A 144,179-nucleotide genomic window follows, 5' to 3' on the forward strand; every position below is an offset into this window, starting at 1 on the left:
GCTCGGATGGAAACCATCAGGTTCTGGGGATTTCTCACTCTTTAGTTCCATTAATTTCCTTGTTACTGATGTTTTACTTACGTTAATTGTATTAAGTCCCTGTCCCTATCGGCTATTAATTTTTTCCGGACTTCTGGCAAGTTATCCTCCTTTTCAACTGTAAATACTGAGGCAAAGTAATTGTTCAACATGTCTGCCATTTCCCCATTATCAATGACAATATCTCCATTTTCAGCTTTTTGTGGCCTACATTGCTCTTGACTACCCGCTTTCCCTTTATGTAACTACAAAATTTCTTCTTATTGATTTTGATGTCCCTTGAACATTGGAATGCAGTGTATAATTTTACAATTTGCTGATGATACCAAATTTGGAGGAGTGGCAAACAATGAGAATGATACAAATAGACCACAACAGGACATAGATAGGCTAGCAGAATGGACAGACAAGTGGCAAATGGAATTTAATACAGAGCAGTGTGAGGTGATACAGAATGGATAGGGAGAGGCAATATGGATTTAATGGCACAGTTCTAAAGAGTGTACAGAAACAGGGCTGGATTTTGTGCTGGAGGCGGGGCTCGGCGCCTGGCCAAAAAGACGGGGGAACCCCGCCTCTGCATTTTCTTGGCCTCCCAGAGCGATCCTCTGGTCTTTTTGTGTCAAAGTTTCAGGAGGTGGGATTTAAAGGGACGGGTATCCCACCTCCGAGAGCTGCTGACCAATCAGAGGGCCAGCAGCTCAACAGTATCAGCAGTGCCACTGGGAGTGGTGACCACTGCTAGTACTTCAGAGGCCTCAGACCCAGGCCCAATGGTGGAACCCCGGACAAGAGGTAGGTGAGACGGGGTTGCAGAAGGCCCCAGCAAAGAAGGCGCTGGGAGATGGTCTTGCAGTCCAGGCAGCGGGGGTCCTGGAGGTTGAATTAATTCCCGGTGGGGGCCTTCCATGGGCCACAAATTGCCCACAGAGGAGGAACACCACCCCCCACCCAAGCCTGCAGGGAGGTTGTCATATATTGTTATACTATCTGTAAAAGGTTAGGAGCTAATTTGCTAGAAACTAGTTGGTATTTGTAAGTGTTCCAGTGGGGGGCCACATTCATGGCTGCACTGGGGAGTCATGTTATATGTAACACAAGAACTAGTTCAACCAGGTTTCTACAACAGACAGCATGGCGCTGTAATAAACAAACTGACTCCAGCCTTTTCCAAGTTTCAAGTGTGATTCTTTCCAACATCTGGGAACCAGAAAACAACATAAAGATGTAACGGAGGACACTTCGTTTTACAAGGTGTCCTTCCCGCGCAGCAGAGGCAAACCACCACCCCCCCCCCCCGCCACCTTTGCTGGCAAGATCCCAATGGTGGCAGAAAGAGGCCCCTTATAGGTCACCTAAGGGCCTCAATTGGCCACTGGGCGGGAAGGATGTCATCTGCCTCTCCCGCCCCCAGGAAGATCGCTGGGCAACGGGGAGGCGACAGGCCCCCCTGCATCCGATCCTGCCTCGAGGGCACCCGTAAAATCCAGTCCATTAAGAGTGGTTAGCAAAGCATATGAAATCTTGGGCTTCATAAATAGAGGTATTGAGTACAAAAGCAGGGAAGTTATGCTCTCCCTTTATAAAGCTCTAGTTAGGCGCTGGTGCTAATTTTTCAAAATTTGGTAGATTCTGGAAAGGTTCTATCAGACTGAAAAGTAGCAAATATAACCCCTCTATTCAAGAAGTGGAGGTTGGGACGGGGGGGGGGGGGGGGGCTGGTGGGGGAGGTAGAAAACAGGTAACTATAGGCCAGTTAGCTTAACATCTGTCATGGGGAAGGTGTTAGAATCAATCATTCAGGATGGTTTAGCTGGGCACTTAGAAAAACTCAAGGTAATCGGGAATAGTCAGCATGGTTTTGTGAAAGGGAAGTCACGTTTAACAAATTTATTGGAGTTGTTTTTTTTAATTCATTCATGGGATGTGGACGTCACTGGCTATGCCAGCATTTATTGCCCATCCGTATTGCCCTTGAGAAGGTGGTGGTGAGCTGCCTTCTTGAACCGCTGCAGTCCATTTGGGATAGGTAGACCCACAGGAAGATAGACCCTTCCTGTTAGGAAGGGAGTTCCAGGATTTTGACCCAGCGACAGTAAAGGAACGGCGATATAGTTCCAAGTCAGGATGGTGTGTGACTTGGAGGGGAAATTGCAGGTGGTGGTGTTCCCATGTATTTGCTGCCCTTGTCCTTCTAGTTGGTAGAGGCACGGGTTTGGAAGGTGCTGTCTAAGGAGCCTTGGTGCATTGCTGCAGTGGATCTTGTAGATGGTACACACTGCTGCTACTGTGTGTCGGTGGTGGAGGGAGTGAATGTTTGTAGATGGTGTGCCAATCAAGTGGGCTGCTTTGTCCTGGATGGTGTCGAGCTTCTTGAGTGTTGTTGGAGCTGCACCCATCCAGGCAAGTGGAGAGTATTCCATCACACTCCTGACTTGTGCCTTGTAGATGGTGGACAGGCTTTGGGGAGTCATGAGGTGAGTTACTCGCCTCAGGATGCCTAGCCTCTGACCTGCTCTTGTAGCCATAGTATTTTTATGGCTACTCCAGTTCAGTTTCTAGTCAATGGTAGCCCTAGGATGTTAATCTACATGTAGATTGGTCGAACCAGCTCAGTCAGGGTAGCCTTGAGGAGGAATTCGTTGAGTGTATCCGTGATAGTTTTCTTGAACAGTATGTAATGGGACCGACGAGGGAGCAAGCTATCCTAGATCTAGTACTGTGTAATGAGACAGGAATAATTAATGACCTCATGGTTAGGGATCCTCTTGGAAGGAGTGATCACAGTATGGTTGAATTTAGAATACAGATGGAGAGTGTGAAGATAAAATCCAATACCAGGGTCCTGTTCTTGAACAAGGGGGACTACAATAGAATGAGGGAGGACTTGGCTAAAGTGGACTGGAAACAAAGATTTTACGGTGGGACAGTTGACGAGCAGTGGAGGACTTCCAAAGCAATTTTTCAAAGTGCTCAGCAAAAGTATATTCCAGTGAAAAGGAAGGACTGGAAGAAAAGGGGTAATCTGCCATGGGTGTCTAAGGAAATAAGGGAGGCTATCAAACTGAAAAAGAAGGCATACAAAGTGGCCAAAAGCAGCATGAAACTAGAAGACTGGGAAAACTTTAAAGGTCAACAGAAAGCTACAAAAAGAGCTATAAAGAAAAGTAAGATGGAACATGAGAAAAAACTAGCACAGAATATAAAGACAGATAGCAAACGTTTCTATAAATATATAAAACGAAAAAGAGTGGCTAAAGTAAACGTTGGTCCTTTAGAGGATGAGAAGGGGAATTTAGTTATGGGATATGATGAAATGGCCGAGGCATTGAACAGGTATTTTGTCTCGGTCTTCTCAGTGGAGGACATTAATAACATGCCAGTAATTGACAAAGAGATGAACGTAGGTGAGGACCTGGGAACAATCATTATTACGGAAGAGGTAGTGTTGGGCAAGCTAATGGAGCTAAGGATTGATAAGTCTCCTGGCCCTGATGGAATGCATCCCAGGGTACTAAAAGAGATGGCGGGAGAAATAGCAGGTGCACTGACGGTAATTTTGCAAAATTCGCTGGACTCTGGGGTAGTCCCAGTTGATTGGAAAACAGCAGATGTGACACCACTGTTTAAAAAGGGAGGTAGACAAAAGATGGGGAATTATAGACCGATTAGCTTAACCTCTGTAGTGGGGAAGATGCTTGAGTCTATTATCAAGGAAGAAATAGCAGGGCAGCTCGATAGAAATAGTCCCGTTGGGCAGATGCAGCATGGGTTCATGCTTGACAAATCTTTTGGAATTCTATAATGACATTACGAGCAAGGTGGACAATGGGGACCCAGTGGATGTGGTGTACCTAGATTTCCAAAAGGCCTTCGACAAGGTGCCGCACAAGAGGCTGCTGCATAAGATAAGGATGCATGGCGTCAGGGGTAAAGTATTAGCATGGATAGAGGATTGGTTGACTAACAGGAAGCAGAGAGTGGGGATAAATGAGTGCTCTTCTGGTTGGCCATCAGTCACCAGTGGTGTGCCTCAGGGATCGGTGTTGGGACCGCAATTATTTACAATTTATATAGATGATTTGGAGTTGGGGACCATGTGTAGGGTGTCAAAGTTTGCAGATGACACTAAGATGAGTGGCAGAGCAAAGTGTGCAGATGACTGTGAAACTTTGCAGAGGAACATAGATACATTGAGTGAGTGGGCAAAGGTCTGGCAGATGGAATACAATGTTAATAAATGTGAAGTCATTCATTTCGGTAGGAGTAACAGGAAAAAGGATTATTACTTGAATGGTAAAAAGTTGCAGCATGCTGCTATGCAGAGGGACCTAGGTGTCCTTGTGCATGAATCGCAGAAGGTTGGTCTGCAGGTACAGCAAGTAATTAGGAAGGCAAATGGAATTTTGTCCTTCATTGCTAAAGGGATTGAGTTTAAAAGCAGAGAGGTTATGTTGCAGCTGTATAAGGTACTAGTGAGGCCGCACCTGGAGTACTGTGTGCAGTTTTGGTCTCCTTACTTGAGAAAGGATATACTGGCACTGGAGAGGGTGCAGAGGAGGTTCACTAGGTTGATTCCGGAGTTGAGGGGGTTGGCTTATGAGGAGAGACTGAGTAGATTGGGATTATATTCATTGGAGTTCAGAAGAATGAGGGGGGATATTATAGAAACATATAAAATCATGAAGGGAATAGATAAGATACAAGTAGAGAGGATGTTTCCACTGGCAGGTGAAGCTAGGACAAGAGGGCATAGCCTCAAGAATAGAGGGAGCAGATTTAGGACTGAATTAAGAAGGAACTTCTTCACCCAGAGGGTTGTTAATCTATGGAATTCCGTGCCCAGTGAAGTAGTTGACGCTTCTTCAGTAAACGTCTTTAAAGCTAAGGTAGATATCTTTTTGAACAATAAAGGAATTAAGGGATACGGTGGGAGAGCGGGTAAGTGGATATGAGTCCACGTAAAGATCAGCCATGATCTTATTGAATGGCGGAGCAGGCTCGAGGGGCCGGACGGCCTACTCCTGCTCTTAGTTCTTATGATCTTATGATAGTGGGGGATTCAGTGATTGTGAATGTCAAGGGGAGATGGTTAGATTCTCTCTTGTTGGAGATGGTCATTGCCTGGCACTAGTGTGGCGTGAATGTTACTTGCCACTTATCAGCCCAAGCCTGGATATTGTCCAGGTCTTGCTGTATTTCTACACGGACTGCTTCAGTATCTGAGGAGTCGCGAATGGTGCTGAACATTGTGCAATCATCAGCGAACTTCCCCACTTCTGACCTGATGATTGAAGGAAGGTCATTGATGAAGCAGCTGAAGATGGTTTGGGCCTAGGACACTACCCTGAAGAACTCCTGCAGTGATGTCCTGGAGCTCAGATGATTGACCTCCAACAACCACAACCATCTTCCTTTGCGCTAGGTATGACTCCAACCAGCGGAGGGTTTTCCCCCTGATTCCCATTGATCTCAGTTTTGCTAGGGCTCCTTGATGCCATACTCGGTCATATGCTGCCTTGATGTCAAGGGCAGTCACTCTCACCTCACCTCTTGAGTTCAGCTCTTCTGTCCATGTTTGAACCAAGGCTGTAATGAGGTCAGGAGCTGAGTGGCCTTGGCGGAACCCAAACTGAGCGTCATTGAGTAGGTTGTTGCTAAGCAAGTGCCGCTTGATGGCACTGTTGATGACACCTTCCATCACTTTACTGATGATTGAGAGCAGGCTGATGGGGCAGTAATTAGCCGGGTTGGACTTGTCCTGCTTTTTGTGTACAGGACATACCTGGGCAATTTTCCACATTGCAGGGTAGATACCAGTGTTGTAGCTGTACTGGAACAGCTTGGCTAGGGGCGCGGCAAGTTCTGGAGCACAGGTCTTCAGTACTATTGCCGGAATATTGTCAGGGCCCATAGCTTTTGCAGTATCTAGTGCCTTCAGTCGTTTCTTGATATCATGCGGAGTGAATCGAATTGGCTGAAGTCTGGCATCTGTGATGCTGGGGACTTCAGGAGGAGGCCGAGATGGATCATCAACTCGACACTTCTGGCTGAAGATTGTTGCAAATGCTTCAGCCTTATCTTTCGCACTGATGTGCTGGTCTCACCCATCATTGAGGATTGGGATATTTGTGGAGCTGCCTCCTCCAGTTAGTTGTTTAATTGTCCACCACCATTCACGACTGGATGTGGCAGCACTGCAGAGCTGAGATCTGATCCATTGGATATGGGATCGCTTAGCTCTGTCTATAGCATGTTGCTTCCGCAGTTTGGCATGCAAGTAGTCCTGTGTTGTAGCTTCACCAGGTTGACACCTCATTTTGAGGTATGCCTGGTGCTGCTCCTGGCTTGCCCTCCTGCACTTTTCATTCAACCAGGGTTGGTCTCCTGGCTTGATGGTAATGGTAGAGTGGGGGATATGCAGGGCCATGAGGTTACAGATTACAGTTGGGTACAATTCTGCTGATGTCCCACAGCGCCTCATGGATGCCCAGTTTTGCATTGCTAGATCTGTTCAAAATCTATCCTATTTAGCGCAGTGGTTGTGCCACACAACACGATGGACGGTATCCTCAATGTGAAGTTGGAACTTGGTCTCCACAAGAACTGTGCAGAGGTCACTCCTACCACTACTGTCATGGATAGATGCATCTGCGGCAGGCAGATTGGTGAGGACGAGGTCAAGTATGTTTTCCCCTCTTGTTGGTTCCCTCATCACCTACCACAGGCCCAGTCTAGCTGCTGTGTCCGTTAGGACTCGGCCAATGGAGCTACCGAGCCACTCTTGGTGATGGACATTGATGTCCCCCACCGAGTACATTTTGTGCCCTTGCCACCATCAGTGCTTCCTCCAAGCTGTGGTCAACATGGAGGAGTACTGACTCATCAGCTGAGGGAGGACCCCAAGACCCCTTCTTCACCCAGTCGTAACAGAGTTCTTTGAAGGAGGAACATGCGCTGTGGATAAAGGGGAGCCTGTTGACGTACTGTACGTGGGATTTCCAGAAGGCATTTGTCAAGGTGCCACATAAAAGGTTATTGCACAAAGTGTAGGCTCATGGTGTAGGGGGTAACATATTAGCATGTATAGAAGATTGACTAGCTGGCAGAAAACAGAGAGCATGCATAAATGGGTTCTTTTCTGATTGGCAGGATGCGACGAGAGGAGTCCCACAAGGGCCTCAACATTTTACTATTACATCAATGACTTAGATGATGGGAGCGATGGCATGGTAGGTAAATTTGCAGATGACACAAAGATAGGTAGGGTAGTATTTACTGAAGAGGACATTAGGAGGTTGCAGACCGATATAGATAAGTTGAGTGGGCAAAAATCTGGCAGATGGAGTATAATGTGGGAAAATGCGAAGTTGCTCACTTTGGCAGGAAGAATAAAAAAGCAGAATATTACTTAAATGGAAAATGACTGCAGAATTCCAATGTGCAGAGGGATCTGGGTGTTCTAGTGCATGAATCACAAAAAATTAGTATGCTGGTACAGCAAGTAATGAAGGAGGCGAATAGAATGCTATCCTTTATTACAAGAGGAATTGAAAATAAAAGTAAGGATGTTATGCTTCAGTTTTGCAGTTTATTGGTGAGACCACATCTTGAATACAATATGCAGTTTTGGTCTCCTTATCTAAGGGAGGATGTAAATGCGTTGGAGGCAGTTCAAAGGAGGTTTCCTCGATTGATACCTGGTATAAGCAGGTTGTCTTATGAGGAAAGGTTGGACAGACTGGGCTTGTTTTCACTGGAGTTTAGAAGAGTGAGGGAAGACTTGATTGAAGTATATAAGATCCTGAACGGTCTTAACAAGATGGATGTGGAAAGGATGTTTCCTCTTGTGGGTGAGTCCAGAACTAGGGGGCACTGTTTTAAAATTAGGGGTCACCCTTTTAGGGCAGAGATGAGGAGAATTTTTTCTTTCAGAGGGGTATGCGACTTTGGAACTCTGCCTCAGAGGGTGATGGAGGTGGGGGGGCGGTCATTGAATATTTTTAAGGCAGGGGCAGATAGTTTCTTGTTAGGTAAGGGAATCAAAAGTTATCGGGGTAGATGGGAGTGTGGAATTCGAGACACAAACATATCAGCCATGATCTTATTGAATGGCGGAGCAGGCTCAAGGGGCCAAATGGCCTAGTTCTGCTCTAATTCATCTATTTGTATGTTCATAGAACATTGCATCCAGTTCTGGTCACCACACTTTAGGAAGAATATGAGTGTCCTCAAGAGGGTGGAGAGGAGATTTACCAGAATGATTCCAGGTATGAGGGATTTTAGGTTGGAGAAGCTGGGGTTGTTCTCCTTGGATAAAAGGAGATTATGGGGAGATTTGATAGAGGTATACAAGATTATGACAGATTTGGGTAAGGTAAACAAGGAAAAACTGTTCCCATTAGCTGATGGTACTAAGACTCAGGGGCACAGATTGAAGATTTTGGGCAAGAGATGCAATGGGGAAGAACATTTTTACACAGCAAGCGTCAGTGACCCGGAACTCGCAACCTACAAGAGTGGTGGAAGTGGAGACACTCAATGGGCACTTGAAAGCAATAAACTTGCAGGGCTACGGGGATAGAGCAGGAGAATGGGACTGACTGGATTGTTGCATAGAGAGCCGCATAGACTCAATGGGTCAAATGGCCTCCTCCTGTGCCATAAAAGACTCCACGACTCATGTTCTCTGGAGTATAAAAGATTGAGGGATGAGCCGATCAAGATGCTTAAAATGTTAAAAAGGATTCAATAGGGTACACAGGAGGCATATCTTAAATTAGAGCTAGGCAATTCAGGAGTGAAATTAGGAAGCACTTTTTTTTTTTTTTACACAAAAGGGAGCAGAAATCTGAAATTATCCGCCTCAAAAGGCTGTGAATGTTAGGCCAATTGGAGCTTTGAAGAGTGAGATCGGTAGATTTTTGTTTGATTATGGTATCAAGGGATATGAAACTAAGGCGGGCAAGCGGAGTTGAAATAGAGATCTGTGTTATGACCGACCACTCCTGTCAAAGTCCCCAATCAAAATAGGTGGGAGAAACGCACTGTTAATTCAATCCCGTCACTCCACAGATCGCCTAACATATCATTTTTAACTTTCCAAATTAAAGAAAGACCCAGCCAAATTGTATCATCTATTAACCCCAGAATGAGGCTAACCAAACCAGGTATCTTTAAATCAACAAATTAACTCTTTAATTAGAATATTGTTCCTGAGCTGGAGCATTTCAGCTATGAAGAGAGACTGATAGGCTAGGGTTGTTTTCCTTAGAACAGAGACGGCTGAGGGGGGGGGGACCTGATTGAGGTATACAAAATTATGAGGGGCATAGATAGGGTAGAAAGGAAGAAACTTTTTCCCTTAGTGGAGGTGTCAATAACCAGGGGGCATAGATTTAAGGTAAGGGGCAGGAGGTTTAGAGGGGATTTGAAGAAAAATCTTTTCACCCAGAGGGTGGTTGGAATCTGGAACACCTGAAGGGGTGGTAGAGGCAGGAACCCTCACAACATTTAAGAAGTATTTAGATGAGCAATTGAAACTTCATAGCATACAAGGCTACGGCCAAGTGCTGGAAAATGGGATTAGAATAGATAGGTGCTTGATGGCCTGCATGGACATGATGGGCCGAAAGGCCTGTTTATGTGCTGTATAACTATGACTCTAATTATTGCACCAATTTCAAGGCACCAATAAAGCAAAATCATTGGTTATTTATTTTCTATCACTGCTTTACAAAGTAACAGTAGATCAAGTTATGTAAGGCACAGTTTCATGTCACAGATCTCAGATACATCCAATATTCTCTATCAATTTTGCCAAGTAAAAGGAAAAAACTGATTAATGCTAGAAATTGAGATAAAAATGGAAATGCACAATGCATTAGTCAGCATTACTTTTAGCTGCCCCTTCTTCTGTCCTCCTTTACTTTGTATTGGTCAGACCAACAAAAGAGCTTTCCTCCTGTGCATACCCAGTACAGATAGGATGTTCTGCTGAAACAACCTGCCCTTTTTCAGGAACAACCTTTGAGAGCTATAGAAGATTTTAAAGGAGATGTAAGAACTCTAATTAGAGGGAGATGCGGGCAACATCTGTGAAATTAGAGACTGCTGCATGTAAGACACAGCACCATTAAATGAAAAGCTATTGCGTTACAGTTAGAAATTAAATTTAGTTTTCAGAAAAAGTGCTGTGATTTATTTACTTTGTCATCATTATTCTAATCCCTTATCTTCGTCGTTTCAAATATCACAGAGAATACCCATGACCTTACACAGAATAATGGATACCCAAGACTGACAATAAGGAAAATAAATCTCATGCTTTGCTGCTATTACAGAACTGTTTACAATGTAGCCCAAGGCTACTGGTGCTGCAGCATGAAAGTGCCCATTTAGACTGCAGAATAGAATCTACAACATAGGTGCAATTAAACATGAACAATTATTTTGAAGTTGTAAACTGGTTTCTGGCCATCTACCCATCTCCAATGTCTGCAGAAACCATATCACTGACCTGTACAGGCAAGTGATGCTACTCCACCCACCAGCAGCCAGAAAAGATAGTGGCATTGACTAGAGTTGCTTTGAAATAGAGATGTGATGACAACACACAAAAAACTGAAGTTATGTTTAAATTAAAAAAAAATGATTTGCACTTAATTACTGGAAACTTCCATAGCCAATTTGCCACACTCCTTGCTCCAAACAGGTCAACACTTGGTACTTCAGTGCTTTTACTTTGTGGTCCATGCTGTAGAGAGGTTATGTTGGTTGCATAATTATTTGCAAAGTGCATTTTCAATAAGCTTCCTCCTTAATACTGTACAACGATTCAAGGATATAGCAGGAAAAAAGGGCAAGCTATCCCAAAATAACAATTTCACCCCCAAAACAAAGTTTAGAAAAATACTTAAACCCTGTAATTTCTGAGCTCAACTTCCACTCAAGGGTCACCAGTAATTTGGCGAGTAACCTAATTATGCTAGGATTTGCCCCATTTACAGTGGCCCTTTCAACTCCAGTAAAGGGCTGGGGGGGGGTGGTGTGCAGGGGAAGGATTTTCTGCCTGTTATGCCCTCATGTTAGCTGAAGCTTATAAAAGAGCCAAAGTGACTCGCTTGTTTTGGTTGGAACAAAAGAGGTGAGATACAGGGTGTTCTTTGTGGCCTTGCCAGGCCTCTTTTCTGTTGGCAGTCCATGGTAGGCCCCACTGATGTACTCTGGCTTTGGTTCCGCTCCACTACACTGCACTTCCAGAAAATTCAAAGCCCCTACACAAAAGGTAGGGGCTCTCCTAATGGCTCTGTCGTTAAATGCAATATACTGAGTAGTGATGAGCGATATGGGCTAGATCTCAGGCTCCAGCCCTGTACCGAGATAGCTCATTTCAGCCAGGGCCACAGAGGGGGGGAAAAAAAATATAGGATTCCCAACTTAGATCATCTGGTGCTATTTATTGGGAAGTGTATGTCTGTGGATATCAGGAGTTACTGTAAAATCCTCACTAAATGGAGAGATTTTTAAAAGTTAAACCCTCTTTCTAATATTACATAAACAGTAAAATATGATCCCAGATGAACATAGCACTGGGCTCAACTGTGATTCCTTTTGTAGTCAAATAGCCAGCTGACATTCACTGTTTGAGTTTATAACTGAAGAACACACATATTAAGGCCTTCCAGCATCTGTGTCAATAGAAACCCAGCTACTGCTTTAAGAGTGAAATTGAGGAAATTTAATTTTAAAAAGATAAGCAGCATGGATTTGGCTTGGCAATTATACAAAATTTAGAAGAAACAAAAAAAACCATTCACAACACCAAGAAAGATTCTATGACGATGAGGAGAAGGGAAAGATAAAAAGCTGTTTTCTTTTAGCAGATTTGAATAAATCCATTGAAGCTTGAAGGAAAATTCCAGTGATTTAGTGACCACAGTGTTGGCATTCCCAAGCAGATAATTATGTATTTAAGTCTCAGGACTGCCTATTACTGCCTCTACTGCTGATGGAAGCTGCTTCAGGGAAGGGAACAAGAAATGAAAACATTGATAAAAACAATCATTTTTAGGATTAGGAATAGACTAAGGCCCAAAATGTCAATTTTTTAAAAAAATACTTGGAAGGCAAGTATTTCTGTCAATTCCTTCTTTTTCCAGACATATGTAATTTATAATCCATTTATACTTTTGCCAATGACTTTCCCTGGAAAACTACTGCATAAACCTTTTGACCAAAAAGACAAAAAATTCCCATGAATTCCCCTTGCACTCCTGAGTTCCTCCTTTTAAACTTGTGTGCTTGGTTATTTAGGAAACTATAGGCCAGTTAGCCTAAAATGTGTTATTAGGGAAATGCTGGTATTAAGGAAGTAGTAGCAGAACATTTTGAAAAGCGGAATGCAATCAGGCAGAGTCAACATGGTTTTACTGAAGTGAAATAGTGTTTGACAAATTTATTAGAATTCTTTGAGGATGTAACAAGCAGGGTGGATAAAGGGGAACCAGTAGATGTACTGTATTTGGATTTCCAAAAGCCATTCGATAAGGCGCCATATAAAAGGTTACTGCACAAGACAAGAGCTCATGGTGTTGGGGGTAATATATTACCATGGCTAACTAACAGGGAACAGAGAGTTGGGATAAATGGGGGATTTTCAGGTTGGCAATCTGTAACTAGGTGAGGTGCCACAGGAATCAGTTCTGGGGCTTCAATGATTTTCAATCTATATTAATGACTTGGATGAAGGGACCGAGTGTATTGCAGCCAAATTTGCTGATGATACAAAGATAGGTAGGAAAGCAATTTGTGAGAACACAAAGTCTGAAAAGAGATATAGATAGGTTAAGTGAATGGGCAAAATTTGGCAGATGGAGTATAATGTGGGAAAATGTGAGGTTATCCACTTTGGTAGGAAGATTAGAAAAGTACAAAATTATTTAAATAGAGAGAGACTACAGAATGCTGAGGTAGAGGGATCTGGTGCCCTCATACATGAAACACAAATGGTTAGCATGCAGGTACCGCAAGTAATTAGGAAGAAAAATGGAATGTTGGCTTTTATTTCAAGGGGGATTGAGTATAACAGGAGGAGCATCTTGCTATAATTGGACAGGGTGTTGGTGGAGCACTGTTTACAGTTTTGGTCTCCTTATTTAAGGAGGGATATATTTGCATTGGAGGCAATTCAGAGAAGGTTCACTAGGTTGATTCCTGGGATGAAAGGGTTGTCCTGTGAGGAAAGGTTCAGCAGGTTGGTCCGATACTCATTGGAGTTTAGAAGATTCTGAGGGGCTTGACAGGATAATATTGAGAGGATGTTTCTCCTCACGGTGGAATCTAGAACTAGGGTGCAGAGTTTCAGAATAAGGGGTCCCCCATTTGAGTCAGAGGGAGGAATTTCTTCTCTCTGAAGGTCATAAATCTTTGGAATTCTCTTCTCCAGAGAGAGAAGTGGAGGCTGAGCCATTGAATATATTCAAGGGTGAGAATAGACATATTTTTGAACTATAGACGAGTCAAAGGTTATGGGGAAAAGGCAGGAAAGTGGAGTTGAGGCCAAGATCAGATCAGCCATGATATTATTGAATGATGGAACCGGCTTGAGGGGCCATGTGGCCTACTCCTGCTCCTATTTCCTATGTTCTTAGGCATAGTGAGTCATTTCATTTGATCCTACAAACTTAACTTCTGTTTCCCAACCATCTGTGGTCTGAACCACTGTGCACATCGGCTGGAGAAGATTTTCTGAACATTTAATGGGCTTGGGTAAATATGATTTTTGTTTAAAAACAGAAACAAAAAAGAAACAACCCGTGTAAGATTACAAGTTCTTTGGTATTCCTGAACAGTGATAATATGCAGAATTTCCATTGATTTTTTGCACACAAGTAGAATGCTGGCTGACACCAACCCAGGCATTGCCATCATCTCTTTCTGTTTACATTATTGCCAATCTTTTTTCCCAAAAAGGGAATGCCAAATAATTTGGTCAGGTAATGTTTTTGAAGGAGGCCTAGTAGGGCCTTAGTGTAAGTGTACTGCAGCAGATATCACAAAGCAAAGCCAGCAACAAGCACCGAATACTGTAGGTTAGTTCTTGTAGTACAGCATTCTTTGTGTGTCCCCTTTCCTTTACTTCATATTCTCAATGATGATGGCGATTCCTTGCCCACCTCCAATGCAGGCCGAACCCACTGCATATTTACCTCTGCGGCGTCTGAAAGGAATGAACACATTCAATACAGATTTTCATTAACAGTTCTTTGTCACAGGACTAGGAGTAGGCCATTCAGCCCCTCATCTTTTTGCACCATTCAATTAGATCACAGCTAATGTGTATGTTAACTCCACCTGCCCACCTTGGTTACATAACCCTCAATACCCTTGCCTAACAAAAATCTGTCAATCTGAGTTTTGAAACTTTCAATTGATCTAACTTCAACAACTTTTTGGAAGCGAACTCCAGATTTCCACTTTATATGAAGAAATGCTTCCTGACAAAAGGAAAACAAACAGATACATTTTTTGAAAGCCACAACAGTATATTCACTGGCCCATGTATAATAAAGACAAAGAAAATTACAGCACAGGAACAGGCCCTTCGGCCCTCCAAGCCTGCAGCGATCCAGATCCTCTATCTAAACATGTCGCCTATTTTCTAAGGGTCTGTATCTCTTTGCTTCCTGCCCATTCATGTATCTGTCTAGATACATCTTAAAAGACGCTATCGTGCCCGCGTCTACCACCTCCGCTGGCAACGCGTTCCAGGCACCCACCACCCTCTGCATAAAGAACTTTCCACGCATATCCCCCCTAAACTTTTCCCCTCTCACTTTGAACTGGTGACCCCTAGTATTTGAACCCGCCACTCTGGGAAAAAGCTTCTTGCTATCCACCCTGTCTATACCTCTCATGATTTTGTACACCTCAATCAGGTCCCCCCTCAACCTCCGTCTTTCTAATGAAAATAATCCTAATCTACTCAACCTCTCTTCATAGCTAGCGCCCTCCATACCAGGCAACATCCTGGTGAACCTCCGCTGCACCCTCTCCAAAGCATCTACATCCTTTTGGTAATGTGGCGACCAGAACTGCACGCAGTATTCCAAATGTGGCCGAACCAAAGTCTTCTACAACTGTAACATGACCTGCCAACCCTTGTACTCAATACCCCGTCCGATGAAGGAAAGCATGCCGTATGCCTTCTTGACCACTCTATTGACCTGCGTTGCCACCTTCAGGGAACAATGGACCTGAACACCCAAATCTCTCTGTACATCAATTTTCCCCAGGACTTGTCCATTTACTGTATAGTTCACTCTTGAATTGGATTTTCCAAAATGCATCACCTCGCATTTTCCCTGATTGAACTCCATCTGCCATTTCTCTGCCCAACTCTCCAATCTATTTATATTCTGCTGTATTCTCTGACAGTCCCCTTCACTATCTGCTACTCCACCAATCTTAGTGTCGTCTGCAAACTTGCTAATCAGACCACCTATACTTTCCTCCAAATCATTTATGTATATCACAAACAACAGTGGTCCCAGCACGGATCCCTGTGGAACACCACTGGTCACACGTCTCCATTTTGAGAAACTCCCTTCCACTGCTACTCTCTGTCTCCTGTTGCCCAGCCAGTTCTTTATCCATCTAGCTAGTACACCCTGGACCCCATGCGACTTCACTTTCTCCATCAGCCTACCATGGGGAACCTTATCAAACGCCTTACTGAAGTCCATGTATATGACATCTACAGCCCTTCCCTCATCAATCAACTTTGTCACTTCCTCAAAGAATTCTATTAAGTTGGTAAGACATGACCTTCCCTGCACAAAACCATGTTGCCTATCACTGATAAGCTCATTTTCTTCCAGATGGGAATAGATCCTATCCCTCCGTATCTTCTCCAGCAGCTTCCCTACCACTGACGTCAGGCTCACCGGTCTATAATTACCTGGATTTTCCCTGCTACCCTTCTTAAACAAGGGGACAACATTAGCAATTCTCCAGTCCTCCGGGACCTCACCCGTGTTTAAGGATGCTGCAAAGATATCTGTTAAGGCCCCAGCTATTTCCTCTCTCGCTTCCCTCTGTAACCTGGGATAGATCCCATCCAGACCTGGGGACTTGTCCACCTTAATGCCTTTTAGAATACCCAACACTTCCTCCCTCCTTATGCCGACTTGACCTAGAGTAATCAAACATCTGTCCCTAACCTCAACATCCGTCATGTCCCTCTCCTCGGTGAATACCGATGCAAAGTACTCGTTTAGAATCTCACCCATTTTCTCTGACTCCACGCATAACTTTCCTCCTTTGTCCTCGAGTGGGCCAATCCTTTCTCTAGTTACCCTCTTGCTCCTTATATATGAATTTTTTTGGGATTTTCCTTAACCCTGTTTGCTAAAGATATTTCATGACCCCTTTTAGCCCTCTTAATTCCTCGTTTCAGATTGGTCCTACATTCCCGATATTCTTTCAAAGCTTCGTCTTTCTTCAGCCTCCTAGACCTTATGTATGCTTCCATTTTCCTCTTAGCTAGTCTCACAATTTCACCTGTCATCCACGGTTCCCTAATCTTGCCATTTCTATCCCTCATTTTCACAGGAACATGTCTCTCCTGCACACTGATCAACCTCTCTTTAAAAGCCTCCCACATATCAAATGTGGATTTACCTTCAAACAGCTGCTCCCAATCTACATTCCCCAGCTCCTGCCGAATTTTGGTATAGTTGGCCTTCCCCCAATTTAGCACTCTTCCTTTGGGACCACTCTCGTCTTTGTCTCGGTTTGTATTTCAGTAACCAGGATGGAGCATGGCTACCTGACCCAAACCCGACTGGGCCAGATGATACGTTTCGGGTTCGGGTTGGGTCGGGTGGCTCTTCTGGGTCCAGCTTTCGGGCTCTGGCCAGGTCGGACACAGTGACAGCCAGAACGTCAAGGCAGGAAACGTGCATTTGGACTCTGCACTAGTCTGCAGTGAGCGATTCCATCCAAGGTTGAGTACAACCTCTTCAATAAAGTTGATTATATTCCGGTTGTCAGGTCAGGTCGGGTCGGGCGCGGGAAAAAGTCAAAGAACTCGGGCCGGGTCAGGCTCGGGTCGGATGTGCCTCTATAAGGCCCCGGTCGGGTTTCATTTGCAGACCTGAGCAGGCCTTTAAACCAGGACTCCACCATATTAGCTATGAATGTTAGAAATAAAGACTTATGCCAAAGCTCTAATGAAAGGTCATTGGCCTGAAATGTTAACCATGGCTCCAACTCCAGAGTGCTCTCCTCAATCATCCCTGCTGAAAAGGGATGTGTGACAGGGCATCAGGTCAAGACAAGAATGGGCTCAACAGTGTTCTGTCTGGTGGAAAAGCTTGGTGACTTTCACGGTTTATTCTGTTAGGAGTTGGAGCTATGACCTAACCATTATGCTGGCTGAGATAGACACAGGTTTAGATTTGGTACGCCCTTGTTCTCTACAGCTCATGTACATGGACCATTATCCTCTGAGGCAATTAATTAGAAAGAAAGACTGAGTAGGGGTATTCAAGGTTGAAGAGATATTAATAGCACTGCTTTTTTCTGGGAAATGGAGAAAGATGAAGAATCAAAAGTGGTGTGAGAAGGAAATCCATAATAGAACAATCACACACAGGCTCTTGAAGAACTCAAATTGATGGACTGAATGGCCTCCTCAGCCTGGATTTTATGTTCTTATAGAACAACATCACATCTCTTGGAGATTTTCTTCGTGTCATTTAATGTTTTCCTGAGCTTTGAGAGGACGCAAGAGTGTGGCATTAAACCTCAGCAGGAGTTCAGCCTTCATTGGGGAAGATGGTGGCCTAGCAGTAAGGTCACTGAACTAGTAATCCAGAGGTCCAGGCTAATGACCCGCGGATACAGGCTCATATCCCACCACAGCGGCTGGTGGAATTTAAATTAAATTAATTAATAAATTCAAAGCTAGTCTCAATAATGGTGCCATGAAACTATCATCGATTGTCATAAAACCGTATCTGGTTCACTAATAACCTTCAGGGAAGGAAATCCTACATCCTTACCTGATCTGGCCTACATGTGACTCCAGACCCACGGCAATGTGGTTGACTCTTAACTGCCCTCTGCAAGCCAGTTGTCAAGGGCAATTAGGCATGGGCAACAAATTCTGGCCTTGCCAGCAATGCCCACATCCCATGAAAGAATAAAATTAAATTAAAATTAATAATTGTGAGGTGAATGAAAGCAGTGCGATTCTTGGGAGAGTTTGGTACCATTGGGGAGTTCAGGCTAACAGCCTGCTAATAGCAGTGCAGAGAACACTAGTGATGCGTATGTGGAGATCCGATGCGGGACACTGGTGGGGAGGGGGAGCAGGTAAGTATTTCAGTGCAGGAGGTGTGAGGAGTAAGGACAAAGCAATCTGACTGGTGCAGGGAATGGTGGGAAGGGGTTGAAGTGAAAAGTTCATAAACTTTGCAGGGGGTGGGGGAAGGTCAAGTACACAAGGTATTTTGGGAGGAGGGGAAAGAGGGCAAGGAATGAACTGTGTGGCTGTTGGGGGTTGGGAGAGGGGCTAGAAACATTAATTTAATGTTTTTAATAAAATTTAAGAGGGCTATATCTTTAAATATTGAAACAAAATCGAAGGGCTCAAAGCCCTTTAAAAATGGCATCTGCGCCTTACACAATGGCGCCTGACGTTGTTGCTGGTACAGACTACCTGGCCCCTCCACATCATCAAGGGGGAGGGGTAATGGTCCGCCCAGCCATTTAAATTTGCCGCCGCGCTAAGTATCGCAGCTACTCCATGAAACTGGGCCCGCACATGCGGGCTGCCATTCTTTATAGCTGCTGCCGCCGAACATGGCGGCGCCAACATAAATTTCAGCCCTTAGTGTTGGACAAGTGTGAAGTGGACAGTGATAGCAACTCAGAGGATGGTCTGAGCAATACTGTGGAGCAAAAGGATTACCCCTCCAGGGAATGAGAAGCATGTAGACTACAGAATAGAAAGTGGTTGTAAAGGTGGTTGGGGGTGCATTCTATAGTCAGGGCTATAAACTGCCTTTTTTGCAGTATGTTGCCACCCTGATGTCAGGCTGAAGAGCGACACAGACCAAGTGGAAAAACTTAAGAAAAGGAAGCTTGATGGAAACAGTGACATAGAGAGAAGTATGTTTTAGGACTTGCAGAGGGGAAGTCAATAAGTCTTTTTTAAAAAAAAAAATCATTCTTGGACTATGGGAATGGCTTGCAAGGCTAGTCTATAGCTTCCCTTGAAAAAGTGGAGGCCGGTCGCCTTCTTGAACCACTGCAGTCAACGTGGTGAAGGTACTCCCATAGAGCTGTTAGATAGGGAGTTATAGGATTTTGACCTAACAATTTTGATTCAGACACTAGACTGAAAAGCAAGACCGAGAAATGGCGACGGAAGGAGTGAAAAGTTTACATTCTTGGCGTGAGAGTGTTTTGTGGTACGAGGGAGGGCTATACCAAATGGATAGCCTTTACCTGAACCTAAATAGAATACATACCTATGCGTAGAAGAAAGAAAAAAAAAAGAGAAAGGGAGGATTTAAATTAATATCGCATTGGAGCAGGAAAAGTCTAGGTTTGAGAGTAGAGAGGAAGAGCAGAATTAATAAAGCTTCTGGAATAGAAGTAGAAGGCTTAATGTTTTCTAAATTTCAACTATCAGAGAAAAATGACAAGAAACAAGCTATGAGGTAGTGAGAGATTTAAAATCTGTTGGAGAACTGGATAGGATATCAAAAAATAAAAGTAGATTACCAGGGTCAACATTGCAGAAAATTGGAGTCAGTATTGAGTGCTATGCCTGTTCATGCACAAAGCATTAAAACAAAATTAGAGTTAATAAAAATGGAAGATATGACATAGTTGTGTTAATAGAGAATCCATATGGAAAGAGTTAAGAAATAGGAAGAGAAATGTTTTTGTGTGTATTACAGGTCAAACAGTAGATGTGAGACAGAAGACATCACCTTTCGCCAGTTCAGAGAGATATACCACAGCAACAGAGCAATAATCTTGGGCAATTTTAACTATCCTAAGATAGACTGGAATACCTTATACTTAATTAAGGCACACAAGCAGAAAGGAAAAGCTGGTGAGTCTACTGTTCTGTTTTATTTTAAAGCAGTAAGATTTATTACTGAGGTTAGTACTGGTAATATTTTAGTATTAATAGAGGATATTAATACTGGTAAGATAGATTAGTAATGGTAAGTGGACATCATAGGGAAGCAGGTAGGTGATTGGCTGGGTGAGACTTTGGACCTACAAACAGCGCGAGAGGGGAGAGAACGGCGAGTGCACAGGGAGCTAGTCAGTGAGTATCTGATGGGCTTTTACTCACTTTCTTATTTTCTTTTCTCTGCTGATTTTTATTTTTCTCTAACATTTAAGTCTCTGTACTGAGAAGGGCAGTGGCGGTGGGAGATAGAAACCAGCAGCAGAGAGCTCCTTCTACCTGTCAGGGCCGAGGTGTGACGTCACAGGAAAACAGGTAGGTGAGTGGTGGGCATCTCTTCCGTGTCCCTTTTTGGCCATGTGGTTTAAATCAAGAGACATTATTACAGTTGAGGAGTACAGTTAAGAAATTCACTTTTAAAATATTTAACATCCAAATGTTAAATTAAATAGAATAGAGATGGCTGGGCAGGTGAGGGTGCTGCAATTGTCATGGGTGATTTTAAACTGCATATTGACTGAACAAATCTGATTGGCAGAGGTAGCATGGAAGACAAATTTGTAGAGTGCATCAGGGATTGTTACTTAGAGCAATACGTTGCTGGACCTACCTGGGAACAGGCTATTTTAGATCTAGTAATGAGTAATTAAGTAGGATTAATAAGAGATATCGTAGTTAAGGATCCTCTACTCTGGTAGAATGTCAAATTCAGTTTGAGGGCGAGCAACTTGGGTCTCAAACCAGAGTCCTTAATTTAAACAAGGGCAATTACAGAGATATGAAGAAAGTGTTGTCTGAAGCAGGCTGGGAAGATAGACTAAGGGCAAGGTCAATGGATGAGCAGCAGCAGACATTTAAGCAGATATTTCATAACACTCAGCAAAAATTTATCCCAGTCAAAAAGAAGGACTCGATGAGAAGGATGAACCACCCGTGGTTAACAAAGGCGGTCAAGGAGAGTATCCAATCAAAAACTAAGGCATACAAAGCGGCGAAAACTAGTGGTAGGCCAGAGGATTGTGAATTTTTTTTTTTTGAAACCAGCAGCAGATGACTAAAAAGCTAATAAAGAGGGAGAAAATTCATTATTAAAGTAAATTGGCAAGAAATATAAAAACAAACAGCAAGAGCTTCTACAGGTATATAAAAAGAGAGTAGCTAAAGTGATCGTGGGACCTTTGGAGGACGCGACTGGAGAATTGATAACGGGGAACAGGGTAATAGCAGATAATTTAAACCAATATTTTGCATCGGTCTTCACGGTTGAGGACACTATAAACATCCCACAGATAACAGATAAGCAAGGAGCTAATGGGAGGAAAGATCTTGTAACAATCTATCACGAGGGACAAAGTATTTGACAAACTAATGGGACTGAAGGCAGACAAGTCGCCAGGACCTGATGCCCTACATCCAAAGGTTTTAAAGGAACTGTCTGCAGAGATAGTGGAGGCATTGGTGGAAATATTCCAGAACTCACTGGATTCTGGGAGGGTCCCAGCGGATTGGAAAACCACTAATGTGACTCCGCTGTTCAAGGGAGGGAGACAAAAAGCAGGAAACTATAGGCCAGTCAGCCTAACATCGGTCATTGGGAAAATGCTAGAGTCCATTATTAAGGAAGAAAGAGCAAGCCATTTAGAAAAGCTTAACGCAATCAAATAGAGTCAACATGATTTTGTGAAAGAGAAATCATGTTTGACAAATTTGCTAGAGTTCTTTGAGGATATAACAAGCAGAGTTGATAAAGGGGAACTGGTAGATGTAGTGTATTTAAATTATCAAATGCCTTTTGGAAAGGTGCCACATAAAAGATTATTGCACAAGACAGGAGCTCACAGTATTGGGGGTAATGTATTAGCATGGATTGAGGATTGGTTAACACACACAAGACAGAGAGTCGGGATTAATGGGTCTTTTTCAGGTTGGAAAGATGTAACTAGTGGAGTGCCACAAGGATCAGTCCTAGGGCCTCAATTATTTACTATCTAGATTAATGACTTGGAGAAGGGGGCAGAGTGTAATGTATCCAAATTTGCTGACCATACAAAAATAGGTGGGAGGGCATGTTGTGATGAGGACATAAGGAATCTACAAGGGGATATATTTAGGTTGAGTGAATGGGCAAAAACTTGGCAGATGGAGTTTAATGTGGGAAAGTGTGAGGTCATGCACTTTGGTAGGAAGAATCAAAAGGCAGACTATTATTTAAATGGAGAGAGACTCCAAAAAGGTTCAGCACAGAGGGATCTGGGTGTTCTTATGTATGAAACACAAAAAGTTAGCATGCAGATGCAGCAAGTAATTAAAAAGGCAAATGGAATTTTGGCCTTTATTGCTAGGGGGTTGGAGTTTAAAAATAAGGAAGTCTTGTTACAATTGTACAGGGTGTTGGTGAGGCTGCACCTGGAGTACTGTGTACAGTTTTGGTCCCCGTATTTAAAAAAGGATATACTGGTATTACAGGCAGTTCAAAAGAGATTCACTAGCCTGATTCCTGGGATGAAGGTTTTGACTTATTAAGAATGGCTAAACAGGTTAGGCCTTTATTCATTAGAGTTTAGAAGAATGAGGGGTGATCTTATTGAAACATACAGCTTTCTGAGGGGAGAGAAGCAGAGTTAACGGCCAGACTTTTACGCCGCCCCAGCAGGTCGAATGGTGGCGTGGGGGTGGGGGGTGGGGAGGCGTAAAATTGAGCGGCAGACTCCGGGAGGCCTAACCGCCCCGATTCCGCCTCTGACCAAGTTTACAGAGGTCCGGCAGGAGGATGAGAAGCGGCCCGCCCGCTCAAGGCCAAGACCCTTAAGTGGCCACTTAACGGCCACTTAAGAGCCCTCGCCCGCCTCCACGGGTATTTTACCCGTGGCAAGCGGGTGTGCCGGGGACGTGAAAGACCACCCAGCCATAGCTGTCGGCCTTTCCGCATCCCGAGGGGGGAGGGGGGGGTGGCCTGGCAATCGGGCACAGGTGGCCACCGCTCCCGGTGGCGCTGCTGAGACTAAGAACTGACGGCCCGCTGATTGGCCGGCGGCTCACTGAGACGGGACCTCCTCCCTCAAGTGGGTGGAAGTCCCGCCTCAGGCCAATTGAAGCCTGGAGATCCATAAAATACGGGACGGATCCCCAGGCTGGGCGGGATCGGCACCAACATTTACGTCGGAGTCCGGCTCCTGACCGCCCAGCGTAAAATTCCGGCCAACGTTTCTGGTCAGTGACCCTTTATCAGTTCTGATGAAGGGCCACTGACCTGAAATGGTAACTCTGCTTCTCTCTCCATAGATGCTGCCAGACCTGCTGAGTATTTCCAGCATTTCTTGTTTTTATTTCAGATTTCCAGCATCTGCAATATTTTGCTTTTATTTATGTTTCTGAGGGGGCTTGACAGGGTAGATGTTGAGAAGATGTTTCCACTAGTGGGGGAATTTCAAACTTGGGGACATAGTTACAGAATAAGGGGACACTCATTTAAAACGGAGATGCGAAGGAATTTCTTCTCTGAGGGTAGTGAATGTCTGGAATTCTCTACCTCAGAGAGTTGTGGAGGCTAGATCACTGAAAGTATTAAAAGAGGAGGTAGATAGATTTTTGAAATATTGGAGAGTTGAGGGTTCTGAGGAGCTGGCACGAAAGAGGAGTTGATGTCTGGGGCAGAGCAGCCATGATCTTATTGAATGGTGGGGCAAGCTCGAGGGGCTGAATGGCCTACTCCTGCTCCTCTTTCTTATGTTCTTAATTAAAGGCTAGGCATGTGTTCAAAGAGGGGAATACTTTTCAGAATGCATTCAGGATTACTTCCTAGATCAGTATTTTCCAGTCAAAATCAAGGAAAGAAGCATTGATTGAATTAGTTCCAGGAAAATAAGTGGTCTAATTGAGGTGTTTAAATAAAATAAGAAAAGGGATTTGATAGTATAGATACTGTGAAGCAATTATCTTAAGACAGACAACCCAGAACGAGGCATAATCTTAAAATTAGAGCCAGGCGTGGGGAGTGAAGTCATGGTGCATTTTTTCCCCTACATAAAAGGGTAGTGGAAATCTGGAAATCCCATAAAAACTATGGATGTTGGGACAACTGAAATTGAACACTTTGAAATTGAACCTGCATCGTTCCAATGGAATAGAAATTACTTTTCAAAGCTTTTCCTGGACTTATAGCTCCTATATCAGGCAGCGTTCCAGCCAATCTGTGCTTTACCCTTTCTAAATCCGCATCTCCCTCTTCCTCTCCTCCTTTAAAGTCCCTCCAGTAAACCCACATCTTTGACCAAGTTATTGGTCACCACCTCCTTTTATCATCTCCTCCTTTGGTTCAGTGACCATATCTTCCTTACACCTTTCAAATATGCCTTGAGACTATTTTCTGCTACACAAAAAGCTCCAAATAAACACCACAAGCGTGTCATATTTTATACTTACATGATTAAAACATGTGTGCACAATTTTATGGCACAGGACAGGAATAAATAACAGTGATTAGTTTATATATGAAAGGGTGCAAGAGCACCATCTACTGTCCTATACACACATTTACAAGTAACGGAAATAGACTGCACAATCAGTATCCGAGAAAACGTTAGCTTTTCATGCAGGATTTTTCATCAAAATCATAAACATCAAACTGTTTTTCTCTTTCAGATGTAGAATAACTTGATGGACAATTCAACATTTTATACCTTTACTTAAAATTGGTTCAATGTGTTTTAAAACAAATTACAAAAATACATTTTTCCATCAGTGCTTTATGTACAGTAAAACCTGTAAATTACAGACAGCTTAGGGTCTGGCATCAGCTGTCCTTTTTTTTTTCCAGGCAGCCTTATTTTCAAAATGGTCATTTGTCTGTACAAATTTTCAGCAGAATGGGGAGTTCTTTAACCAGCATCTACAGCAGCAGAAATTGCTCTATCCCTGGGCTAGAGCCATGCCAGTATTCAATGCCAGAGATCGAGCGGTTTCTCTGCTGCTGTGCACGCTGGATAAACAGTCCCCCATTCCACAAAAACTATTACTTATACAAAATCTGATGCCTCGTGCTGACTAGCCCACACTGATCTGAAGAATTTGGGGGCAGAAAGAAAGCAAGCTGCAAGGGAAGTGCCAGTGACCCTGATACAGTAAAAGTTCCAGTTGCAGCTTTGCAATGGCCTGTGTCCCATGTTTTAAGTTGCAAAAGGGTTTGACGCATTGATGGCTGTGCCTAATTCGTAATTTGTGAGTGTCTATGGTTTCAGAGTGCCTCTTGTATATTTTACCCTGCTTCTTATTTAGGTCTCTCAACAAGTGCCGTTTTTTTGGGAGTGTCCATTTATACAAGTTTTACTGTACAATGTATTCCACGAACATTTTATTAAAAATATGTAACTGTCTGACAAAAGGTCAACGACCTGGAACATTAACCCTGTTTCTCTCTCCACGAATGCTACCTAACCTATTTCCAGCATTTTCTATTCTGATTTCTAAAGCTAGGAATAAAACTGCACATCCTGTGGAAGAGTGAGGAATCACCGACAGCGAATGCTGACAGTTTCGCTGTCATTCCAACCACAAAATCCAGGCCACAGTACTTGCGTTTTTGCACACTATTAATCCAATGTCATTTGCTAAGACACTTTGCGTCCCTAGACTAGCCTGGCTGATAGCTGTAATGTGCCATGATTCTAAGTTGAAAGTGTAATATTATTGGATCTGGAGTGGTATTGCAATATATATTGATTGTGCAGTTGAGTTGAACTCAACATACAACACATGTAGTCTTAGTCAAGACTACAGAACCCTGCAGCCATTATATCACAAAGTCTTATTTTGGCTTTTGAAGATATGTACCCCTTTGGTTACACACACGCACTTCTCTTTCTGTAGACTATGGATAGATGGATATACTGCACATGAGCTTTTATTTTGGACTGCAGAAAATGCAGCTTATACATTACAAGCACCAGGACTTGATCCAGTCACTTCCTGCAACAGTTTGGTTCAAGATCAGGAATTCAGCTTGTGGAGAACTGCCAGAACAATCAACAGATTCGACAGTCCACTGTGCAATGCACTGAAGCTCCAGTATGATGCACTACCTTGTCAGTTGCCTTTTTATTTTAATTCATTCATGTTGATATGTATCAACCCACACCTTTAGTCGGCTTAGCTAGGAAACAGACAGATAGATAAGTAAACCAAGTTATCATACCTCAGCTCATGAACTAGATGTGCTGTTATCCTGGTCCCTGATGCTCCTAGTGGGTGTCCTAATGCTATAGCCCCTCCATTTACATTAGTGTTTTCAGGGTTCAACTTCAGAACCTTCTGTACAGCCAGATACTGAGGAGCAAAGGCTTCATTTACCTTTTGAAGAAAAGAGACATTATAATCAATAATATTGTGAACTTTAGTTTGAAATACAAGGCTGCTCATTTGGTTAAGACAGCAAATTGCTGGGCCACAGCTTCCATTCCAGACATGTATTGAATTATCTAATCACAGCCAGGACAACAGCAACTGTAATTTGCTCCAGCACCCCAGCTTAGGGAAGGGAAATTCAGACAAGTTTCTTGCTCTCAATCCAGTAATTTCTCCTAGAAAATGGGCTGTGTGGATGCTGGAGGAGAGGAGAACCAGACTTAAGTATAATGCCCCATGACAGAATAATCTGCGAAAACTCACTTTTCTGTTCCATGCATGAAGAATGGACCTGTGTGAGGTACAGCAAAGTAATCCCAAGAAGCAGTCAACACCTTCAGTACATCGAGGGTGGGGAGAAAAGTGGCAAGAATGGGAATTTTAAAAAAAGCAAACATAGGAACAACAGCAGGCCCTTCAGCCCCACTGTGTCTGCTCCATCATTCAATCAGATCATGGCTAATTTAAACACGCTCGAGCCTGTAAAAAGGGGGAGCTAGATAAATATGAGGGAGAAAGAAATAGGTGAAGAGGGGTGTGAAGAGTCTCTTACAATTTAATGGTGTGATACTTTTAAGTATGGCCATCACAAACTAAATAAAATTGTCCAATTCATTGATTTTCACAGACCTCTATCAGATCCATGTCCTTCAAGGACAATCCCGCTTTCTGCAGGACTCCACTGATTGCTGGCACTGGGCCTGCCAGAAACAGGAAAAAAAAGAGCCAGTTAATAAGTAAACAAGTTTTAAGTTCTTATACTTTGTCACTAAATTTTCCAGATTTTGAAAACAAGTAGTATGCAGGAGGTTAGGATACTAAGGCACTAACATGCTATGTCACATGCTGGTATGCAGGTTCACACTTAGTCACCTCATAATGAGTTCTCAGTTTTAGCCATTCTATAGAAGGCCAGGAACAAAGGTCAGATGATTTCCTATGGGTAGAGGTATGCAAAGCTATCTGCTTTGAAGTTCTAGTGATCAATTCATTAGTAAAAATCATCTACTTAAACAAATAGCTTCTTGTTTCCTTGCTTATGGCTGGTAGAACTGTACGGCAGAGGCATGGAAGTAAGTTTCATGTTTGGTCAGAGAGAGGTACGGAAGAATTTTTTTTTTTTTTAAACTGCCATTGGAACAATTAATTTCTGCTTTCCTACCCTTTTCTCCTCCCAACCAACTGTATTTTTTTGCTGAATATAGAGACATGTTGTCGAAGCTTTTCGTCTTGCACTCATCAGGACAATATGCAAGAATACCAATGCGGATTGTCCTGATGAGTGCAAGACGAAAAGCTTCAACAACATGTCTCTAGTTTCAGCAATATTCAGGTTCTGTACCACCAAAGGACTATTTGTAATTTTTTTTCTATCTTCAACCCCCCCCCCCCAAGGAGGGTCAGTTCTCAGGCTTTTACCAATTTCCTTGATAAAATATGATGATCAGTATCTGACAGAGAAGGGCAGATTAACATTTTGGATGTGAGTGCTCACTGAAACTGGTGCGGTTATGTAGTGAAGCTCCTTTAAAGCTGTTTTCATGTCGTGCGAGCCCCGAGTTAGTGCCTGGTGCTGCACAGCCTGCTGCAAGCCAAATGTAAATCTGCTGAGACTTGCTGAAACAGATGGTGCACTGGACCCCTCAAAATGGTGCTGAATTTGCTCTGAGCCATATAAGCCAGGATATTCCTACATTCGACCTTTAATCTGAACGGGGTGGTGGTGAGGAAGTGCCACAACTGGACATCAGAAGTACAATGGGGCGTGGGGTGAAAAAAGGCTAGCATTCTCGCTCCTGATTGCTGTCCGGCAACTCCTGCCATATGTTACATGCGTTTGTAGGTGACGGGCAAGGGTGGGATGAAAATTGTGGTGCACTTCCTTGGCAAATAACCTCTCAACTCACTCTATAGGTTCATGCAGAAAAATTGGTTTTGAAGGATCGCCAGTGTCCAGGTAACTATAACCAAGTGTGATTCAGCCTCTTCTGCAGAGTAAGAGAGAAAATTGGAAACAAGATGAGGTGCTCGTCCTGTTGAGAATTATTTGTGTAAACCTGCATCCTCACATTCCATAGCACGGGATCTCACTTCCAATTTAAATTAGACTCATTAAACATAAAATATGTTTCCAAAGAAATGAAAAAGTTATGATGTTGACATTATATTGTGATAAACCAGCTTAATAAATTCATCTAAAATTCCCTATCACTTTATTTTAATGGTAGTGTTATCCCAATTAAAATAATAATGGAGAGAGGATTTTCAGATAGAGAAAATAAACATTTTGACTACAAATGCTAAACTGGGCAAACTTAAATGACCCAATAAGAGAGAATTTAAACATAGACATATATCCTGATACTGGACTACTTAAAATTTGGTAGTTCAGCATCATCTGAAAGAGGATTTGTAGGCAGGGTCAGTTTCTAGCAAACTTTACAATTAGTTATCCTCCCAGTGTTTTGCCTCATCAAAGCATTGACTGGTACTGGTCAAACCTATGCAGTGAATGTTGGCAAGCTACTAAACTGTGCAGGGCATCACAACCAATCGTTCTCATCCTTCATCCATACATGATCCCTCTCCCATAGGAGGACATCAGCAAGCGACTTATTTTTGTTTTCCTAATGCAGCGATGCCGAGGCCATTTGCAGCCCTCAAATGCTGCTCTGGTCCAGATCAATTTACTTGACATAGTCTATATGACACAATTCTACCCTCCCCCCACCCAAGGGTGAATTAATCACTAACTTAAGAGAGCGTACATTTAGAGTTAAGCAAACAATTCTAATAATCAATTTTTAAGCTTTATATTCAATTACATTATTGCATCAGCAATTGTGTTCCCCATCTGTTATCAGCTTGGAAAAATCTCCTTCACTTTAGTGACGATATGGTGGTAACTCACCTATTCCCATAATGCTTGGGTCACACCCACACACATGATGGGCCACTATTCTGGCCAGTGGCGTCAGCTTATTTTTCTGTACAGCGTCTTCACTGGCTATAATCACTGCGGCAGCCCCGTCACACACTCCCTAAGGAAAATATATTAAAAATAACTTTTGGGAACTGCAAATTGAACTACTGTTCTTAAAGGACAAACCTGGCTATATCTGTTAAATAGTCTTAAGTAAACTAGACTCTGGGGTGCTAACTGTCTGTTTACACTTCTGTACTTTCATTGTTACCTGACTTATGAGTCCAAAAGAAATATATGTTAACAATATCTAATGGCTAAGTAAGTGCCCTGCAATAAAAAAAACTGAGCCATGTAGACCAGGCAGGTCCCATTTTGATTCCCAATCTGCTGACTGTAACAGCAGTTGGCATATTCCAATTAGCTTCAGTGTTCCTGATTCAAGAGAGAGTAAAGAAATGCATCCAACATTCTTGTTCCTGATTCCTGTTGCAAAATAACTATGTGTGGGCATCAGGAAAAGAAAGGATCAAACTTAGCTCTGATGGCCCTTTAGTCAAATAGCCTGTTAACACTCACTACCTGGGCTAACACATTAAGAATAACCACTTCACCAAACATCAACAGCAACAATAACTTGCATTTATATAACCCTTTTAATGTGGTACAATGTTCCAAGGTACTTTACAGCAGCATTATCAGACAAAATTAGATACTGAGTCACAAAAGGAGATATTAGGACAGATGACCAGAAGCTTGATCAAAGAAGTAAATTTTGAGGAGTATCTTAAAAGGAGGAAAGGGAAGTAGAGAGGCTAAGAGTTTTAGAACAAAGAACAGTACAGCACAGGAACAGGCCATTCGGCCCTCCAAGCCTGCGCCGATCTTGATGCCTGCCTAAACTAAAACCTTCTGCACTTCCGGGGACCGTATCCCTCAATTCCCATCCTATTCATGTATTTGTCAAGATGCCTCTTAAACGTCGCTATCGTATCTGCTACCACCTCCCCCGGCAGCAAGTTCCAGGCACTCACCACCCTCTGTGTAAAAACAACTTGCCTCACACATCCCCTCTAAACTTTGCCCCTCGCACCTTAAACCTATGTCCCCTAGTAACTGACTCTTCCACCCTGGGAAAAAGCTTCTGACTATCCACTCTGTCCATGCTGCTCATAACTTTGTAAACCTCTATTATGCCGCCCCTCCACCTCCGTCGTTCCAGTGAAAACAATCCGAGTTTTTCCAACCTCTCCTCATAGCTAATGCCCTGCAGACCAGGCAACATCCTGGTAAACCTCTTCTGTACCCTCTGCAAAGCCTCCATGTCCTTCTGGTAGTGTGGCGACCAGAATTGCACGCAATATTCTAAGTGTGGCCTAACTAAGGTTCTGTACAGCTGCAATATGACTTGCCAATTTTTATACCCTATGCCTCGACCGATGAAGGCAAGCATGCCGTATGCCTTCTTGACTACCTTATCCACCTGCGTTGCCACTTTCAGTGACCTGTGGATCTGTACGCCCAGATCTCTCTGCCTGTCAATACTCCTAAGGGTTCTGCCACTTACTGTATACTTCCCACCTGCATTAGACCTTCCAAAATGCATTACCTCACATTTGTCCGGATTAAACTCCATCTGCCATTTCTCCGCCCAAATCTCCAACCGATCTATATCCTGCTGTATCCTCTGACAATCCTAATCATTATCCGCAACTCCACCAACCTTTGTGTCGTCCGCAAACTTACTAATCAGACCAGCTACATTTTCCTCCAAATCATTTATATATACTACAAACAGCAAAGGTCCCAGCATTGATCTCTGCGGAACACCACTAGTCACATCCCTCCATTCAGAAAAACATCCTTCCACTGATACCCTCTGTCTTCTATGACCGAGCCAGTTCTGTATCCATCTTGCCAGCTCACCTCTGATCCCGTGTGGCTTCACCTTTTATACCAGTCTGCAATGAGGGACCTTGTCAAAGGCTTTACTGAAGTCCATATAAACAACATCCACTGCCCTTCCTTCATCAATCACCTTCATCACTTCCTCAAAAAACTCAATCAAATTAGTAAGACACGACCTCCCCTTCACAAAACCATGCTGTCTCTCGCTAATAAATTCGTTTGTTTCCAAATGGGAGTAACTCCTGTCCCGAATAATCTTCTCTAATAATTTCCCTACCGCTGACGTAAGGCTCACCGGCCTATAATTTCCTGGATTATCCTTGCTACCCTTCTTAATCAAAGGAACAACATTGGCTATTCTCCAGTCCTCTGGGACCTCATCTGTGGCCAATGAGGATGCAAAGATTTCTGTCAAGGCCCCAGCAATTTCTTCTCTTGCCTCCCTCAGTATTCTAGGGTAGATCCCATCAGGCCCTGGGAACTTATCTACCTTAATGCTTTGCAAGACACCCAACACCTCCTCCTTTTTGATAATGAGATGACTGAGACTATCTGCACTCCCTTCCCTAGGCCCATCATCCACCAAGTCCTTCTCTTTTAGGGAGGGAATTCCAGAGCTTAGGGCGTAGAGAGCTGAAGGTACAGCCGCCAACAGTAGAACAAGGATACGCAAGAAGTCAGAATTGGAGAAGTGCAGCAATCTGAGAGTTATAGGTCTGGATTCACCGGTGCTGTGAATCATTATACAAACATACATTAGTGCATCCAGGATTGTGAGGAGAGAAAAGGTAGACTGGAGAAATAAAACTCATAGAAAAATTTGCCAACACATAACCTGACATCAGACTCAACAGCATTTCACAAGGAGATGGATTTGGAACATACTGAAGCATTTCCTGCAGTAACAGTGCCATTTTTCTTGAATACAGTTGGTAGCTTGGCCATCTGCTCCGCAGTGGTCTGTGGTCTGGGATGCTCATCATACGTTACAGACTGTATTCCCTTCTTGATTTTCACTTCAATTGGAGCCATCTCCTCATTGAAGTAACCAGCTTCATGAGCTGAAAGGTATTATGTATTTTGGATTATAATACGTGCACACATGCATTTTATTACTGTGGTACCAGGTATCAGCTGTTTCCCAAATTTCCTTTCTAATGAAGAAAGAAATTATTAGACATTTTCAAAATCAGACTAAAATACTACCAAAAATGTATAAAGTAACAAATTGCTGGGGAGTAATTTTAAGATAGTCATTGGGATTTTTTTTTTTTTTAAAATGAGAAAGACCTATTCTTTTGTAAAACAAATGATAAGAGTTTATTATTTTCCCTCCCACAGGCACACTACCGTCTCCTAAAAAACAAAAATTATTGAACATCCCTTTAAAGGTATAATCTTAAATAATGTAATATTACTATCTTCTTTTTAGAGATAGGCTTATGATTGGACCTCTTAAGTTCTAGTGAACCACTTGAATCATTAACATTGCTTTTGAATTTTATTATATATATTACCTGGGCATTTTATTAAAAGCCTCATTTTAAACTTTTCTCCCAATTAATATATTTCACTATTAAAAGAAAAATGCAACAGTTGTACAAAAAAGTTTACCTATAAATCTTCAACTACAATCAGTTATAGACTGCAACACATGCACTCAAGACACTAATGGACAAACAGGTATGGTGTACAGATACTACCTCACGAGGTGTAAACTACAAAAGATGTTTTTACTACTGACTTGAAGATTCTAAGATAATTTATTTAAAAGCCAATGCACTTGAAGTAGATTTGATTTTTATTTTAGTTTTAGATATGCAGTATTTGTGGTTATCCTTTTATTTCTACCGAATCTAATAATCCTTCCTTCAATTCATTTTAAAAAGTGTCCTCACATGTAGACTTTGCACATGACACAGCAGCACTGAGCACTCACCAGTTTTCCATCTCTTCTGAGACTTCAATGCATATGCATCACATTCCTCCCTACTTATTTCATACTGCTCAGCAAGGTTTTCTGCTGTAAGACCCATAGGAGTTTTAATGTGGAGGTCAGTCAGTCCTGCCCATAAAGTGTCTTCCATCTGCAGGGAAATTTGTTTCAGAAATATTAACAGACAATAGTTTAAGTTTCAAATCCATAAAGTTTTCTGCATGCTTGAGATGAAGAAGGTAAATGCAGACAATTTCATCTCCCACAGTCTTATGAGGCCACTGTCAGTATCCAACATGTTACAAGCAGGGTAAAATACTGTACTCTACCCCAATAATAATATTTAAACCCTTACTGTTCTGCTGCCTCACTTGCATTTAGAAAGTTAACTAGCCCTTCAGCATATCCAGGTGAGCTACATTCTAGTTTAATGGCAGTACTTTCAAATTCTTTCCATCAGTTACAAGATTTAAGCTAGGAATATGATGGAATACTCTCCATTCACCTGGATAGGTTCAGCTGCAACATTTAAGAAGCCTGACATCATCCAGAACAGAACAACCCACTTAACATACACCACTGTCACTGAGGCTTAATTATCCATACCATCTGTAGACACAGAGCAGCAACTCACTGAGCTTACTTCGACAGTGCCTCCCAGTCAAAACCTCAACCACTATCAGTTCCAAGTTCCCCTCAAAGTTACATATCATCTTGTGTAAACATACATCACTGTTCCTTCATCCTTGGTGGTCAAAATCCTGGAATGCCCGACTTAACACCATCATGGCAACACCATTACAAGTACAAGGATAATTACAAGGATAATCCAGGAAATTATAGGCCGGCGAGCCTTACGTCAGTGGTAGGGAAATTATTAGAGAGAATTCTTCGGGACAGGATTTACTCCCATTTGGAAACAAATGGACTTATTAGCGAGAGGCAGCATGGTTTTGTGAAGGGGAGGTCGTGTCTCACTAATTTTATTGAGTTTTTTGAGGAAGTGACGAAGATGATTGATGAAGGAAGGGCAGTGGATGTTATCTATATGGACTTCAGTAAAGCCTTTGACAAGGTCCCTCATGGCAGACTGATACAAAAGGTGAAGTCACAAGGGATCAGAGGGGAGCTGGCAAGATGGATACAGAACTGGCTCGGTGTGTCATAGAAGACAGCAGGTAGCAGTGGAAGGGTGCTTTTCTGAATGGAGGGATGTGACTAGTGGTGTTCCGCAGGGATCAGTGCTGGGACCTTTGCTGTTTGTAGTATATATAAATGATTTGGTGGAAGATGTAGCTGGTCTGATTAGTAAGTTTGCAGACGACACAAAGGTTGGTGGAGTGGCGGACAGTGATGAGGACTGTCAGAGGATACAGCAGGAGAGATCGGTTGGAGACTTGGGCGGAGAAGTGGCAGATGGAGTTTAATCCGGACAAATGTGAGGTAATGCATTTTGCAAGGTCTAATGCAGGTGGGAAGTATACAGTAAATGGCAGAACCCTTAGGAGTATTGACAGGCAGAGAGATCTGGGCATACAGGTCCACAGGTCACTGAAAGTGGCAACGCAGGTGGATAAGGTAGTCAAGAAGGCATACGGCATGCTTGCCTTCATCGGTCGGGGCATAGAGTATAAAAATTGGCAAGTCATGCTGCAGCTGTACAGAACTTTAGTTAGGCCACACTCAGAATATTGCGTGCAATTCTGGTCGCCACACTACCAGAAGGAGGTGGAGGCTTTGCAGAGGGTACAGAAGAGGTTTACCAGGATGTTGCCTGGTCTGCAGGGCATTAGCTATGAGGAGAGGTTGGATAAACTCGGATTGTTTTCACTGGAATGACGGAGGTGGAGGGGCGACATGATAGAGGTTTACAAAGTTATAAGCGGCATAGACAGAGTGGATAGTCAGAAGCTTTTTCCCAGGGTGGAAGAGTCAGTTACTAGGATACATAGGTTTAAGGTGAGAGGCGCAAAGTTTAGAGGGGACGTGCGAGGCAAGTTCTTTACACAGAGGGTGGTGAGTGCCTGGAACTTGCTGCCGGTGGGAGGTGGTGGAAGCAGATACGATAGCGACATTTAAGAGGCATCTTGACAAATACATGAATAGGATGGGAATAGAGGGATAAGGACCCCGGAAGTGCAGAAGGTTTTAGTTTAGGCAGGCATCAAGATCGGCGCAGGCTTGGAGGGCTAAATGGCCTGTTCCTGTGCTGTACTGTTCTTTGTACTCCAGTAGTTCAAAAAGAAGGCCCACCACCTCCACCTTCTTACAGGAAATTAATGCTGTTCCTCAAGAACAAAATATATCTACATGTGGCTATTATAAAATGGATATTTTTGTGATAAAAGAATTGGCAGTTACTTATAAATCAAACTTATTTTTATTGAGCGTTCTTCCACTTTCCACTACCCTGCAGGAGAAAGGCAGTTTCAGTCTCAATTGAAATTCATGAATTTCAAACTTGAATCCCTGAGTTCTATGCTTACAGTCTAAGCATTTTGTACTACTCCTTTACAGCACTGCTCATCGATGCTGTAGCCACGACACCATGACCATGGGTTAGACGTTTTAATGACAGTAATATGACCATGGAACCAGACTTTAGCTTTGCACAAAGTAAATGTTGAATAGTTGATCTTTTGTCAAATCACCACTAAAGTGTATGAAGTAACGGGAAAGGGAACAGTAGCATAGTGGCAATGTTACTAGAACAAAGAACAAAGATAATTACAGCACAGGAACAGGCCCTTCGGCCCTCCAAGCCTGCGCCGATCCAGATCCTCTCTCTAAACATGTCGCCTATTTTCTAAGCTTCTGTATCTCTTTTCTTCCTGCCCATTCATGTATCTGTCCAGATACATCTTAAAAGACTCCATCGTGCCCGCATCTACCACCTCCGCGGTAACATATCAGTATCAGTATCTGAGGAGTCGTAACATGTAACTCCACTGTAACATGACCTGCCAACTCTTGTACTCAATGCCCCGTCCGATGAAGGAAAGCATGCCGTATGCCTTCTTGACCACTCTATTTACCTGCGTTGCCACCTTCAGGGAACAGTGGACCTGAACACCCAAATCTCTCTGGACATCAATTTTCCCCAGGACTTTTCCATTTACTGTATAGTTCACTCATTTTCCCCAGGACTTTTCCATTTACTGTATAGTTACTGGACGAGTAACCCAGAGGCCTGAACTAATGAGCCAGAGACACGAGTTCAAATCCCACCACGGTAGCTGATAGAATATAAATTCAATTAATTAATAAATATGGAATAGTCTTAGCAATGTCTTAAAGGACTTAGCTGCTAGACTGGGTCTGCAGCAGTGTTGAGGGAACCAAGAGGGAAAAACATACTTGACCTTGTCCTCACCAATCTGCCTGCCGCAGATGCATGTGTCCATGACAGTATTGGTAAGAGTGACCACCGCACAGTCCTTGTGGAGACGAAGTCCCGCCTTCACATTGAGGATACCGCCATAGTGTTGTGTGGCACCATCACCATGCTAAATGAGATAGATTTCAAACAGATCTAGCAATGCAAAACTGGGCATCCATGAGGCGATCCATGGTGAAGCTACAACACAGGATTACTTGCGTGCCAAACTGCGTAAGCAGCATGCGGTAGACAGAGCTAAGCGATCCTATAACCAACGGATCAGATCTGAGCTCTGCAGTCCTGCCACATCCAGCCGTGAATGGTGGTGGACAATTAAACAACTAACTGGAGGAGGTGGCTCCACAAACATCCCCATCTTCAATGTTGGGGGAGACCAGCACATTAGTGCGAAAGATAAGGCTGAAGCATTTGTGACAGTCTTCAGCCAGAAGTGCCAAGTTGATGATCCATCTCAGCCTCCTCCTGAAGTCCCCAGCATCACAGATGCGACAGTTCAGCCAATTCAATTCACTCTGCGAGATATCAAGGAACGAAAGAAGGCACAGGATACTACAAAGGCTATGGGCCCTGACAATATTCTGGCAATAGTACTGAAGACCTGTGCTCCAGAACTTGCCACGCCCATTGCCAAGCTGTTCCAGTATAGCTACAACACTGGCATCTACCCGGCAATGTGGAAAGTTGCCCAGGTATCTCCTGTACACAAAAAGGAGGACAAGTCCAACCTAGCCAATTACCACCCCATCAGTCTATTCTCAAATCAGTAAAGTGATGGAAGGTGTCATCAACAGTGTCATCAAGCAGCACTTGCTTAGCAATAACCTGCTCAGTGATGCTCAGTTTGGGTTCCGCCAGGGCCACTCAGCTCCTGAGCTCATTACAGCCTTGGTTCAAACATGGACAAAAGAGCTGAACTCAAGAGGTGAGGTGAGAGTGACTGCCCTTGACATCAAGGCAGCATTTGATTGAGTATTGCATCAAGGAGCCCGAGCAAAACTGGAGTCAAAGGTAATCAGGGAAAAACTCTCCACTGGTTGGAGTCATACCTAACACAAAGGAAGATGGTTGTGGTTGTTGGACGTTAATCATCTGCGCTCCAGGACATTACTGCAGGAGTTCCTCAGGGTAGTGTCCTAGGCCCAACCATCTTCAGCTGCTTCATCAATCACCTTCCTTCAATCATAAGGTCAGAAGTGGAGATGTTCACTGATGATTGCACAATGTTCAGCACCATTCACGACTCCTCAGATACTGAAGCAGTCGTGTAGAAATGCAGCAAGACCTGGACAATATCCAGGCTTGGGCTGATAAGTGGCAAGTAACATTCACGCCACACTAGTGCCAGGCAATGACCATCTCCAACAAGAGAGAATTTAACCATCTCCCCTTGACATTCAATGGCATTATCGTCGCTGAATCCCCCACTATCAACATCCTAGGGGCTACCATTGACCAGAAACTGAACTGGAGTAGTCATACAAATACTGTGGTTACAAAAGCAGGTCAGCGGCTAGGAATCCTGCAGCGAGTAACTCATCTCCTGACTCCCCAAAGCCTGTCCACCATCTACAAGGCACAAATCAGGAGTGTGATGGAATACTCTCCACTTGCCTGGATGGGTGCAGCTCCAAAAACACTCAAGAAGCTCAACATCATCCAGGACAAAGCAACCCGCTTGATTGGCACCCCATCCACAAACATTCGCTCCCTGTCACCAATGCACAGTGGCAGCAGTGTGTACCATCTACAAGATACACTGCAGCAATGCACCAAGGCTCCTTCAACAGCACCTTCCAAACCCGCGACCTCTACCAACTAGAAGGACAAGGGCAGCAAATGCATGGGAACATCACCACCTGCAAGTTCCCCTCCAAGTCACACACCATCCTGACTTGGAACTATATCGCCGTTCCTTCACTGTCGCTGGGTCAAAATCCTGGAACTCCCTTCCTAACAGCACTGCGGGTGTACCTACTTCACATGCACTGCAGTGGTTCAAGAAGGCAGTTCACCACCACCTTCTCAAGGGCAATTAGGGATGGTCAATAAACACTGGCCTGGCCAGCAATGCCCACATCCCATAAATGAATTAAAAAAAGATAATCATGAAAATACTGGATTGTCTGGTCCACTAATGTCCTTCAAGGAAGGAAACCTGCTGTTACCCATTCTGGCTTACATGTGACTCCAGACCCACAGCAATGTGGTTGACTCTTAACTGCCCTCTGAAATAGCCTAGCAAGTCACCCACTTGTATCAAACCACCAGAAAATCTGAAGAATAAAACCAGATGGGCCACCCGGCATCGACCTAGGGACCAAAAATGACAAATGCATATTTGCCCATTCAGCCCTGCAATGTCTTCCTCACTAACACCTGGAGACTTGTGCCAAAATTGGGAGTGCTGTTGCACAGACTAGTTAAGCATTAGCCAGACATAGCCATACATTATATAGCTAATGTCCCAGACTCCTCCATCCCTGGGTATGTCATGTCCTAACATCAGGACATACCAATCAAAGGTGATGGCACAGTAAACAGTCAGGAGGGAGTGGCCCTGAGAATCCGCAACATTAACTCCAGAATCCAGGGTCATACAAAGGCAAGGAAACCTCCTACCCTCCCTCAACTGATGAATCAATGCTCCTCCATGTTGAACACCACTTGAAAGAAGCACTGAGGGTAGTAAGGGCACAGAATGTACAGGTGGGGGACTTCAACGTCCATCACCAAGAATGGCTCGGGTGAGCCACTAACCGAGCTGGCCGAGCCCTGAAGGACTGGGCTTGCTGCTGGTGGTGAAAGATCCAACAAGAGGGGAAAAAAACCTACTTGACCTTTATTTTTATTTAGAGATACAGCACTGAAACAGGCCCTTCGGCCCACCGAGTCTGTGCCGACCAAGAACCACCCATTTATACTAACCCTACAGTAATCCCACATTCCCTACCACCTACCTACACTAGGGGCAATTTACAATGGCCAATTTACCTATCACCTGCAAGTCTTTGGCGGTGGGAGGAAACCGGAGCACCCAGCAAAAACCCACGCGGTCACAGGGAGAACTTGCAAACTCCGCACAGGCAGTACCCAGAATTGAACCCGGGTCGCTGGAGCTGTGAGGCTGCGGTGCTAACCACTGCGCCGCCCTTGTTCTCACAAATCTACCTGTTATATATGCATCTGTCCATGACAGTATTGGTAAGAGCAACCACCACACAGTCCTTGTGGAGACGAAGTCCCATCTTAACACTGACAGGTTACAGACAGGCAAGGTCTCTTGACTGACTGAAGACAGCATGTTTAAAAAAAAAGGTTTTTTGTAAGCCAAGTACTTTGATCATCAAGAACAGACAAATGACAGCTTCTCATAAGTTTAAAAGAAAGATAAATGTTTATTATGCAACACCCGAAATATATGCAACAACACCCACTCTTGCATTCATAGATACATACACAATCAAGAACAGATTGAGATTATAAACATGCGTTAGATCTACTGATTTATAAAGAGTCCTCTGTTAAATTTGCTTTTCCCCTGAGTGAAGACTTAGAACAGCGCAGGCCTGTAATCTTTTCCCTTGTTCACTGAAGAAAGACCTGGGAGGTTCAGGAAGACAGATGGGCTGTTGCAGACTGCTCTCGTTATATTCCAGCAAAAGGTCAAAGGCGAAGTCCTGGTAGAATTTCTCAAGTAGGGAGTTCAAGGCCAACTCCAGTCCCTGCCTATATATAGTTTAAAAATGGTAATCTTAGGCAGGGTCCTTTCTCTTCAATGGCATAGATGGATCAGCTTTGTCTGCCCAGAATATACCCTTATTAAAGCACCTTATCAGAAACATAGTTTCTGTCATGTGACCATAGTTTCCTCTTTCCGTTGTCCTCATAAATGGTTCTGATGGTCTGATGGTGAGGCCATTGTTAGACAACGGAGACTGGGTGTCATACATCCTCATTTCACATTGAAGAAATAAGGCTTTTCACACCTATTCTTTGGAATTTGAGTTTGGAGTTAAAATGTCCGTGTCAGTATTGATAACCCACCCAATCAACCATTACCACAAAAAATGTCTTCTGCATTTTAATGATTTCTCAGGGGTGTGTCCAGAAAGGTCATTTGTATTTTAATGTTCTCTCCAAGACCAGAGAGAGAGAGAGAGAGAGAGAGAGAGAGAGAGAGAGGGGGGTGGAGAGAGAGAGGGGGGTGGAGAGACAGAGAGGGGGGTGGAGAGACAGAGTCAAAGAGAGTCATTTACTTATGGCACAGTAGGAGGCCATTCTATCCATCGAGCCCATGCTGGCTCTCCACGGAGCTCTGCAGTCAGTCCCATTCCCTGGCACGAACACCATAACCCTGCAAGTCTATTTCTCTCAGGTGGCCATCCAGCTTTCTCTTGAAGTCACTTCCACCATCTTGTGGGCAATGGGTTCCAGGTCATTACCATCGCTGCATAATAAAAAGTGCTTCCTCATGTTACCCCTGCATATTTAGCACGAAACTTGCAATCTGTGTCCCCTAGTCCTACAGGGGAGATGGGTGGGGAAGAGAGAACAAGACACATACACAGTGTGGGGAGGTGGGGGGAGGGATTTGGAAAGGAGAGATCAAGGTCTCTCCTGAAAGATGGACATCTATCCAGAATACTTTGCATTGCTACATAAAGTGTGCTGGCAGAAACTGACTACTTATGCAAGCAAAAATGCCAGATATGTAATATAGTGTCGAGAAAGTGAGTTAATAAATTAGTCTTCTCATTTAAAGCTTGTTCACAAAAATGCACATTTGTTCTTTATTTTATTCGCAAGATAAATTTTTATGCCTTTATCTTTCGAAATTTGCTCACTGGCCCTTTGGGTTGAGCAAAAATCATAATGCGGCCCTCCGCCTGAAAAGGTTGGAGGACCCTGACCTAGGAGAACAAGGGCAGCTGACGCATGGGAACACCTCCCCCTGCAAGTTCCCCTCCAAGCCACACACCATCCTAACTTGGAAATATATCGCTGTTCCTTCACTGTTGCTGGGTCAAAATCCAGGAACTCCCTTCCTAAGAGCACTGTGGGTGTACCTGCATCACATGGACTGCAGAAGTTCAAGTTGCCGGCTCACCACCACCTTCTCAAGAACAATTAGGGATGGGCAATAAATGCTGGCCTTCGCAGCAACGCCTGCACCTCATGAATGAATAAATAAAGTACATTTTACCTTGATGTCAACCCCGAGCTTTGTGCCAAATCGGATATTTCGAACAGCATAAGGAGCCTGGCTCATGCTTTCTGATCCTCCACACAATACAATCTCAGATTCTCTCAGGCAGATTTCCTGCAACAAAGGGAATGTTTTATATGAAAAACACAGAGACCATTTTAAAAACTGAATGAGTTTATATACAAAAACAGTTTAAAATATGTTCTTTTTAAAAATACACCTTCAATATGTACAATGTGCATTTAAAAAAGCCATTGTATTTGACTTAAGCCATACACAAAATAAGAAAATATCTCATCAGTGAGAATGGCGATTAGAAACCTTTCATTTGAACTGAAAAATGTTAGCAAGGTAGCATGTTTTAAGCAAGTACAGAGGTAGGTCAGTGGGGAGGAGGGAGGATATGGTGGAAGGCAGGAAGAGAGTAAATGACAAAAGGGATGATGGCGTAAGGTAAAAGGTATGGTAATGGGACTAAAACTAAAAGATGGATCTAGAGGAGATGTAAATGGCAATAGCAGAATTACCAATAGTTTCTGTCTGAAAAATGTTGAGTCTTGAAAGCTGTAAAGTGCTGTTCCTTGAGCTTCATTAGAACATTAAAGGAAGCCAAGGGCAGATAGGTCAGAGTGGTAGCGGGGTGAAGAATTAAAATGACAGGCTTGGGGTCACACCTGCTGACTGAATGGAGGCATTCCACCAAGTGGTCTCTTCATTATACAGGAGACCCCATCATGAGCAGCAAATACAGTAAATGAAACTGAAAGAAGGACAAGTAAATTGCTGTTTCAAGGAAGGAGCGTCTGGGGGCCTGGACAGTGGGGAGCGAGGAGGTAAAAAAGCAGGTGTTGCATCTCTTGCGCTTGCTCGGGAAGGGGAACAGGTGTTAGGAGTGATCAATGAATGCATCAGGGTGTCCCTTCAGAATGTTGAAAGGGTGGAAGATTAGCATATTGACTGGTTTGCAATAAGTCTATTTGCCTTATAAATCTCATCATGACTGTTTGCTAATAATTACATACAGGAAGCAGCTGTTAGATCAAAGAGAGATCTTGGATATAAACATTTCACAACTGCCCAACTTGAGTGAGTTCAATTCTCAACAGTCCAGAATTGAGATATGTTTTTATTGTTTGAAACAGGGACTGCAAGTTTACTTAAAGGTTCTGTCATCTCGTGAGAAGAGTCAAGTTTTCTCTTGTTTTCGTTCATTTTGGGTCACTGGAAACGTATTTTGCAGCCTGTAGTCCCAGATACTAATATAAAAAAGGGGTAGGCAGTGGCATAGTGGTATTATCACTGGACCAGTAACCCAGAGACCCAGGGTATTGCTCTGAGGATATGGGTTCGAATCCCACCACAGCAGAAGGTGGAAACTGAATTTAATTAATAAACCTGGAATTAAAAGCTAGTCCAATAATGGCCATGAAACCATTGTCAATTGTTGTAAAAACTCATCTGTTCACTAATGTCCTTTAGGGAAGGAAATCTGCTGTCCTTACCTGGGCTGGCCTACATGTGACTCCAGACCCACAGCAATGTGGTCATCTCTTACATGCCCTCTGAAATGGCCTAGCAAGCCACTCAGTTGTACCTAACCGCTACGAAGTCAATAAAAAGGAATGAAACCGGACGGACCACCCAGCATCGACTTAGGCACCGGAAACGACAACAGCAAACCCAGCCCTGTCGACCCTGCAAGGTCCTCCTTCCTAACATCTGGGGGCTTGTGCCAAAGTTGGTAGAGCTGTCCCACAGAATAGTCACGCAACAGCCTGACATAGGTATGATTCCGTGAGTATAACTTACAGACAATGTCCCAGACACTGACAAAACCATCCCCGGTTATGTCCTGTCCTACCGGCAGGACAGACCCACCAGAGGTGGTGGCACAGTGGTATACAGTAGGGAGGGAGTTGTCCTGGGAGTCCTCAACATCAACCCCGGACCCCATGAATTCTCATGGCATCATGTCAAACATGGGCAAGGTAAACTCCTACTGATTACCACCTACCGCCCTCCCTCAGCTGATGACTCAGTACTCCTCCATGTTGAACACCACTTGGAGGGAGCATTGAGGGTGGCAAGGGCACAAAATGTACTCTGGGTGGGGGACTTCAATGTCCATCACCAAGAGTGGCTCGGTAGCACCTCTACTGACCGCGCTGGCCGAGTCCTAAAGGACATAGCTGCTAGACTGGGTATGCGGCAGGTGGTGGGGAGAACAAACACAAGGGAAAAACATACTTGACCTCGTCCTCACCAATCTGCGGGCCGCAGATGCTTCTGTCCATGACAATATTGGTAGGAGTGACCACCGCACAGTCTTTGTGGAGACTAAGTCCCGCCTTCACACTGAGGATACCGTCCATCGTGTTGCGTGGCACTATCACCGTGCTAAATGGGATAGATTTCGAACAGATCTAGCAATGCAAAACTGGGCATCCATGAGGCGCTGTGGGCCATCAGCAGCAGCAGAATTGTACTCAACCACAATCTGTAACCTCATGGCCTGGCATAACCCCCACTCTTCCATTACCATCAAGCCAGGAGACCAACCCTGGTTCAATGAAGAGTGCAGGAGGGCATGCCGAGCAGCACCTGGCATACCTCAAAATGAAATGTCAACCTGGTGAAGCTACAACACAGGACTACTTGCATGCCAAACTGCGTAAGCAGCATGCGATAGACAGAGCTAAGTGATCCCATAACCAACGGATCAGATCTAAGCTCTGCAGTCCTGACACATCCAGCCGTGAATGGTGGTGGACAATTAAACAACGAACTGGAGGAGGTGGCTCCACAAACATCCCCATCCTCAATGATGGGGGAGCCCAGCACATCAGTGCGAAAGATAAGGCTGAAGCATTTGTGACAATCTTCAGCCTGAAGTGCCGAGTTGATGATCCATCTCGGCCTCCTCCTGAAGTCCCCAGCATCACAGATGCCAGACTTCAGCCAATTCGATTCACTCTGTGTGTTATCAAGAAACGACTGAAGGCACTGGATACTGCAAAAGCTATGGGCCCTGACAATATTCCGGCAATAATACTGAAGACCCGCGCGCTCCGAGGCAAGCTGTTCCAGAACAGCTACAACACTGGCATCTACCCTGCAATGTGGAAAATTGCCCAGGTATGTCCTGTAGACAAAAAGCAGGACAAGTCCAACCTGGCCAATTACCGCCCCATCAGCCTACTCTCAATCATCAGTAAAGTGATGGAAGGTGTCATCAACAGTGCCATCAAGCGGCACTTGCTTAGCAACAACCTGCTCAGTGATGCTCAGTTTGGGTTCCGCCAGGGTCACTCAGCTCCTGACCTCATTACAGCCTTGGTTCAAACATGGACAAAAGAGCTGAATTCCAGAGGTGAGGTGAGAGTGACTGCTCTTGACATCAAGGCAGCATTTGACCGAGTACGGCATCAAAGAGCCCTAGCAAAACTGAGGTCAATGGGAATCAGGGGGAAACCCTCCACTGGCTCGAATCATACCTAGCACAAAGGAAGATGGTTGTGGCTGTTGGAGGTCAATCATCTGAGCTCCAGGACATCACTGCAGAAGTTCCTCAGGGTAGTGTCCTAGTCCCAACCATCTTCAGCTGCTTCATCAATGACCTTCCTTCAATCATAAGGTCAGAAGTGGGGATGTTCACTGATGATTGCACAATGTTCAGCACCATTCGCGACGCCTCAGATACTGAAGCAGTCCGTGTAGAAATGCAGCAAGACCTGGACAATATCCAGGCTTGGGCTGATAAGTGGCAAGTAACATTTGTATCACACAAGTGCCAGGCAATGACCATCTCCAACAAGAGAGAATCTAACCATCTCCCCTTGAAATTCAACGGCATTACCATCGCTGAATACCCCACTATCAACATCCTAGGGGCTACCATTGACCAGAAACTGAACTGGAGTAGCCATATAAATACCGTGGCTACAAGAGCAGGTCAGAGACTAGGAATCCTGAGGCAAGTAACTCACCTCCTGACTCCCCACAGCCTGTCCACTATCTACAAGGCACAAGTCAGACTCTGAGGGCGGAGTTCCAGAGCGGTAAGTATATAAAAAAAAACTTACCTTGGGGATTCTCGGAGCAGACTCGGAGGGCAGAGTTCCAGACCGGTAAGTTACCTCGGGTGGGAAAAAAAACCTGAAAAAACGTCACAGGAAAGCTGTGACCTGATTGGCTGGTAGAGAATCTGTACCGAATTTGAAAATAAAACTGATAAAAATTGATTAAAACACTAATTAACAAGTAGAGTAACTAAACCAGAGGGAGGGGATTACTGTATCTAGACAGCATTTAATATTTATAGTAGAAATCGAGCACTAGGGACCACATAGTGAAGTTTATCATAATTTAGTAAGGATTTAAAAAGTATTTATTTATTTTATATCAATTAACTAATTAGTGATAGAAATGTCAGTTAGAGGGGTGAAGTGCTTCACCTGTGAGATGTGGGAGGTCCGTGACGCTTCCAGCATTCTGGGCGACTACATCTGCAGAAAGTGTACCCAGTTGCAGCTCCTCACAGACCGCATGGATCGGTTGGAGCGGCAACTGGATGCACTTAGGAGCATGCAGGTGGCGGAAAGCGTCATAGACAGGAGTTTTAGAGAAGTGGTTACACCCAAGGTGCAGGCAGATAGATGGGTGACCGCTAGAAGGGGCAGGCAGTCAGTGCAGGAATCCCCTGTGGCTATCCCCCTCTCGAACAAGTAAACCGTTTTGGATACTGTTGGGGGGGATGGCCTATCAGGGAAAAACAGCAGCAGCCAGAGCAGTGGCACCACGGCTGGCACTGTTGTTCAGCAGGGAGGGACAAAGCGCAGAAGAGCAATCGTTATAGGGGACACAGATAGTCAGGGGCACAGATAGGCGCTTCTGTGGACGTGAAAGAGACTCCAGGAAGGTATGTTGGTTGCCTGGTGCCAGGGTCAAGGATGTCTCTGAACGGACAGAGGGCATTCTGAAGGGGGAGGGTGAACAGCCAGAGGTTGTGGTATACATCGGTACCAATGACATAGGCAGGAAGAGTGATGAGGTCCTGCAGGGGGAGTTTAGGGAGTTAGGTAGTAAGTTAAAAAACAGGACCTCTAGGGTTGTAATCTCTGGATTACTCCCTGTACCACGTGCCAGTGAGGCTAGAAATAGGAAGATAGTGCAGCTAAACACGTGGCTGAGCAGCTGGTGCAGAAGGGACGGTTTCAGATATCTGGACCATTGGGCTCTCTTCAGGGACAGATGGGACCTGGACAAGAAGGATGGGTTGCATCTAAACTGGAAGGGCACGAATAACCTGGCTGCAAGGTTTGCTAGCGTCACTCGGGAGGGTTTAAACTAGTGTGGCAGGGGGGTGGAAACCAGAGCAGTAGGACAGCTAGTGAAGTAAATGAGGAGGACATAGTAAATAAGGCAAGTAGGACTAAGAGGAAGAGCAGGCAGGGAGATGTTGCTGAGCACAGCGGGACTGGTGGTCTGAAGTGCATTTGTTTCAATGCCAGAAGTATAACAGGTAAGGCAGATGAACTTAGAGCTTGGATTAGTACTTGGAACTATGATGCTGTTGCTATTACAGAGACTTGGTTGAGGGAAGGGCAGGATTGGCAGCTAAATGTTCCAGGCTTTAGAAGCTTCAGGCGGGATAGAGGGGGATGTAAAAGGGGTGGGGGAGTTGCATTACCGGTTAAGGAGAATATCACAGCTGTACTGCGGGAGGACACCTCAGAGGGGTCATGCAGCGAGGCAATATGGGTGGAGCTCAGGAATAGGAAGGGTGCAGTCACAATGTTGGGGGTTTTCTACAGACCTCCCAACAGCCAGCGGGAGGTAGAGGAGCAGATATGTAGACAGATTTGGAAAGATGTAAAGGTAACAGGGTTGTAGTGGTGGGTGATTTTAACTTCCCCTATATTGACTGGGACTCACTTAGTGCTAGGGGCTTGGATGGGGCAGAATTTGTGAGGAGCATCCAGGAGGGCTTCTTGAAACAATATGTAGATAGCCCAACTAGGGATGGGGCCATTCTGGACCTGGTATTGGGGAATGAGCCCGGCCAGGTGGTCAATGTTTCAGTGGGGGAGCATTTCGGGAGCAGTGACCATAATTCCATAAGTTTTAAGGTACTTGTGGATAAGGATAAGAGTAGTCCTCGGGTGAAGGTGCTAAATTGGGGGGAAGGCTAATTATAACAATATTAGGCAGGAACTGAAGAATTTAGATTGGGGGCGGCTGTTTGAGGGTAAATCAACATCTGACATGTGGGAGTCTTTAAAACGTCAGCTGATTAGAATCCAGGACCAGCATGTTCCTGTCAGGAAGAAAGACAAGTTTGGCAAGTTTCGGGAAGCTTGGATAACACGGGATATTGTGAGCCCAGTCAAAAAGAAAAAGGAAGCATTCGTAAGAGCTGGAAGGCTAGGAACAGATGAAGCACTTGAGGAATATAAAGACAGTACGAAGGAACTTAAGCAAGGAGTTAGGAGGGCTAAAAGGGGTCATGAAAAGTGATTGGCAAACAGGATTAAAGAAAATCCCAAGGCTTTTTATACATATATAAAGAGCAAGAGGGTAACCAGGGAAAGGGTTGGCCCATTCAAGGACAGAGTTGGGAATCTATGCATGGAGCCAGAGGAAATGGGTGAGGTGCTAAATGAGTACTTTGCATCAGTATTCACCAAGGAGAAGGACTTGGTGGATGATGGGCCTAGGGAAGGGAGTGCAGATAGTCTCAGTCATCTCATTATCAAAAAGGAGGAGGTGTTGGGTGTCTTGTCAAGCATCAAGATATATAAGTTCCCAGGGCCTGATGGGATCTACCCCAGAATACTGAGGGAGGCAAGGGAAGAAATTGCTGGGGCCTTGACAGAAATCTTTGCATCCTCATTGGCTACAGGTGAGGTCCCAGAGGACTGGAGAATAGCCAATGTTGTTCCTTTTTTTTTAAAGAAGGGTAGCAAGGATAATCCAGGAAATTATAGGCCAGTGAGCCTTACGTCAGTGGTAGGGAAACTATTAGAGAGGAGTCTTCGGGACAGGATTTACTTCCATTTGGAAACAAACGAACGTATTAGCGAGAGACAGCATGGTTTTGTGAAGGGGAGGTCGTGTCTTACTAATTTTATTGAGTTTTTTGAGGAAGTGACGAAGATGATTGATGAGGGAAGGGCGGTGGATGTTGTCTATGTGGACTTCAGTAAAGCCTTTGACAAGGTCCCTCATGGCAGACTGATACAAAAGGTGAAGTCACACGGGATCAGAGGTGAGCTGGCAAGATGGATACAGAACTGGCTCGGTCATAGAAGACAGAGGGTAGCAGTGGAAGGGTGCTTTTCTGAATGTAGGGATGTGACTAGTGGTGTTCCGCAGGGATCAGTGCTGGGGCCTTTGCTGTTTGTCGTATACATAAATGATTTGGTGGAAGATGTAGCTGGTCTGCTTAGTAAGTTTCAGACAACACAAAAGGTTGGTGGAGTGGCGGACAGTGATGAGGATTGTCAGAGGATACAGCAGGATATAGATCGGTTGGAGACTTGGGCGGAGAAATGGCAGATGGAGTTTAATTCGGACAAATGTGAGGTAATGCATTTTGGAAGGTCTAATGCAGGTGGGAAGTATACAGTAAATGGCAGAACCCTTCGGAGTATTGACAGGCAGAGAGATCTTGGCATACAGGTCCACAGGTCACTGAAAGTGGCAACGCAGGTGGATAAGGTAGTCAAGAAGGCATACGGCATGCTTGCCTTCATCGGTCGGGACATAGAGTATAAAAATTGGCAAGTCATGCTGCAGCTTTACAGAACTTTAGTTAGGCCACACTCAGAATATTGTGTGCAATTCTGGTCGCCACACTACCAGAAGGAGGTGGAGACTTTGGAGAGGGTACAGAAGAGGTTTACCAGAATGTTGCCTGGTCTGGAGGGCATTAGCTTTGAGGAGAGGTTGGATAAACTCGCATTGTTTTCACTGGAACGACGGAGTTGGAGGGGCAACATGATAGAGGTTTACAAAGTTATGAGCGGCATGGACAGAGTGGATAGTCAGAAGCTTTTTCCCAGGGTGGAAGGGTCAGTTACTAGGGGACATAGGTTTAAGGTGCGAGGGGCAAAGTTTAGAGGGGATGTGCGAGGCAAGTTTTTTTTTTCCCCCACAGAGGGTGGTGACTGCCTGGAACCTGCTGCCAGGGAAGGTGCTGGAAGCAGATACGATAGCAACGTTTAAGAGACATCTTGACAAATATATGAATAAGAAGTGAATAGAGGGACATGGGCCCCGGAAGTGCAGAACGTGTTAGTTTCGGCAGGCATCAAGATCGGCGCAGGCTTGGAGGGCCGAATGGCCTGTTCCTGTGCTGTACTGTTCTTTGTTCTAAGTCAGGAGTGTGATGGAATGCTCTCCACTTGCCCGGATGGGTGCAGCTCCAGCAACGCTCAAGAAGTTCGACACCATCCAGGACAAAGCAGCCCACTTGATTGGCAACCCATCTTCAAACATTCACTCCCTCCACCACCGACGCACAGTGGCAGCAGTGTGTCCCATCTACAAGATACACTGCAGCAACGCACCAAGGCTCCTTAGACAAGCACCTTCCAAACCCGCGGCCTCTACCAACTAGAAGGACAAGGGGAGCAAATACATCGGGACACCACCATCTGCAAGTTCCCCTCCAAGTCACACACCATCCAGACTTGGAACCATATCGCCGTTCCTTCACTGTCGCTGCTTCAAAATCCTGGAACTCCCTTCCTAACAGCACTGTGGGTATACCTACCCCAAATGGACTGCAGCGGTTCAAGAAGGCAGCTCACCACCACCTTCTCAAGGGCAATTAGGGATGGGCAATAAATGCTGGCCTGGCCAGTGACACCTACATCCCATGAATGAATTTTTAAAAAATACTATCGACAGTGCAAACAAGTGGCATTTACCCACCAATAACCTGCTTACCAATGCCCAGTTTGGATTCTGTAAGGACCACTCTGTTCCTACCCTCATCACAGCCTTGGTCCAAACATGGACAGAAGAAATACATTTTAAAGGTGAGGCGAGAGTGACTGGCCTTGAATCAAAGCAGCAGTTGAACGAGTGTTGCATCAACGAGCCCTAGTAATCTCGGAGTCCAGAACAAGGGGGCAGAGTTTCAGGATAAGGGGCCAATCATCTAGGACTGAGACGAGGAGAAATTTCTTCACTCAAAGGGTTGTGAATCATTGGAATTCTCTACCTCAGAGGGTAGTGGATGCGCCATCATTGAATATATTTAAGGCTGAGATAAACAGATTTTTGGTCTCTCAGGGAATTAAGGGATATGGAGAGTAGGTGGGAAAGTGGAGCTGATGCCCAAAATCAGCCACGATCATACTGAATGGCGGAGCACGCTTGACAGGGCATATGGTCTACTCCTGCTCTTATTTCCTGTGTTCTTATGTTCTTAGTAAAACTCAAGTCAATGGCGGATATCAGGGAAAAACTGACTGGCTGTTGGAGGGCAATAATCTCATCCCAGGACATTGCTGTAGCAGTACCTCAGGTCATGGTTGTAGACCCAACCATCATCTGCTGCTTCATCAATGTCCTTCTCTCCATTATAAAGTCAGAATGAGCTGTTCGCTGACAATTGGACAGTGTTCAGCTCCATTCGCAATACCCATGTGCAGAAAGACAACATCCAAGCTTGGGCAATTTTGCTTTCTTAAAAGACAACAAAATAGCTAATGCAAGTTCAATTTGTGGGAAAAGACATTGGTCTAAACAGTTCTTCATGGCTTGGAATGCCTATGCAAGCAATGGAAGGTCTTCCTACTGTTCATTTAGGAGGTCCAGTTGAGGAACATCTCCAGCCTACATGGATATGTTGCTCAGCACTGTGGAAGGGTAGTGAACTACAAGGTAAGTATATCTCTTTTCGAAGTTCATGAGATTCTGAATTAAGTATTTGATTTTGAGTACATCTTGTACAGCACTCAATTTGAACATCGAGAACACCAAAGAGGCGAGCATATTGTAGTTTCTGGTTAGGTCCTTTCATCACACTGAAGGCACATCTGTCATATAGCTGATGAAATTCTAAAGCTTAACCCACATGCTTCTAAAACTGGTGGATACCACTTATATATTGTCATGGTCCTGTAGTTTTTTGTTCCGGGAATATGCGGTTTGCCTTTAAGGCTTGCAAAGGATCATTACTGCTTTAAGAACCAGCAAGCCTCAGGAGTTGTAGGAAGGTGCCTTTTCGTTGCCTTAGAAACAGCCGTTTGGAGACTGCGATTCAAAGGGTGCATTCTCGTTACCATAGATACAGCCACAGCCACTAGAAGTGAGTATTAAGTGATACATTTGTTACAATTCAATTTTAAACCGGCTTTTTAGTTGAAGACAGTTTGTTCTAACAGAACAGAGAGGACACACAGACATGCAGCTGTGATGACAGCACCTGGAAAAAGAGCTCTCAACCATTTAAAGTGAAGGAAGAGGATTTTGGTCTGTTTATTATTATCTCTCAAAATTCTAAAAAAGTCAAACCAAAACAGAGATCTCTGATAATTTAAACTGAAGGAAGGGAAATTAGACTGTGACAATCTTTTAACCCTCAGAAAACTCTAAAGTCAGATTGATTCTATTGAAAGTTTTTGCAAGTCATTAATTGTTGAAATTCACTGGAGAAGGAAAGCACCACCTACTGTTGGAGTTAGATTACGGACTGTTGAACTGTGGGAGAACCTTTTTTCCACATCAGACGGCTGTGAGGACTTCAAGCAACATCTTGTGAGGACTTCAAGCAACATTGGACTGTAAAGTTGCAAGGACTCTAATTTTTTTCCATTTTTAAATGTTGTTTATATCATCATAGTGTTTAAGAATTTAGTTCTTCTAATTAAAGAGTTGATTTAAAGACACCTGGTTTGGTTAGCCTCATTCGGGGGTTAATAGATGGTACAATTTGGCTGGGTCTTTCTTTAATTTGTAAAGTTTTAAATATGTTAGGCGATCTGTGGAGTGACGGGATTGAATTAACAGTGCGTTTCTCCCAACACAATCAGAATCATTTACTTTGATTGGGGGCTTCGACTGGAGTGGTTGGTCATAACAATATCCAGGGTTCCATATTTATCATGATGATCGTAGAGAAGGAAGCTGAACCTCTGCACCTCCAATTAGTAGATTCATCATTCAAGTATGTTGTGTATCTATGCTGTTAGCAGGAGGATGGTGACAGCGCACTTACACAGTTTATAGTGAATCGTTCTGCTCACCATGCCACTTGTAAGGACCGTTATTGGTATCTGCTGTTTACCTAGTAAGGGCTCAAATGCACTCTCACTGGTCTTCTGATGATTAACTAGTAACTATGCTCCTGAGAAGGAGTGCAGAGGTAAACTCTTTACCTTTGTGATCAAGTAAACTCCAAGATGACATGCCTGGTGATGGAAGATTGGAACCAAGTCAACCTTCCATAGTAGACCTGGGCCAGTTGAGGCCAAAATTTACCCAAGGACACCAGGCAGCCAGGCTAGCTCATTGATTGGAACTGGACAGTAGATCCATCATTAGGATGTGGGATTTCACCTCCCCTATCTCAGCTCCTGATAATATTGATCTCAGCTGAACAAGCAGGAAGCAGACTTCCAAATCTCTGTTTCTCTCTCCACAGATGATGCCTGACCTGCTGAGTGAGTATTTCCTGAATTTTCTGTTTTTATATTAGAAGCAGGAAGCTGTGCTGGTAATCTGCATGACTTAAACTAATAAGGCTCCAGCAAGATGCCAGTGCACACTTGGAGTCCGTAAGTATTGGCAATTGTTAATTTGTGCCTTGGTATCTGAACTTTGGTAATTGGGAGTGTGCCTATAAGGATAGCATGTACTTAGAACATAGGAAATAGGAACAGGAGTAGGCCATTCGGCCCCCAAGCCTGCCCGCCATTCAATAAGATCATGGTTGACCTGCCCCAGAACTCAACTCCTCTTTCATGCCAGCTCCTCATAGCCCTCAACTCCCCAATATTTCAAAAATCTATCTACCTCCTCTTTAAATACTTTCAGTGATCTAGCGTCCACAACTCTCTAGGGTAGAGAATTCCAGATATTCACTACCCTCAGAGAAAAAAATCCCTTCTCATCTAAGTTTTAAATGAGTGTCCCCTAATTCTGTAACTGTGTCCCCTAGTTCGAGATTCCTCCACTATTGGAAACATCTTCTCAACATCTACACTGTCAAGCCCCCTCAGAATCTTGTACGTTTCAATAAGATCACCCCTCATTCTTCTAAACTAATGAATAAAGGCCTAACCTGTTTAGCCGTTTTTGATCAGTCAACCCCCTCATCCCAGGAATCAGCCTAGTGAATCTTTTTTGAACTGCCTCCAATGCCAGTATATCCTTTCTTAAATATGGGGACCAAAACTGTACACAGTACTCCAGGTGCGGCCTCACCAACACTTTGTACAGTTGTAACAAGACTTCCCTATTTTAAACTCCAACGCCCAGCCATAAAGGCCAAAATTCCATTTGCCTTCTTAATTACTTGCTGCATCTGCATGCTAACTTTTTGTGTTTCATGCACAAGAACACCCAGATCCCTCTGTGCTGAACCTTTTTGGAGTCTCTCTCCATTTAAATAATAGTCTGCCTTTTGATTCTTCCTACCAAAGTGCATGACCTCACACTTTCCCACATTAAACTCCATCTACCAAGTTTTTGCCCATTCACTCAACCTAAATATATCCCCTTGTAGATTCCTTATGTCCTCATCACAACATGCCCTCCCACCTATTTTTGTATCGTCAGCAAATTTGGATATATTACACTCTGCCTCCTCCTCCAAGTCATTAATATAGATAGTAAATAATTGAGGCCCTAGGACTGATCCTTGTGACACTCCACTAGTTACATCTTTCCAACCTGAAAAAGACCCATTAATCCCGACTCTCTGTCTTCTGTGTGTTAACCAATCCTCAATCCATGCTAATACATGACCCCCAATACTGTGAGCTCCTATCTTGTGCAATAATCTTTTATGTGGCAACTTATCGAATGCCTTCTGGAAATCCAAATACACTACATCTACTGATTCCCCTTTACCAACTCTGCTTGTTACATCCTCAAAGAACTTGAGCAAATTTGTCAAACTATGATTTCCCTTTCACAAAACCATGTTGACTCTGTTTGAATGCGTTAAGCTTTTCTAAATGTCCTGCTATTTCTTCCTTAATAATGGAATCTAGCATTTTCAACAACTGATTTTAGGCTGACTGGCCTGTAGTTTCCTGCTTTTTGTCGCCCTCCCTTCTTGAACAGGGGCGTCACATTAGCGGTTTTCCAATCTGCTGGGATACCCCCCCCCCCCCCCCCCCCCTTGCTGGAATCCAATGAGTTCTGGAATATTTTGACCAATACCTCCACTATCTCTGCAGCCACTTCTTTTAAAACCCTTGGATGTAGGCCATCAGGTCCTGGTGACTTGTCTGCCTTTAGTCCCATTAGTTTGTCAAATACTTTGTCCCTCGTGATAGAGACTGTTACAAGATCTTTCCTCCCATTAGCTCCTTGCTTATCTGATATCTGTGGGATGTTTGTAGTGTCCTCCACCGTGAAGACCTGCCCCCACAATGGAGATTCATCACGATGAGGCAACTAATAAGCACAGGCTTTGGCTAGAATATTAAAGTATCCCAATACTCTGCATGTTTTATTAGTACTAACACATTTAGTAATTGGACAGAGAGACAGTGCACACCCATTTCCCTTCATTCATTGAGACCCCAGTCTCAGTTGTGGTAGTGCAAAGAAGATGATAACTAGAAAATAGGCACTTCATTACTGGCAACCTTGGAAGATAAAAATCAGAGGATTTCCAGTCCGCCTCACAACTAACTCTGAGCAGTACTGGTCATATCTTATACCATCAGTGGTAAAAGTCAGGAGACCAAGGAATGGAAGAAAAATAAATGCCCTCACATATAGTGTAATAGTTTCCATTTAAAAAAAATATAATAATATTGGTTAAGTGTGGAATTCTGTGCTTAATCCACTCATGCAGAATGCATTGCAGTTGTTTAGTACCTGCGCTCCAGAGACGATTGACTGGAAACCAGATCCACAGAGTCTGTTTACAGTTAAGGCAGGTACTGGGATAGGAATTCCAATTTGCAGTCCAACATGTCTTGCAATATAAGCAGCATCTGGAGAACTCTAAAAAAAAAAGATATATTTATTTTACCTAGCGTCAAACCTCTCTGCTTTTAGCAAGACACTGGACAGGGTAGAGTCTATAATACAGCAGATTATGCATGGTTCATTGAAGCAAGTTACTTGCGTGGAAGGAAGATAATTTCCGGCTACCACCCTAACTGAAAAATGTTCCTTTAAAACACCAGCAGAAATTAAAATAATGTGAAGTATTTGAATTTGAAGTGTACAAAATTATAAGGGGACTAGATAGAGTAGACAAGAAAGAGCTGTTTCCCCTAGCAGAGAGGTCAGTTACCAGGAGGCACAGATTTAAGGTGATTTGCAGAAGGATTAGAGGGGACATGAGGAAAAACTTTTTCACCCAGAGGGTGGTGAGTGTCTGGAATTCACTGCCAGGAATGGTGGTGGAGGCAGAAACCCTCAATTCATTTAAAAGGTACCTGGACATACACCTGAAGTGCTGTAACCTGCAAGGCTATGAACCAGGTGGCATTAGATTGGGTGGCTAGTTTTTTCGGCCGGGGCAGACACGATGGGCTGAATGGCCTCCTACTGTGCTGTAATTTTTCTATGGTTCTAAGTGTCTGTTTTGGGCAGAAGAGGAAAATTTATCAGCATAGATGAGAAAAGTTATTTTAGTTCACTAAAGCCGATTGTCTCAGTATTCTGTCTTCCAGCCAAGCATCCAATGATGTTTCGAACCACTCCTGATAGAACCACCTGACAGTCTGTTGATCAAAATTTTGTTTAGAACCACTACAAATATCAATAAAAAGAAAACCTCTTTAGACTGACCAGATACACTTTTCAGTCATTACATTGAGGGTGCAGCAAACCAGCAGCATGCTTGATTGCTAAGGAAAAGTAGTATGAGAAGGGGACTACAGAACAAAGCACTCACTCCAGGGTTTCTCAAGAATCTACCGTTGGCCTCTACGTTCCTCTATCTACATGCTGCCCTTTGGTGGCATCAGCTGCAAGTAGGGGGTCAGCTTTCAGATGTCTGTATTTAATATCAGTCTCTTTTCTTGACCCCTTGATTATCTCTATTATCAGACTTCTGGTCCAAAATCAAGTTTTGGATAAGTTACATTTTCCTCTGGCTCAACATTGGGAAGACCGAAGCCATTCCTTTCTGTTCCTGCCAAAAACTCCACTCCCTTGACATTGGGCAAGGAGGTGGAGTTAGCCATGCATTCAGGCTAAACTGGTGCATGTACATAGTATCTTCTGCCTCCTTTCCACTGAAACTCTTAATCGCCATCAACTCCAGATTCAAATCCTCAAATTCTCTTTCAGGTTTCCTGTCCTTCTCCTTCCATAAACTCCAACTTATCCACATTTCTGCTATATATATTCTGTTCCACATTAAGAATCCACTCTCTCATCATCTGCATCTTGCTGACCTGAACAGGCTTCCTCGTACCCAGTGCCCAACACTATCTCTGCGATCTCCAGGACTTCTGAACATCCCACTCCCTTCAGCCCATCATAGGTGGGGCCCTGCTCCCAAATACCAGCCATAAATCTCTGCTTCTCCATCTGTAAATCCTCCTCAAAATATATACATATTTTTAAAGGTGTCAGCCTTAGCCCAATAGTAACTAAGTCAGAAGATTGTGAGTTCAAACCCCATTCCAAACAAATAACCTAGCTTGACATTTGTCTCAATCAAGAAAGACAATCCACTGATGTGGGAAAGTATATTGTTCATTAGTTTGGTATTATGTTAGAACAAGCACTGATTGAACCAACAAAATCTGATCATAACTGTAAAATAAAGCAGCTTAATGATTTGTCAGGCAAACCCCCCATCTGCCAAGGATGAGATATTATTTCGCCACATGAACATTAAAACTTAAAACTGCAAGCCCCATGGTAACCAACAGTGTTGGAACAAGGGACAAAGGACCATGCCCTGACACATTCAACCAACAATGGACTTTTGATTACCAGACGTTCAAGCATTCCAGGTTAACTACTAAGATGGCCAAATACACAGAAGTGGTCAGACCAGTTTTGGTCACATGACTGACCATTGGTGTTGTTTTGAATTTGAACTTCCAACAGGGAAAGAGATCAGAAAGAACTTTTCTCCTGGACTAAGAAGACCTCTCTCCTAACTGCTTTCATCTCACTCTCACCAGCTTCGGAAACCATTGAAGACACATGAACCCCAAGAGAGAAAAGTTTTAAACAGTGAACAAAGTTTAAGAAGAATACTGGGCCCCAACGAAAAGTAAGAGCCGTCTGCAATCTAGGACTCTACGGCGAGCTGGAACACAGAAACAGTAACAAGAAACCTCTTTAGAGACTGCCTCAAACCTCTCCCCTTTATTTTTCTTCTGCTCTTTTCTGTCCCTAATTGCATGTGTGTACCGAATGTGCATGCTAGTGTGGGTGCGTCGTTTATCCATAGGCATTAACCCTATTAGAGTTTAAGTTTAAGGTTTAACAAATTTCATTTTTCTCCTTTAAACCGAAGAAAGCCTGTTTATGCTCATTTCTTTGCCTTATAATTGGAAAGCAGTGAACAAGGATTCACAAAGGGGGAGTGAAAACACAATGTGTTTAAAATTAAACCCCCTGTTACAATAAGACCAAGTGAAGACAGCAAAAGACCCCTGGACACCTTTCTCACAGATTCATGGTCGTAACAGATTCATATCAAACTTATCTAATCAAGTTTTTGCTTAGTCCACCTGGAGTGCAAAATGAGACACAATTATCATTAAGTCACAAGGATACCCTCAAGTTATACAGTGTAAGTAGATGAGGTCAGTGTGAGAAGACTTCCATAAAAGTCATTCAGAGTGCAACTGATGTTAGTGAACACGAGAATTTTTAATAGACAGTTGAGAGTTAAGCTTCTCTCTGCTTTATAACAATCTTAGAAGAGATTACCTACTGTGTAAGTGTGACACTTATCCTTTTTCAATATGAGCTATCCTATGACCTCTTAAGAGAGATTACTAATTACGTGAGAATCCATGCCACTATGAATTGGACTGAGATTTCTTAAACTTATTTCACTCAAGACCCTTAAAGTCAGTGGACCGGGTCTATCATACGGTCAATCTGGGTTGAATTTGAATCCAGATCCCAAAGGTCATAGAGTCATAGAGTTATACAGCACAGAAACAGGCCCTACGCCCCATCGTGTCTGTGCCAGCCATACAGCACCCAACTATTCTAATCCCATATTCCTGCACTTGGCCCATAGCCTTATATGCTATGGCGTTTCAAGTGGTCATCTAAATACTTCTTAAATGTTGTGAGGGTTCCTGCCTCCACCACCCCTTCAGGCAGTGCATTCCAGTTTCCAACCACCCTCTGGGTGAAAAAATGTTTCCTCAAATCTCCCTTAAACCTCCTGCCCCTTACCCTAAATCTATGCCCCCTGGTTCTTGACCCCTCCGTTAAGGGAAAACATTTCCTCCTATCTAACTATTAATGCCTCTCATAATCTTGTATACCACAATCATGTCCCCCCTCAACCTTCTCTGCTCCAAGGAAAACAACCCTCGCCTTTTCAGTCTCTCTTCATAGCTGAAATGCTCTAACCCAGGCAACATCCTGGTGAATCTCCTCTGCACCCACTCCAGTGCTATCACATCCTTCCTATAGTATGGTGACCAGAACTGCACACAGTACTCCAGCTGTGGCCTAACTAACGTTTTATACAGCTCCATCATAACCTCCCTACTCTTATATTCTATACCTCGGCTGATAAAGGCAAGTATCCCATATGCCTTCCTAACCACCTTATCTACCTGTGCTGCTGCCTTCAGTGATCTATGGACAAGTACACCAAGGTCCCTCTGACTTTCTGTACTTCCTAGGGTCCTACCATCCATTGTGTATTCCCTTGCCTTGTTAGTCCTCCCAAAATGCATTACCTCACACTTTTCAGGAGTTTTACCAGCCCATCTAGATCTCCCTGTAATCTAAGGATTTCCTCCTCACTATTTACAACACCACCAATTTCCGTGTCATCTGCGAACTTACTGATCATACCTCCTATATTCACATCTAAATCATTAATGTACACTACAAACAGCAAGGGTCCCAGCACCGATCCCTGTGGTACACCACTGGTCACAGACGTCCAATCGCAAAGATAGCCCTCGACCATTACCCTCTGCATACTGCCACTAAGCCAATTTTGGATCCAATTTGCCAAATTGCCCAGGATCCCATGGGCTCTTAACCAATCTCCCATGCAGGATCTTATCAAAGACATTACTGAAATCCATGTAAACTATAACTACTGCTTTATCCTCATCGACACATCTAGTCACCTCCTCAAAAAATTCAATCAAGTTAGTTAGACAAGATCGCCCCCTGTCAAAGCCTTGCTGACTATCCCTGATTAATTCCTACCTCTCCAAGTGGAGATTAATCCTGTCCCTCAGAATTTATTTCACTATTTTCCCAACTACTGATGTTAAACTAGGTAATTACCTAGTTTATCCCTACTACCCTTCTTGAATATCGGTACCACATTCGCTGTCTTCCAGTCCTCTGGTACCTCTCCTGTGGCCAGAGAGGATTTGAAAATTTGTGTCAAAGCCCCTATTTATTTATTTTTTTTTAAATTTAGAGATACAGCACTGAAACAGGCCCTTCGGCCCACCGAGTCTGTGCCGACCATCAACCACCCATTTATACTAATCTTACATTAATCCCATGTTCCTACCACATCCCCTCAATTCCCCTACCACCTACCTACACTAGGGGCAATTTACAATGGCCAATTTACCCATCACCCTGCAAGTCTTTGGCTGTGGGAGGAAACCGGAGCACCAGGCGGAAACCCACGCAGTCACAGGGAGAACTTGCAAACTCCGCACAGGCAGTACCCAGAATCGAACCCGGGTCACCGGAGCTGTGAGGCTGCGGTGCTAACCACTTCGCCGCCCTTCTTACACGCCTCCATTATTTCCCAATTTATACTTTGTTCTACAGTGAGGCAACTCTTCAGGGGCCTATAGACGACTCCCACCCGTGACTTCTTCCCCTTGTTATTCCTTATTTCCACCCAAACTGATTCCACATCATGATCTATTGCGCCTATATCATTACTGACCACTCCACTGATACCTTCCTTTATGAACAAAGCTACCCCACCTCTTTTTCCTTTTTGCCTATTTTTCCCGGAACGTCGAGTACCCTTGAATATTGAGTTCCCAGTCTTGGTCACCTTGCAACCATGTCTCTGCAATAGCTATCAAGTCATATTCATTTATTTCTATTTGTGCCGTCAACTCATCTATCTTGTTACAAATGCTGCGTCCATTCAGATAAAGAGCCTTAAGCTTTGACTTTTTACCATTATTATTCATTCTGGTTCTAATTTCTGCTGCACTCTTCTGCTTATATTTTCTGCCTCTTCATATCACACTTTGATTATCGTTCGCCTCTTCACTACCCTGCACCTCTGCTCTCTCATTTCTTTTTGATTTTTTAAACTGCCCTTCAATTGAACCCTCCCCCGCTAGTTATACGATTCGCCAGGACACTGGTCCCAGCATAGTTCAAATGAATCCCGTCCCAACGGAACAACTCTCTCCTTCCCCAGTACTGGTGCCAGTGCCGCATGATTCGGAACCCATTTCTCCCACACCAATCTTGATTGGTATCAGCCTTTTACCAGTGGGGTAGCATAGGCTTTTTAAGACCTCTTTTGTTTAACATTTTCATAAATGACCTGGGGCAAGCAGTCTCAAAGCATTGTGGTTAAATGTGCAGATGACACAAAGCTAAATACAGTCATAGAGTCATACAGCACAGAAACAGGCCCTTCGGCCCATCGTGTCTGTGCCGACCATCAAGCACCTACCCACTCCACTCCCACCCTCCAGCACCCGGCCCACAGCCCTGCATGCCATGGCATCTCAAGCGCTCATCCAAATACTTCCCAAATGTCGTGAGGGTTCCCGCCTCCACCACCCCCCCAGGCAGCGCGCTCCACATTCCAACCATCCCCTGGGTGAAATTTTTTTTCCTCAAATCCCCTCTAAACCTCCTGCCCCTTACCTTAAATCTACCCCTCCCTGGTTATTGACCCCTCCGCTAAGGGAAAAGGTTTCTTCCTATCTAATCTATCAATGTCCCTCACAATTCTGTACACCTCAATCACGTCCCCCCCTCAGCCCTCTCCGCCCAGAGGAAAGCAACCACAACCCCTTCAGTCTCTCCTCACAGCTGAAATGCTCCAGCCCAGACAACACTCCGGTGAATCTCCTCTGCACCCACTCCCCCCCAGTGCCATCACGTCCCCCCTACAGTGTAGTGCCCAGAACTGTACACAGCACTCCAGCTGCGGCCCAACCAGCGTTCCACACAGCTCCATCACAACATCCCTGCTCCCACATTCTATGTCCTGACCAATAAAGGCAAGTATCCCACATGCCCTCCCAACCACCCCACCCACCTGTGCCGCTGCCCTCAATGATCTACGGACAAGGTCCCTCTGACCTTCTGCACCTCCGAGGATCCCACCATCCACCGTACACTCCCCCGCCCTGTCACTCCTCCCAAAATGCACCACCTCACACCTCTAAGGACCAAACTCCACCCGCCACCGCCCAGCCCATCCCACCAGCCCATCCTGCAATCCAAGGCCCTCCCCCCCACCACCTACGGCACCACCAACTTCCGTGTCATCCGCGAACTCCTATATTCACGTCTAAATCACCAATGTACACCACAAACAGCAAGCATCCCAGCACCGATCCCCGTGGCACACCACTGGCCACAGGCCTCAACCCACAAAAACAACCCTCGACCATCACTCTCCGCCTCCTACCACTAAGCCAACCTTGGATCCAAATTGCCCTGGATCCCATGGGCTCTTACTTTCTTAACCAATCTCTCATGCGGGACCTTATCAAAAGCCTTACTGAAGCCCATGTAGACTACATCTACTGCTTTGCCCTCATCTACACATCTAGTCACCTCCTCAAAAAATACAATGAATCTCCTCCCTTGCCTCACATAACAGCCTGGGGTACATCTCATCTGGGCCTGAGGATTTATCCACTTTTAAGCCCACTAAAACAGCTAATATTTCCTCCCTTTCAATGCTAATATGTTCAAGTACATCACAATCCCCCTCCCCGATCTCTACACCTACATCGTCCTTCTCCATAGTGAACACCAATAAAAAGTAATCATTTAAAACCTCACCTATGTCCTCCGGTCCTATGATGTTACTTCATCAAAAAATTAAATTCGGGGTCGGTGGGAATGTTGAGTTGAGGTTACAATCAGATCAGCCATGATCTTGTTGAATGACGGAGCAGACTCGAGGGCCCGAGTGGCCTACTCATGCTCCTAATTCGTATATTCGTAGATTAGTCAAGCATGATCAGCCTTTTACAAATCCATGCTGGCTCTTAATTAACTCAAACCTCTCCAACCCATCACTGATGTTAAATTAACTGGACTGTAGTTACTAGGAATGTTCTTCCACCCTTTCTTGAATAAGGGTGTCAGTTTTGCCACCTCTGGCACCCCGATATCGAGGGAAGATTGGATTTCAGATAGGATTAAAAAGTGAGAGCAACCTGAGCAATTGCTTTTTGTACCTGGTTTAGCAATGCATTAGACAACCCAGCTTAACCAGAACTCCAAACTGACAGGTTAGTACTGGCGACACTAAAAGAATCATGTAAGAGCACCCTTTTGCTTCTTTTAGTCACTCCCCAAATGCCACCTACACCCATTGGGTATCTAACATCCAACCTGGGCAGCTCATTCTTGCCTTTTTCGCCAAATATTCAGCAGGAACATAAGATTTTACAGAAAACCTATTAACTCATGAAATATGAAGAGCAGGAGACGACCCTGGATTGAGCCAGGGCTGTCTCTGCAGGATCGAGTCTCGCAACCACCGCCCAGGCTGTTACAGGCCCAGGCTCATGGAAGGGTCACTGGCACTAGTGAAACTAGTTTTCCACAATGAAGAAAGTGAAATGAAATTGATGACAAAATTACAACAATATGAAGCCAATGTTTAAAGTTAAAAGTAGTACATTTCATCTCATTATGTTAAACCTCAGTAACTAAAACTTGGCTGCACTAACTCCTTTACAAGAAGCAGCAAGTCAAATTGACCTTTACAATATAGATCTGCAAATGAATTCCCAAATCTCAGGGGGTTCCTGAAATCAGAGTTCCAAACATTGCTGTATTTACAAATTTATTTTCAAGATATTTCCTTTATTGCATAAAAAGTCCTTTTTTCAATTCTAGCACTGTTTTCCTTTAGATGACCAGCAAGCCTTTTGGAAATTTCATCTGAGCAGTGTTTTTGGGCATGTGTCAATATATGACGAGGTCCTGCCGCCATACAGAAAGGTTGAAGAAACACCATCTTAGAACACAACAGCAACTGCAATGTCCCCAGACTCTAGAACTGAGGTCCGCCTCATACTGACCTGCATTACATTGCCGACAATGACGCTGTCCACGAGTTCGTGACTAATCTTTCCAGCAGCCAGTGCAGCCTTTGCAGCATGTGTGGCTAAAACTGTGGCACTGTGGTCCTTCAGTACTCCTCCATAGGTACCAAAAGGGGTACGTTTGGCAGCAATAATGAATACACCTTTTTAAAAAAAAATGCAGAGAAACTTACAGTACTTTACTATGCACCGGACGACAAAATCATAGGGATAATATACCAACTTTAAAGGAGCATTCATAAATAATTGCATTGTTATTAGCATTTCAAAAAGCATATTTCTATGCTATGTCCTGACAAAAGTCTCAATGAATTATTTTGGAGTGCAATGACTTATGTAGGCAGCATGGGCCAATGGTTCATCTATAAAATAACACCTCGATTAAAGCAGATGTTCCTTCCTACTACACTGGAGTGTTAGTTTGGACTGGAGTGCAAATTCCTGGTTTGAAACTCAAATCTATAACCCAGAGGCAAGAGTTCTACCAATTGTCAGTCTATTAGTGTTAATTTCTCAACACTATCAACTGCTTGCTGACCTATACTGACTTCCGGTGCAGCAATGCTGCAACTTTAAAATCCTCATCTTTGTTTTCAAATCCCCCCACGGCCTTGCCCCTCCTATCCCTGTAACCTCCTCCGGCTCTACAAACCCAGAGTTTCTTCACTCTACTTCTGAAGGACATGTCTTAAGCTCCGACATTCCCTCCCTAAATCTCTGCCTCTCTCTCGCTACCTTTAAGACACTCCTTAAAATCTACTACTTTTGTTGACTAAGTTTTTGGACACCTTTCCCAATATCTCCTTATGTGACTTGGTGTCAAATTTTGTTTGCTAATCACTCCTGTGAAGCACCTCGAGATACTTTACTACTTTAAAGGCACTTATATAAATACAAGCTTTTGGACGGGTGCTTGATGGTCAGTGCAGCCACATTGGGCCGAAGGGCCTGTTTCTGTGCTGTAAAACTCTATGACAAGTTGTTGCATGCAATATACATATTGACAAAACATTGGCCTCCAATTCAGTTCACAATGAGTGTGACAGAAAGATATTTCATCTGTAGATGTGGCCATTATGGATCAGCTCCCCCACTGTGTGTCCCATGTCTGCATTCCAGTGCAAATCAAACTGCTGACAGTTCTTTAAATAGCATAGATATGTGAATGTTCTGCAACAGGTGATACACATGCAGTTAGAGAGAGACAGCTACCTAGAGTTGGCACATGAGGTTGGATTTTATCGTGGTAATACTGTCAACTTCATTTCCAGTATTTCCAGTATAGTCTCAAATTTTTGTTGACATTCAATTCTTATCTTTTTTTAAAGACATTATATGTATTCAATTAGCTGCTCCAATGGCTGTATTGGCAAAAGAAACCATTCTATTTCTCATTCCTTTCCCTGCTCAGGCCATACCAATGGTGTCCTATTTGATCATGAGCAGAAACCCCCATCACCAAGGCCCTCTATTTCCACCTCTACAGCATTGCCAGTCTCCCTCCTAAACTCACACTCACTGTAGTGGGAGGTCTTATCTATTTTTTCATCACTTCCAGGCTCAATTTCTCTAACATTCTCCTGACTCACTCCGAAGATTTATCGTACATGAGCTACAACTTGCAAAAAACTCTGCTGCGCACATCCTATCCAGCACTCTTATCATCCCTTCCTTTTCCTGGTTCCCTGTCCAATGCATGGCTTGCAACATTCTTGCCCTCATTTAAGTACCCCTGCCTTGTTCCTCCCTACCACTGCAACCTACTGGACTCCTATAATCCAGCACAAGCCTTTCATTCTTATGATTAACTTTCCTTTGCATTCCCCTCCATTTGCTCCATCTTCAGACACAGAGGCTTCAACCATCTTAGCCCCTGTTTGGAAAAATATTCCCAAGGTTCTTTACATTATTACCTTTTGTTGTGTGCATAGTGAACAGTAGTGGTGTATAATTGCATCCCATATTTCATATTGTATTTTATATAATCTAAAGTAGTTGCTTTTGATTATTTCCTTAATATTATTTAAAACCAATTATAGATAGCAACAAATGTAAATATGAAAACAAATGAACTGAGGACAAATGCTTGTGCTCATCATTCATAAAAGGATTACTTAAAAATTTATAATACCTTTTGAGCTATCAGACATTGATTACCCTAACTAGAAAATTCTTCTCACAAACAACCTTGAAGGAAAAGGATCAATGAACACTGAAACACTTCAAATTTAATTAAAGATACCTCAAAGCAGGTGACAGGGGAGAAGTCTCCAGAAAGTCGGTGGAAATATATCCCATCATTGACAAGTGTGGAGGCATGGAAATTGGAACATAGGAATAACCTTACTGCATGAAAATTGGCTGCAGAGTTCCCTACATTACAACAGCGACTACACTTCAAAAATACTTTGTTGGCTGCGAAGTAGTTTGAGATATCCTGAAGCTGTGAAAGGCTCTATATAAATGCAAGTCTTTCTTTCTAAGTTAGCAAAGAACAAAGAACAGTACAGCACAGGAACAAGCCATTCGGCCCTCCAAGCCTGCGCCGATCTTGATGCCTGCCTAAACTAAAACCTTCTGCACTTCCGGGGACCGTATACCTCTATTCCCATCCTATTCATGTATTTGTCAAGATGCCTCTTAAACGTCATTATCGTACCTGCTTCCACCACCTCCCCCGGCAGCAAGTTCCAGGCACTCACCACCCTCTGTGTAAAGAACTTGCCTCGCACATCCCCTCTAAACTTTGCTCCTCGCACCTTAAACCTATGTCCCCTAGTAACTGACTCTTCCACCATGGGAAAAAGCTTCTGACTATCCACTCTGTCCATACCGCTTATAACTTTGTAAACCTCTATCATGTCACCCCTCCACCTCCGTCGTTCCAGTGAAAACAATCCGAGTTTATCCAACCTCTCCTCATATCAAATGCCCTCCAGACCAGGCAACATCCTGGTAAACCTCTTCTGTACCCGCTCCAAAGCCTCCTCATCCTTCTGGTAGTGTGGCGACCAGAATTGCACGCAATATTCTAAAAGCAGTTTATCAATTAATGGGACATGAGAGGGCTGTGAAACTTGCAGGTATTTGTAAAGTTAACTGAAAAAAGGAAAAGTGATAAAATGGGTGACTGCTGGCTTCAGGTTTGGGATTCACAGTCTGACCAGCCAGGCAGTCCTCCAATGTCACTAGCAGTTGGGTCATACACTGAAAAATAGATGTTTTCCAGCTGTGCTACACGTCTTGCAAACTTTTGGGGGCTTGTATCCTGCCAAGGCAGGGTGTCTCCCAATGCCGTTAACAGCTGGACCACTGAAGGAAACATGGCTCCTTATCCAGGAGTTACCGAACACCACTGGCAGAAGGGTGAGTGGCCAAAGACATTATCCAGGGATGGAATAGGTGACTGACTGGGAATACTGATCAGTGATGGTCACGCTAACCAAGTGATTGAGCTGTGATTTAATGAAGAAATGTTGCATTACATTGTGATCTGGTGTGGTAATTTCTAGATCTGAACAGTGATCACTGCAAGTTGTTGGACTCTCAGGATCCAATACAAATTTAAATCATTTCACAATCTTGATATATTGGTGTTTATGTACAGATAGCATAGACTCCCTTTATATCAAGGGATATTAAATTATTTATGAATATATTTCTTCCACAACACTCCATCTCTTTCAAAAGCCTCCTCAAAACCTACTTCTGAGGGTTCCTTCGTCACCTCCCCTAAATCTCCCGACTCCACTCAGCATCCATTTTCACCTCTGAAGTGTTTTTGGACATATTACATTAAAAGGGCCTATATAAATTAGAATTATGAGAAAAGACTGGAAAAGCTGAGACAACTGACAGTATACCTGATAGAAGTAGTATTAAATGGCATAAAAAGAGGTGAGAGTGACTGCCCTTGAAATCAAGGCAGCATTTGACAGAGTATGGCATCAAGGAACCCTCGCAAAACTGAAGTCAATGGAAATCAGGGGGAAAACTCTCCGCTGGTTGGAGTCATACCTAATGCAAAGGAAGATGGTTGTGTTGTTGGGAGGTCATCTGAGCTCCAGGACATCACTGCAGGAGTTCCTCAGGGTAGTGTCCTAGGCGCAACCATCTTCAGCTGCTTCATCAATGACCTTCCTTCAATCATAAGGTCAGAAGTGGGGATGTTCGCTGATGATTGCACAATGTTCAGCACCATTCGCGACTCCTCAGATACTGAAGCAGTCCATGTAGAAATGCAGCAAGACCTGGACAATCTCCAGGCTTGGGCTGATGAGTGGCAAGTAACATTCATGACACACAAGTGCCAGACAATGACCACCTCCAACAAGAGAGAATCTAACCATCTCCCCTTGACATTCAACGGCATTACCATCACTGAATCCCCCACAATCAACATCCTAGGGGCTACCATTGACCAGAAACTGAACTGGAGTAGCCATATAAATACCATGGCTACAAGAGCAGGTCAGAGGCTAGGTATCCTGCAGCGAGTAACTCATCTCCTGACTCCCCAAAGCCTGTCCACCATCGACAAGGCACAAGTCAGGAGTGTATTGGAATACTCTCCACTTGCCTGGATGGGTGCAGCTGTTTGTCATTTTTATAAATGACCTGGAAGAAGGTGTAGAAGGGTGGGTTAGTAAATTTGCGGATGACACTAAGGTCGGTGGAGTTGTGGATAGTGCCGAAGGATGTTGTAGGGTACAGAGGGACATAGATAGGCTGCAGAACTGGGCTGAGAGATGGCAAATGGAGTTTAATGCGGAAAAGTGCGAGGTGATTCACTTTGGAAGGAGTAACAGGAATGCAGAGTACTGGGCTAATGGGAAGATTCTTGGTAGTGTAGATGAACAGAGAGATTTTGGTGTCCAGGTGCATAAATCCCTGAAGGTTGCTACCCAGGTTAATAGGGCTGTTAAGAAGGCATATGGTGTGTTAGCTTTTATTAGTAGGGGGATCGAGTTTCGGAGCCACGAGGTCATGCTGCAGCTGTACAAAACTCTGGTGAGACCACACCTGGAGTATTGCGTGCAGTTCTGGTCACCGCATTATAGGAAAGATGTGGAAGCTATGGAAAGGGTGCAGAGGAGATTTACTGGGATGTTGCCTGGTATGGAAGGAAGGTCTTACGAGGAAAGGCTGAGGGACTTGAGGTTGTTTTCGTTGGAGAGAAGGAGGAGGAGAGGTGACTTAATAGAGACATAAGATAATCAGAGGGTTAGATATGGTGGATAGTGAGAGTCTTTTTCCTCGGATGGTGATGGCAAACACGAGGGGACATAGCTTTAAGTTGAGGGGTGATAGATATAGGACAGATGTCAGAGGTAGTTTCTTTACTCGGAGAGTAGTAGGGGCGTGGAACGCCCTGCCTGCAACAGTAGTAGACTCGCCAACTTTAAGGGCATTTAAGTGGTCATTGGATAGACATATGGATGAAAATGGAACAGTGTAGGTCAGATGGTTTCACAGGTCGGCGCAACATCCTGTTGCCCAGCCAGTTCTTTATCCATCTAGCTCGTACACCTTGGACCCCATGCGCCTTCACTTTCTCCATCAGCCTGCCATGGGGAACCTTATCAAACGCCTTACTGAAGTCCATGTATATGACATCTACAGCCCTTCCCTCATCAATCAACTTTGTCACTTCCTCAAAGAATTCTATTAATTTGGTAAGACATGACCTTCCCGGCACAAAACCATGTTGCCTATCACTGATAAGCCCATTTTCATCCAAATGGGAATAGATCCTATCCCTCAGTATCTTCTCCAGCAGCTTCCCTACCACTGACGTCAGGCTCACCGGTCTATAATTACCTGGATTATCCCTGCTACCCTTCTTAAACAAGGGGACAACATTAGCAATTCTCCAGTCCTCCGGGACCTCACCCGTGTTTAAGGATGCTGCAAAGATATCTGTTAAGGCCCCAGCTATTTCCTCTCTCGCTTCCCTCAGTAACCTGGGATAGATCCCATCCGGACCTGGGGACTTGTCCACCTTAATGCCTTTTAGAATACCCAACACTTCCTCCCTCCTTATGCCGACTTGACCTAGAGTAATCAAACGTCTGTCCCTAACCTCAACATCCGTCATGTCCCTCTCCTCGGTGAATACCGATGCAAAGTACTCGTTTAGAATCTCACCCATTTTCTCTGACTCCACGCATAACTTTCCTCCTTTGTCCTTGAGTGGGCCAATCCTTTCTCTAGTTACCCTCTTGCTCCTTATATATGAATAAAAGACTTTGGGATTTTCCTTAACCCTGTTTGCTAAAGATATTTCATGACCCCTTTTAGCCCTCTTAATTCCTCGTTTCAGATTGTGCCTACAATCCCGATATTCTTTCAAAGCTTCGTCTTTCTTCAGCAGCCTGGACCTTATGTATGCTTCCTTTTTCCTATTAGCTAGTCTCACAATTTCACCTGTCATCCATGGTTCCCTAATCTTGCCATTTCTACCCCTCATTTTCACAGGAAAATGTCTCTACTGCACGCCAATCAACCTCTCTTTAAAAGCCTCCCACATATCAAATGTGGATTTACCTTCAAACAGCTACTCCCAATCTACATTCCCCAGCTCCTGCCGAATTTTGGTATAGTTGGCCTTCCCCCAATTTAGCACTCTTCCTTTGGGACCACTCTCGTCTTTGTCCATGAGTATTCTAAAACTTACGGAATTGTGATCACTATTCCCAAAATAGTCCCCTACTGAAACGTCAACCACCTGGCCGGGCTCATTCCCCAACACCAGGTCCAGTATGGCCCCTTCCTGAGTTGGACTATTTACATACTGCTCTAGAAAACCCTCCTGGATGCTCCTTACAAATTCTGCTCCATCTAGACCTCTAACACTAAGTGAATCCCAGTCAATGTTGGGAAAATTTAAATCTCCTATCACCACCACCTTGTTGCTCCTACAGCTTTCCATAATCTGTTTACATATTTGTACCTCTATCTCACGCTCGCTGTTGGGAGGCCTGTAGTACAGCCCCAACATTGTTACCGCACACTTCCTATTTCTGAGTTCTGCCCATATTGCCTCACAGCTCGAGTCCTCCACAGTGCCTTCCTTCAGCACAGCTGTGATATCCTCTTTGACCAGTAATGCAACTCCTCCACCCCTTTTACCTCCCTCTCTATCCCGCCTGAAGCATCGATATCCTGGGATATTTAGTTGCCAATCATGCCCTTCCATCAACCAAGTCTCAGTAATAGCAATAACATCATACTCCCAGGTACTAATTCAAGCCCTAATTTCATCTGCCTTACCTACTACACTTCTTGCATTAAAACAAATACACCTCAGACCACCAGTCCCTTTGCTTTCCTCATCTGCTCCCTGCCTACTCTTTCCCTTAGTCACGCTGACTTCATTATCTAGTTCCTTACAGGCTTTAGTTACTACATCCTTACTCTCCACTGACCTCATTTGGTTCCCATCCCCCTGCCACATTAGTTTAAACCCTCCCCAACAGCTTTAGCAAAAGCACCCCCAAGGACATTGGTTCCAGTCCGGCCCAGGTGTAGACCATCCAATTTGTAATAGTCCCACCTCCCCCAGAACCAGTCCCAATGTCCCAAAAATCTGAACCCCTCCCTCCTGCACCATCTCTCAAGCAGTGGAAGGGAGTTTCTCAAAATGGAGACGTGTGACCAGTGATGTTCCATAGGGATCTGTGCTGGGACCACTGTTGTTTGTGATATACATAAATGATTTGGAGGAAAGTATAGGTGGTCTGATTAACAAGTTTGCAGACGACACTAAGATTGGTGGAGTAGCAGATAGTGAAGGGGACTGTCAGAGAATACAGCAGAATATAGATAGATTGGAGAGTTGGGAAGAGAAATGGCAGATGGAGTTCAATCCGGGCAAATGCGAGGTGATGCATTTTGGAAGATCCAATTCAAGAGTGAACTATACAATAAATGGAAAAGTCCTGGGGAAAATTGATGTAGAGAGAGATTTGGATGTTCAGGTCGATTGTTCCCTGAAGGTGGCAATGCAGGTCAATACAGTGGTCAAGAAGGCATACGGCATGCTTTCCTTCATCGGACGGGGTATTGAGTACAAGAGTTGGCAGGTCATGTTACAGTTGTATAAGACTTTGGTTCGGCCACATTTGGAATACTGCGTGCAGTTCTGGTCGCCACATTACCAAAAGGATGTAGATACTTTGGAGAGGGTGCAGAGGAGGTTCACCAGGATGTTGCCTGGTATGGAGGGCGCTAGCTATGAAGAGAGGTTGAGTAGATTAGGATTATTTTCATTAGAAAGACGGAGGTTGAGGGGGGCCCTGATTGAGGTGTACAAAATCATGAGAGGTATAGACAGGGTGGATAGCAAGAAGCTTTTTCCCCAGAGTGGGGGAGTCAATTACTAGGGGTCACGAGTTCAAAGTGAGAGGGGAAAAGTTTAGGGGGGATATGCGTGGAAAGTTCTTTACGCAGAGGGTGGTGGGTGCCTGGAACGTGTTGCCAGCGGGGGTGGTAGACGCGGGCACGATAGCGTCTTTTAAAATGTATCTAGACAGATACATGAATGGGCAGGAAGCAAAGAGATACAGACCCTTAGAAAATAGGCGACAGGTTTAGAAAGAGGATCTGGATCAGCGCAGGCTTGGTGTGCTGAAGGGCCTGTTCCTGTGCTGTAATTTTCTTTGTTCTTTGTTCAAGAAATTAATCTGGCTTGACATCAGAATTCTGAGAGTGTAATAAATAAGGTTTAAATAAACTGAGAGAGAGCTCTCATTTCCTTCAGTATATGCTGGCCCAGCTGTTTGTCTGTGTCTGAGAGTTAAAACAGTCTGTTTCCACTATAAGCCAGTTCAAAATTTAATTGTAACATTGTATCTCTTGATCTTTGGTCCTGAATGGCTGTATCCTATGGCAACCAGAATGCACTCTTTGAATTACAGTCTCAGTGGCTGTATCCCAGGCAACGAGAATGCATTCTTTGACTCAGTCACTGGACCTTGTTGCCTTAAAGCAGTACTGCTCCTTTTCCAGCCTTAAAGGCACACCGCATTCTTCCCGAAAAAAACTCCAGGATCATAACAATAGTCATAAAAAAGTCTAAGGATAAGGGGTAAGCCACAGTCTAAGGATAAGGGGTAAGCCATTTAGGACTGAGATGAGGAGGGATTTCTTCACCCAGAGAGTGGTAAACCTGTGGAATTCTCTACCACAGAAAGCAGTTGAGGCCAAATCATTAAATATATTCAAGAAAGAGTTAAATATAGTTCTTCGGGCTGAAGGGATATGGGGAGAAAGCAGGAACAGGGTACTGAGTTTAGATGATCAGCCATGATCATATTGAATGACGGTGCAGGCTCGAAGGGCCGAATGGCCTACTCCTGCTCCTATTTTTCTATGTTCTATGTTTCTATGTTCTATGTTTCTACAACACCATGTATTGTTCCTTTCCGGTTTGCATTCAAAAGCTGATCCCATTTCAAAATGGAGAACCAACTCAAATGGTGTTCTTATTCTTCCTTGCTTCACTTCTGAAAGGACTCTTCCAATACTGTTCAATAGATAGCAACTGGAATTACTTAAAAATTGCCTCTGCGGTAGCCATGATTTCCTCCTTTCCTTCCCCACGGGAATAGCAGCTCCTCCTCTTCTCATGAACAAACTGACAATTCCTGAAATGCCCTACCAGTCTGTGATGTATTTCACTCCATCACTGTACTATTATAAAAAACAGTTGCAAACATAGACAAATATCAGACCTCAGGACTGCAGTACTCCATTTGATAGCAGCAGCAGTGATGTATTTGAAGTTGCTGACTGGTTCATTTTTTTGGCAGTGGGAAGGGTGGGGGTAAAACAAACAAACAGTTGAACTTTGGTTTAGTAAAGAAGGTTTACAAATTACCTCATCGATTTCACACTTAAAAAAAAGAGCAAACATTAACTACAATACTTCAGTAAGGACATTGTAACAAATTATTCATACATTCAGCATTTTCAATACTAGCGAAAGAGATTATCCTTTTAGATCAAAACCAGATAATTTAAAATGCTAATTGCCAATGGAAAGTGAAGTTGCATACCATACTAATAATTGTGCTCAGAAGACAGGCAGCAAACTACAACATTTAAAATTGCTGTTGTTGTCCCAGTTATTTTACAGCATTGCTTGTTGCCCATTCAGGAATATATTTGTCCCACACCATGTACCGTTATCAGCTGGAGACTGATATGAACTTGAACTTTGTGCTCTGTATAGAACATAGAACATTACAGCGCAGTACAGGCCCTTCAGCCCTCGATGTTGCGCCGACCTGTGAAACCATCTGACCTACACTATTCCATTTTCATCCATATGTCTATCCAATGACCACTTAAATGCCCTTAAAGTTGGCGAGTCTATTACTGTTGCAGGCAGGGCGTTCCACGCCCCTACTACTCTCTGTGTAAAGAAACTACCTCTGACATCTGTCCTATATCTATCACCCCCCAACTTAAAGCTATGTCCCCTCGTGTTTGCCATCACCATCCGAGGAAAAAGGCTCTCACTATCCACCCTGTCCAGTCCTCTGATTATCTTATATGTCTCTATTAAGTCACCTCTTCTCCTCCTTCTCTCTAACGAAAACAACCTCAAGTCCCTCAGCCTTTCCTCGTAAGACCTTCCCTCCATACCAGGCAACATCCTAGTAAATCTCCTCTGCACCTTTTCCAAAGCTTCCACATCCTTCCTATAATGCGGTGACCAGAACTGCACGCAATACTCCAGGTGCGGCCGCACCAGAGTTCTGTACAGCTGCAGCATGATCTCGTGGCTCCGAAACTCGATCCCCCTACTAATAAAAGCTAACACACCATATGCCTTCTTAACAGCCCTATTAACCTGGGTGGCAACTTTCAGGGATTTATGTACCTGGACACCAAGATCTCTCTGCTCATCTACACTACCAAGAATCTTCCCATTAGCCCAGTACTCTGCATTGCTGTTACTCCTTCCAAAGTGAATCACCTCACACTTTTCCGCATTAAACTCCATTTGCCATCTCTCAGCCCAACTCTGCAGCCTATGTCCCTCTGTAACCTACAACATCCTTCGGCACTATTCACAACTCCACCGACCTTCGTGTCATCCGCAAATTTACTAACCCACCCTTCTACACCCTCATCCAGGTCATTTATAAAAATGACAAACAGCAGTGGCCCCAAAACAGATCCTTGCGGTACACCACTAGTAACTAAACTCCAGGATGAACATTTGCCATCAACCACCACCCTCTGTCTTCTTTCAGCTAGCCAATTTCTGATCCAAAGCTCTAAATCACCTTCAACCCCATACTTCCGTATTTTCTGCAATAGCCTACCTTGGGGAACTTCATCAAACGCCTTACTGAAATCCATATAGACCACATCCACGGCTTTACCCTCATCCACCTGTTTGGTCACCTTGTCAAAAAACTCAATACGATTTGTGAGGCACGACCTACCCTTCACAAAACCGTGCTGACTATCTCTAATGAACTTATTCTTTTCAAGATGATTATAAATCCTATCTCTTATAACTTTTTCCAACATTTTACCCACAACCGAAGTAAGGCTCACAGGTCTATAATTACCAGGGCTGTCTCTACTCCCCTTCTTGAACAAGGGGACAACATTTGCTATCCTCCAGTCTTCCGGCACTATTCCTGTCGACAATGACGACATAAAAATCAAGGACAAAGGCTCTGCAATCTCCTCCCTGGCTTCCCAGAGAATCCTTGGATAAATCCCATCTGGCCCAGGGGACTTATCTATTTTCACACTTTCCAAAATTGCTAACACCTCCTCCTTGTGAACCTCAATCCCATCTAGCCTAGTAGTCTGTATCTCAGTATTCTCCTCGACAACATTTTCTTTCTCCACTGTAAATACTGACGAAAAATATTAATTTAACACTTCCCCTATCTCCTCCGATTCCACACACAACTTCCCACTACTATCCTTGATTGGCCCTAACCTATCTCTGGTCATTCTTTTATTCCTGATATACCTATAGAAAGCCTTAGGGTTTTCTTTGATCCTATCCGCCAATGACTTCTCGTGTCCTCTCCTTGCTCTTCTTATCTCTCCCTTTAGATCCTTCCTGGCTAGCTTGTAACTCTCAAGCGCCCTAACTGAGCCTTCACGTCTCATCCTAACATAAGCCTTCTTCTTCCTCTTGACAAGTTCTTCAACTTCTTTCGTAAACCAGTATGAATCAGTTCCCAACTGACTAAACAACTCTTTTCTGTACTAGTGAACCTTGTCTGTCTCTGATCAATATCATATATGACGGTCGACGACACCCAACTCTGCCTCACTACCACTTCTATTTACAGCCCCCCAGTGCCTTTAAATTGTCATTGCTTATCCTACATCCACCACTGAATGAGTAGAAATTTCCTCCAATTAAATACTGGATAGACCGAAGCCATTATTGCAAACTTCGTTCCCTAAGCATTGATTCCATCCCTCTCCCTGGCAACTGTCTGATGTTGAACCAGACTGCTCATAACCTTACTATCATATCTGATCCCGCGATGACGTTCCGACCACATATCCCTGTCACTATTAAGACTGCCTATTTCCACCTCCGTAATATTACCCAACTCCACCCCTGCCTGCCTCAGCTCACCTACTGCTGAAACCTTCATTCATGCCTCTGTTACCTCTAGATTTGACTTTTCCAAAACACTCATGGCCGGCTTTCCATCTTCCACCCTCCATAAAACTTAACCGCATCCAAAACCCTGCTACTTGTATTCTAACTCTCACCAAGATCTTTCAAAGTGACAGGACATACTGAGAGCGTGGTTAGTGAAGCATATGGGATCTTGGGCTTCATACATAGAGGTATTGAGTACAAAAGCAGGGAAGTTATGCTGAACCTTTATAAAGCTCTGGTTAGGCCCCAACTGGAGTATTGCGTCCAGTTCTGGTCACCACACTTCAGGAAGGCTGTGAGGGTCGTTGAGAGAGTGCAGAGAAGATTTACCAGAACGGAGAATTTTAGTTACAAGGTTATGTTGGAAAAGCTGTGTTTGTTCTCCTTGGAACAAAGGAGATTGAGGGGAGATTTAATAGAAGTGTACAAGATTATGACAAGCTTAGATTAGTTAGAGAAGGAAAAGCTGTTCCCATTAACTAATGGTACAAGGACTATGGGACACAGATTGAACGTTTTGGGCAAAAGATGCAGGGGGAATATGAAGAAGCACTTTTTTTTTTTTAAATGCAGCGGGTCGTAATGACCTGGATCCCGTTGCCCACAAGGTTGGTGGAAGTGGAGACGATCAATGACTTCAAGAGGAAGTTAGAGGCCACCTGAGTGAAATAGACTTGCAGTTCTACAGGGATTGAGACTGACTACATAGCTCTGTGGAGAGCTGGTATGTACTTGATGGGCCGAATTGTCTCCTGCTGTGCCATAAATGACTCTAGGACTCATTCAGCCTTGCCCCTGACCTATAATAGCTCCCAAGTTGAATAAAGCCTTTATTCTAAAATGTTCATCCTTGTTTTCAGGATCCTCTGTGGCCACACCCCTCCCCTACGACCCTCCAAGATATCTGCACTCCTCCGTTTCTGGCCTTTTGCACATCCCCAATTTTAATTGCTCCAGCAATTGCAGCCATTCCTTCAGCTGCCGAGGCCCTAAACTTTGTAATTCCCTCCCCAAATTTCTCCATCTCTCTACCTCTTTCCTACTTTAAGGCACTCCTTAAAACATACCTCTTCAACCAAGATTTTGGCATCTGCTCTAATATGTCCTTATTTAGCTCAGCGTCAAATTTTGTTTGACCACGCTGCTATGAAACACCTTGTGATGTTTTACTATGTTAAAACGCTATATAAATGCAAGTTGTTGTTTCCATTTGTGGGGAAGAGTAGGAAACAGCAAAAGTAGAGGCCCTCACTATAAAAGTCATCAAGAAATAAAATAGGGAATTCTTAAGAAACCTCTTTACGCAGAGAGTGGCGAGAACACATTTGATGGAATTTTTTGAGCATGTGACCAGGTGTGTCGATGAGGGTAGTGCAGTTTACATGGATTTCAGCAAAGCCTTTGACAAGGTCCCACATGTGAGACTTATCAAGAAAGCAAATGCACATGGGATACAAGGTAACTTGATAAGGTGGATTCAAAATTGGCTTAGCTGTAGGAGACAGAGAGTGATGACAGACGGCTGTTTTAGTGACTGGAAGCCAGTGTCCAGTGGCATACCACAGGGATCTGTGCTGGGTCCCCTATTGCTTGTCATTTATATAAATGACATAGATGACTATGTGGAGGGTAGGTTCACTAAGTTCGCGGATGACACAAAGATTGGCCGAGTGGTTAACAGTGAGGTGGAGTGTCTTAGGTTACAGGAAGATATAGACGGGATGGTCAAATGGGCAGAAAAGTGGCAGATGGAATTTAACGCTGAAGAGTGTGAGGTGATACACTTTGGAAGGAGTAATGTGACACGGAAGTATTCAATGAATAGCCTGACAGTGGGAAGTTCCGAGGAACAAAGGAAGCTTGGTGTGTTTGTCCATAGATCTCTGAAGGCAGAAGGGCAGGTTAATAGGGTGGTGAAAAAGGCATATGGGACACTTGCCTTTATCAATCGAGATAATCATAGATTACAAAAGCAGGGAGGTCATGTTGGAGTTGTACAGAACTTTGGTAAGGCCACAGCTGGAGTACTGTGTGCAATTCTGGTCGCCACATTAAGGGAAGGATGTGATTGCATTGGAGGGGGTGCAGAGGCGATTCACCAGGATGTTGCCTGGGATGGAACATTTAAGCTATGAAGAGAGGTTGGATAGGCTTGGGTTGTTTTCGCTGGAGCAGAGAAGACTGAGGGGTGACCTGATCGAGGTGTACAAGATTATGAGGGGCATGGATAGAGTGGATAGGGAGCAGCTGTTCCCCTTAGTTGAAGGGTCAGTTACGAGGGATCACAAGTTTAAGAGAGGGGCGGGAGGTTTAAGGGGGATTTGAGGAAGAACCTTTTTACTCAGAGGGTGATGACGGTCTAGAATGCCCTGCCTGGGAGGGTGGTCGAGGCGGGTTGCCGCACATCCTTTAAAAAGTACCTGGATGAGCACTTGGCACGTCATAACATTCAAGGCTATGGGCCAAGTGCTGGCAAATGGGATTAGGTAGACAGGTCAGGTGTCTTTAATGCATCGGTGCAGATTCGATGGGCGGAAGGGCCTCTTCTGCACTGTATTATTCTGTGATTCTGTGAATGTGGAAATCGTTACCACAGGGAATAGTTGAGACAAATAGTACAGGTGCATTTAAGGGAAAGCTAGATAAGAGAATGGAAGGATATGGCAATAAAAATTAGATAAGGAAGGATGGCTGGAGGCTCGAGTGGAGCATAGACTACTTGGGCCGAATGGCGCGTTTCTGTGCTGTATAATCTATGTAACATTACTAAAACAGATTATGTGGTCTCAAACACCACTGCGATAGATGACCAATTTGTCTGTTGCATTTCCTTGTACTCCCAATAGCGATTACCCTTCAAAAATACTTTATTGGCTCCGAAGTGCATTGGGATGTGCCGAGGTTGTAAAAGATGTTATATAAATCCAAGTTTTGACAATATCTCTTATTAAAACTAAACACAGCTCCACTTATTGGAATGCGTTTAGAATTTTTCTCACTCTTTGTAATCGTTAATCTTCACCCTCCAGGTCTCCTGAACTATCTGGGAAAAGTCACTGTAAAAAATACAACTCCCAGATAATCCGTTTTGGAAGATCTGTGCCTCCAAAGACACGAGACATACTGTGGGAGAAACCAACTACAATGCATTATTGTGGAGCAGGGTTTGAACAAACAAAACTGAAAAACATCTGATATGTTATAACCTAAATATTATTCCGACAGACAGATTTGTACAAATAGGAAACTGAAAGAAGACTTGGTAGCAAGTTTGGGAACACAATTTATAAAAATATTAATTTTGAAAGAATGTGACACAAAGTCATAGTCGTTAGTGCAAGATTTCCAATCAAAAAAAAACTCCCCAACAGACAGACAAATTGCCTTCTGACTGGTTTGCTGTGCCTCCCTCTGCCACACACACTTGGAGAGGTTTGAGTTAATTAAGGAAAGCCAGCACGGATATGTAAAAGGCAGATCATGCTTGACTAACTTAACTGAATTTTTTGATAAAGTAACAGAGAAGTTTGATAAAGGGAATGCAGTGGATGTTGCTTATATGGATTTTAAGAAAGTATTTGATAAGGTGCCACATAAAAGGCTGGTTAACAAAATTAAGGCTCATGGAATAGGAGGGTCAGTGTCCAATTGGATCTAAAAAAATTCGCTTAAGGACAGAAATATGCGAGTCGTAGTAAATGGTTGTTTTTCAGATTGAAGGATGGTAGACAGTGGTGTTCCCCAAGGACCAGTGCTAAACCACAGCTTTTTTTTGCTATATATAAATAATATGGATCTTGGAATACAGATTAGACTCTTAAAATTTGCCGATGACACCAAACTTGGAGGTGTGGCAAACAGTGAGGATGATATGAAGCACCTGCAACAGCACATAGATAGGTGAGCAGAGTGGGCAGACAGGTGGTAGATGGAATTTACTACTGACAAGTGTGAGGTGATGCATTTTGGCAGAAGGAAAAGGGAGAGACAATATCTAATTAATGGCACAATTCTAAAAAGTCTGCAGGAACAGAGGGACCTGGGGATGCATGTGCCTTGATGGTTGAAGGTGGTGGGACATACTGAGAGAGTGGTTAGTAAATCATATGGGATCTTGGGCTTCATAAACAGAGACGTTGAGTACAAAAACAGGGAAGTTATGCTGAACCTTTATAAAGCTCTGGTTAGACCCCAACTCTTTTTTCTTCTTTGGCCTCCTTGTCTTGAGAGACAATGGGTAAGCGCCTGGAGGTGGTCAGTGGTTTGTGAAGCAGCGCCTGGAGTGGCTATAAAGGCAAATTCTAGAGTGACAGACTCTTCCACAGGTGCAGATAAAATTGGTTGTCGGGGCTGTTACACAGTTGGCTCTCTCCTTGCGCTGCTGTCTTTTTTCCTGCCAACTGCTAAGTCTCATACAACTCACCACACTTTAGCCCTACCTTTATAGCTGCCCGCCAGCTCTGGACCCCAACTGGTCAGTACATTCTATAAAGGATGCAAGGGTCCTTGACAGGGTGCATAGAAGATTTACCAGAATGATTCCGGAGATGGGGCATTTTAGTTACAAGGTTAGGTTGGAAAAAACTGGGATTGTTCCCCTTAGAACAAAGCAGATTGAGAGGAGATTTAATAGAGATGTACAAGATTATGACAGGCATAGTTAAGTTAGACAAGGAAAGACTGTTCCCATTAACGAATGATAAAAGGAATAGGGGACACAGATTGAAGGTTTTGGTCAAGAGATGCAGGGATAATATGAGGAAGCATATGAGTGGTGGTAATGACCTTGATCTCAGTGCCCACAAGTGTGGTGGAAGCAGACACAATCAATGATTTCAAAAGGAAGTTGGATGGCCCCTTGAAGGAAATAGACTTGCAGGGCTATGGGGTCAAGTGAGGGAGTGGGACTGACTGAATAACTACGCAGAGAGCCAGCATGGACCTGATGGGCCAAATGGCCTCCTTCTGTGCTGTAAACGACTAACTTCAGTTGGGGAGTTTTCAATTACCTCATTCCAAATTTTGGAACTTCGCCACAGATAGCAGCCCACTCACTGCTCTCCCTCCTTCCCTTCCTGTAAAATCTCTTAGAACACACATCTTTTTGACTAAATTATTAGCAACTTTTCCTACCCCTCTCAAAAAGACTCCCTTTCTCCTCTTGAAAATACCTTGGGTGCTATGTAAATGCAAGCCACCGTTTCTGTTGAAAACACAAACTTAAGTCCCTAATCAATCATCATAACCAGACTGAACACTGATGTCACAAGACCTTTATTATCCACTCTGAATTCCCAAAACTGTCTACAGCCACACTTCTTGTATACAGCCCCACCATTTCACCGCCTAGTAGGAAAACATCCTATCACCGTTCGAAACGTTTGATCTTCAGCCATGCCCACTCTTAATCTGTACTCACTTGCTTATTTTATTGACTTAAAGAGATAACTGCTTTAATGAAAGGGATTCTTAAAAATGAATACAACTCCCTCTGTTCAAATAGGATTGAAATGTACTTTTCTGATCACAGACTTGACTAACACTTCCCTCAGCGCCGTCTACCCCGCACTTGTCCACTTAGCCCATCGTAAAACCATAAAATCTTTTTAAATGCGACTCCTAACGTCTTTTAAATGTTAACAGTTTCCATTGCAGTTCCTCAAACTTTGCTCAAGCTCCTCATAAAAGTATAAATAGAGGTTGTTAACAGGACAAAGTACAAGTAGGTAATCGCATACACCCAGGATTAATTTATTCCTCTTTAAAAATATCAACTGCTGCAAAGTGCCAGAATGTTCCGCTGTAACTATAAGGAAAAGGTGTTTTCCTTGTTTATTTGACTCAAAACAAGTGCATCATCAGTGGGGGAATAGTGAGACTCACTAACCTCTAAGTAGAGCCATCCTGTGGAAGCGCCCCTCGCTGATTCACTGTGACTGTCAACACAACTTTAGCTTAGTTTTGCTTCAGGGCAACACCGCACAGCCAACTCTCCATTCGGGGGAAAACATTTAAACCGCTGCTCCTAAACACGTCACCACAGTACAAAAAAAAATCGCGGCTTTACCAAATGAAAAATCTTGCGGTGCAATTTAATTGAAGAACTCAATTAATTTCCAGGCTTCATAAAACATGATGACGAAAGCTCCGATCTGAATTAAAAACCCATAATTTGCTAATTATGATTGACAGTGTAGCGCGTCCATTGGAAAGGCGTAGGGCCGCTGATTGACATTTAAAAGACACCAATCCCCACCCGCCCACACCCAAAGGGCGGGATTTCCTTGGTAACGTCTACCCTTCGCACATGCGCACACGGTGCAGTGGATGTCTGGTCCTATGGGCCTGGGAAAAGGTTAGGGGAAAAAGGCAGTTAGAGTATTTCCAAATGATTATCTGAGAGGAGCCGAGTTAATGCTTCTCAGTGAGGAAATGGATTCCAACTGAAGCGGGCCAGTATCGGTCTTTGAATGAGTGTGAAATCCTTCCCCAGGTGAACTTGGATATTTTCCTTATATGATCGGGTCCTTGTGTTTGGGAAACCTGAGATGATTCAACTAACTATTGGCGATGGGACTCATCATTAACTTGTTTCTTGTTTTAATCTTCGATGGAGAGTTTGTAATAGGTTGGGAGAGGAATAATTTTAATTATCTTTTATTTCGATGTTTTTAAGGCTAAATTTTGGGAGGGTCCTGTATTGAATTCTTTTAATTTAGTATGGGTGGAAGGGATGGGCGCTGTCACAGCTTTTGTTTGTGAGGTAAGTGTCTGAAACTTTATGAAAAAATGGTCGATGATGACTAGCCCACTGCGCAATCTGAGTTCCAAAGTGAACATTACTGATAGAATTAGTGCTGGAAAAAGTCTGAGACCATATAAACATTGAGCCGAAAGATGGACCTCGTGATTTAGTTTAGGGAGAGCATTAGGAGATGTTCTTTAAGGAGAATTGTAGTGTACGGTCAGAACGTATTTTCAATAAACTTTGCAAATTTGTGTGCATTTGGAAAGAAGAAACGGACAAATGGAGGGCCTATATTAGCTGTATTTTTTTACACAATGGGGACTAAATGGACTGCAATCTTGCCACTTCCCCTTGCCCCCAGTCTTGCATATTCTGTTCAGATGTATCTCAAATGTGTTTAAAATTTTAATCATTTATAAGGATGTTGAGTGAGGACAGGCTTTTGTTTGGTTCTGATGCCCTTCCCTTGGTTCAAATTGCCTACTAATACTTGAGAAAAATGTGAAGAATGAGGTCATTGTTAAGATGTGGAATGATCACTGGCACTTGGAACTGAACTGCAGCTTATGCAGCCTTTGGGTTGGAAGAGGGGAAGATAATTGCCACTTGACAATTTTTTCCGCTTTCGGAGCAGAAGATTCATGTGGTAAATCAAAGAGTAGAGACAAGGCAAGAGAGAAATATATTACTATGGGAAATGATAAACTGTGACAGGAAGGGATAGAGAGTACAAATCTAAGACTAAATCAGCACTCAGGGCTAGACATTACAAAAATAATAAAAGGACAAAACTAAAGGCTCTGTATCTGCACGTAGCGTTTGAAACAAAACAGATGAACTGATAGCACAAATAGAAATAAATAAGTTTGATCGGAATGCCATTAGAGACATGGCTGCAGGATGACATAGATTGGGACCTGAATATTGAAGGGTACATGACATTTAGGAAGGACTGGAAGTGAGGAAAAGGGGGAGGGTGGCTTTTAATTAATAGTATTTGTGCAATAGAGAGGGGACCTAAGTTCAGGAAACCAGGATGTAGAAGCGGTTTGGGTAGAGATGAGAAATGATAACGGCAAGAAATCACTTGTGGGAGTGGTGTACAGGACCCCTACTAGTAACCACACAGTAGGACAGAGTATAAAGGAAGAATAATGGGAGCTTGTCAGAAACATACGGCGATAATCATGTGGGACTTTAATCTATATATAGACTGGAAGAATCAGATGGGCGAAGGTAGCCTAGATGAGGAGGTCATAGAATATTTTCAGGGTAGTTTTTTTTTTAGAACAGCACGTTCTGGAGCCAACCCGAGAGCAGGCTATACTAGACCTGGTATTGTGCAACAAGATAGGATAAATTGATGATCTCATAGTGAAGGTGCCCCTAGGCAGCAACGATTATAATAATTTTACATTCAGTTTGAGGGAGAGTAGAATGGGTTGAAGACAAGTATATTAAACTTGGACAAGGGCAATTAAAAAGGGCATGAAAGCAGAGCTAGCTAAAGTGAACTGGCCATTTAGGTTAAGGGATAGGTCAATAGAGATGCAGTGCCAGATATTTTAAGGGATATTTCAGTACACGGAATAGATGTATTCCAACGAGAGAAAAATTCCAAGGGAAGGACCCACCATCTATGGTTAACTAAAAAAGTTAGATAGTATCAAACTTAAAGAAAAAGCATATAATTGCGCAAAGATAGGTGGCAGGTCAGAAGATTGGACAGAATATAAACAACAGTATGACTCAGTACTCCTCCATGTTGAACACCACTTGGAGGAAGCACTGAGGGTGGCAAGGGCACAAAATGTACTCTGGGTGGGGGACTTCAATGTCCATCACCATGAGTGACTCGATAGCACCACTACTGACCGAGCTGGCCGAGTCCTAAAGGACATGGCTGCTAGACTGGGTCTGCGGCAAGTGGTGGGGGAACCAACACGAGGGAAGAACATACTCGACCTCGTCCTCACCAATCTGCCTGCCGCGGATGCATCTGTCCATGACAGTATTGGTAGGAGTGACCACCGCACAGTCCTTGTGGAGACGAAGTCCCGCCTTCACATTGAGGATACCGTCCATCGTGTTGTGTGGCACTATCACCGTGCTGAATGGGATAGATTTCGCACGGATCTAGCAATGCAAAACTGGGCATCCATGAGGCGCTGTGGGCCATCAGCAGCAGCAGAATTGTACTCAACCACAATCTGTAACCTCATGGCCCGGCATATCCCCCACTCTACCATTACCATCAAGCCAGGAGACCAACCCTGGTTCAATGAAGAGTGCAGGAGGGCATGCCAGGAGCAGCACCAGGCATACGTCAAAATGAACTGTCAACCTGGTGAGGCTACAACCCAGGACTACTTGCATGCCAAACTGCGGAAGCAGCATGCGATAGACAGAGCTAAGCGATCCCATAACCAACGGATCAGATCTAAGCTCTGCAGTCCTGCCACATCCAGCCGTGAATGGTGGTGGACAATTAAACAACTAACTGGAGGAGGTGGCTCCACAAATATCCCCATCCTCAATGATGGGGGAGCCCAGCACATCAGTGCGAAAGATAAGGCTGAAGCATTTGCAACAATCTTCAGCCATAAGTGCCGAGTTGATGATCCATCTCGGCCTTCTCCTGAAGTCCCCAGCATCACAGATGCCAAACTTCAGCCAATTCGATTCACTCTGTGTGATATCAAGAAACGACTGAAGGCACTGGATACTGCAAAAGCTATGGGCCCTGACAATATTCCGGCAATAGTACTGAAGACCTGTGCTCCAGAACTTGCCGCGCCCCTAGCCAAGCTGTTCCAGTATAGCTACAACACTGGCATCTACCCTGCAATGTGGAAAATTGCCCAGGTATTTCCTGTACACAAAAAGCAGGACAAATCCAACCCGGCCAACTACTGCCCCATTAGCCTACTCTCAATCATCAGTAAAGTGATGGAAGGTGTCATCAACAGTGCCATCAAGCGGCACTTGCTTAGCAACAACCTGCTCAGTGATGCTCACTTTGGGTTCCGCCAGGGCCACTCAACTCCTGACCTCATTACAGCCTTGGTTCAAACATGGACAAAAGAACTGAACTCAAGAGGTGAGGTGAAAGTGACTGCCCTTGATGTCAAGGCAGCATTTGACCGAGTATGGCATCAAGGAGCCCTAGCAAAACTGAGGTCAATGGGAATCAGGGGGAAAACCCTCCGCTGGCTGGAGTCATACCGAGCACAAAGGAAGATGGTTGTGGTTGTTGGAGGTCAATCATCTGAGCTCCAGGACATCACTGCAGGAGTACCTCAGGGTCCTAGGCCCAACCATCTTCAGCTGCTTCATCAATGACCTTCCTTCAATCATAAGGTCAGAAGTGGGGATGTTGGCTGATGATTGCACAATGTTCAGCACCATTTGCAACTCCTCAGATACTGAAGCAGTCTGTGTAGAAATGCAGCAAGACCTGGACAATATCCAGGCTTGGGCTGATAAGTGACAAGTAACATTCGTGCCACACAAGTGCCAGGCAATGACCATCTCCAACAAAAGAGAATCTAACCATCTCCCCTTGACATTCAACGGCATTACCATCGCTGAATCCCCCACTATCAACATCCTAGGGGCTACCATTGACCGAAAACTGAACTGGAGTAGCCATATAAATACCGTGGCTACAAGAGCAGGTCAGAGGCTAGGAATCCTGAGGCGAGTAACTCACCTCCTGACTCCCCAAAGCCTGTCCACAATCTACAAGGCACAAGTCAGAAGTGTGATGGAATACTCTCCACTTGCCTGGCTGGGTGCAGCTCCAACAACACTCAAGAAGCTCGACACCATCCAGGACAAAGCGGCCCACTTGATTGGTACCCCATCTACAAACATTCACTCCCTCCACCACCGACGCACAGTGGCAGCAGTGTGTACCATCTACAAGATGCACTGCAGCAATGCACCAAGGCTCCTTCGACAGCACCTTCCAAACCCGCGACCTCTACCAACTAGAAGGACAAGGGCAGCAAATACATGGGAACACCACCACCTGCAAGTTCCCCTCCAAGTCACACACCACCCTGACTTGGAACTATATCGCCGTTCCTTTCCTGTCGCTGGGTCAAAATCCTGGAACTCCCTTCCTAACAGCACTGTGGGTGTACCTACCCCACATGGACTGCAGCAGTTCAAGAAGGCAGCTCACCACCACCTTCTCAAGGGCAATAAATGCTGGCCTGGCCAGCGATGCCCACATCCCGTGAATGAATTAAAAAAAACAGCAAAGAATGACTAAAAGATTGAATGAAGGAAAAATTACAGTGAGAGAAAGCTAGCTAGAAATATAAAAAAGATAGTAAGCGTTTCTATAGATATTTTAAAAAGAGTTAAAGTGAGCGTTGGTCCTATAGAAAGTGAGTCTGGGGAATTAATAATGGAAAACAAGGAGATGGCAGATGAATTGAACAGGTATTTTGCATTGGTCTTCACTGTAGTGGATACAAGTAAATTCCCAGAAATGGCTGTAAATCAGGAAATGGAAGGGAGGGAGGAACTCCAGAAAATTACAATCACCAGGGATGTAGTACTGAGCAAATTGCTGGAGCTGCGGGCTGACATGTCCCTGGGTCCTCATGGACTTTATCCTTGGGTCCTAAAAGAAGTGGTTAGTGAGATAGTTGATGCATTGATTTTTAATTTTCCAAAATTCTCTAGATTCGGAGAAGGTTCCATTAGATTGCAAAATAGCCAATGTAGCTCCTTTATTCAAGAAATGATGGAGACTGAAAGCCGGAAATTACAGACCAGTTAACTTAACATGTGTCTTGGGGAAATATTAGAAGGTATTATTAAAGACATTATAGCAGGGCACTTAGAAACATTCAAGGTAATCAGCCAGAGTCAAGATGATTTTGTGAAAGGGAAATCTTGCTTAACCAATTTATTGGAGTTCTTTTGAAGAAGTAACGTGCTGTGGATAAAGGTGAACTGGTGGATGTACTGTACTTAGATTTCCAAAAGGAATTTGATAAGGTGCCACATCAAAGGTTATTGCGGAAAATAAAAGCTGATGATGTAGGGGGTAACATTTTGGCATAGAAAGAAGATTGGCTAGTTAACAGGAAACAGTAGGCATAAATGGGTCATTTTCTGGTTGGCAAGATGTAACGAGTGGTGTGCTGCAGGGATCTGTGCTGGGCCTTCAACTGTTACAATTTATATAAATGACTTGGATGAAGGGACTGAAGGTATGGTTGCTAAATTTGCAGATAACACAAAGATAGGTAGGAAAGTAAGTTGTGAAGAGGTCATGAGGCTACAAAGGGATATAGATAGGTTAAGTGAATGGGCAAAGATCTGGCGAATGGAGTATATGTGGGAAAATGTGAAATTGTCCATTTTTGTCAGGAAGACTAAAAAAGCATATCTAAATGGTGAGAAGATGCAGAGGGATCTGGGTATCTTAGTGCATGAATTACCAAATGTTAGTATGCAGGTTCTGCAAGAATTAGGAAAGCTAATAGAATATTATTGTTTATTGTGAGGGGAATTGAATACAAAAGTAGGGAGGTTGTGCTTCAGTTATACAGGGTATTGGTGAGACCACATTTGGAGTACTGTGTACAGTATTGGTCTCTTTATTTAAGGACAGATGTAAATACATTGGAAGCAGTTCAGAGAAGGTTTACCAGACCAATACCTGGAATAGGCTGGTTGTCTTATGAGGAATGGTTGGACAGGCTTGGCTTGTATCCGCCGGAGTTTAGAAGAGTAAGAGACGACTTGATTGCAACATGTAAGATTCTGAGGCGTCTTGACGGGGTGGATGTAGAAAGGATGTTTCCCCTTGTGGGAGAATCTAGAACTAGGGGTCACTATTTAAAAATAAGGGGTCACCCATTTAAGACAGATGAGAAATTTTTCTGAGGGTCGTGAGTCTTTGGAACTGTCTTCCTCAAAAGACAGTGGAAGTAGAGTCTTTGAATATTTTTAAGGCAGAGGTAGATAGATTCTTAGAAACATAGAAAATAGGAGCAGGAGTGGGCCATTTGGCCCTTCGGACCTGCTCCGCCATTCATTATGATCATGGTTGATCATCTAACTCAGTAACTTGTTCCTGCTTTCCCCATAGAAATGAGCAAGGGGATGAAAGGTTATTGGGGGTAGGCAGGAGTGTGGAGTCGAAGTTACAATCCGATCATCCATGATCTTATTGAATGGCAGAGCAGGCTCGATGGGCCAAGTGGCCTATTCCTGCTCCTAATTTGTATGTTCTTGTGTCTGCTTTCTGGTTCCTCAGGGAGTTGGTGATTCTTAGTGTATGAATCTAGGCAGTGAAAGCTGGTGGTCTGTTTGACTATTGGAGGGTCATCACAGCTACACCTCCACATATGCTCTTTGCAGCAGATGATACTGGTTGTCAAAAGTAGCTGCTGTGTTCATTTTTTTTCTCCTCTACTTCTAGCACAGAAATCCTAAGGACAATTGTAGCACTGCTGTCTGCCACTGTGGATAACGTAACTGGATGCAGAACTTAGTCTCTGGCTGAGTTCCATACTGGACTGTATTTTCCAACTGAGTTATCAAAGGAGCTCAATAAAATTAGTTTTACAAATAACAAGTGTCATTTCCTTATCTGCTTGGAATTGAATGCATATTGTGTCAACCATGATGATCATTGGACATTTCGCCTGTTTAAACGTTTACATTAAAAATGTCTGCCTGCTGTTAAATCACTAAGAATACTTAGAGCAGAGGTTAAAGTAAGAATTGTTGTGTAGTGCTGCCTTCCATTTGTCAAACCCAGTTCTTCACATACAATGAATTACTTAGGTAGTTAAGATTTCCACAAGCAATGAGGCTGCTTAGACAGCACCTTCCAAACCCGCAACCTCTACCACCCAGAAGGACAAGGGCAGCAAATGCATGGGAACTCTACCACCTGCAAGTTCCCCTCCAAGCAACACACCATCCTGACTTGGAACAATATTGCCGTTCCTTCACTGTCACTGGGTCAAAGTTCTGGAACTCCCTTCCTGACAGCACTGTGGGTGTACTTACCTCAAATGGACTGCAGCGGTTCAAGAAGGCAGCTCACCACCACCTTGAGGGCAATAAATGCTGGCCTAGCCAACAACACCCACATCCCATGAATGAATTTTTAAAAATGTTAATCAGTTCTTTGTGAGCAAAATGTTGCTAAGGCGCAGGAAGAACTATGCTCTCTTAATAGTGCCATGGGATTGCTAATGCTACCTTTGCAATAGGACTGTACAAATGTGGCATTGATTTAATGTCTCATGAAAGACACTCTGACAATGCAGAACTCACTCAGGCAATCCAGTGCAGCACTATCAAGATTGAGCTGTAATCCCAGAGTGGGTTTGAACCCAAATTTTCTAACCGATAGGTGAGTTTTTTCTATACATATGTGACATTAAAGAAGTTGCATGACTGGAAGACTGACATGGATCTTAAGCTGGTTTGCTAACAAATGAGGAAACCAAAAATAGAAGCTGAAATTAGGATATTTTTTTTAAAAATGGAAACTCAAAAGTTCATGGATTTGTATTAGTAAGGATCGAAGTTTCAAGTTGCAGAATTCTACAGGGAGTGGTATGACAGGTGCTCAAGAATTTTTTTTTTTCACTGGTTTTAAGGCTTCCCAGACATGGGTGCACTAGTAGCCATTTCCCTTGGAATACAGCAAGACTTGGAGAATGGACATAAGAAATAGGAGCAGGAGTAGGCCATTCAGCCCCTCGAGCCTGCTTCGTTATTCAATAAGATCATGGCTGATCTGATTTTGGCCTTAACTCCATTTGCCTGCCTGCCTACCTCCCATAACCCTCGACTCCCTTGTCAAATCAAAAATTTGTCTAACTCAATTTTGAATATATTGAATGACCCAGCCTCTGCTGCTCTCTGGGAAAGAGCATTCCAAAAGTTAACCACCCTCAGAGAATAATTTCCATCTTAAAAAGGAGACCCCTTATTTTGAAACTGCCCCCAGTTCTAGATTTCCCCCACAAGGGGAAACATGCTCTCGCATCTACCCTGTCAAGTCCCCTCAGAATCTTGGGTGTTTGAATGAGATCATCTCTCATTCTTCAAACCTGTAGAGAATACAGGCCCAGTTTCCCCAATCTTTCCTCATAGAATAGTCCCGCCATCCCTGGAACAAGTCTGGTGAACCTCTGTGGCACTCCCTTTAAGGCAATAATATCCTCCCTAAGGTAGGCAGACTAAAACTGCAAGCAGTACTCCAGGTGCAGTCTAACCAAGGTTCTATACAATAGAAGTAAGACTTCACTACTCCTGTACTCACGTCCTCTTGTGATAAAGGCTAACATACCATTAGCCTTCCTAATTGCTTGCTGCACCTGCATGTTGGCTTTCAGTGACTTATTGAGAAGGACTCCTTGTACATCTGCACTTTCTAATCTCTTAACATTTAAGAAATACTCTGCACATCTGTTCTTCCTACAAAAGTAGATAACTTCTCATTTTTCCACATTATATTCCATGTGCCATGTTATTGCCCACTCACCAAGTCTGTCCAAATCCCCTTGAAGTCACTTTACATCTTCCTCACAACACACATTCCCACCTAGTTTGTGTCATCTGCGAAATTGGAAATATTGTATTTGGTCCCCACATCCAAATTATTGATAGATATTGTGAACAGCTGGGGCCCAAGCACTGATCCTTACGGTACCCCACTAGTCACAGCCTGCCAATGCGAGAATGACCCGTTTATTCCTACTCTCTGCTTTCTGCCTGTTAACCAATCCTTAATCCATGCCAGTATATTACCTCCTGTCCTATGTGATTTAATTTTGCGAACCAGCCTCCTATGTGGGGGACTTTTATCAAAATGTTTCTGAAAAGCCAAGTATACCATGTCCACCAACTCCCCTTTAAAAATCCTGTTTGTAACATTCTCAAAAAAAAAACCCCATCAGGTTTGTTAAACATGATTTTCCATTCATAAATCCATGTTGACTACGCCCAATCAATCATTATTATCCAAGTGTCCATTTATCACGTACTTTAGAATAGATTCTAGCATTTTCCCAACGACTGATGTAAGGCTAACAGGTATATAATTCCCTGTTTTCTCTCTCCCTTCTTAAATAGTGGGGTGACATTTGCTACCTTCCAATCTGGAACTCTTCCAGAATCTATAGAATTTTGGAAGATGATCACCAATGCATCCACTATCTCGGTAGCTACCTCTTTCAACACTGGAGTGTAGAATATAAGGTCCTGGGGACTTTTCAACCTTCAGCCCCATTAATTTCTCCAATACAACCTTCTTACTAATACTAATTTCCTTCAATTCCTCATTTTCCATAATCCCTTGGATCTCTTATTCTGGGATATTTCTTGTATCTTCCTCAGTGAAGACAGACACAAAGTAATCATTTAGCTTCACTGCCATTTCTCTGTTCCCCATTATAAATTCTCCTGACTGCCTGTAATGGACCTACATTTGTCTTAGCCAAATGCTTCCTTTTTACATACCTATAGATGCTTTTACAGTCCATTTTTATGTGCTTTGCTAGCTTACATTCATATTCTATTCTCCCATTCTTTTATCAGTTTCTTGGTCCTCCTTTGTTGTATTATAAAATCCTCCCAATCCTCAGATTTACTACTATTTCTGGCAACTTTATAGGCCTTTTCTTTTAATCTTATGCAATCCTTAACTTCCTTTGTTATCCACAGTTGACTGCCTTTACTTTTGGGGTTTTTGTGCCTTGAAGGATTGTATAGTTTCTGTAAACTATGTGATATTTCTTTAAAGACTATCCATTGCCTATGTATTGTCTTACCTTTTAATGTATTTTCCCAGCCCACCTCAGCCAATTTGCCCCTCATACCTTCATAATTTCCTTTGTTCAAATTTAAAACCCTGGCTTCAGATTGAACGACTTCACTTTTCAAACATAATGTATATTCTATCATGGTCACTCGTCCCTAAAGGTTCTTTTACAACAAGATTATTAATTAGTCCTTTCTCATTGCACAATACTAGATCTAAAATAGCCTGTTCTCTAGTCGGTATCTCAACATACTGCTGTAGAAAACCATCCCTAACGCGCTCCAGAAACTCATCCTCCACAGCATTAGTACTCATTAGGTTTACCTAGTCTATGTGCCGATTGAAATCACCCAAGATTACTATATTACCAATGCTACATGCTTCTCTAATCTCCTGATTGGTGGCCTATAAACAACACCTACCAATGATTGCTGCTCCTTGCTGTTTCTTAGCTCCACCCAAACAGACTGCACGTTTGGTGCTTCCGATCTGAGATCCTCCCTTACTAAAGTACTGATCCTATCTCTTATTAACAGTGCAACACAACCTCTTTTTCCTTTTTGCCTGTCTTTCCTAAATGTTGAATATCCTTGAATATTCAGTTCCCAGTCTTGGTCACCCTGTAGTCACGTTTCCATAATGACAATTAGATCATACCTATTTACCTCTATTTGGGCCTTTAAAATCATCTACCTTGTTGCAAATGCTGTGTGCATTCAGGTAGAGTTCCCCTAACCTTGTCTTCTTGACATTATTCTGCATTCTAAGCCTAGTTGATGCTTGCCTTTGTTTCGCCTGCCTACTAATGTCACTTGCTACTTTTCTACCTCCTGTTACCAGCTTTACTTCCTTCCAATTTGAGCTACCCCTCAGATTCCCATCCCCCTGACAAGCTAGTTTTAACCTTCCCCAACAGCACTAGCAAATCTCCCTGTGAGGATGTTAGTTCCGGTCCTGTTAAGGTGTAGCCTGTCCATCTTGAACAGGTCCCATCTGCCCCACAACTGGTCCCAATGCCTCAGAAATCTGATTCCCTCCCTCCTACACTAATTCTCCAGCCACGTGTTCAATCACTCAATTCTCCTATTTCTATGCTCACATGGCACGGGAGTAATCTTGAGGTCCTTTTTAATTTCTTTCCAAACTCCCTAAAATCTGCTTTCAAGACCTCATCCCTCTTTCCACCTATGTCATTAGTACCAATGTGGACCATGACGTATGGCTGTTCACCCTCCTTCAGAAGGATATTCTGCAGCTGCTGCATAACATCCTTGACCCTGGCATGAAGGAGGCAACACACCATCCTGGAGTCATGTTTACTGCTTTTTTTTTCTTCTTTTTTTTGTTTTTTTTTCTAACCCCGTTTTTTTTTTCTTTTTGGTGGCCTTTATACCCCAGGCCCCTTTTATATAATCTATGTCGAGGGGGCCTTTATTCCTCAGGCCCCCTTTATATACATAATTTTAAAATAACTTTATTAAAACCAGATAAATAAACAAAACTCAAATTAAAATGCCATTCTCGGCGTCATGTTTACTGCTGCAGATATGTCTGTCTGATCCCTTGACTACGAATCCCCTATCATTATTGCTCTTCCATTCTTCTTCTTCCCCTCCTGTGCGGCTGAATCACCCGTACTGCCACGGACTTTGGTCTGGCTGCATTCCCCTGAGGAACCATTGCTCTCACCAGTATCCAAAATGGAAAACCGATTAGCAAGGAAGATAGACTTGGGGGACTCCTGCACTGCCTGCCTGGTTGTCTTAGACTGCCTGGCAGCCACCTATTCCCTCTCTGCCTGCATGCTCCTAACCTGTGGTGTGACCACCTCCCTGAACATGCTATCCACATAGTCCTCTGCCTCGTGGATGCACAACAATGACTCCAGCTGCCACTCGAGTTCCGAAACACAGAACTCAAGCTGCTGCAGCCAGTAACAATTTCTGCAGATGTGTTTGTCTAGGACACATGGTGCATCCATGACATCCCACGTACCACAGGATGTACATTCTACTTGGCCGAGCTGACCTGCCATACCTTAACTTTAAAAACGTTTTATTACAATGCAAAGTAGAATAACTTAACAGTTACTTACCAATCAGCTTCTTCCCCTGTACCAAAGAGAGAGGCAGCTCCTGGAGGCTGAAAAAAGGTGGAAGAAGGCAAGAAAGGAGCCTCTCCCTCACACACCAAACTCCCACTTTACACTCAGTGCACGCAAAGCAGCTCTCAGTGCAGTCAAATTTATTTTTTCTTAATTTATAGTTCCCCTCCTTACCGAACTCCCTCACTTACCAAACTTCCTTTTCCACATTCTGTGTCCTCCAGCAGCACTCAATGCAGACTTCCCTCTTAACTGACAGGAATTTCAATTAATTGCTAGATGTGAACAAAACAAAAACTAGTCTTGAGAGATTAACCCTTAAAATTCACTCACTTACCAAACTCCCTTCTTTACACTGAGTGCAGACAAGCAGTACTGAGAGTCCCCTGAATTTATACTCTGAAAACAATGCTGTGTCAGCTCTGCTAGAGCTCAGAAACCGGTTTAAGCTAGCTCCAGCTATCTCAGAGTGTTAGTATACCCCTGTTTAAAACTGCAAGAAACCTAACTTACCTCTTATCTGAAAGAGGCATTTCAATTAATTGCTAAATTTAAACAAAACAAAAGCTAGTCTTCAGAGATTAACCCTTAAAATCCACTCTCTTGCCAAACACCCTTCTTCACACATTTTGTGATTCATGTACAATGACATCCAGATCCCTCTGTACTGCAGCTTTCTGTAGTCTCTCTATGTAAATAATATTCTGCTTTTCTATTCTTCCTGCCAAAGTGGATAATCTCACATTTTCCCACATTATATTCCATCTGCCAAATTTTTGCCCACTCACTTAACCTATATCTCTTTGTAGATACTTTGTGTCCTTCTCACAACAAACCAGACAATCTGCTAGTGGAGTCGGAGAGGGGAAGAAGAGCTCTCAGCAGGAGGCCATATCAGCTCAGCTTGTTCAGGAGCAATTCTCCTCCCTGAACTTCAGTGAGGAACAGTGTGTATGACTGCACTTCAATAAAGTCTGAAATCTGCCACCTGCGGCAGCCACAACTGCAACCTCAAAGCAGGGCTAGGATCACATTGCCAGTGGCTGTGGAGGGGATAGTGGTGATGAAACTTTATGTACCTGGCTCCTTCCAGGTTGAATCTGGAGATATTTGCAACATGTCGCAATTTGCCACCCACTATTGCATCAGGGAGGCTTTCTACTCATTGAGAGCTAAAGACATTCATTTCCTCACTCCAGAGAGAAACAGGTGGAGGAAGCACACAGCTTCACCAGGATTGCAGGCTTCCCTACGGTGCCATTGACTGCAAACACATTGCTTGGCAGGTGCTGCGTGTCAACCCTGCCCTATATCGGATTGGAAAAGGATCTCACCCCCTCAGCGTTCAGCCGCTGTGTGACCATAGGCAGATTTATGCTGGTCAATGCCCAGTATCCTGTCAGTAGTCATGATGTGTTCGTTCTGTGACAGTCCACAGCTCCAGCTGCATTTCAGCCACCACAGCAAACCAGGGGTTGATTACAGGACAACAAGGGCTAGCTGCTGATGGCATGCCTGATAATTCCAGTGCACAGCATGCATACAATGAAAGTCATGCTCCCCTACAAAGTACTATGATCTATACTAATAATGAATGAGGTACTTTCTAAATGGTGAAAAGCTAGAAACAGTGGAGGTCCAAAGAGACTTGGGGGTGTGGGTCCAGCTACACAGATCATTAAAATATGAATAGGTACCTAAAATAAATCAAATGCTAATGGAATACTGACCCTTTATCTAGAGGATTAAAAGACAAGGGATAGAAGTCATGCTACATCTATATAAAAAAAAAAGCCCAACTTCGACCACACCTGGAATCCTGTGAATATATTGGCCTTAGAAGGAGTGCAGGGTAGATTTACCACAATGATGCTTGGACTCCAAAGGTTAAATTACAAAATGAGATTACACAAACTAGGGTTGAATTGCTTGGCATTTAGAAGGTTTAGAGTAACTTGATCAAAGTTTTCAAAATATTAAAGGGGAATAGATAAGGTAGATAGACACTATTTCTACTGGTTTGGGGGTGTAGTATAAACATTAGAGCCAAATCTTTTCAGGAGTAAAATTATAAACACTTTTACATAAACAGCATTGTAGAAGTTTGGAACTCTCTTCTGCAACTGGCAATTGATGCTGGATCAATAGTTAATTTTAAATCTGAGACGGATCGATTTTTTGTTAACCAAAGGTATTACGGGATATGGGCAAAGATGGGTATGTGGAGCTAGGTCGCTAAACAACCATGATCTCATCGAATGGCGGAAAGGCTCGAGGGACTAAATGGCCTACTTCTGTTCCTATATTAGAGCAGACCATTGGCTGAGATAACACTTCTACTGCCTGGATTGCTCTGGAGAAGCTCTGCAGGGCAGGCAGCAAGATTAGTCATCATCTGCAGTGTGCTGCACAACCTCACCATCATAAGAGGACAGACCTTGCCACGAGCTATATGGAGAGCAGCTCAGGAGCAGGAGGAGAAAGAGAGGAGACAACCTAATGAGCCCCTTTCTGACCAGGCTGCCAGAAGGACTCATCCAAATGTGATACCTGCGATCCCAATTCCCAATACACCAACAGTCCTACACCTTCAATCTGCCACTGACCATCACAGTGTCCATTTGGCCACGATGCAAGATAAGCATTCCAAATTCATTTTGCAAATGAGATCATTACATGTGCCATATTGCATAGAAAAAAGTCAACTAATTACTCTTGTGTATTCCTTTAGTGCCTGTCTTTTGTCTTTGCCTGTTCTATTGCAATACTAAGCCAGTGGCTGCAGCATCGCTGGTGGAAGGCTGTTGGTTTTCATTGGAGGAGACTCCAGATGGCCTTGGAGGAGCACCTCAAGCAGCCATGGGTCTAGAAGGCCTAGCTGTGGACAATATTATCTCAGCATGGGCGGCCACAGTCTGGACAGGTTGGCTGACAAGCAACAGCAAGGACACTGGTGGAGTGGCAGAACAGGAAGACAGCAGGTTCATACTCTGTGGGACTCCGAAGGGATCATTCCCTCCGCTACTCCCTGGTCCACTCCTCCATTACCCCCAACACCTCGTCCCCATCCCATGGCACCTTCCCCTGCAATCGCAGGAGATGTAATACCTGCCCATTTACCTCCTCTCTCCTCACTATCCCAGGCCCTAAACACTCCTTTCAGGTGAAGCAGCGATTTACTTGTACTTCTTTCAATGTAGTATACTGTATTCGCTGCTCACAATGTGGTCTCTTCTACATTGGGGAGACCAAACGCAGACTGGGTGACCGCTTTGCGGAACACCTCCGCTCAGTCCGCAAGCAGGACCCTGAGCTTCCGGTTGCTTGCCATTTCAACACTCCCCCCTGCTCTCATGCTCACATCTCTATCCTGGGCTTGCTGCAGTGTTCCAGTGAACATCAACGCAAGGTCGACGAACAGCATCTCATTTTCCAATTAGGCACACTACAGCCTGCCGGACTGAACATTGAGTTCAATAATTTCAGAGCATGACGGGCCCCCCATTTTACTTTTATTTAGTTATTTTTTCTTTTTTCTTTTTTACATTTTTACACTTTTTTTTCTTTTGTTAATTTCATTTCATTGTAGGTTGTTCAGTTTGCTTACCCACTGTTTTTTTCATGTTTGTACTTGCTGCTGTTGAATCCTCAGTTCGTTAACACCCTATCTTGTACTAATGCTTTGTCTTTCAACACACCATTAACATATTGTTTGCCTTTGCTCCATGACCTCTTGGTCAGCTATGTGGCCTTGTCCAATCTACACCTTCTCCTTTGTTATCTCTTGCCCCACCCCCGGCTCACTTGCTTATAACCTCTAACATTTCTAATATTTGTCAGTTCCGAAGAAGGGTCACTGACCCAAAACATCAACACTGTTTCTCTTTCCACAGATGCTGCCAGACCTGCTGAGTGGTTCCAGCATTTCTTGTTTTTATTTCATACTCTGTGGAGCCACTGTCACTTCCCCGGGTTACTGCCTCAGCAGTCTTAGTAATATTTTAGAGGAAACTGTTTTAAAAGATCCCAGTGATCTGTCTACATGTAGTCGGAGGCAGATTGTATGCCAGTTTTGGAACACAACATATCTCAACTGCTGTTCAGCCTGTGTTTTTTGTCCGTAATAAAGCTCTAACCACAAAAATGCCTTCATTTTTCCAGTGTATGTGTGAGTGTGAGGGGCTAAGGTAAAAAGGGAACTTTAATATTTCAATCTTTGTGTTTATGCTTTACTTTATTACTGGTTAAGACTTGTTTTATAATAAACTGATAATTTTGTTGTTTATTAAAGAAACCTGTTTGGTGAGTTTTATTCTGGGATAAAAATAGAGTCTATAATTAACCGTAGTGGTAAGTGGAAAAAAAATTTAAATATATATTGTGACCCGTGGAGAAGTGGAACTAGAATAAACAGTGAACTCCTCCCACCTCGGTCGTAACAGGAATCACATTTGCGGTTTTCCAATCCACTGGGACCTTGCCGGAATCTAGGGAATTTTGGAAGATCACAACCCATGCATCTACTATCTCTGCAGCCACTTCTTTTAAGACCCTAGAATGCAAGCCATCAGGTCCAGGGGACTTGTCAGCCTTCAGTTCTAATAGTTTTCTCAGTACTTTTTCCCTAGTGATTTTAATTGTTTTAAGTCCCTCCCTCCTTTTACCTCTTTATTTTCAAGTATTCTTGAAAGGAATAACTTTCCTTTCATTGCAGCAGCTTTTTCGGGAGCAGAGTTTGAGCGAGTGAGCAGCTGGGAAGGTCAGTTTGAAAGTAAATTTAATTTCCTTTTGTTTTTCGGCGGAGGCCAGGGGGCTGCTGGGTAAGTAAAATACTATATATTTGGGCGGTTTAAAATAACTTTCCTTTCATTGCAGCAGCTTTTTCGGGAGCAGAGTTTGAGCGAGTGAGCAGCTGGGAAGGTCAGTTTGAAAGTAAATTTAATTTCCTTTTGTTTTTCGGCGGAGGCCAGGGGGCTGCTGGGTAAGTAAAACACTATATATTTGGGCGGTTTAAAATAACTTTCCTTTCATTGCAGCAGCTTTTTCGGGAGCAGAGTGTGAGCGAGTGAGCAGCTGGGAAGGTCAGTTTGAAAGTAAATTTAATTTCCTTTTGTTTTTCGGCGGAGGCCAGGGGGCTGCTGGGTAAGTAAAACACTATATATTTGGGCGGTTTAAAATAACTTTCCTTTCATTGCAGCAGCTTTTTCGGGAGCAGAGTGTGAGCGAGTGAGCAGCTGGGAAGGTCAGTTTGAAAGTAAATTTAATTTCCTTTTGTTTTTCGGCGGAGGCCAGGGGGCTGCTGGGTAAGTAAAACACTATATATTTGGGCGGTTTCTGAACCCGAGACACCACACTTGTCGTGTCTCCCACCCGCCCTCCTCCTCTAACCAAAAAAAAAGGACTCGGTGGGGTGTTTATAAGGTAAGGCTTTTTCGATTTCTCTGGTTTTATTGTGATTGGTAAAAACTTTTCGTTCCTTTTTCATTTAACTAAGTTAAGCTTAAGATTAAAAAAGGCAGGAGATCTCAGACCCGTGTCATGCTCCTCTTGCTCAATGTGGGAGCTCAGGGACATGGCTGATGTCCCTGACTCCTTCACGTGCAGGAAGTGTTTCCAACTGCAGCTCTTGTTAGACCGCATGACGGCTCTCGAGCTGCGGATGGACTCACTTTGGAGCATGCGCGATGCTGAGGAGGTCGTGGATAGCACGTTTAGTGAATTGGTCACACCGCAGATTAGGATTGCTGAGGGAGAAAGGGAATGGGTGACCAAAAGGCAGAGAAAGAGCAGGAAGGCAGCGCAGGAGTCCCCTGCGGTCATCTCCCTCCAAAACAAGTATACCGTTTTGGATACTGTTGAGGGAGATGGCTCACCAGGGGAAGGCAGCAGTAGCCAGGTCCATGGCACCGTGGCTGGCTCTGCTGTTCAGAAGGGCGGGAAAAAGAGTGGAAGGGCTATAGTCGTAGGGGATTCGATTGTAAGGGGAGTAGATAGGCGGTTCTGTGGTCGAAAACGAGGCTCCCGAATGGTATGTTGCCTCCCAGGTGCACGGGTCAGGGATGTCTCAGATCGGCTGCAGAACATTCTAAAGGGGGAGGGTGAACAGCCAATTGTCATTGTGCACATAGGCACTAATGATATAGGTAAAAAACGGGATGAGGTCCTACAAGCAGAGTTTAGGGAGTTAGGAGCCAAGTTAAAAAGTAGGACCTCAGAGGTAGTAATCTCAGGATTACTACCAGTGCCACATGATAGTCAGAGTAAAAATGAAAGAATAGTCAGGATGAATGCGTGGCTTGAGAGATGGTGCAGGAAGGAGGGGTTCAGATTTTTGGGACATTGGGACCGGTTCTGGGGGAGGTGGGACTATTACAAATTGGACGGTCTACACCTGGGCCGGACTGGAACCAATGTCCTTGGAGGTGCTTTTGCTAACGCTGTTGGGGAGGGTTTAAACTAATGTGGCAGGGGGATGGGAACCAATTGAGGTCAGTTGACAGTAAGGAGGTAGTAACAAAAGCCTGTAAGGAACTAGATAATGAAGTCAGTGTGACTAAGGGGAAGAGCAGGCAGGGAGCAGATGATGAATATAAAGGGAATGGTGGTCTGAGGTGCATTTGTTTTAATGCAAGAAGTGTAGTAGGTAAGGCAGATGAACTTAGGGCTTGGATTAGTACCTGGGAGTATGATGTTATTGCTATTACTGAGACTTGGTTGAGGGAAGGGCATGATTGGCAACTAAATATCCCAGGATATCGATGCTTCAGGCGGGATAGAGAGGGAGGTAAAAGGGGTGGAGGAGTTGCATTACTGGTCAAAGAGGATATCACAGCTGTGCTGAAGGAGGGCACTATGGAGGACTCGAGCAGTGAGGCAATATGGACAGAACTCAGAAATAGGAAGGGTGCGGTAACAATGTTGGGGCTGTACTACAGGCCTCCCAACAGCGAGCGTGAGATAGAGGTACAAATATGTAAACAGATTATGGAAAGATGTAGGAGCAACAGGGTGGTGGTGATAGGAGATTTTAATTTTCCCAACATTGACTGGGATTCGCTTAGTGTTAGAGGTCCAGATGGAGCAGAATTTGTAAGGAGCATCCAGGAGGGTTTTCTAGAGCAGTATGTAAATAGTCCAACTCGGGAAGGGGCCATACTGGACCTGGTGTTGGGGAATGAGCCCGGCCAGGTGGTTGAAGTTTCAGTAGGGGACTACTTTGGGAATTGTGATCACAATTCCGTAAGCTTTAAAATACTCATGGACAAAGACGAGAGTGGTCCTAAAGGAAGAGTGCTAAATTGGGGGAAGGCCAACTATACCAAAATTCGGCAGGAGCTGGGAAATGTAGATTGGGAGCAGCTGTTTGAAGGTAAATCCACATGTGATATGTGGGAGGCTTTTAAAGAGAGGTTGATTGGCGTGCAGGAGAGACATGTTCCTGTGAAAATGAGGGATAGAAATGGCAAGATTAGGGAACCATGGATGACAGGTGAAATTGTGAGACTAGCTAAGAGGAAAAAGGAAGCATACATAAGGTCTAGGCGGCTGATGAAAGACGAAGCTTTGAAAGAATATCGGGAATGTAGGACCAATCTGAAACGAGGAATTAAGAGGGCTAAAAGGGGTCATGAAATATCTTTAGCAAACAGGGTTAAGGAAAATCCCAAAGCCTTTTATTCATATATAAGGAGAAAGAGGGTAACTAGAGAAAGGATTGGCCCACTAAAGGACAAAGGAGGAATGTTATGCTTGGACTCAGAGAAAATGGGTGAGATTCTAAACGAGTACTTTGCATCGGTATTCACCGAGGAGAGGGACATGACGGATGTTGAGGTTAGGAACAGATGTTTGATTACTCTAGGTCAAGTCGGCATAAGGAGGGAGGAAGTGTTGGGTATTCTAAAGGGCATTAAGGTGGACAAGTCCCCAGGTCCGGATGGGATCTATCCCAGGTTACTGAGGGAAGCGAGAGAGGAAATAGCTGGGGTCTTAACAGATATCTTTGCAGCATCCTTAAACACGGGTGAGGTCCCGGAGGACTGGAGAATTGCTAATGTTGTCCCCTTGTTTAAGAAGGGTAGCAGGGAAAATCCAGGTAATTATAGACCGGTGAGCCTGACGTCAGTGGTAGGGAAGCTGCTGGAGAAGATACTGAGGGATAGGATCTATTCCCATTTGGAAGAAAATGGGCTCATCAGTGATAGGCAACATGGTTTTGTGCAGGGAAGGTCATGTCTTACCAACTTAATAGAATTCTTTGAGGAAGTGACAAAGTTGATTGATGAGGGAAGGGCTGTCGATGTCATATACATGGACTTCAGTAAGGCGTTTGATAAGGTTCCCCATGGCAGGCTGATGGAGAAAGTGAAGGCGCTTGGGGTCCAAGGTGTACTAGCTAGATGGATAAAGAACTGGCTGGGCAACAGGAGACAGAGAGTAGCAGTAGAAGGGAGTTTCTCAAAATGGAGACGTGTGACCAGTGGTGTTCCACAGGGATCCGTGCTGGGACCACTGTTGTTTGTGATATACATTAATGATTTGGAGGAAAGTATAGGTGGACTGATTAGCAAGTTTGCAGACGACACTAAGATTGGTGGAGTAGCAGATAGTGAAGGGGACTGTCAGAGAATACAGCAGAATATAGATAGATTGGAGAGTTGGGCAGAGAAATGGCAGATGGAGTTCAATCAGGGCAAATGCGAGGTGATGCATTTTGGAAGATCCAATTCAAGAGTGAACTATACAGTAAATGGAAAAGTCCTGGGGAAAATTGATGTCCAGAGAGATTTGGGTGTTCAGGTCCACTGTTCCCTGAAGGTGGCAATGCAGGTAAATAGAGTGGTCAAGAAGGCATACGGCATGCTTTCCTTCATCGGACGGGGCATTGAGTACAAGAGTTGGCAGGTCATGTTACAGTTGTATAGGACTTTGGTTCGGCCACATTTGGAATACTGCGTACAGTTCTGGTCGCCACATTATCAAAAGGATGTGGATGCTTTGGAGAGGGTGCAGAGGAGGTTCACCAGGATGTTGCCTGGTATGGAGGGCGCTAGCTATGAAGAGATGTTGAGTAGATTAGGATTATTTTCATTAGAAAGACGGAGGTTGAGGGGGGACCTGATTGAGGTGTACAAAATCATGAGAGGTATAGACAGGGTGGATAGCAAGAGGCTTTTTCCCAGAGTGGGGGTTTCAATTACTAGAGGACACGAGTTCAAAGTGAAAGGGGAAAAGTTTAGGGGGGATATGCCTGGAAAGTTCTTTACGCAGAGGGTGGTGGGCACCTGGAACGCATTGCCAGCGGAGCTGGTAGATGCGGGCACGATGGAGTCTTTTAAGATGTATCTAGACAGATACATGAATGGGCAGGAAGAAAAGAGATACAGAACCTTAGAAAATAGGCAACATGTTTAGAGAGAGGATCTGGATCGGCGCAGGCTTGGAGGGCCGAAGGGCCTGTTCCTGTGCTGTAATTTTCTTTGTTCTTTGTTCTTGGTTTTTTGTGTCTTCTACAGTGAAAACAGACACAAAATACATGTTCAACGCTTCCACCATTTCCTTTTTTCACATTATTAATTCTCCAGTCTCAACCTCTAAAAGACCAAAGCTCACTTTAGTTACTCGTTTCCTTTTTAAATACTTGCAGGAACGCTTACTATGTGTTTTTATATTTCTAGCTAGATTTCTCTCATACACTAATTTCTCCCTCCGTTTTTTTAAGTAATCCTTCGCTGGTTTCTAAAATCTGTCCAATCTACTGACCTACCACTAATTTTCTCTGTATTGCACACTTTGTTTCTTTCAATTTGATATCATCCTTAACTTCCTTAGTTAACCACAGTTGGTGCATCCTTCTCATCGAGCCTTTCTCAATGGAACATATCTTTGCTGAGAGTGATAAACTATTTCCTTAAATATCTGTCACTGCTTCTCTACCATCCTACCTTTGAACCTATTTTCCCAGTTCACTTTAGTCAACTCTGTCCTCATACCCTTGTAACTGCCTTTAAATACAACACCAGTCTTAGACGCACATTTCTCACCCCTCACCCTCAGACTGAATGTGAAATTCTATTATGTTATGATCACTGTTGCCTAGAGGCTCCTTTACTATGAGGTCATTAATTAATCCTGTCTCATTGCACATTACCAGCTCTAAAATAGCCTGCTCCCAGGTTGGTACTAGAGTGTACTGCTCTAAGAAATTGTCCTGAATACAATCTATGAACTCATCTTCCAGGCTACCTTTGCCAGTCTGATTCGTCCAATCTATATGAAGATTAAAATCATCCATGATTATTGCAGTACCTTTCTCACATTATTTTGTCCCCCATTATTTCTTCCTGTATACTCTGTCCTATGCTGTAGCTACAGTTGGGGGGCTTATAAACTACTCCCACAAGTGACGTTTTACATTTGCTATTTCTTTTCTCTACCCAAACTGATTCTACATCTTGATCTTTAGAACTAAAATCATCTCTCACTATTGTACTAATGTCATCTTTAATTAACAGAGCTACCCCACCAGCTTTAACTAGCTTCCTGTCCTTCCAAAATTTCAAATATGCTTGAATATTTAGGTCCCAGCCTTGGTCACCTTGCAACCATGTCTCTGAAATGGCTATCAAGTGTTATGAACCTACTTTTTTTTTTGGGGGGGTGGGTAGAATATGCAGTGTGTCTTTAACTCAGCAAAGGACCAGTATTGCTTTAAGAACAAGCAAGCCTCATGAGTTAGAGAAGGTGCATTCTAGTTGCCTTTGATATAGCCACTCAGGGGCTAAGGTTAAATGTACAATGCTGCAATTAATTTTGAAACTAGCTGAAAAACTGGCTTTTGACAGACAGACTCACAGACTGCCAGCATATACTGAAGGAAATATCTCCTCTGTTTAAACCCTATATATTATACTCTCAGAATTCTGTAAAGTCAAGCCAGATAAATTTCTTCAAAGAAAATAACCAATTACTTTAACTACTGAACTGCAATTGCTGTGTTCATCATAGGAGAAGAAGAGGAGCATCACTTCAACTGCTAAACTAGATTACTGACTATCCAGCTGTTGAAGAATTATTTTTTCCCATCGGACAGCTGTGAGGACTTCAAGGAACCTTGGACTGTTCCACGTTAGAAGATTTCATTTCGGCAGTAGCATAAATCTGCAAGGACTTTATTTTTTTAAAATGTTGTTTATATCTTAGTAGTGTTTAAGAGTTTAGTTTTTTCTGATAAACAGGTAATTTGTTGATCTAAAGACACCTGGTTTGGTTCGCCTCATTTGGGGTTTAATAGATGGATCAATTTGGCTGTGGATTTCTTTAATTTGGGAAGTTTAAAGTGATATGTTAGGCGATCTGTGAAGTGACAAGACTGAATTGACAGTGCATTGCTCTCACCGCAATCAGAATCGTATATTTTGATTGGGGGTTTTGACTTGAGCAGTCGGTCATAATACAGGTCATACATATTTATTTCCATTTGTGTTATCAAGTCATCCGTTTTGTTACAAATGTTGTGTACATTCAGATATAGAGCCTTTAATTCTGTCTTCTTGCCATTCTTGCAAACTCTGGCCTTAACTGCTGGTACACTCTGCAGTTTATATGCTCTGTTCTTTCGTACCAGATGAAATTTGCTCATGTAATTAGTAATCCAGAAATTATTACCTTTGTGGTTCTGCTTTTTGATTTAGCCCCTAGCTGCTCATAATTCCTAAGCAGAACCTCTTTGCTAGGCCTATCTATGTCATTGGTACCCATATTGACCACGACAACTGGGTCCTCCCCAAATTCTTCTCCAGCCCCCAGCAGATGTCCCAAACCCTGGCACCGGGGAGGCAACATAGCCTTCCAGACTCACGCGCCCGGCTGCAGAGAACTGTGTCTATCTCCCTGACTATACTGTCCCCTACTACCATTACAGTTCTAATTCCTGCCTCCATTTGAATGGCTCCCTGCACCATGGTGCAATGATCAGTTTGCTCATACACCCTGCAGCACTGCTCTTGTCCATACAAGCTGCAAGAACCTTGAACCTGTTGGACAATTGCAAGGGCTGAGGCTGCTCCACTTCTGCCTCCTGGATCCCCATACTTGCCTCACTCAGAATCACACCCTCCTGCCCCTAGCCACGAACCAAATCAGAAGATCCTATCCTGTAGGGTGTGATTGCCTTCTGGAACAAAGTATCCAGGTAACTTTCCCCCTCCCTGATGCATCGCAGTATCCAAAGCTCGGCTTCCAGCTCATTAACTCTGAGCTGAAGTTCCTCGAGCCACAGACACACTGCAGATATGGTCACTGTGGATCACACTGGTGTCCATCAGCTCCCACATACTACAGCTGCAACACATTACCTGCCCCGCCATCCTATTGTGTTTTAATAAACTAATTAATTATTTTCTTAATTAAATTTTAGTTAATGCCTCTCATCCTGCTTGTGCTTATATTCTTATTATTTAAATTAATGTTATACTGTTATCAAATTGTTGTTTGAACCTTTAAAGGTTATGGAGAGCAAGCAGGAAAATATGATTAAACTGGGTAACTCACATGGAGAAAAACACCGACACAGACCTGATGGGCCAAATGAACTGTTACTGTGTTATAACCGTGGAACTGTGGAAACCGGGAACGTTGGCAGAATTTGTCGTGGCAAGTGCAAATGAAGTGAGCCACAAGCCTAAAGCTCTCAGTCACAGACAAACTGCAGCTTTACCCTATGTGGCTCTGACAGCGTGGTCAGCCCTGGTGAACAATGGAGGACTGAGAAAAGACAACTGCAAAGGCAAACGGGTTCTGATCCTTGGTGGATCCGGAGGAATTGGTACCTTTGCTATTCAGCTCTTGAAAGCCTGGGGAGCCCATGTGACCACAACCTGCTCTAAGAATGCTTTCTCATTCCTAAAAGATTTGGGTGTAGATCACGTCATCAATTATAAAGCTCAGAGCATGGAGAAACAGCTCAAGGAGCTGGAAATGTTTGACTTTATGATTCCATAAGATTTTTTAAAATTAAATTTTAAAAGCATTACAGATCCTGATTTTTGAAAGTTACATTAACTAAGATAAACTAAGTCACAGGTTATATAAGTACATACTTGGTGCTTGCTTTTTTCTAACTTCATTTGTTTGTGTTCAAACTGCAAAGGTTAAATTAATAAAGCCAGCTGTATTGTGTGCAATCACTGGAATTCAGGCAAAAGGTCAGAGTCTACCATTCTCAGTAGAGTGTGCCATTGTATTCATTGACAAAGGGTGAGGGGGAATGAAAATGTGCAAAAGAATTATGAACATAAAATATGGAGTGAAAAAAGGATATGTGGTCCATCAAACACACTGCTTCAACATATCATGTACTTCATCCTACTTAATTTCCAAGAAGAAAGGTGTGGACAAGTACTGCATGATCTCCAAAGGTAACTGGGTAAAGGGTCAGAATCAGCCATTTCCACATTTCCGCTATTCACTCTGAGTGTTTTATCATCAACAGATCACAACAGCACAAGAAGCATTGATTCTCATGCAATATTTATCATCCCAATCTAGCAACTCCTAAAACTTCCAATCCCATTCCCAACCTGTGTTTTTTAAGCAGTTAATCAATTCAGCCTACACTGCATTGATTGGAATTCAGAAAATCTTACAGCAGAGAAAGAAGCCATTCAGCCCAGTGTCCCTGTGCCAGTTCTTTGCATAAGAAATAGGAGCAGGAGTAGACCATTTGGCCTTTCAAGCCTGCCTCGCCATTCAATAAGATCATGGCTGATCTGCCCCAAACCTCAACTCCTCTTTCATGCCAGCACCTCATAGCCCTCAACTCCCCGATATTTCAAAAACCTATCTACCTCCTCTTTAAATACTTTCAGTGATCTAGCCTCCGCAACTCTGTTTTTCAGACATTCACAACCCTCTGAGAGAAGAAATTCCTTCGCATCTCAGTTTTAAATGTGTGTCCCCTTATTCTGTAACTGCGTCCTCTAGTTCAAGATCCCCCCATTAGTGGAAATATCTTCTCACCATCTACCCTGTCAAGCCCCCTCAGAATCTTGTACATTTCAATAAAATCACCCCTCATTCTTCTAAACTCTCATGAATAAAGGCCTAATCTGTTTAGCCATTCTTGATATGTCAACTCCTTCATCCCAGGAATCAGCCTAGTGAATCTTTTTTAAACTGTCTCCAATGACAGTATATCCTTTCTTAAATCCGGGGACCAAAACTACACAACACTCCAGGTACGCCCTCACCAACACCCTGTGCAGTTGTAACAAAACGTCCCTATTTTTAACCTCCAACCCCCTAGCAATAAAGGCCAAAATTCCGTTTGCCTTCTTAATTACTTGCTGCATCTGCAGACTAACTTTTTGTGTTTCATGCACAAGAGCACCCAGATCCCTCTGCGCTGCATCTTTTTGGAGTCTCTCTCCATTTAAATAATAGTCTGCCTTTTGATTCTTCCTATCAAAGTGCATAACCTCACACTTTCCTACATTAAACTCCATCTGCCAAGTTTTTGCTCAATCACTCAACCTATCTATATCCCCTTGCAGATTCCTTATGTCCTCATCACAACATGCCCTCCCACCTATTTTTGTATCATCAGCAAATTTTGGATCAATTACACTCTGCCCCCTCCTCCAAGTCATTAATATAGATAGTAAATAATTGAGGCCCTAGGACTGATCCTTGTGGCACTCCACTAGTTACGTCTTTTCAACCTGTAAAAGACCATGGCTTTCTGTTTTCTGTGAGTTAACCAATCCTCAATCCATGCTAATACATGACCCCCAATACTGTGAGCTCCTATCTTGTGCAATAATCTTTTATGTGGCACCTTATCGAATGCCTTCTGGAAATCCAAATACACTACATCTACCGGTTCCCCTTTATCAACTCTGCTTGTTATACCCTCAAAGAACTCTGGCAAATTTGTCAAACATGATTTCCCTTTCACAAAACCATGTTGACTCTGTTTGATTGCGTTAACCTTTTCTAAATGTCTTGCTATTTCTTCCCTAATAATGGACTCTAGCATTTTCCCAACAACCGATGTTAGGCTGACTGGTCTATAGTTTCCTGCTTTTTGTCTCCCTCCCTTCTTGAACAGGGGCATCACATTAATGGTTTTCCAATCCGCTGGGACTCTCCCGGAATCCAGTGAGTTCTGGAATATTTCGACCAATGCCTCCACTATTTCTGCAGCCACTTCTTTTAAAACCCTTGGATGCAGGCCATCAGATCCTGGTGACTTGTCTGCCTTTAGTCCCATCAGTTTGTCAAATACTTTGTCCCTCGTGATAGAGACTATTACAAGATCTTTCCTCCCATCAGCTCCTTGCTTATCTGATATCTGGGGGATGTTTATAGTGTCCTCCACCGTGAAGACCAATGCAAAATATTGGTTTAAATTATCTGCCATTTCCCTGTTCCCCGTTACCAATTCTCCAGTTGCGTCCTCTAAGGGTCCCACGCTCACTTTAGTTACTCTCTTTTTATATACCCATAGAAGCTCTTGCTGTTTGTTTTTATATTTCTTGCCAATTTACTTTCATAATCAATTTTCTCCCTCTTTATTAGCTTTGTAGTCATCTGCTGCTGGTTCCTAAAAAAATTCCCAATCCTCTGGCCTACCACTAGTTTTCACCACTTTGTATGCCTTAGTTTTTGATTGGATACTCTCCTTGACTGCCTTTGTTAACCACAGGTGGTTCATCCTTCTCATCGAGTCCTTCTTTTCGACCGGCATAAATATTTGCTGAGCGTTATGAAATATCTGCTTAAATGTCTGCCACTGCTCATCCACTGACCTTCCCCTTTGTCTATTTTCCCAGTCCACTTTATACAACTCTTTCTTCATACCTCCGTAATTGCCTTGTTTAAGTTGAGGACACTGGATTGAGACCCGAGTTGTTCGCCCTCAAACTGAATTTGAAATTCTACCATGTTGTGATTGCTACTCCTAGAGGATCCTTAACTATTCCTCTGGCAAGTGGGTCAGTAACCAGAGGTCATGGATATAAATAATAATAATCCTACATTACTAGATCTAAAATAGCCTGTTCCTGGGTAGGTTCTGCAACATATTGCTCTCCGTAATAACCTCCATGCACTCTACAAATTTGTCTTCCGTGTTACCTCTGCCAATCTGATTTGTCGAGTCACATTGCAGATTAAAATCACCCATGACAATTGTAGCACCTTTCCGACATGCCCCCATTATTTCCTGACTTATACTTTGTCCTACAGTGAAGGAACTCTTTGGGGGCCTATAGATGACTCCCACCTGTGACTTCTTCCCCTTGCTATTCCTTATTTCCACCCAAACTGATTCCACATCACGATCTATTGCACCTATATCACTACTCAGCACCATACCGATACCTTCCTTTATTAACAAAGCCACCCCGCCTCATTTTCCTTTTTGCCTATTTTTCCAGAACGTCAAATACCCTTGAATATTGAGATCCCAGTCTTGGTCACCCTGCAGCCACGTCTCTGTAATAGCTACCAAGCCATACTCATTTATTTCTATCTGTGCCATCAACTCATCTATCTTGTTACAAATGCTGTGTGCATTCAGATAAAGAGCCTTAAGCTTTGACTTTTTACCATTATTATTCATTCTGGTTCTAATTTCTGCTGCACTCTTCTGCTTATATTTTCTGCCCCTTCCTCTCAGACTTTGATTACCGTTTGCCTCTTCACTACCCTGCACCTCTGCTCTCTCGTTTCTTTTTGATTTTTTAAACTTCCCTTCAATTGAACCCTCCCTCCCACTAATTAGTTGAAAGTCCTACCTACAACCCTAGTTATATGATTCACCAGGACACTGGTTCCAGCACAATTCAAATGAAGCCCGTCCCAATGGAACAGCTCTCTCCTTATCCAGTACTGGTGCCAGTGCCCCATGAATCGGAACCCATTTCTCCCATACCAGTCTTTGAGCCATGTGTTTACCTCTCTAATCTTATTTACCCTATTATTTGCACGTGGCTCAGGTAGTAATCCAGAGATTATTATCTTTGTGGTTCTTCTTTTCAATTTCGCCCCAAGCTGCTCATAGTCCCTCAGCAGAACCTCTTTCCTAGTCCTACCTATGTCATTGGTACCTATGTGGACCACGACAACTGGATCCTTCCCCTCCCACTCCAAGTTCCTCTCCAGCCCAGAAGAGATGTCCTTAACATTGGCACCAGGTAGGCAACACAGACTTCGGGAATCCGTGTCTTTGCTGCAGACACCAGTACCTATTCCCCTAACTATGCTATCCTCTATTACTACTACATTTCTCTTTTCTGCCCCCACTTGAATGGTGCTCTGAACCACAGTGCTGTGGTCAGATCACTCATCCTCCCTGCAGCCTGTGCCCTCGACCACACCGGGAGCAAGAACCACGTACCTATTGGATAAGGGCACTGACTGAGGCTCCTCCAAAGCTAAATTCTGGATCCCCATATCTGCCTTACTCACAGTCACACCCTCCTGTCCCTGAGCACGGTGCAAGTTTGATGTAACTGTGACTGCCCCCTGAAACACAGTGTCCAGGTAACTCTCCCCCTCCCTGATGTATCGCAGTGTCTGCAGCTCAGACTCCAGCTCATCAACTCTGAGCCGGAGGTCCTCGAGCAGCCAACACTTGCTGCAGGTGTGGCCACCATGGATTGCACCGGCGTCCACCAGCTCCCACATACTACAGCTGCAACACATTGCCTGCCCAGCCATCTCTATTCTATTTAATTAATTAAATTAGATGTTAAATATTTGTATGTTTGAAGTTATGTTTGATTTAAATTAAATTAAATTAATTTGTCCAGGTTAGTCCCACACCCCAACTAATTCTTCGTAACCCTGCAAATTAGTCTCCTTCAAGTACATGTCCAATTACCTTTTGAAGTTCCAACAGAATCTGATTCCACCAACCTTTCAGTGTTTGACCTAACAACCCTCTATATGAAGAAATTTCTGTTTGCTTTTCATTCTTTTGCCAATTATTTATATCCATGACCTTTGGTTACTGACACAGAGGAAATGGTTTCCGATGTTAGAACAGTGACGACACTTCAAAGATACTTCATTGGCAGTAAAGTGCTTTGAGACATCCTGTGGTTGTGAAAGGCGCTATATAAATAAAAAAAATTTTAGGTGTCGCCTTAACCTCTTCTCTAAGGAGAACAATCTCAGCTTCTCACTCTCCACGTAAGTGAACTCCCTCAACTCTCAGATCATCCCGGTAAACCTACTCTGTTCTAAAGGTCTGCTCAGGTTTGAAAAAAAAACCCGACCCGAACCCAATCGAACCACATCGGAGCCAAGCACGAGCCGGCCCGAGTCTTTCCATTTTTTCCCGCGCCGACCCGACCCGCGCCCGACCCAACCTGCGCCCGACCCGACCATATGCACTTACTCACTGTATTTACCACTTTTGGATGGTTGGAATGGAAGGAAGCTGCAGCATGAGCGCGATGACATCATAGAGTCGCTCACTGCTCACTGCGCAGACTCAGAGTCCGTGGAGTCCGGATGCTCGTTTCCCTCCTTGACGTCCTAGACTTCCAGCTCAGAAAGGCTGTTCAAATTTTGACACTTCCTTACTCAACTTCCCTTTTCCTCTCAGCAGAGTAAAAGGTAATACTGTGTGTGTCCGACCCGAACCCTACCCAACCTTGACCCGGCCCGACCCAACCTGAGCCCGAAAGCTGGACCTGGAAGAGTGACCCGACCCGAACCCAACACGTCGTCGGGTCCCATCGGGTTTGGGTTGTGTAGCAGGCCTTTATTCTGTACCCTCTCCAAGACCTTGACGTTCTTCCTGAACGTTGATGCTCAGAATTGTACACAATACTCAGCTGAGTCCTATCCTGTGATTTGTAATGGTTTAGCATGACTCCCTTTTTTGTATTCAATGCTCCTATTTACATAGCCATGTATCTCATATGCTTTCTTAATTGCCTTATCAACCTACCCTGCCATCTTTAAAGATTTGTGAATATGCATCCACAGGCCCTTCTGCTCTAGCACCCGCTCAAAATAGTACCATTTAGATTATACTGCCTCTTCATGTTGTTTTTCCCAAACTGTATCACTTCACACTTACCTGCATTAAATTGCATTTGCCATGTGTTTGCCCATTTCACCAGTCTATGTCCATGTTCTTCTGGGGTCTGCTACTATTCTGTTCACTATTTACTACATTAACAAGTTTTATATCCTCTGTAAACTTTAAAATTAAACTCCCTATACCCAAGTCCAGGTCATTTATATATGACAAGAAAAACAATGGTCCTATTATCAACCCCTGGGGGACCCCACATATTCAGTACCCTTGCACTCTTAGGTCCCATTTGAAGCTTGAAATAAAAATGGAAAATGCTGGTAATACTCAGCTGGTCCGGCAGCCTCTGTGGAGAGAGAAGCCAAGATAAAGTTTCAGGTCTGTGACCTCTCATCAGAAGTGCTCAGCAGGTCTGGCAGCATCTGTGGAAAGAAAAGCAGAGTTAATGTTTCAAGTCTGTGACCTTTCATCAGAACTTCTGATCACATCATCAAGAAATTGTCCCTTTGAAGCTGTTGGAAAGATTCAATTTAAGGCTTTGTTTGGATAAATATACAGCAACTTAGCAACAGTTAAGTGTGAGAGGGAACCTAATGTAGATGCCTGCAACTGGCAAAAGAAGTTAAAGCCTTATACATTCCAATTATAAAGCAATTAGTATATAGTGAGAGAGATGCAACGGCTACATGGTGAGTTGATTCAACAATTTACACTCGGGAACAGATATTTAAAGAGTTATAAATAAAATAATAGTCCTTTAAATAGAGCAAGGTACATGAAACAGTGTTGACTAAAAAGGTGTTAGAAAAACTAAAATGTATCCAGAGAAGAAACTAACGGAAGATAGGGCAATGGGACAGCAATTTTTGCTTATGTTGGGAGCCAAAGGTCAGTTGGGGAATAAATAAGACTTGGGAACAGTTCTAAAACATGAAATAAGAGGTGAATAGATATTTTGGGAGTGAAATTGATCTGTGCTACTAGCGCGAAATACATTTACAGTGAATCGGTAGCTTATTTTACATCATGCTCAATTATTCTTTACATTTTCTCTTAAAATAAAGATGAGGCTAATGATGTAGTATGCATAAATGATACAGCAACTTCAGGCAAGAGACAGATGTGGGGTTAAATAAGAATATCCAAAAGTTGTCCAAGATGCACCACTCTGCCATTACCTTCGCAAAAATTACATCTTGCTGTCTGCCTCACCATAATATGATTCTTGGCATGAAGTTGTTATATTTTCACAGTACTTACAAACTAAACTTGCTACAGAAAGTTAAGCCTTGTCATTTCAAGTCGAAGTACCCTTTTTAAATGTGATAAGTGTTAATTACTGCCAATCAGCCTCTCGGGTATTGAAAATTAACTACTACAAGTGTGAATTCTCATTTCATTAGGTGTTAATTGTTGGAGATACTAAAAATGTCATTTAAAATTGACTTTTTTAAACTTTTCCTTTCTGTCTCTCTCAATTCAATTTTTCTGTCTCATTTCTCTTTCTGTACTAATTTGACATTGAATTCACCCACTCAAATTATTAAACTTGCTTCTCATTTCTTGCGATGTTTATTTCACAATCCTTTAAACTGGTAAAATAGATCAACAGTTGGCTGCCCTTTTCACTCAGTTCCCAGTTGCTCTGTTTTCCTCATTGCACAGCTACCAGCTCACACTTTCAGTAATATGCTGTGCAAAAATTTTAAAAATCTAAAAGTGCAGGGCAACAGCAGACACCATTCAATGCCCTGCTACAGCAAATTGTGGCCCATTAAAGTCAATAGTTTCACCTTTATACATTTGTTTTTACCTGCAAATGTTGCCTGGTAGATAGTACTAAAATCGTAGATCAATTGAATTTTTTTATTATTTCATGGGATTTGGGCATCGCTGGCAAAGCCCATCTCTAATTGCCTTGAGAAGGAGGTAGTGAGCCACCTTCTTGAACCACTGCAGTCCTGTGGTGTGGGTACACCCACAGTGCTATTTGACCAAGTGACAGTGAAGGCATAGTGATTTATTTCCAAGTCAGGATGGTGCGTGACTTGGAGGGGAACTTGCAGGTCGTGATAGAACAAAGAACAAAGAACAGTACAGCACATGAACAGGCCATTCGGCCCTCCAAGCCTGCGCCGATCTTGATGCCTGCCTAAACTAAAACCTTCTGCACTTCTGGGGTCCGTATCCCTCTATTCCCATCCTATTCATGTATTTGTCAAGATGCCTCTTAAACGTCTCTATGGTACCTGCTTCCACCACCTCCCCTGGCAACAAGTTCCAGGCACTCACCACCCTCTGTGTAAAGAACTTGCCTCGCACATCCCCTCTAAACTTTTCCCCTCTCACCTTAAACCTATGTCCCCTAGTAACTGACTCTTCCACCCTGGGAAAAAGCCTCTGACTATCCACTCTGTCCATGCCGCTTATAACTTTGTAAACTTCTATCATGTCGCCCCTCCACCTCCGTCGTTCCAGTGAAAACAATCCGAGTTTTTCCAACCTCTCCTCATAGCTAATGCCCTCCAGACCAGGCAACATCCTGGTAAACCTCTTCTGTACCCTCTCCTTCTGGTAGTGTGGCGACCAGAATTGCACGCAATATTCTAAGTGTGGCCTAACTAAAGTTCTGTACAGTTGCAGTATGACTTGCCTATTTTTATACTCTATGCCCCGACCGATGAAGGCAAGCATGCCGTATGCCTTCTTGTCTACCTTATCCACCTGCGTTGCCACTTTCAGTGACCTGTGGAACTGTACACCCAGATCTCTCTGCCTGTCAATACTCCTAAGGGTTCTGCCATTTACTGTATACTTCCCACCTGCATTAGACCTTCCAAAATGCATTACCTCACATTTGTCCAAATTAAACTCCATCTGCCATTTCTCCGCCCAAGTCTCCAACCGATCTATATCCTGCTGTATCCTCTGACAATCCTCATCACTGTCCGCAACTCCACCAACCTTTGTTTCATCCGCAAACTTACTAATCAGACCAGCTACATTTTCCTCCAAATCATTTATCTATACTACAAACAGCAAAGGTCCCAGCACTGATCCCTGTGGAACACCACTAGTCACATCCCTCCATTCAGAAGAACACCTATCCACTGATACCCTCTGTCTTCTATGACCGAGCCAGTTCTGTATCCATCTTGCCAGCTCCCCTCTGATCCCATGTGACTTCACCTTTTGTATCAGTCTGCCATGAGGGACCTTGTCAAAGGCTTTACTGAAGTCCATATAGATAACATCCACTGCCCTTCCTTCATCAATCACCTTTGTCACTTCCTCAAAAAACTCAATCAAATTTGTGAGACACGACCTCCCCTTCACAAAACTATGCTGCCTCTCGCTAATAAGTCCATTTGTTTCCAAATGGGAGTAAATCCTGTCCCGAAGAATCCTCTCTAATAATTTCCCTACCGCTGACGTAAGGCTCACCGGCCTATAATTTCCTGGATTATCCTTGCTACCCTTCTTAAACAAAGGAACAACATTGGCTATTCTCCAGTCCACTGGGACCTCACCTGTAGCCAATGAGGATGCAAAGATTTCTGTCAAGGCCCCAGCAATTTCTTCCCTTGCCTCCCTAAGTATTCTGGGGTAGATCCCATCAGGCCCTGGGGACTCATCTACCTTAATGTTTTGCAAGACACCCAACGCGGCCTCCTTTTTGATAATGAGATGACTGAGACTATCTACACTCCCTTCCCTATGCTCATCATCCACTAAGTCCTTCTCCTTGGTGAATACTGATGCAAAGTACTCATTTAGTACCTCACCCATTTCCTCACCCATTCACCCACACATAGATTCCCTTCTCTGTCCTTGAGTGGGCCAACCCTTTCCCTGGTTACCCTCTTGCTCTTTATAAACGTATAAAAAGCCTTGGGATTTTCCTTAATCCTGTTTGCCAATGACTTCTCATAACCCCTTTTAGCCCTCCTGACTCCTTAAGTTCCTTCCTACTGCCTTTATATTCCTCAAGGGATTCCTCTTTACCTAGCCTTCCAGCCCTTACGAATGTTTCCTTTTTCTTTTTGACGAGGTTCACAATATCCCGCGTTATCCAAGGTTCCCGAAACTTGCCAAACTTATCCTTCTTCCTCACAGGAACATGCTGGTCCTGGATGCTAATCAACTGACATTCGAAAGACTCCCACATGTCAGATGTTGATTTACCCTCAAACAGCCGTCCCCAATCTAAATTCTTCAGTTCCTGCCTAATATTGTTATAATTAGCCTTCCCCCAATTTAGCACCTTCACCCGAGGACTACTCTTATCCTTATCCACAAGTACCTTAAAACTTATGGAATTATGGTCACTGTTCCCGAAATGCTGCCCTACTGAAACTTCGACCACCTGGCCGGGCTCATTCCCCAATACCAGGTCCAGTACGGCCCCATCCCTCGTTGGACTATCTAGATATTGTTTCAAGAAGCCCTGCTGGATGCTCCTTACAAATTCTGCCCCATCCAAGCCCCTAGCACTAAGTGAGTCCCAGTCAATATAGGGGAAGTTAAAATCACCCACTACTACAACCCTGTTACCTTTACATCTTTCCAAAATCTGTCTACATATCTGCTCCTCTACCTCCCGCTGGCTGTTGGGAGGCCTGTAGTAAACCCCCAACATCGTGACTGCACCCTTCCTATTCCTGAGCTCCACCCATATTGCCTCGCTGCATGACCCCTCTGAGGTGTCCTCCCGCAGTACAGCTCTGATATTCTCCTTAACCAGTAATGCAACTCCCCCACCCCTTTTACATCCCCCTCTATCCCGGCTGAAGCTTCTAAATCCTGGAACATTTAGCTGCCAATCCTGTCCTTCCCTCAACCAAGTCTCTGTAATAGCAACAACATCATAGTTCCAAGTACTAATCCAAGCTCTAAGTTCATCTGCCTTACCTGTTATACATCTGGCATTGAAACAAATGCACTTCAGACCACCAGTCCCGCTGTTCTCCGCAACATCTCCCTGCCTGCTCTACCTCTTAGTCTTACTGGCCTTATTTACTAGTTCCCCCTCATTTATTTCACTTGCTGGTCCTACTGCTCTGGTCCCCACCCCCCTGCCACACTAATTTAAACCCTCCCGAGTGACGCTAGCAAACCTCGCAGCCAGGATATTAGTGCCCCTCCAGTTTAGATGCAACCCGTCCTTCTTGTACAGGTCCTATCTGTCCCTGAAGAGATCCCAATGGTCCAGATATCTGAAACCCTCCCTTCTACACCAGCTGTTCAGCCATGTGTTTAGCTGCACTATCTTCCTATTTCTCGCCTCACTAGCACGTGGCACAGGGAGTAATCCAGAGATTACAACCCTGGAGGTCCTGTTTTTTAACTTTCTACCTATATGTTCCCATGTGCCGATTACCCTTGTCCTTATACATGGTAGAGGTTGCAGGATTGGAAGGTGCTGTTGAAGGACCCTTGGCAAGTTGCTGCAGTGCATCTTGGAGTTGGTACACATTGCAGCCACAGTGCGGTTGTGGTGGAGGGAGTGAATGGTTAAGATGGTTGATGGAGGTGCTTTGTCCTGGGTGCTGTTTAGCTTTCTGAGTGTGTTGAAGCTGCACTCATCCAGGCAAATGTAGGGTATATCATCACACTCTTGACTTGTGCCTTGTAGATGGTGGACAGGCATTGGGGATACAGGAGGTGAGTTACTCAGCACAGAATTCCTAGCCTCTGACCTGCTGTTGTAGCCACAGCATTTATGTGGCTGGTCCAGTTCAGTTTCTGGTCAACGGTAACCCCCAGGATGTTGATAGTGGGGGTTTCAATGATGGCAATGTCATTGAACATCAAGGGGAGATGGTTAGATTCTCTTGTTGGAGATGGTCATTGCCTGGCACTTGTGTGGCATGAATGTAACTTGCCACTTACCAGTCCAAGCCTGAATGTTCTCCAGGTCTTGCTACGGGCACGAACTGCTCCATTATCTGATGAGTTACAAATGGGACTGAACACTGCAAGCATCCCCACTTTAGAACTTAGGATGGAGGGAAGGTCATTGATGAAGCAGCTGAAGATTGTTGGGCCTAGGACACCATCCTGAAGAGCTCCTGCAGCGATGTCCTGGGGTTCAAATAATTGGCCTCCAGCTAAATAGTGGCAAAGACCGAGCTAAATTAGAAGGACTCCAGATTTATATTTTAAAAACCTAACAAGGCTAGATTAAAGGTAATTTGATGTCAAAATAGCAGTGCTGCTAATGGTGTTCGCTGTTATTTATATGTAAATAAAGTGGTACAGCAACTTCAGGCAAGGAGCAGCTGCATAGTTAAAGGCATATATTTAAAAGTTGCTGTCCAAGTTGTGCCACTCCACCATTAGCTTTGTGAAAACAGCATTTTGCTATCTGTCTCACCATTGGCATGCATTGAATGTCAAGAGGTTGCTATATTTGCACAGTAGTTACAAATTTAAACCCACTGACGATATTTAGGGTTAGTAACTGGCAGTATAAGTACTCTTTATTGACATGAAAATTGTTAATTACTGCTAATCAACCCCTCTGGCACTGAAAATTAACTACTTATGTGTGGAATCTCATCTCTTCAGCTTTTGAATTTTTTGGCAAGATTTTTAAAATATCAAATTTTCAATTTTAACTTTCCTTTTTCTTCGTCTCCTTTTTCTCTCCCACATCCAATCTTTCTTTCCTTGTTATTTCCCTTTCTATACCTGAGCTGACATTGAATTCACCCTCTTTACCTTACACTCCTTCTCAGTCCTTCCACTATTCATTTCCCAATCCTTAAATCTCATTGATAAAGGATTTTCCCTGTTACTTGCTCTGCTTCCCTCTCTGCGCCATTATCAGCTTGCACTTTTCAGGCTGAATTTAGTGAGGCTGCTTGGAGCAGGAATGAAGGTGTGGGGGGCCAGAGAATAGCATAGGACGCGTCCGCCCGGAAATCTGACGTTGTGATGTCAGTTCCAGATTTAGTCAGTGCAGGAAAGCACAGACGTGATGGGAATGCAATTTAAATTGCTGAACAGATAGAACCATAGAATCTTAGCAAAGTTATAGCACAAAAAGAGGCCATTCAGCCCATCGTGTCTGTGCCGGCCAAAAAAACTGGCCGCCCAATCTAATCCCACCTTCCAGCACCTGGTCCATGGCTTTGCAGATTACAGCACTTCAGGTGCAGGTCCAGGTACGTTTTAAATGAGTTGAGAGTTTTTGCCTCCACCACTGATCCGGGCAGTGAATTTCAAAAACCCACTACCCTCTAGATGAAAAAGTTTTTCCTCATGCTCCCTCTAATCCTTCCTCTGCCAGAGGAAACAGGACCATCCTGTCTACTCTATCTAGGCCCCTTATAATTTTGTATTCCTCAACGAAGTCACCCCTCAGCCTCCCCTGTTCTAAGGAAAACAACCCTAGCCTATCTTTCCTCATAGCTGCAATTTTCAAGCCCTGGCAACATTCTTGTAAATCTCCTCTGTACTCTCTCCAGAGAAATTATGTCCTCCCTGTAATGTGGCGACCAGAACTGTACACAATACTCCAGCTGTGGCCCAGCCAGCGTTTTGTACAGTTTCAGCATTATATCCCTGCTTTTGTATTTTATACCTTGGCCAATCCCTTGATCTATACCTACCTACCTACCTAGGCTCAGCTATCACCAGTAACCTGTCTCTCGATGCAGAAATCAACGAGTGCATGGGTAACGCGTCCGCTGCTATGTCCGCACTGGTCAAGAGAGTGTGGGAAAATGGCGCACTGCCACGGAACACAAAAGTCCGAGTGTTTCAAGCCTGTGTCCTCAGTACCTTGCTCTACGGCAGCGAGGCCTGGACAACGTATATCAGTCAAGAGTGACGTCTCAATTCATTCCATCTTTGCTGCCTCCGGAGAATCCTTGGCATCAGGTGGCAGGACCGTATCTCCCATGCAGAAGTCCTCGAGGCGGCCAACTTCCCCAGCATATACACCCTACTGAGGCAGTGGCACTTGAGATGGCTTGGCCATGTGAGTTGCATGGAAGATGGCAGGACCCCCAAGGACGCATTGTATAGCGAGCTCTTCACTGGTATCAGACCCACCAGCCGTCCATGTCTCCACTTTAAAGACGTCTTCAAACGTGACATGAAGTCCTGTGACATTGACCACAAGTCGTGGGAGTCAGTTGTCAGTGATAACCAGAGCTGGCGGACAGCCATAAAGGCGGGGCTAAAGAGTGGCGAGTCGAAGAGACTTAGAAGTTGGCAGGAAAAAAGACCGAAGCGCAAGGAGAGAGCCAACTGTGTAACAGCCCCGACAACCAATTTTATCTGCAGCGCCTGTGGAAGAGTCTGTCACTCTAGAATTGGCCTTTATAACCACTCCGGGTGCTGCACCACAAACCACTGAACTCCTCTAGGTGCTTACCAATTGTCTCTCGAGCCAAGGAGGCCAAAGAAGAAGAAGACCTTGGCAATAAAGGAAAGCATTCCATATGCCTTCTTCACCACTTTATCTACCTGTCCTGCCACCTTCAGGGACCTGTGGACATGCACTTCAAGGTCTCTAACTTCTTCTACTCCTCTCAATATCCTCCCGTTTATTGTATATTCCCTCGCTTTATTTGCCCTCACCAAATACAATACCTCACACTTCTCCTGACTGAATTCCATTTGCCATTTTTCTGCCCACTCAACCAAACCATTGATATCATTCAGGAGTCTACAGCTATCCTCTTCACTATCAACTACAGGGCCAATTTTTGAGTCATCTGGAAATTTCCCAATCATGCCTCCCACATTTAAGTCCAAATCATTAATATATACCCATAAACAGCAAGGGACCCAACACTGACCCTTGTGGAACACCACTGGAAACTGCTTTCCATTCACAAAAACATCCGTCGACCATTACCCTTTGTTTTCTGTCACTGAGCCAATTTTGGATCCAACTTGCCACATTCCCCTGTATCCCATGGGCTTTTACTTTCCTGACCAGTCTGCCATGTGGGACCTTGTCAAATGCCTTACTAAAATCCATGTAAACCACATCCACTGCACTAACCTCATCAATCCTCCTTGTTACTTTTTCAAAAATCTTAATTAAGTTAGTAAGACACGAGCTTCCCTTAACAAATCCATGCTGACTATCCCTGATTAATCAGTGCCTTTCGACGTGACAGTTTATCCTATCTCTCAGAATTGACTTTAACAATTTACCCACCACCGAGGTCAGACTGACTGGCCTATAATTATTTGGTCTATCCCATTTTAAACAATGGTACAATGTTTGCAGACTTCCAATACTCTGGTACCTTGCCTGTATCTAGTGAGGATTTGAAATGATCCTCAGAGAATCCGTTATTTCCTTCCTGGCTTCCTTTAACAGCCTGAGATACAATCCATCTAGCCTTGGTCATTTATCCACTTTCAAGCATGTCAGACCTCTCTCATTATGATTATTGTATTTAATATTTCATATTCTTCCTCTTTAACTACAATGTCTGCACCATCCCTCTCCTTTCTGAAGACAGTGACAAAAAACTCATTAAGAACCCTGCCCACATCTTCTGCATCCACACATAAATTACCTTGTACATCTCTGATAGTCCCTACCCTTTCCTTAGTTATCCTCTTGCTCTTCATGTACTGATGAAACATCTTTGGGTTTTCCTTGATTTTACCTGCCAATATTTGTTCACGTCCTCTCTTTGCTTTCCTAATTTCCTTTTTTACTTCAGCCCTGCACTTTCTATACTCCCCTAGGCTTTCTAAAGTATTAAGTTTTTTGTGACTGTCATAAGCTTTATCTTACCCTGTATGCTTCTAGATAACCAGGGGGCTCTAGATTTGGCAATATCACCCTTTTTCTTTGTGGGGACATGTCTACACTGTGCCTGCAGAATTTTGCTTTTGAATGTCTCCCACAGGTTTGCCACCGATTTTTCTTCAAGTAGCTGAATCCAGTCTTTTTCGCCAGATCACCTCTCAGCTTCATAAAATTTGCCTTCCCCCAATTTAGAACTTTTACTCCTGTTCTATCCTTGTCCTTTTCCATGATTATGCTAAAACTAACTGTATTATGGTCACTATCTCCAAAATGGTCACCCACTGCTACTTCATCCACTTGCCCAGTTTCATTTCCTAAGTCTAAATCTAGAATTGCGCCCCCTCTCATTGGGCTTGTTACATGCTGGCTAAAAAAGTTCTCTTGAATACAGTTCAAGAATTTTGTGCCGTCTGTGCCCTTCATACTGTTTGTATCCCAGTTGATATTAGGGTTGAAATTATTGCCAGATTGTTTTTGCACTCAGAAATTTGCCTAAATATTTGCTCTTCTATCTCCCTCTCACTATTTGGGGGTCTATAGTACACTCCAAGAAAAGGCTGCCCCTTTTCTATTTCTGAGCTCAACCTATATGGCCTCATTTGATGATTCATTTAGAATATTATCCCTCCTCACAGCTGCAATTGATTCTTTAACCAATAATGCTACACCCCCTCCTTTTTTATTCCCCTCTCTATCCTGCCTGAAAACTCTATATCTAGTGATGTTGAGCTGCCATTTTTGCCCCTCTTTAAGTCAAGTTTCTCTTCTAGCAATGATATCATGCTACGATGTGTCTATCTGTGCCCTCAGCTCATTGACTTTATTTGCTATATTCCTTGCATTTAAATAAATACATTTTAACACTGCCAAATTCCTGAGCTGCACACTTTTTAACCTTTGCTTCTTCTGTCTTTCAGAGTCACTCGCTAATTTTCTGTCTCCCATTCCATGCCCTGAATTTGTCCTATCTGAAACTGTCCTCAGGTTCCCATCCTCTTGCCAATCTAGTTTAAACCATCCCCAAAACCTCTAGCAAACATTCCTGCAAGAATATTTGTCCCAGTCCTGTTCAGGTGTAGACTGTCCGGCTTGTACAGGTCCCACCTTCCCCAGAACTGGTCCCAATGCCCCAGAAATCTGAAGCCCTCCTTCCTGCACCATCTCTCCAGCCACGCATTCATTTGTTGTATTCTCCTATTTCTATACTCACCAGCACCCGGACTTGGGAGTAATCCGGAGATTACTACCTTTGAGGTCCTTCTTGCTAATCTCTTTCCTCTTCCTTAACTTCCTAAACTCAGCCCGCAGGACCTTATCCCTCTTTCTCCCTATATCATTGGTACCAATGTGGACCACGACCTCTGGCTGTGCACCCTCACCCTCCAGAATGCCCTGTAGCCGCTCAGTGATATCCATGACCCTTACACCAGGGAGGCAACATACCATCCTGGAATCATGTCTGCGACCACAGAAACGCCTGTCTGTTCCCCTAACTATAGAATCCCCCATCACTATTGCTCTCCTGTATTTTCTCCTCCCACCTTGCACAGCTGAGACACCCATGGTGCTCTGGTCATGACTCTCGTTGCACTCTCCAGAGGAACCCTCTCTCCCATTGTTAGTCAGAACTGAATACCAGTTTAAAAAAAAATAGGGGGTTAGTTAAAAAATAGGATAATTGTCATATATTTGCATGCAATTGAAAACAGTTCAATGGAGGGGACATGAGATTAAGTGGACGACGGGCAGCCCTCATGTGCCTTTGGATCCCCGGCCGTTGAAAGGTGGCGGCACCAAGGCGAGGCTTCAATGCTGTGACGGGAAGGCAGTCATGACCAGCACTGGTTAGGGGAAGAATGGGGAATGGTGGACATCGTCGGTCTGCAGTGCTGTGAACTCTGCACGCGAGGGCTTGGTCTTGGGTGACAGTACCGGGTGGACTCAGTGTTGGGTGGCAGAACCAGATGGGTGTGGTCTCGGGTGGCAGTACCAGGTGGGCGTGGTCTTGGGTGATCTGCATGGGTGGCCATGCTGCTACGTGATCAGCACGGGTGGCCATACTCTTGGGTGGTATGCACAGGTGGCTATAATGCTCGGTGATCTGCATGACTGGCCATACTATCAGGTGAGTGGGTTGACTGTCAGAAAAGGTGGGCACCAAGGGCCATTTGCGTGTAAGCCGAGAGGAATAGCAAAGGCAAAGGTGCCAAGGAAACTTTGTCTCTGTAAGGACAACGTTCTGGAGGCCGACTGATCACCTGGCATGGGCCTCATACACCCCATCTTTGTGGACCCCTATGGCATGATGCAGCATCTCCAATGGAGGACGGGCCAGGAGGCATCTGCGCCTGCCCATGAAGTTCCACAATGACAGCATCAGCAGCCAGCCATGCCTAAAAGGACATACCTGCACCAGAGAGTGTACCGGTCTTGACTCAGCTACCTCCAGATATCCGCGTGGCATTGTCAGTGAAGACTATGGCTCTCCAGGGAGGCCATCACTGACTTATGCGCCCTGCTGTAGGACAAGTTGTGACCTATGGGATTTGGTGATCAGCCTATGCCAGTGGCCCTGAAGATAACTGTGGCACTTAATCTTACGCGTCTAGATGTTTCCAGGGATCCACATGGGACATGTGTGGGGTCCCCCAGGCAGCAGACCACTGCTGTACCAAGAGGGCCGGCAACTATGTGCGCTACCTGATGGACCCTGACAGTCAGACAGAGAGGGCCATCGGATTCGGAGCTATTGCTGGATTCCCCCTTGTGCAAGGTGTGATAGATTGTACACATGTGGCCATCAAAGCTCCAACAGACTAGCCAGCCAGCTTCATCAACAGGAACAACTTCCATTCCATCAATGTGCAACTGGTCTGCGACCACCGCAAGCATTTCCTGCAGGTGTGTGCCCGCTTCTTGGGAAGCAGCCATGATACCTACATACTTCGACAGTCCCAGGTTTCACAGCTTTTCAGGCTCCCTGCTTGCCTTCATGGATGGAATCTCGAGAACAAGGGCTACTCATTAAAGACATGGCTACTGACGCCTGGGAGGAACCCTCGCACTGCAGCAGAGTAGAAGTACAACACTTGGCACAGGTCCACCTGAGTGACCATCAAGCAGGCCATTGGGCTGCTCAAGATGAGATTCTGTTGCCTGGATCAATCTGGTGGAACCCTGTAGTATGTCCCAGGGAGGGTCTCATGCATCGTGGTGATCCGTTGTGCTCTGCACAATCAGCCCTGGAGAGGGTGGGGGGGGGAGACTTTGCATAAAGAGGACATGATTGAACACCACTCCTCAACCACCGAGAAGGACATGGAGGAGGATAATGAGCAGGCAGCCTGGATCTTGAATCCCCTTGCACCAGAGGCCAGGCACATTGAGCGACGGTCGGGGGGCAAGAGACATTCTCATACTTACACGCTTGCAGCTACCATGATGGCCTCTCAGAGTGAACTTAATAAAGACTAAGTTCAACGTATTTAGTCTGTCTCCTACTTTCTTTTTGGGTTCTGTGTCTAGTGCCCAGCTTAACCACTCACTCTGGCACATCTGAGATGCTTATCAAAAAAAGGCTGTTCCTGCACTGGGCGCCCAATGAGGGGGAAGGGTGAAGTCAGCATCTCACAATTAAGGCATCAAAGAATAAGCATTTTCCACAATGAATTTAACTTCACTAACTAGAAAACTTTATAACACAAAACAAATGGCTAATGTCAGACACCTGTGAAATCCCAAGTGTGTCCAGGTGGTTTTCTTTATATGTTTCCGTGTGCTTCTTCAAGGTGTGACCCCTGCGATAGCAGCTGTGCTGGAGGCAGGCTGCTGATCAGGCTGCCCCTTGGCCTGGGATCACTTCAACAACTGTCCTCTGGCTGCCTGAGGGTTTTCTGCATAAGTTCAGGACTCTCCTCAGGTGTCACAGCTACTGAAGTCTGGCTCACTGGTGTTGGGGCTGAGGAGTGGCTGTCCACATTCCAAGCATCCTGAGGGAAGCCCCCAGCTGTGGAGGTCAGCCTCTCCTCCTCCCGTTCAAGGCTCACTTGAACCTCTCTACTTACCAGAGAAGCTCGAGGACCTGGAGAAGTATCCAGGCACCTCATCCTTCTCTTGCTTTGCCACTGCTGTGTTGAGCTCTTGGCCAAGGTTTTGGTGTGCAGGTTTGCATGGGTGTGTGGAATCTGGCTCTCCATGAGTGTCGCCAACCTCTCGTTGAAGGAAGTCATGTGCTCACATGCCAGAGACATGGTAGCACTCATGGCATGGAGGGACTACTCCATCATTCACTCATGGCTGTGCATGGCCTCTGGCATCTCCACCAGTTGTTGCCTTAGTTCTCTCTGCAACTCCAGAATGACCTGTGCTGTCAATACCAGAGGCCCGTCATCAGCCTGGGGCCCAGCACGGGCCTGGCCACCCACAGTCCTCCCAATGTCAGTGGCCTCAACTGTCACAGCCTCAGCTTGTGCTCAGGCTCATGTACGATGCTCTCACCAGCTTGTGACCCTGATTCTAAGTCCAAACGCATACCCACCAAGTTGAACGTATCTACACTGGTGGAAGGTGCAGGAGGGTCATGTGATGATTGCTCCTCCTCCTCAGAGGTTGGCTGCTGTCCTCCTTCTGTTGGAGCCTCCAATGAATGCCGATCTGCTCGAAAGAACACAAACCTGTGGGTTAGGCATTCCAGATCTTGTCATGCCAGCCATGCGTGATGTGGATCTCCAGAAGCGTGTTGGATGTTGAATGAAGACAATCCTCACACTCTTGTGCGGAGACTCCAATCTCACCATCCGTTATTGAGCAACCGCCCGGGGTTCCCACAAGCTCCAGTGCCTCCTCCTCAGCCATCAAGAGAGGCCGCATATCTGGAATTCCTCCGCCAGTCCTTGAGGTTTCTTTGGTGTTACGGGCTCGCTTGTCCTGCAAGTGGGAGATAGTAAGACTTCACAGGAAGAGCGAGAGAACAGTTCTGCTAGTGGCAGCCTCTACTCCCCTACTGGGGTTTTCTACATGGCTCCTCCCACGTCCACTCTCAGGGGAGGTAATGGGGATGAGCTGTGAAAGATGGTGGCCTGTGGCTGAGATGCAGCCATGCATCTAGCAGGACGTGGTGATGCCTAACCCACTTTACGAGCGCCTTTGTGATGCCTCCCTCCCAATGTTTTGCTGCCTCCCACTTAGCCACATGCAAACCCCAAAAAGGAGAGAATAATGGAGCACTCACATTAGCAAGCAGAGTCTCTTACTGCACTGCACCCATGTTCAGGGTGGGGGTGGGGGGCTGGCTGCAGGGAGGTGTGTGACACCACGGCTGATGACCTCCTCTGCAATCTCCATCCAGGTTTTCTTCGTCAGGTGGGAGGACCCCTTCTTGCCATCCCTGGCAAAGAGGACCTCCCACCTTTCCTTTGCAGCCTGGAGGAGAATCTCCAGGGAGGCATCAGTGTCTTACCTCTGCCATAATGGAGCATCCTTCTCCATGGGGCGCAGGGTGGGGGGGGGGGGGGGGGGGGCGGGTGGTGGTGGGGTGGTCCAGGAGTCACTATCACATTGTGTCCAGCAGTAATTGGCAAACAGTAAATCTCTCAAAGGCAGCAATGCAAGCAGGGCTGGCAGGGCTTTAAATATAGCGCCAGCACCTGCTCCGGAGTCATCTGACCCCGCAATTAGTGCCTCAAAACCCACCCCCGTCGCGTGATTGGATGGACCCCGTGCCTCTATTATGATAATTGGCTGGCCGCCACATGACTGAAGTGGGCCGGCCACACACGTGACGAGCGGCGATGGCACCCACTTCCGGGTTAACAAAATTCAGCTCTTTGTGGGCAAAACCATTTGAGCTGAAGGGTACAGGGGTAAAACTAATGGCAAATTGTGCTAGATGCCCTGCTACAGTAAAATTTGTCCCGTTGTATTGTGCATAATAATGATTTACTTTCTGCATGCCAATTGGCGGATCTGCAAGGGTTTGGATTGTCAAGATCATTCTAGTTCTAAAGGCTTTGTAGTAATTTCTGTCAAACAAAGCAACTTCCAATATTCCTGCTTGCATTAACCAGAAATAAAACAAATGAATTGCACAAGTTAATCCAAGAAAAGTATGGCATTTACTCAGTTGTAATTAATGTATGTGATTTTGATTTCCTATTTGTACGTAAATCAAAGCCATTAAAATGTGGTGCAATTTTTATTTATTCAGGAATACACTCCCAGCATCTTGCATTATTTATACTGTGTACTATTTCAACTTAACAGGAGTTTTTGAGTTCTTCCCTTTTTTTGGTGTTGGTGTGGATGGCAGCGTGGGAATGCCTTCCATATTCTTGAGCCATGATGATTGTGTAAGAAGCTTAATGACTATTAGGAACTTACACAGTATAATCTGAATGTAATTACCTGGCAATCTATGTGCAAGGGCTAATTGTAGTTTGAAGAAAATAACAAAGGAAATTGAAGTTTTAGGAACAGGAGTAGACCATTCAGCCCCTTGAGCCTGTTCAACCATTCAGTCAGACCATGGTTCAACTGGATCTCAACTCCCATTTACCAGCCTTTGCTCTATCTCTCAATACCCTTATCCAACAAAAATTTTACTTAATTTTAAGGCTATGTCCACTTTTCGGGACTCCCCAACCAGAAGAAATAGTTTTTCTCTCGTTACCCTATCAATACCTTTAATCATCTTAAACACCTCAATTAGACAGCCAGCACAGATTTGTTATCACATCTGACTAACCTAATTGAGTTCTTTGATGAGGTAACAGGATTGATAAAGGTGGTGCAGTAGATGTTGTATACTTGGACTTTCAAAAGGCATTTGATAAAGTACTGCATAATAACAGTCTTATTTGGAAAACAGAAGCATATAATATTGAAGGGGACGATAGTAACTTGGGAACATAATTGACTAAGGAAGAGAAGGCAGAGAGTAATGGTGAATAGGTGTTTTTCTGATTGGAGAGAAGTATGCAGTTGGGTTCCCCAGGGGTTGGTATTAGGACCATTGCTTTCCTTGTTGTATCTAAATGACCTGGACTTGGTGCAAGGAGTACAATTTTGAAGTTTGCAGATGATAAAAAGCTTGGCAGTGTAGTAAATAGTGAGTAAGTCAGTAGTATGGATAGATGTAGATTGCAGAAATGGGCAGACACATGGCAGATGCAATTTAATGCAGGTAAGTGTGAAGTGATGCACTTTGGGAAGAATAACAGGGATAGGCTGTATAATCTAAATGGCACTATTTTGAAGGAGGTGCAAAAGCAGAGGGACTTGGGGGGTGCATTTTGACAAATCTTTGAAGATGGCACAGCAAGATAATAAGGCGGTTAAGAAAACATATGGGATATTTGGCTTTGTAAATAAGGACATTAAAAGGGCCAAAAAAAGCATAAAAATAAGGAAGTCATGCTAAACTGTTACAAATCACTGATTAGGCCTTCACTGGAGTATTCTGTCCCATTCTTGGTACCACATTTCAGGAAGGATGTCACAAAGTTGGCTTAATACCAGAGACGAGTTATTTGGAGAGATCGCAGAAACTGGGATTGTGCTCCTTAGCGCAGAGAAGGTTAAACAAAAACATAATAGAGGTATTCAAAATTGAGATGCTTTGATATATAGAGTAAATAAGAAGTAACTTTCCTCTGACAAATGACCAGTAACCAGAAGTCAGAGATTTAAAATAATTGGCAAAAGAACTGAAGGTGAAATGAGGAGAGTTGTTTTCATATAGAGAACTGCTACAATCGGAACACATTACTTAAAAGGGTGGTGAAATCAAATTCCATAGGAATTTTCAAAGGTCAATTGGTCATGTACTTGAAGAGAACTAATTTGAAGGGTTATGAGGAAAAAGCTGAGGTATGGGACTAAATTGGCTGGCTCTTTCAAAGAACAGGAACAGGCTCAATGGGCTCGCCCTTACTTCCTTCAGTATCCTCAGTAGCATCTGATCCGGTCCTGATGACTCACCAATTTTAAGTACAGCCAGCCTTTCTAATACATCCTCTTTATCAATTTTCAGCTCATCTAGTGTCTCAACTACATCCTCTTTCACTATGACTTTAGCAGCATCTTCTTCCTTGGCAAAGACAATGCAATGTATTCATTTGGTACCTCAGCCATTTAAGTGGTCATTGGATAGACATATGGATGAAAATGGAATAGTGTAGGTCAGATGGTTTCACAGGTCGGCGCAACATCGAGGGCCGAAGGGCCTGTACTGCGCTGTAATGTTCTAATCCATGCCCATTGCCTCCATGCGTAAATCCCCATTTTGGTCCCTAATCAGCCCTACTCCTTCTTTTACCGCCCTTTTACTATTTATATGCCTATAGAAGATTTTTGGATTCCCTTTTATGTTGGCTACCAGTCTCTTCCTTTAGTCTCTTTGCTGCTCTTATTAGTTTATCATTTCTCCTCTGAACTTTCTATATTCAGCCTGGTTCTCACTTGTATTATCCATCTAACATCTGTCACATACACCTTTTACTGCTTCATCTTACTCTCTATCTCTTTTGTCATCCAGGGAGCTCTGACTTTGTCCTACTTTTCCCACTTGTGGAAATGTAGCTCAACAGTACCTGAACTACCTCATTTTTAAAGGCAGCCCATTGTTCAGTCACAGTTTGCCTGTGAATCTTTGATTCCAATTTACCTAGGCCAGATCTATTTTCACCCCACTGAAATTGGCCCTCTGTGAATTAATTATTTTTACTCTGGATAGCTCTTTATTTCCACAGCTGACCTAAACCTTATGATACTATGATCACTGTCCCCTAAATGTTCCCCTACTCACACTTGATCCACTTGTCCCACCTCATTCCCCAAAACCAGATCCAGTGAAGCCTCTTCCTTGTTGGGCTGGAAATCTACTGATGTAGAAAATGCTCCTGAACACACTTTCGAAACTCTTGCCTCTCTCTGCCCTAAACACTATTAGGATCTCAGTCTATATTAGGATAATTAAAGTTCCCCATTACAACTGCGCTATAGTTTTTCCACCTCTCTGTGATTTCTTTGCAAATTGCTTCCTCTATATCTTTCCCACTAGTTGGCTGGCTATAGAATATAGAGTCTATAGAAAAAATATAGAGTTCAGGAACTACAACAAAATTGAAGCAGTTAGAGATGTAGACGTTTCAGAAGTCTCCCAATTTCCCACCATAACTTGAGTGGAATCATTGGAGAAACAGCCATTTCCTCCAGCGCTTCAGCCAATCATCCGCCAAAGTTACGGTGGGAGATTGGGAGATTCCCCGGGAAAATACTACCCAAAAATGTCAGCTGCAGTTCCCTGACAGACCAGGGGTGTCACTGTAGGACAGTTGAAAGTAAGTAACAAACTATTTCAGTAATAAAAATAAATAGTATTGAGGACTCCAGATAAGTAAGAGAAGAGAGTAAAGAACAATAGGAAAAATACCAAAAAAAACTAAATAAATTAGAAGTTTATAAAATAGAGTTAAAAGAAATATTCTATCTTTATACTCCTCCACCTGCATTGATGGTCATTTTACACACTACCCTCGAACCCTGCTGCAGGAGGTGGACAGTTTTATTATAGATCGTTGCAATTTATATCATGTTTCTATATTCTGCTAGAATAAGTGTTTGAAAAAAAATCATCCAGTGTGAGCAAACAGGCCCTTTGGTAGGCCTAATTCTACTGATTAGATTGGCTCGTTCAGCACTGTATATGCTTAGTTAGGCAATAGGTGGGTGCCTAATCATCCAATGCAAACAACATTAATCCATATTTTTTTATTCGAGGAGGAGTCCGAGATGAATACAATAAATAGATACATTTAATGTATGGCAGATGGGAGGAAAGGCACTAGACTGGAAATTTGGTTGTTTTTTGCTCTGCAACATAGAAGTACAATGGGGTAGGACTTCATGTTGCCAAAAATGCAGGACTCTGACCCCATTGGAAATCCTGGAGTCAGCTCATTTGAATAATGCTAAACAGACAAGCATTTGAGCGCTGCCAGCAAAAGGGCAATTTCAACCAAAAAAGGTGCAGGAGAAGGCCAAGCAGAATTTAAAGATTTGCATCTGGTTAACAGGCCAGGTCACTGGAGGAGAGAAGGATATGGCACTGAACATAGGAATAAAGAAGATGGCGTCGAACGATACGGACGTGTGTGAAAGAAGGCAGAGTGTGATGTGAAACAGGTTGCAGAGGCAGTTGGCATCACCTCCATAACACCAAAGACCAGGGTAGCATAGACAAGTAACATGCCAGCCTTGTCAGCCCACTGACACTTTGAGAAAATGCATCTCAGTGTTGTTCTCAGTGTTGAGGTTCAGCATCCTTGGGGTTTTAGAGAACACATATTGCTCCATGCACCAGTCAGCCTGCCTGCCACATGAACTCCTCCACTTAACGGGCTGGAACTTGTTGTCCCACTGCCAGGAGTGGCGGCAGATGCAAAAAATGGCGGCTGCCCCGCAGGGGACCTGCGCCACCACGCTGCTGCGATTCTGTGGCAGGCGGCCACTTAATAGACTGGCGGTGGCCATGCCCCCAAACACATGGCAGGGACAGCATCAATGATGCCGTGAAGGGCACCTGCTATTTTCAAAAGGCTGCCTGTCCTGTAACTATAGAGTTGCCCCCTCCCCCCTCACTGCCCAAAATATAGAGTTGACCCCTTCCCCCATCTATACACAGAATGCAAAGTTGACCCCTCCCCCGCAAATATACACAGAATGCAAAGTTGACCCCTCCCCCCAAATATACACAGAATGTAGAGTTGACCCCTGCCCCATCTATACAGAATGCAGAGTTGAGCCCTCCCCCATCTATACAGAATGCAGAGTTGCCCCTCCCCCCATCTGTACAGAATGCAGAGTTGCCCCTCCCCCCATCTATACACAGAATGCAGAGTTGATCCCTCCCCCCATCTATACACAGAATGCAGAGTTACCCCTCCCCCATCTATACACGGAATGCAGAGTTGATCCCTCCCCCATCTGTACACAGAATGCAGAGTTGCCCCTCCCCCATCTATACACAGAATGCAGAGTTGCCACTCCCCCCATCTATACACAGTCTGCAGAGTTGCCCCTCCCCCATCTATACAGAATGCAGAGTTGACCCCTCCCCCCATCTATACACAGAATGCAGAGTTGACCCCTCCCCCCATCTATACAGAATGCAGAGTTGACCCCTCTCCCCATCTATACACAGAATGCAGAGTTGAGCCCTCCCCCATCTATACAGAATGCAGAGTTGCCCCTCCCCCCATCTCTCCACAGAATGCAGAGTTGATCCCTCCCCCCATCTATACACAGTTACCCCTCCCCCATCTATACACGGAATGCAGAGTTGATCCCTCCCCCCATCTATACACAGTCTGCAGAGTTGCCCCTCCCCCATCTATACAGAATGCAGAGTTGACCCCTCCCCCCATCTATACACAGAATGCAGAGTTGAGCCCTCCCCCATCTATACAGAATGCAGAGTTGACCCCTCTCCCCATCTATACACAGAATGCAGAGTTGAGCCCTCCCCCATCTATACAGAATGCAGAGTTGCCCCTCCCCCCATCTATACACAGAATGCAGAGTTGATCCCTCCCCCCATCTATACACAGTTACCCCTCCCCCCATCTATACACAGAATGCAGAGTTGCCCCTCCCCCCATCTATACACAGAATGCAGAGTTGATCCCTCCCCCCATCTATACACAGAATGCAGAGTTGCCCCTCCCCCCATCTATACACAGAATGCAGAGTTGATCCCTCCCCCCATCTATACACAGTTACCCCTCCCCCATCTATACACAGAATGCAGTGTTGATCCCTCCCCCCATCTGTACACAGAATGCAGAGTTGCCCCTCCCCCATCCATACACAGAATGCAGAGTTGAGCCCTCCCCCATCTATACAGAATGCAGAGTTGCCCCTCCCCCCATCTATACACAGAATGCAGAGTTGATCCCTCCCCCCATCTATACACAGTTACCCCTCCCCCATCTATACACAGAATGCAGAGTTGATCCCTCCCCCCATCTATACACAGAATGCAGAGTTGATCCCTCCCCCCATCTATACATAGACTGCAGAGTTGATCCCTCCCCCCATCTGTACACAGAATGCAGAGTTGATCCCTCCCCCCATCTATACACAGACTGCAGAGTTGATCCCTCCCCCCATCTGTACACAGAATGCAGAGTTGATCCCTGCCCCTCCTCGGTGGCACCAGCTTCTCGTGGAAGGGAAAGTGAAGGCGCGTGAGTGCCGCACATCGAGCTCAAATCGGGACCAGATGGGAAGATCGCGGCAGATGCCATTGAAGTTTATGCAGAGAGCTCTTTTAAATATTTGAATCATGGTCCCTTTGCAGACCGGCGGAGGTGCCGCCACGGAGCTTCCCTGCCACTGGGAAGATCGGGCCCAGCAATCCCGCCATCGGGTTCCGTGGCAGCCGCTGACGCTCTGATTCTCCCCCACCCCCTCCCAACCCCGCCACAGAACTCGAGGTCTGGCCCAGCACAGGATCCGGCACAACATTTCCTCACATCTTGCCAACTCCCAAATCCAGAAATCTGAGAATGACGACTGCACACTTTGAATGCAGGCAATTAAAATAAAGATCAGAAACTGCTACTGCTATTTCATGTTGATTAATTCTTCTTGCAGAAGTTGGTACAAATGCAAGAAAGCAGCAGGCCATAGGTAGCAGTCTCCTGATATCAGGCAATTGGTTCACAGACAGAAAGGGCAATTGCTATTTTGGAAGTGCTTCCTTTCGACCTGTGTCAGGTGGAGAAGAAGGAGGTCTAGAGCTCACAGTCAGTTTGTGATGACCAAGCCATTATATGGAAAGCTCTGATTCTGGAAATAGAGGAGAGCATGAACAGAACTTATTCACTGAAACTGCAACGTAAGATTATGAGAATAGCAATAAATCTGGTATCAAGATAAGGTGTTGCTATGGGTACCCGTATGGGTCCTAGTTATGCCTGTCTTTTTGTGGGATATGTCGAACATTTCTTGTTCCAGTCCTACTCAGGCCCCCTCCCCCAACACTTTTTCCGGTACATTGATGACTGTGTCGGTGCCATTTCCTGCTCCCGCCCAGAACTAGAAAACTTTATCAACTTTGCTTCTAATTTCCACCCTTCTCTCACCTTCACATGGTCCATCTCCGACACTTCCCTTCCCTTCCTCGACTTCTTTGTTTCCATCTCTGAGGGCAGGTTGTCTACTAATATTCATTATAAGCCCACTGACTCCCACAGCTACCTCGACTACACTTCTTCACACCCTGCCTCCTGTAAGGACTCCATTCCATTCTCCCAATTTCTCTGTCTCTGATGATGCTTCCTTCCACGACAGTGATTCTGATATGTCTTCTTTTTCCTCAACCAAGGATTCCCCCCCACTGTGGTTAACAGGGCCCTCAACCGTGTCCGGCCCATTTCCCGCACCTCTACCCTCACCCCTTCCCCTCCCTCCCAGGACCACAACAGGGTTCCCCTTGTCCTCACTTTCCACCCCACCAGCCTCCACAGCCAAAGGATTATCCTCCGCCACTTACGCCACATCCATCGTGATGCCACCAAATGCATCTTCCCTTCCCTTCCCCTGTCAGCATTCTGAAGGGATCGTTCCCTCTGCAACACTCTCGTCCACTCCTCCATTACCCGCAACACCTTGTCCCCTTCCCACGGCACCTTCCCCTGCAATCACAGGAGGTGTAATACCTGCCCATTTACCTCCTCTCTCCTCACTATCCATGGCCCCAAACATTCTGTTCAGGTGAAAAGTGATTTACTTGTACTTCATTCAATTTAGTGCACTGTATTCACTGCTCACAATGTGGTCTCCTCTACATTGGGGAGACCAGACGCAGATTAGGTGACCGCTTTGCGGAACACCTCTGCTCAGTCCGTAAACATGACCCCGAGTTTCTGGTTGCTTGCCATTTCAACACTCCCCCCTGCTCTCATGCTCACATTTCTGTCCTGGGATAGCTGCAGTGTTCCAGCGAACATCAACGCAAGTTCGAGGAACAGCATCTGATTTATCGATTAGGCACACTACAGCCTGCCGGACTGAACATTGAGTTCAATAATTTCAGAGCATGATGGGCCCCCCTTTTTATGTTTAGTTTTTTTTTATTTGGTTACTTTATTTTAGTTTTTTTGGTTTGTTTAGTTTGTTTCTACTGTGCCTACCCACTGTTTCTGTGTTTTTTTTAATGTTTGTGCTTTACAGTCAATTCACACCCTCTCTGTACTGACACTTTGTCTTTCAGCACACCATTAACATATGGGGGCGGCACAGTGGCGCAGTGGTTAGCACCGCAGCCTCACAGCTCCAGCGACCCGGGTTTAATTCAGGGTACTGCCTGTGTGGAGTTTGCAAGTTCTCCCTGTGTCTGCGTGGGTTTCCTCCAGGTGCTCTGGTTTCCTCCCACATGCCAAAGACTTGCTGGTTGATAGGTTAATTGGCCATTATAAATTGCCCCTAGTATAGGTAGGTGGTAGGGAAATATAGGGACAGGTGGGGATGTGGTAGGGATATTCTTTTGGGCCTCCTTATCTCGAGAGACAATGGATACGCGCCTGGAGGTGGTCAGTGGTTTGTGAAGCAGCGCCTGGAGTGGCTATAAGGGCCAATTCTGGAGTGACAGGCTCTTCCACAGGTGCTGCAGGGAAATTTGTTTGTCGGGGCTGTTGCACAGTTGGCTCTCCCCTTGCGCCTCTGTCTTTTTTCCTGCCAACTACTAAGTCTCTTCGACTCGTCACAATTTAGCCCTGTCTTTATGGCTGCCCGCCAGCTCTGGCGAATGCTGGCAACTGACTCCCACGAATTGTGATCAATGTCACACGATTTCATGTCGCGTTTGCAGACGTCTTTATAGCAGAGACATGGACGGCCGGTGGGTCTGATACCAGTGGCGAGCTCGCTGTACAATGTGTCTTTGGGGATCCTGCCATCTTCCATGCGGCTCACATGGCCAAGCCATCTCAAGCACCGCTGACTCAGTAGTGTGTATAAGCTGGGGGTGTTGGCCGCTTCAAGGACTTCTGTGTTGGAGATATAGTCCTGCCACCTGATGCCAAGTATTCTCCGAAGGCAGCGAAGATGGAATGAATTGAGACATCGCTCTTGGCTGGCATACGTTGTCCAGGCCTCGCTGCCGTAGAGCAAGGTACTGAGGACACAGGCCTGATACACTCGGACTTTTGTGTTCCGTGTCAGTGCGTCATTTTCCCACACTCTCTTGGCCAGTCTGGACATAGCAGTGGAAGCCTTACCCATGCGCTTGTTGATTTCTGCATCTAGAGACAGGTTACTGGTGATAGTTGAGCCTAGGTAGGTGAACTCTTGAACCACTTCCAGAGCGTGGTCGCCAATATTGATGGATGGAGCATTTCTGACGTCCTGCCCCATGATGTTCGTTTTCTTGAGGCTGATGGTTAGGCCAAATTCATTGCAGGCAGACGCAAACCTGTCGATGAGACTCTGCAGGCACTCTTCAGTGTGAGATGTTAAAGCAGCATTGTCAGCAAAGAGGAGTTCTCTGATGTGGACTTTCCGTACTTTGGACTTCGCTCTTAGACGGGCAAGGTTGAACAACCTGCCCCCTGATCTTGTGTGGAGGAAAATTCCTTCTTCAGAGGATTTGAACGCATGTGAAAGCAGCAGGGAGAAGAAAATCCCAAAAAGTGTGGGTGCGAGAACACAGCCCTGTTTCACACCACTCAGGATAGGAAAGGGCTCTGATGAGGAGCCACCATGTTGAATTGTGCCTTTCATATTGTCATGGAATGAGGTGATGATACTTAGTAGCTTTGGTGGACATCCGATCTTTTCTAGTAGTCTGAAGAGACCGCGTCTGCTGACGAGGTCAAAGGCTTTGGTGAGATCAATGAAAGCAATGTAGAGGGGCATCTGTTGTTCACGGCATTTCTCCTGTATCTGACGAAGGGAGAACAGCATGTCAATGGTCGATCTCTCTGCACGAAAGCCACACTGTGCCTCAGGGTAGACGCGCTCGGCCAGCTTCTGGAGCCTGTTCAGAGTGACTCGAGCAAAGACTTTCCCCACTATGCTGAGCAGGGAGATTCCACGGTAGTTGTTGCAGTCACCGCGGTCACCTTTGTTTTTATAGAGGGTGATGATGTTGGCATCGCGCATGTCCTGGGGTACTGCTCCCTCGTCCCAGCACAGGCATAGCAGTTCATGTAGTGCTGAGAGTATAGCAGGCTTGGCACTCTTGATTATTTCAGGGGTAATGCTGTCCTTCCCAGGGGCTTTTCCGCTGGCTAGGGAATCAATGGCATCACTGAGTTCCGATTTGGTTGGCTGTATGTCCAGCTCATCCATGACTGGTAGAGGCTGGGCTGCATTGAGGGCAGTCTCAGTGACATCATTCTCCCTGGAGTACAGTTCTAGGTAGTGCTCAACCCAGCGGTCCATCTGTTTGCGTTGGTCAGTGATTATGTCCCCCGATTTAGATTTGAGGGGGGCGATCTTCTTGATGGTTGGCCCAAGAGCTCTCTTCATGCCATCATACATTCCTCTGATGTTTCCGGTGTCTGAGGCCAGCTGAATATGACTGCATAGGTGTTGCCAGTAGTCGTTTGCGCAACGCCTAGCTGTTCTTTGTGCAGTACTTCTGGCTGCTTTAAGTGCTGCGGATGTTAAATCGCTGGGGGCTTTCTTGTAGTTCAACAGTGCAATGCGCTTAGCGGCTATGACAGGTTCCAGCTCTTCATTATGAGATTGAAACCAGTCTGCATTTCTCTTCGCACTTTTGCCGTAGGTGGTCAAAGCTGACTCATAGATGGCGTCTCTGATGTGGGCCCACTTGGTCTCAGCATCCCCTGTGGGAGTGTTTTGAAGGGCTGTTACAAGTGAATTTAGAAATTTTTGTAACAGCTGTGGGTGAGAAATTCTGCTCGTGTTGATGCGCGGGTGGCCCTTCTGCTTGGAATGATGCAACTTCTTTGGTCTGAGTCTAACCTTGCTGCACACCAGGAAGTGGTAGGGATATAGGATTAGTATAAATGGGTGGTTGATGGTCGGCACAGACTCGGTGGGCCGAAGGGCCTGTTTCAGTGCTGTATCTCTAAACTAAAATATCGCTTTGTTCCATGACCTTCTGGTCAGTTATTCTCTGTGACTCTCTGTCCTAACAACACCTTCTCTTTTGTTATCTCTTGCCCCCCCCCCCCCCCACTTTACTTGCTTAAAACCTTTTACATTTCTAATATCTGCCAGTTCTGATGAAAGGTCACTGACCTGAAACAGTAACTCTGCTTCTCTCTCCACAGATGCTGCCAGACCTGCTGAGTATTTCCAGCATTTCTTGTTTTTATATCAAGATATATTCTTTTGTCGCTTCAGAAACACAAGCAAAGAGTGAAACAGTGAAGGAAGAAATTCCAGGCCCTTTCACACCTGAGAGCTGCAATTAGAAGTTAGTCAACCCCATCATTTTTACTTGCACTCATCAGCTCAGACTGAGTCACTGGGGATCAGCAAGATAGGACAAATGAGGAAATGTCACAGAACACAAGCATGTATGCTGATGTTGCTGAGCAGAGGCCAAGCAAACAAACAATAATCGTGGGAGTAAAAACAAGAAATGCTGGAAATACTCAGCAGGTCTGGCAGCATCAGAATAATCTTGGGAGTGCTGAAATAATAGATGCTTACCCAACATAAGACATATTTAGAGGCACTGTACAGCCTCTCAGCAGCAGATGTGTGGCAGCTGACTGACATTGTGATGGCATTCAATGCCATCCTCTAAGCACCATCAGAAAGTACACGCTGGGAAGAATGGTGCCTCCGACAAAGTCTTAGATTAGATCCTGAATAATGAGGCATATGATTGAGTACTGGTCTTTGGAACTTGAAGGAAGCCATCTGTTGGATCCTGCAAGCACCTTGGAGGGCTTAGAGGATTTGTGGTACAGTCAGCCTCAAGAGTTTGAGGAATGTTAATGCTGCCATCAGGTCTGCTGTTACAGACTAAGGAGCACCAATATCTTGTTCCCAGTTCAGGTGGGAGACCTGGAGATCATACTGATGGGGCTGTTTTCACTTAGGACAGCAGAACAATTGTGAACCACCGACAATTCCCCCCAGATGTCTTCACAGATGGAAAGGTTGGAGCAGAATCAGGCTGTGTAGAACCCATTGCAAATTTGCTGGTGGTACTAGGTCCTTCTCGGGATTCAGAAGCCCATGTGAAGTGCCACCTCCATCCCAAGGAACTGGTGATCTTTCTGAGGTGCCAATGACATGCCATATCACTATCATCAGGATGCATTTAGATGTAGTTTTCTATGCTCCATTGGTAGTACTGCACAGTGGTGTCATGAACCATGACAGGATAGTCTTTGAGCTGCCAGCAGCGAGCTTCAATGATGGCAGCCCACACATGCAGGCTTTACTCTGCAGAGCTGCTGCAATATTAAACATGGTGGCTCATCTACATATCTGGGGTGGACGGCCACTTCGCCTCCCCCCCCCCCTCCCTCCCCCACTAATGATGTGCAGGGTGAGCGCAGTCCGTCCCTGACAATGGCGTCCGGCGCCACTGCACAGGCGCCAATGCAATTTTTAAAGGTCTTCCAGCCAGGGCGGCACAGTGGCGCAGTGGTTAGCACCGCAGCCTCACAGCTCCAGGGACCCGGGTTCGATTCCGGGTACTGCCTGTGTGGAGTTTGCAAGTTCTCCCTGTGTCTGCGTGGGTTTTCTCCGGGTGCTCCGGTTTCCTCCCACAAGCCAAAAGACTTGCAGGTTGATAGGTAAATTGGCCATTATAAATTGTCACGAGTATAGGTAGGTGGTAGAGAAATATAGGGACAGGTGGGGATGTGGAAGGAATATGGGATTAGTGTAGGATTAGTATAAATGGGTGGTTGATGTTCGGCAAAGATTCGGTGGGCCGAAGGGCCTGTTTCAGTGCTGTATCTCTAATCAATCTAATCTAGCCCTTACCTTTAATTTAAAATTTTAAAGGAATATGCACTTTAGATTTAATTAAAAAAATTAAAGAAATGTTTCTATCCCCTCTCCCACCCCCCAATATCCATTTAATTCATTTCTTGCCCTCTTATCCCCCAAAATACTTACCTTGTGTACCTGACCTTCCCCCGCCCAAAGTTCATTAACTTTTACCTTCAACCCCTTCCCACCATCCCCTCCACCAATCAGAAACAGTTTTTCCCTGCTCCCCCCACTCCCACAGTGAAATACTTACCTGCTGCCCCCCTCCCCACCAGTGTCCCGCATCGGACCTCCGAACCAATCATGGAATGGACAGCGGGAGCGATAAGTATTT

The 144,179-nt window shown here is 44.3% G+C and overlaps 1 protein-coding gene, 1 long non-coding RNA gene and 1 other non-coding gene across 3 annotated transcripts; 1 reads left to right on the plus strand and 2 right to left on the minus strand.

Annotated features, from left to right (window-relative positions):
* Positions 1-9,733: 9,733 nt before the first annotated feature.
* On the minus strand, positions 9,734-83,496 carry acaa2 (acetyl-CoA acyltransferase 2). Its single transcript, XM_068030526.1, has 10 exons — positions 83,239-83,496; positions 64,670-64,836; positions 56,097-56,225; positions 42,027-42,143; positions 33,427-33,574; positions 32,373-32,548; positions 29,568-29,697; positions 27,287-27,357; positions 26,448-26,602; positions 9,734-14,260 (listed from the first exon to the last, which is right to left on the minus strand). Exons 1-10 carry the CDS (start codon positions 83,252-83,254, stop codon positions 14,176-14,178), a joined length of 1,194 nt encoding a protein of 397 aa, XP_067886627.1. The 5' UTR covers positions 83,255-83,496; the 3' UTR covers positions 9,734-14,175.
* A 645-nt stretch (positions 83,497-84,141) lies between these two features.
* Positions 84,142-84,228, plus strand: LOC137377961 (small Cajal body-specific RNA 18). Its single transcript, XR_010976533.1, has one exon. It is a non-coding gene; the product is annotated as a small Cajal body-specific RNA 18 (non-coding RNA).
* Positions 84,229-96,212: 11,984 nt separating this feature from the next.
* On the minus strand, positions 96,213-113,954 carry LOC137377457 (uncharacterized). The gene is made up of 3 exons (XR_010976417.1): positions 113,902-113,954; positions 105,404-105,523; positions 96,213-96,289 (listed from the first exon to the last, which is right to left on the minus strand). It is a non-coding gene; the product is annotated as an uncharacterized lncRNA (long non-coding RNA).
* Positions 113,955-144,179: the final 30,225 nt, after the last annotated feature.

Source organism: Heterodontus francisci, chromosome 1 (genome assembly GCF_036365525.1).
Source record: "Heterodontus francisci isolate sHetFra1 chromosome 1, sHetFra1.hap1, whole genome shotgun sequence".
In the NCBI taxonomy this organism is placed as follows: Eukaryota; Metazoa; Chordata; class Chondrichthyes; order Heterodontiformes; family Heterodontidae; genus Heterodontus; species Heterodontus francisci.

Bases quoted from the DNA above. Each gene is read 5' to 3' on its own strand.
- acaa2 (XM_068030526.1), bottom strand. The intron at 27,358-29,567 runs GTGAGTTACCAC...TGTTTCTGGCAG, and splicing joins CCCAAGCATTATGGGAATAG to GCCCAGTGCCAGCAATCAGT. The intron at 26,603-27,286 runs GTCTGTGAAAAT...TTTCTTCAAAAG, and splicing joins AGGACATGGATCTGATAGAG to GTAAATGAAGCCTTTGCTCC.